Source organism: Eleginops maclovinus, chromosome 4 (genome assembly GCF_036324505.1).
Source record: "Eleginops maclovinus isolate JMC-PN-2008 ecotype Puerto Natales chromosome 4, JC_Emac_rtc_rv5, whole genome shotgun sequence".
In the NCBI taxonomy this organism is placed as follows: domain Eukaryota; kingdom Metazoa; phylum Chordata; class Actinopteri; order Perciformes; family Eleginopidae; genus Eleginops; species Eleginops maclovinus.
Genome location: NC_086352.1, coordinates 33434131 through 33557412, shown reverse-complemented (window position 1 = coordinate 33557412; position 123282 = coordinate 33434131). Strand labels below are relative to the sequence as shown.

Here is a 123282-nt window from a genome sequence, read left to right as displayed (position 1 = left end):
GCTACTGACACAGCCTTCACCACATTACTCACAGTTGATTTTCTCACTCCCATATTGTCACCAATTAGTTGGTGAAAAGTCCCACATGCGTAAAAGCGCGGAGTGATTAAGCACTGTTCCTCCACGGATAAAGCATGACTCCTTTGGGTTTGGCGTTGGAGTGTTGGCCTGACAAGATCTGCAATGTACTTAATGTCGTCTCTCCCAAAGCGAAAACGTGCATACAGTTCTTCTGATGTGTATTGCTGAAGTGGTTTGGCGCGCTCAGCATACACCCTGTCACGGTACCTTCTCCTACGGTAATCATGAACAATACCTGCCATGTGGATGCCTCTGTATGCTAGGAGAAATGGGTGCAAAGACATGATGTGTTTAAATGGTCTCACCCATTAACCAGCAACAAGCTGAGTGGTGTAAGCCTAATTGAGCACAACCCAAAGCAATCATGCTCAAGGCTTATGAGGTTAGTGTTGGCTACACCAAAGAGTTGGAACCATGGACTCAAAAGGGCCTAATTTCACTGTGGCAAAAACTTGTGCAATGCTGGAGGGTGTTCGGGGCAATTTTGCATTGATAGTAGGAGGTTTCAGCTCTGCAAAGGGTGGAGAAGTAACCAAGAAAGGAAAAGAGAACATTTGGGAGGACATAACCAATTATGTCAATGCCACTGGGTCTGGCCAGAAGAGGACCATAAAACAAGTAATGTTGCGATGGAAGAACCTTAGGGCCAAGGCAACAAAAGACCTTGCTGAAGCCAAAATCCCCTAAACAGGTAACAAGCCATATAAGAGGGGAGAATTCATTGATATGGTCCTTGATGTAATAGGAGGAGAACAATCAGAGGCTCTGCATGGCATTGAAGGCATAGAAACAGATGGAGAGCCCACAATTACAGAGACTATGACTTCAGAAGAATGCGAGCTAAACTCTCCTGCAGAGGAAATGTTTGTGCTGGACCTGACTCCAGTTATTGAGGAGGAAGATAGATCCCCAGTGGAAGTAAGGGAGACAGTCCAAGACCTTCCTTCAAGAAAACGCAAACGTTCCTCAGCTACAAACAAGGATGGTGACTGCTTTGAGTTGCTTCTGAAACAGGAAACCGAAAGAGCAGAAGTACAAATTCAACTGGGTAAAGAACAAATATTGCTTAACCAACTGCAGCAGACAAAGTGCATATGGAGATACAACTCCTAAAGGAAGAAATGAAAAGAGCTGGTGTCTGTCCTGTGAATGGCTTTTGACTATTGGATAGTATTTTTTGTTATTTAACATTAGAAAAAAATAAGGACTGTAAAATGTTTCTGTTTATTAAACTGTTTCTGTTTCCTAAAATTCAAACAAACAATGGCTATTTTTGGCCTCCGGTATTTTACCTTACTGTTGTTCTTTGCTAAGCCAGTAGGCTACACTGTTGGTTCCATTTAAGGCTCTGGTAAACAGGATTTGGTAATCTTGAAATTTGGTATTTGGATCACAGTGATCCAATCCAATGTTCCTTTAAAAAACTGGCATAAAAGTAAGATGGATCAGGTGATCCTGGATAGCAAAACATGGGATTTCCAAATCCGGATCAATTTGATCCAAATTACACTTTTTGAAAAACTGGGCCCCGGACATTTAGACTGGAGCACAGGTATGTAACCAACATTTCTTTCACACTTTGTAGTACACGCCATTTCATAGTGTATCAGTTGGGTGACACCTGTTTACTTCATGAATGGCTGATGTCATACACTTACTGTACACGTTTCCTGTATCATTTACTCTACTGTGGGGGAAATATCTTTAGGCTGCAGTGCCCTATGTTTTTGTTTTGTTGTTTTTCTAAAGGACTGAGAGACGCAACCATGGTGGAGGAAGGGGCCTAATGTTCACCGGGGTACAGGAAGCTGCCATTGTAAACTCGGTTTTGGAAAGTAATGAAATCAGATTAAGAGATATTCAAAGTCACATCATCCAAGACAACACCGTCTTCAACAACATTCAACAAGTCAGTTTGTCCACATTGGCTCGCGTTCTCGAGCGAAACCAAATCAGTATGAAACAACTTTATAAGGTGCCTTTTGAGAGAAACTCTCAAAGAAACAAAGAGCTCAGAAGAGCATATGTGGATGTGAGCACAATATTGACTACAGTACACTACATGAAACATTGTTTCCCAGTGTACTGATAACACCATATTGACTGATGTTTGTTCTTTGTTTCTAGGGAGTTCTGGAAATGGATGCTCGTGCAATCCGGCACGAGTTCATCTTTGTAGATGAGGCTGGGTTCAACTTAGCAGAGACAAGAAGAAGGGGAAGGAACGTCATTGGCCACAGAGCCATTATAGATGTTCCTGGCCAACGTGGTGGGAACATCACAATGTGCACTGCCATCTCCAATACGCATGGTGTCCTCCACCGTCATGCCGACCTTGGACCATACAACACAGCCCATTGTCTCACATTTCTGGACAGACTCCACAATATTCTCATACCACCAGAGCGTATGAATGATGCAGAGCATCGAAGAAACAGGTATGTTATAGTATGGGACAACGTGAGCTTTCATCGTGCAGCCCCAGTCCAAACCTGGTTTGCTGACCACCCACCATTTGTCATGCGATACCTCCCACCATACTCACCATTTTTTAACCCCATAGAAGAGTTCTGTTCAGCATGGCGGTGGAAGGTTTACGACCGGCAGCCCTTTGTGGCATGCCTCTTTTGCAGGCTATGGAAGAAGCATGTGATGAAATTGATGTGGGTGCGATTCAGGGATGGATAAGGCACTCAATGCGCTTATTCCCTCGATGTCTGGCAAGGGAAGATATTGCCTGTGATGTGGACGAGGCGTTGTGGCCAGACCCAGCTATGCAGCAAGATGCTGCCTAATTACAGTATTTTTCTCGCCTCTTTTTTTATATATATTTTTTTTCTGCACATTTTTTCTGTAATTTTCTTTTTCAGTTTACTGTTTTTTGTTAGCATATTTTTGTTCACTCCAATGTATCTGCTGTGCATATTTTGCATTGACTTTTTTGGTGAAAAGCAGCATGTGTGTGTATCTTCAAATGTTTCTGTGCATGTGAACAATCTGAAGAATTTTCAACGATTTGAACTATTTTAGTATTATGGCAAAGCTTACTAAAGAGGTTAGTGCTTTACCTTTTGCCCAACAGTGTGTAGTTGGTGAGACAAAAATCTGGTGATATGAATGAAGTGTGTGCCGTTTGGTGCAAAAGTTAGATTTTCATAATGGTATAGAAGTTTTGGTTGCAGTGCTTCATTTTGCAGCATATATGAGGAATTTTGCAGTTTGGGTGTGTGGAGTATTTTGGTAAAACTAGGATAGTTTCCAAAATTGTGTTTAAGCAATTGTAAAAAAAAACTGTAATTGTAGACACACCTGAGTTCACCTGTCTTCAACCAAAATGGAAGGAGTCAGAAGAAGAATAGTGAGGGTGAGAGGGGGAATCCACGGAGGAGGACGAGGTAGAGGAAGAGGCGGAGGCTGTGCCAGAGGTAGAGGCAGAGGTGGAGGTAGAGGAAGACCTGAAGCAGGAGAACGTGCTCAAAGAAGAAGAGGACCAAATTTATCAAATGATATTCGCGCAACACTAGTTGACCATGTCATGAACCACGGATTGACGCTGAGGGAGGCTGGACTAACAGTTCAGCCAAATCTTAGCAGATATACAGTGGCATCTGTCATTAGGACATTTCGACAAGAAAACAGGTCAAAAGAAATCTGTCTACAGTAATCAGCTGCTTATTGTATGCACCATATCAGCACTTTTGATACCCCTTCCTGTGACATTTTACAGTAGGTTACATGTATTTCTTTCTACATAGGATTGAGGGACGAGAACGACAAGGAGGAAGGGGGCCCATATTCACACAAAAACAATGAAGAGAGATCATAAACATGATAATGCTATCAGGCTCAGAGAAATTCAATCTGTGACCATGCCATTTTCCATGATGTCCATCAGGTCTCTCACTCAACACTGGCACGCATCCTGAAAAGGCCTCAGCTTCAAATGAAACAAATGTATCGAATGCCTTTTGAGCGGAATTTAGAGAGGGTCACACAGCTGAGGCATGAGTATGTGGAGGTATGCATTGTTCTCTTTAGCACTGTGATGTTGCATACTGCATACTTTTACATGTAAATTTACTGTATACTAGCTCTATGCTGAACTACACAATCTTGTCTTTCACTGCATTTCAGAGAGTTTTACAGATGGATGCTGAGGAAATCCCACGTGAATTCATCTACATAGGGGTTCAACCTCACAAAAGCAAGAAAGAGAGGCAGAAATATAAATGGCCACAGGGCTATAATCAATTTCCCAGGGCAACGTGGGGATAACATCACCCTTTGCGCTGCCATTACACAGAATGGGCTCCTCCTCCCTCATGCCAATATGGGCCCTTACAACAGACCTCACATTCTCACATTTTTGGACCGATTGCAAAACATCGTCACAGCAGTAAACCAAAAGCACCAGATGCTCTACTTCGTCATCTGGAACAATGTGTCTAGTATTTTCTGTACTCTGTGTATTCAGTTTTTTTCAGATTTATTTTTTGCTGTAATTCTAACCTGTAATGGATATGTTTGTCTGATATTTGCTGAGCTTACAGTGTTATGCACCCTACTGTAGTGGCATGAAAACTGGGACGTGTTTCATTTTGCTAAGGATCTGAGGTGTTCTGCTAATTGGGTGTGTGGTTGTACCAATTGTGTGTAGTGATTTGAAAAACCGGGCCCTGTTTTCAAAATTGTGCTTAAGCAATCGAAAAAAACTGCAAACATGTTGCATCCTTGGAAATATCTTACACAAACCCCAGTCAGTTTGAAGTAATAACTGCCACTTCCAGTTCAGCTGAATTTGTCAACAGGTGTTTGTTGAACAGAATACCATATAAGGATGGGTTAGTTGTTTTCTCCACATATATAAGTTGAACCCCTGCTGCTTCAGATACTGTATCGCTCTGCTCCTGACCGATAACCAGCCATGATCCTGCAGGCGGCTGCGCTCAGTGTTCTCCTCTGCTGCGTGCACAGTTACACTCTATCGGTAAGCATCAGCACACACTTCACACACACACTTACTTTTCAATAATAACCAAAATACATATCATTTTTATGCAACAATTTGAAATCACCTATGATAAATTTGAAATGTATCCAAAATAAAATGGTCCTTCATACACGACCTCAGCATGACATTCAACTTTTTTTATTTGTGGTGGCACTCTAAATAGAGATGGTAAAATACAACTACCTAAATATGATTTTGTTTTTAAGCATGTGGATTGCATTTTACATGAAGTTTCCTTTTATCTGTCTCAAAAGATGTACAATATTTCTTTTTAAATCATAATACCGTCTTTATAGGACCTCCATCGGTACACTCACACTGAATTAAAGTATATTTTTATGCACTGGTCAATTGTTAGAGTTTGCGTCCATAACATGTCTTCTTTATGGTGGAATTATTTAAATTCTTCAATGTGTCTGTCAATTTTCCCTAAATTCACCCAGAATTAGCATTAGAAAATGTCTCTTTTGCATATTTAAATCAGAAAACTTGATTTAGGTTATCATCTGGGGTAGTTTGATTTTGATATCTATAAGTTATTATCATTTAGCTCTTAACCAGCATTTACTGTTTCTTATCAGGCTCCTTTTGAAAAGACTGAGGAGTCCTCTGGTAAGACATGACTACTTTTCAAACTCTGAAATGCTCAGATTATTTAGTCGGATGCTATAATTGATTGTTTCTATTCCACAGGCAACAACATCGAGGATGAGTTCCTGAGTGTGTCTGAGCTGTTGGAGAGGGCCAATAAGGATGTTGGTATGTATCTGCACTGCAATGATTTATTATGTATTCCCCCTGGCAGCAAATCTCCATAAATATGTATCTTACCTTAAATATAAAACAACATCAAATCAAGACGATGAGCATAATCTGTTTTTTCAGCCCTATTTTCTATACTAACATTTACAGTATACTATCAATTGTTTTACACACATTGTTTTTAAATTCATTGTTGTTTTATTGTGGTATACACTGTGATTTCCCCCCTTTAAATTGTAGCCATGTTTTATCTTATTATTATTTTTATTTTTCAAAATGAAGCCACTGTTTTCAAACCCTGCTTCCCCCAGGCTTAATAAAGTATATCTGATTCTGATTTGAAAGAAAGATGACAGCATTTTCTCGATCATGCCTGTGTCATCCTGCAGGAAAGAACTTTGACGATCCGTTGGTGATGTTTGGAGACATCGCCGTGCCCACTGGTCTGCAGAACGCTGATCCCTGCACAGCACGCAGCTGCCTGTGGCCTAAAGCCACAGACGGAAACGTCTACGTACCCTACAGCATCTCCGAGCAGTTCTGTGAGTACTGAAGGCAGGGTTTCATTATAACAAAGACTTGACCTGATACATACATGTGAATAGGATATGAAATAAAAATAAAAATCATAAACAGGGAATTATCAGTTTTAAAACAAATTGTTATAACAAAAAATAATTAGAAATTAAGTGGGCATACTGTATATGCATTTGGAGTCCGTATTGTTAAATCTAGTACCAACCGTTCTAGTAAATGATGGCTCAAAGCTCCTTTTTCATGAGTATCTGCGATTACTGATGCCAATAAGAAGTTTAGCTCTCATGGTCAGCACCATACTAACCTTAAAAAAGAAATTTAGATTGCAACTTTCAAGTATTTCAGAACAACGAAGGAATGTTAATGTTAGCCTCTTAATGAGAGTTATAAATAAAATATCTGAATTTAATTTAAGATCCAGTGATTTTGACCAGTATTTCATATAGTTTGGAGCCTCAATCAGTAGCAGTATAATAGCAGCAGTAGAGCTAAAGGTAGTAGTGGCAATAGTGATAGTAGTTTTTGATCCAGTGCTAGTAGTATTAAATGTGTCCATTGTTTTAGAAGTATTCATTACTTGAATTAGATGTGGAGTTCTTTGATCATGTGAGCTACTGTACGTTGTGTATATATCTGTAGCTGGGTGGCACAACTTGCACTGAACTGTAAAGCTGTTCCATCGTCCTATATGTGTGTATATTGTTCTTTGTTTGTAATAAAATGTGTTTTATCATTCCAACCCTGCAAAAACAATCACTATTTTCAATAAAGGTATCCCTAATTATCCCAAGCCTCAAACTAGTATGCTAGTGTAGTAATAGCGCTTTATTAATATTCCCCTTTTAATATGATGGCAGAGGGAATTGAAGAAATAAAACCAACTGATATTATTTTATTTTTACTGTAAAGCCGGGAGAGAGAAACAAACCATCGTCGAAGGTCTGAGGTCTTTTGCTGCGTCCACCTGCATCCGCTTCACCCCCGTCAACGGACAGATCGATTTTGTCGACATTCAGTCTCTATCAGGGTATTGACAATGCACACAACACACACACATCTGTTTACACCTCCATAAAACACATTGTTTCTCGGGGGAAGGGAAGCAATGTGGCTGTTTAACTGATAGTGGCATTGGGTGCTCTCTTTCAGGTGTTTTTCCTTCATCGGCCGTCGTGGTAGAGGCCAGATAGTTTCTTTGAGTCGTCAGGGGTGTGTTTTCAAGCAGATCATCCAACATGAGCTGCTCCATGCCCTAGGCTTCGACCATGAGCAGACCCGGTCCGACAGAGACCAGCATGTCCAGATCCTGCTGCAGAACGTCATGCGCGGTGGGTCCAGTCGCACTCATTCATCATGTAGAATACAGATGAAGCATGCTTTTGCAAGCAACACGATTGAGCAAAATAGGGTTGTTCAATTAATACAACTGACCTTTATGACCTTTAAAGGGGTAGTAGTAAATCCTTTATTAGTCCCACAGCGGGGAAAGTAGTGCTCAAAGTGCTACTTTCTTTCTACTCTATCACCTTGCAGAAGAAGCATTTATCTACTCATGGTCAACTTGTATTTTCTTAGAGGTGTTACTATTCGATTGTAAAGAAACAATATTTGATTGAGCCGTGTTATCTCCTGCAGGAATGGAGTCCAATTTCAGGAAGATCCAAACAAATAACCTGGGGACTCCCTATGACTACAACTCTGTCATGCACTATGACAGGTAACATCCAGTAATAATAACATACTACAACAACAATGTGGGATTTAAATATGTTTTTTTAATGTTATTGAGCTCTTCAGCCTCAAACTGGCCAACAGATTCCTAACATGATGTTTCCACATAGCTTTGTGTATGTATGTGAGTCAGAGTCGCAAATTCCTTCATCCCAATCTATGATCTCCAGTGTGTCGCTATAATGACAGATTGTAGATAGAGCATATGCACAGTATCTTATGCAACGTAATGCTAGCTAGCTAAATGGTATTTCATCCACAGTGCTTGAATATTTGATAGTGACATTGCGTATTTCTATGGTTGAATAAAAACTGGTTAAGCTGAGTAAGCTTGAGTAATTTTGCTAAAACATATAGTTAGCAACTGCAACATCACCCAAATGAAACTAAAATGAAAGCGGGAGATTTCCTTATTAGAATCATATTCGCAACGCTTTCAGTTTGGTTTAGTTTTTGGTTTCGGTTATCACATTGCATTTCATTTGGCTGACAATATTGGCCTTACAATAAGCGCAATAAACCTATAGAATAAAACTCCGAACAACAAGGAATGTACAGATAGATTTACTTCAAGGAAGTCCTACCATTGTAAGTGCTGGTGAATTTGTTACAAGGCCTAATCTAACTAAGTGTTTTTTTTTGTTGCAAGAATTTAATTGCCAAGATGCAATCGAAACATCAGCTTTCTGTTTGCACCACAGGTTTGCCTTCTCCAGGAACAGGCGGCCGACCATCATCCCCATCCCGGATAGGAACGCAGTCATTGGGAGAGCCACCCAGATGAGTCCAACCGACATCCTCCGGGTCAACCGCCTTTACAGATGCAGTACGTTCATTTTTACCAAAGAACCCTACTGACTGAATGACTTTCTACGTGTTTCTATAGCTGCAGTGTAATTCTGAGCTACACCCACCCACATATGTCTCCCCTCTTCCCTGGTGTCCTATACTGTCTTCCTACTGATAACATTCACAGAGGTCAGGCTTAAGTCCAGAAACCCCATATACTGTATGTGTGTGTAAAACGGAGCAGTACCGTAAAAGGAAAGTCACAGTACAGGTTTTGCTGTCTTTTTGTCAGATTCCACTGCATCCAGACCTCATCTGAAACCCGTGCAGATAAAACGTTTCTTGGAGAATTGAAAGTAAGTCAATAATAACATGCAATTACCTTTTTTGCACCACTTCTCGTCACTTCACAGTTTTTTACATTCATTATTTATCGTCTATGTTTCTTGTACATATATTTTTTACTGCGCTGTTAGCGTACAGTCTTATTATTATGCTGCTGTGTTTATTGTACCTTTGTAACTCTGGCACAACAACAAAGTCCTATCTTATCTTATTGCATGTTTTTTTCATAATTGACCTTTATTGTTTTAATCATTAATGTCTCCATTACTATTTAATATTTTTTTATAAATACACTTGGGGTTAGCTTGTGCGGGTACATGCTGTATTTTCCGTTTAATGATAAATGATGGATTTTATTGATATATTTTTGTTTTTTTGTTTTTTTTCTTTTAAGACAGTGACAGTTACAGACTGAAAACATGAATGTACTTTTATGTGGAACCACTAATGTGAATGTTGTCTTTAAAATGTTTCCTTTCCAACAGGAATTCAAGAGGAAATGTGGCAAATTGATGCAGCTTCTTATCTACAAGCAAAACTAAAATGCCTCTGAAAGACTGTGTTTAGCATTCTCTCAATTACACATTAAGATTGTTCAAAGACATAATCGCAAATGTAACCTTGGATAAATTACTGCTTATGAGCTTGATTAAATACAAATAATGAATCAAATGTTTATTCACATGTCTGTCTGTCATTTTCCATTTGGCCTTCATACACAGGAAAAACACACACAGCTGATCAAACTACTTGATAAAGACTTATTTTCCAGCACACACACACACACACACACAAACACACACACACACACACACACAAACACACACACACACACACACACACACACACACACACACACACACACACACACACACACACACACACACACACACACACACACACACACACACACACACACACACACAAACACACTCACACTTCGCCTGTGGGAACGAGGCACATTTCATTCAGATAACATGTAGGGTGAACACAAATAAGATACATTACCATTATTACATATCTTTTTACATTTGTTTTATATTATTTATACTTTTATTTACCAGTTAGTAAAGTAAGTTAAGTCCAGGCCGAGTTAACAGAATAAACAGTTTCACACAAATAATAATAAAAAAATAAAAACTACGAATAAATAAAATTGGACATACCAATATACCAAAAAGATGAATCTCACGTCAAATTATTTGACTAGTGATATGATCCAGGCCACATTTATATATTTATATATATTTTCAAGAATAAATCACATTTTTAAATGTTATTAAGGGAGTATGACTATTCGTGTGTAACTAATACCTAATCGAAGCCAAGCACCTTAAGATCATAATTCATGTAGAGCTATACACAAAGATACACTATCAATAAACAGGAATAAGAATATAAATGAGGGATAACTCTTCATTAGTGGTCCTGTCGCACAATATGGTCATGCAGGATAAGGAATTAGTAAGTGCTTTATTAAGCCAACATGCTTCTAATGTTAATAAGCACAATGGTTAATTTATGGCTTAATAAAGGGTGAGATAGAAAACCTCTGCATGCAAGTACCATCTCATACCAGTATTTTTTTAACCAAAGTACACATGTGCAATTTATGCTATAATAATAAATAAAAGCAACTGAGTTCAGATAAACAGATATAAACTCATCACACTTTGGAGTTATGAAAACATACAAATGAGTAGAACACATCAGGCATAAAAGTGACTTTCTTTCCCGTTTTTCAGTGTGTTTTGTACAGTATGATGGCAACAGGTGTCCCTTTACCCACTTTTGATGTTTTGTCAGCGTACGTGTCTGAACCGTGTGTCTGATAAGGCTGTGAGTTCAGCTGATGCTTTGATCTTCCTAGAACTCTGATTGTCCATATTTGGGCTGATAGACCCGGCTGAACAGATATAAAAATCTGGAGAGAAACTTCAGATGGATTAATCCACATTGAAGATCCAAGGTGAGTTCAGTGTGCACTTTTTTTCAGTGTGTGCAGATTTCTGTGTGTGTGTGTGTTTCTGTGCTCTGAGTGAAGCTGTGTGTGTCCTGCAGGATGTCTGTCTTCAGGTTCTCCGCTCTAGCTCTGCTGCTTCTGGCTGCCTGCTGCTGGGCCGACAGTGAGGTAGGAGCAATGGGAGTGTGATATCTGCTCCTACTGTATAATGAATTTCAACACTGTTAAATGTCATAAATGCATGTATTTCAATTTAGAATTTATTTACATCTCGGCTGAATTTTAAAGATTTTTTTCACATCTTGGCACTATTTTTTGATATTATTTGGATATTTCTCAGAGATTATGATACAGTTCAAGTCGTGCAGCGAAACGAATCTGTGCAACACTTTATATTCTGTCATCATAAATAATAAACTATTTCTGCTTCAAACAGCTTTACTGTGAACATGCCACTTAAAGTAGAGTGAACATTTGAACTAATAGATATGCTCATTGAATATACCCAGTTGAACACTTACATTGAGACACATTTTCTTTATTAAATATATTATTATGTTGAAATACATAAAGAAGGCAATGCATATATAACACCATTTTTTTCTTTTTACTACAATCAAAAATCTAAATAGGGGTTAGGGTTGAATTCAACATTCTGAAATTACAAACCCATGTTTTTGCCAGTATTTTCATGTCTCAAAACATAGACTTTGGTTTGTGATAAATCATTTACTGCTACAGTACCTTTGAGCTGTAATTTCAAGTCATAGTCAAGTCATCTGTTTCTAATGTGCTTCTTTCTCTCCTCTAATCCAACTGAACGCTGAACCTGCAGACAGGTATGTACCTATATATTATAATAGTGAGTGTGTTGCTGTGTTTATACACAAAATAAATTGATGTTGTTGATGTCACTCTGCAGATGGGCTTTCTGTGTCTGAAATTCTGGAGAGAGCCAACACAAATCTGGGTGAGTGTGAGCTGCTGCACCTCCATGCTCCTCATCTTCTATCAGTGTCTCTTAGCAGGAGTTTGAGATGCTGTGTGATGTGTTTCAGTTCGCTCCGACAATGAGCCCATCCTGACTGAATTGGACATCGCCATCGACAACGAGGCCGAGAGAAACGCCGACCCCTGCACCAGCCGTGGCTGCAAGTGGTTGAAGAACAGTGATGGAAAGGTCTACATTCCCTATTACATCACCAACCACTTCTGTAAGTGTCACACAGCCAGGCTAACATGACTGTCTGTATACTGTAGGCTTTCATCAGATGTAAATTATATCATTCAGGTGGGAAGACACTTTGACTTACCAGTCATTTATGTACTTTATTTCTCCCCCTGCAACAAATATGTTAAATAACTATATAGAAACTCCTCTCATTTAAACAGGAATTAGCTTAACAACTCTCAATCACTAAAGATAGCTGAATTAAAGGGAACATATTATGCTGATTTTCAGGTTAATTATAAGATTTAGTGTTTCTATTATCACATTTTTACATATGTTGTTATCTAAAAAAATAATCTCATAATGTCTGTTATTTGCCTCTGTCTGGAACGCCCTGTTTGAGCGGCTGTCTCTTTAAGAGCCCATCTTGAAAAGAAATCTGCTTCTATTTATGGAACTCTGTATTTCTTGCACTGTGGGATAGAACAATCTCAATGTTGTGTACTGTGCTCCTCTCAGCCTCCCGCGAAAAGGCCATCATCGTCCGTGGACTGGAGTCCTTCTCTTCTATCTCCTGCATCCGCTTCAGGCCCACCTATAGCAACGACCATGAATGGCTGCAGATCGAGTCCCAGAATGGGTGAGAACATTTTAATGTGTAAGAGTTTGAGACCAAAGCTGTCCTCACACCTCAGTGTCCTTTAACTGAACTCTGACCCCCTCCAGCTGCTGGTCCTACGTCGGCCGTCGCGGTGGAAAGCAGGTGGTGTCTCTGGCCCGCAGCGGATGTCTTTACCATCACACCATCCAGCACGAGCTGCTCCACGCTCTGGGCTTCAACCACGAGCAGACCCGCTCCGACAGAGACAACCACATCAGAGTCCTGCTGCAGAACGTCCAGTCTGGTAATGGAGCTGGTTATAATTCACAATGATTGAAGATGGAAGAGAGTCAGTAAACTGCAAGTTGGCGAGGTCACAGTGGGTCCCTGGTGCGTCCTAGTTGACAAAAAGGGAACAACAATTCAAGGGACCATAATTACCAACTAATTTATAATTGATTCATTATAAAAAGTATTTTTCAAAAAGGCTGTTTTTGGCCTATTACATTTGGAAATATGATATTTTCTTCTGTTTTGTATTGAATTAAACCAGGGTTTCCACAGTTCCTATAATATCCTAAAGGCATTGAAAGGCTTAATGGAATCTTTTTCCAGCAGCATGACTCCTTTCTGTTCACAGTCAATGTGAATTTAAACTACTCAAATGTTACTTTAACATTAACAAATGTAATTCTTGGGTTTTTGTTAGGTATGGAGCACAACTTCAACAAGATTGCCACCCTGAACCAGGGCACTCCCTATGACTACAACTCTGTCATGCAGTACTTCAGGTGAGAACATATGTGTGTGTGTGTGTGTGTGTGTGTGTGTGTGTGTGTGTGTGTGTGTGTGTGCGTGTGCGTGTGCGTGTGCGTGTCTCAGTGTAACTGCTCTGTGTGGTCTTGTAGGACTGCCTTCTCCACGAACGGTCAGCCCACCATGATCCCCATCCCTGATGCCAACGTGTCCTTTGGCAACGCTAAGGAAATGAGCCGTAATGACATCAACAGGCTCAACACTCTTTACCAGTGCTGTGAGTGTCCACATGACCACATTATCAAAAGTGTCTGTACTGCACTCACTTTGACTTAATGCACCTCTTTGTTGCTCTGTTACAGAAGAAGCTGATCACATGTGCTGACAGATGACCAGAGTCAACAACAGAATCTGCAGCATCAGCACTACAGTCAATCAAACAATAAAATGATTTTTATTGAGATGAAACACTTAATCTGTGTTCTCTTTGAGCCACTTAAAGAACTCCGTACTGACATGAGTAGTTTCAATTCTTTTATTTCACGAGAATCTGGTAGTTTTTTTGACAAAACCAGTTAAACGTTGAACACAGTGTGTCTTTATGTCATGTGTATACATACCTCACTAATAAGGGAGAGCAGGGTTCGCTTGGGAAACGACTTTGCATCAACACTTAATAACTCTAATATAAGTAATTATTAACTCTCACCTTAAACATTTACATTTTCTCACAGTTTATCAAGTTATTTAAAACATAGCCAAATATGGATAAAAGCATTGTTGAAAAACCCGGAACAAAATGTCTAAACTTGTTGTCCAGTGTGCTCTAGGTGGGGGTGACCTCACCGTCTCAAGCACTGAAACTATAGTTCCTTATTCAGAAAAAAATACTATATTACATTATCCCCATTTTTCCCCATTTTGAGATATACATTATACATTTCACACAAAAAAAAACTATTTCTATAAACATCCATTTAGGGACTTAACAGGATATGTTTTTCAATGGGAAAAAAAAACCTTGTCTTGCTTTTTTTATTTGTTATGTTCTAACAAGCTAGAAACCAAGAACAATGACAACCAGAGTATCTGATGTATGACATTTTAGTGTTTGTTGTTCAGCATTTAACCTGAAAATGGACTTTGGAAAAATATATATATTATCAATAATAATTCATAGCAATAAGCAGACTTCCTCTTATATGAACACAGCAAAGTACCTGTAGCAAAGGAACACAGTGTAATGCCTACCGTCTCTTAGTGCACAACTTCGACCTGTTGATGTTATTATAGCATATATTCGCTAATCAGTGTCAGTTTTTTGAAACGTAGCTCAAATATTTTTTATGGGGGTTAGTGAACCAAATCCGGAAAAATTATCCTTTTTGTCCACTTATTTGTTTGATCCAATATCGTTAAAGGTACAATGTACAGGCTAGAGCAGGGGTGGGCAATTCATTTTTACCGGGGGCCGCATTAGCAACCCGAGCACTGCTCGAGGGCCACATCGACAATATTTCAATTAAATTCTGCTCAATATTATTTTTGATATACTGTAAGATAAATAATAATAACAATTTAATTTAACCTAACTTAACTTTATACAAAAGCAGATTGCTTTTGATGGTTTATTTAAGCTCTTAATCCTTAAATATTTATATTAGGCTATGTGAAATTAAAATAAGAAAACAAAAACAATCATTGAATCACTGCAATTTATTTTTAACTTGTTCACACTTTAACTTTGTTCCACAAACAAGGAAAAACAACAAACAACTTAACAAGTTTATAGAAATACTGCAATACAACAAACAATAACTTGTTATGTTTTCCACCTCATTTTACCTCTTCAGTGCGAATAATCCAGTCTGTTCTGGGCTTGAACAAGGGCATTGAAATCTGGCTGAATGTCTGAGGTGGCTATGCGAAGGACAGCTGAGAGGTGATCATCAGTGATAGAGGATCTGTGTTTGGATTTGTTGAACTTCATTACTGAGAATGTCTGTTCACAAACGTAGGTGGATCCAAAGAGGACTAGAATCCTCTGAGCATGCCTCCTCAGGTGTGGAAAGTTCTCCTCTTTGAGGGTGGAGTAAAAGTCCAGCAGTGAGACTGACCTGAAGTGCTCTGCCAGAAGTAGGTCAGACTGCAGGTCAATGAGCTCCATCTGAACATCGCTTGGTGCATTGTCCACACTGCAGTTGAAGGGAGAAGAAACCATGTGCATTTCACTCTCAAGAGTTTTGAAATCTTGAAATCGCCTCGAAAACTCTCCATGCAATGCTTCTAACTTGCTTGAGTACTTGTGGAGGTGATCGGCTGATCTTGTGGCTTCCTTTAGTGTTGGCAAGTGGGTCAGAATGTTGTCCTTCACTTGGCTTGAGAGAAGCTGCAACTTTCTCATGAAAGCCGTCACTGCACTGTACATCTCATGCACAAAAAGGCCCTTGCACTGCAGTTTGACATTCAGTTCGTTCATGAGTGCAGTCACATCCACAGCGAATCCGAGGTCTGCCACCCAGTCTTCATCTGAAAGTTCTGGGATGTCATGTCCTTTCTTCCCACAGAAATACTGAATCTGTTCTCTCAGGTCCCAGACACTTTTCAGTACTTTGCCCAGGCTGAGCCACCTGACGTTGCAGTGGTAGCTTATGTCACCATGTTCACTCTCATTTTCCTTTAAAAGTGCAACAAATTGCCGATGATTTAACTCTCTCGCTCTGATAAAGTTAACTGTTTTAGTTACAGCATCAACAACATGGTTCATTTTTAACAATGTCTTACACAACACTTCCTGATGTATAATACAATGCAAAAATGTCAATTTCTGCACAGGGTTAATTTCTGTCACTTTATCCTGCATCCTCTTTAAAAGTCCAACATTTTTCCCAGTCAGATTTGGACAACCATCTGTTGTCACACCTGCCAGCTTGCCCCATTTCAGTCCTAACATGTCCAAACACGCATTTACCTCTGTGAACAAGTCATTACCTGTGGTTGTCCCTTTAATTGACTGCATGGCTGCCAGCTCCTCCGTTATTTGAAAGTCTGCAGTTATCCCACGTAAGAAGATGAGCAGCTGGGTGGTGTCACGTACATCGCAGCTCTCATCCAAAGCCAGAGAAAAACAGTCAAAATCGGCCGCTCTGTTCTTCAGCTGAAGCTCCAAGTTTCCAGCGATGGCCTCAACCCGCCTCGTTATGCCGGCTGCACACTACATGCGGAAAATGACTCCGGTGGCCGGAATACGCCATCTAGTGGACACCGTACTACCTAAAAAAATAATCCGTACAAGTCGAGGCTCCGGTAAAAAAAAAAAAAAACATGGCGGACGGGTCTGAGAAAATCATCCTGGCGGTTTCAGGGCACCGGGTGCTGTACGACCTGTCCGCAGAGGGATACAGAAATATAAACATCAAAGCTATGGCGTGGGAGGATGTAGCACGCACGGCAGGCAAGACAGGTCCGTTCAAATCTTTTGGTTGGTTTATTATGACGCCGATGTCACGATAGCATAGCTAGCGCTGCTAGCGCAGCATAGCTATCGTTTTAGCTGTGGTAAGCAACAAATTGAGAACATCAACCTTTATTTACATTAAATACAGTAGCATTTAATTTACACTTCAAATTATGAATGAAAAATATTCACAATTACACTTGTAATGTTGTTTTTATTATTATAACAGCAAAGTAATTTACCTTTGTTTATTGGCACCATAGCAACAACAACTTCCGGTCCTACCAGCCGTACGGTCGAGCTTTGCGGTTGACCGGAGGAGTTCAATATTTTTAACGTATGCTGAGGGCCTCGGATGCGGTGTTTCTTCCGCACCGCTCTCGACCGGAGCTGATCGCATACGGAGTGCGGATCTCCATTGACATTGAATGACTTCCGGTAAAATCGGATACGTATTACCGCATGTAGTGTGCAGCCGGCATTACAGTGCGTCGAGAGAGTGACACGTTCTCAAACGCGCCCTTTTTCTCCGGGCATATCAGCGCAACAGAGTCCAATAAGCACTCCTTAATAAACTCTCCGTCAGAAAACGCCTTACTTTTTCTGGCGATTTTGTGAGAAATTACAAAACTTGTCCTGACGGCTGCATCTCTGGGGGTGTGAAGTTTGGTAAAAAGTCCTTGTTGGGTTTGCAGTTTTTCCATCAACGCATCAGCCTCCCTTGCGCGCTCTTCATCAGACAGATTCCGGTTTTTATCCTCGTGCTTGGTCGTGTAGTGGCGATTCAAATTATAATCTTTAAACACAGCGACCTGTGTACCACAAATTAAGCACACGGCTTTACCTTTAATTTCTGTAAAGAAATACTTGGCAGTCCATGTCTTGTTGAAAACACGGCATTCGTTATCAACTTTTCTTTTTTTAGCGTGGGCGGACATCTTGGGGGTAACCGAGCATCACTTGTCGCTGTGCACCTTCACTCACAGGTTACGCTCGCACATACGTCCATAAATAACACTTTTCAAAATAAAAGCAGCGCAGTTGTATTGCACGCACCACATAGATGTTTTTTTTAAATTTATTTTGTAATTTATGATTGGCCTCACGCGGGCCGGACAGGGACGCACAAAGGGCCGGATGTGGCCGGCGAGCTGTAAGATGCCCAGGTCTGGGCTAGAGCTAGCTAGAGAATGATAGCTATCTAACTAGCTATCGCCAAATTGGTGGATCTCGTAATTTATATTGGAATTATTATTTAACACCCTATGGTTACACTTGCTCTCAGGCAGTGAGAGTAATTATAATAATTATTATAAGTAATTATAAAAACATCGTTTACGTATTTTTTATTTAAGCGGACCAGATAGCCAGCAGCTCCTCGCAGCTCCAAACATCGCTGGGAGTTATTATATTAGGGTGACCAAACGTCCTCTTTTGCCCGGACATGTCCTCTTTTTACGTCCTGTCCGGAGCGTCCGGGGGGGTTTTATAAATTCATGAAAACGTCCGGTTTTCACTGTTGGGACCATTAAGCGTGTACTTAAATTGACTGGCGCTCCCCCCCTCCCCCCACAATCAATCGCCACCAATCTGGTGTCCTCTTTTTCGCCACCTCAAATCTGGTCACCCTATTATTTATGACTTTTGGGATAAAGTAATCACATATTGGTAATCTCAATTCTCAATTCCTTCTAGCCTGAACAATTGTTATAACTTAATAACAGTTCATTCAAAAGCTAAAAAACGGTTTCTTAGGCAAGTAAAGGTTGAGAAAACTGGCAACGCTATGCAAAGAAGCAGCAAATGCGCTCTAACTGAGGAACCAAGATATTATACGGCAATGTGGAAGCGCCCTAGAGCAGGCGAAGCACAAGGTGAATATCTATGAGTATATTGAAGCTATGTTGATACATGAGGCATAGTATAGAATCAACAGTCCTAACTACACATTGCATACAGTATGTAAATGCCTGGCCTTGTCACGGTTTTCTGCTATGGGCCTGACAATATATTGACAAGAGTGTGTTGAATGTCCCACACTGATAAGAGCAGAGGGGTGTGCTGTTTACAGTGAGAGATGTTTTGAACTCAGACTCATTTAACTCTCCCAAAAAACACTTAAGGACAGAGAAAATGTGTCAGGACAATAACACGATTTCATACATACAGGTGTCCTAAGTTCCCTGAAAGTGTTCATTGAAACCCCAGTCTTGTTAAGTACTTTGGATAGTCAACTAAAGTCTGTAAAATGTGTTTATTCTTCTAACTTTTGTAATTCTTGTCACCTAAATATAAGTTTTAACTTGAATTGTCTCTCAATTGGATCCCACAAGCATCAAGCTTCACAGCTTTCTCCACACTGCCATAATATAGTGGTGAACAGTCAGGAGTTTATACATCAGTAAAAAGGGTGAGACCTGCATGTGTCATTTTATCGTGTGAACAGCTCTTCGGTGAGGTCACAACCACTGAGGACACTAAGGTCAAGTACTTGGAATTTCTCCTGGATTCTGGGAATGCGCCAAGTACTAAAGTCACATTTGAACTAAAAATGAAACGTTAAACGACCTTTGTGCTTGTACTGCCATGACCAATACAACTTATAATAAAGCCATACTATTTAAAGGAATCTAACAGCAGGGTTTGTAGAATAAAACTTGGATAAAACCCAGGGAGGCCTGATCAATCTCACCCAATTGAGAGAAACTCTGGAGGGAACTTTTGGATTTTAGCCTTTGCAGACCATTTACATGCAAATAAACCTATGTAATACACTACAGGAAAGGGCCCTTTTAAACAAGTAGGAAGCTTAACCCTCTCCAGACAATAACCAATGTGTTTTGAGACTGGACTCCTGCCCTATGCATTCACCTGTTGTTCTCTAAAAATAACCAGTTTCCCTGTATGGACCCTGAGTCTGGTCAAACATGGTCAGACTACTCAAAAAGGGAAACCAGAACCAGATTGATAAAAAAAATGTTATTTCATTACCTTCACATTCTGCATTCATGAGCAGATCGGATTCGAATCATGTGTCTGAATTTGTGTAAAACCCTGCTGGAAGGCTTCCTCTAACATCTAGTAGAGGCTAACAATTTCAATAATCATTTCATTAATTTGTGTACATATGTATAATGTTTGAGTGTCCATGTCCTTTGATAGTACATGCCCTGTTTTGAATTGTAAAGGACATTTAGAACTATTTGAACCGTTGATATTTAAAAAGCCGGACTGCATACAGACACACCCCCATGACACACCTGGGACCGGCGTGATGTTTCACATAGGTTGCATCGGAGTTTTCCAGATAAAGTGATAATGCTGTGCTGCCGTGTTTGCAAATGTTAGCACATCATGGTGTGTATTGACTCTTTGAGTCGCTGGACAGTATAAAAACTTTAGCTGACTTCAGCGAGACACTCATTCTGTCTGTGGAGCTTCAGGTAGGATCACAATCCTCCTTTAATACCAGAATCTTAATCTTCCATCTGACAGCAGCGGCTTTAAAGCCTGACTTTGGCAAATTAAATGGATTTTTAATTGTGATGAAAAGCTTTTATAAAGATGTTTCATTCATGTATTCTCTCTGAATGATGTTTTCACTTCCTATCCGTCTGCTCTCTAGCAATTAAACAGTGCTGCAGCCATGTTGGTTTTTTCCTGGTCTCTCTTGTCCCTGCTACTGGTGTCCTCATGTTGGGCTGAGGTAAAAGTCAATTCACATTATCAATTATAATACTGAAAGAGTTAAGCAAGATCCAAAAACAATATGGTACAATGTTTTCAGATAATTTGAATACCAAGCAACACATCGGGATACAATGATACACAACCTTGGCCCATACTACAGAGTTACTCATTAACAATTAATTCACACAAATGAAACATGTTTAGGGAATATATTTAGCATTGTAATTAATATCATAGTATAAACATAATATAATGAAAGGCAGAACATTATACGCTCTCATCTACTGATAGTGTTTCTATATTTTTCACAATTTTTCTTTTGGTTTTTAGGAAGTCCTTACCCTAACAATTATTGTTTGCATTATTGCTCTTATGGAGTCCTTGTGGTATATTCCATTCACACAACACACGTCTTTCCTATTGTTGCTCTAGCCAACATAACTAGAAACATCTATCATCAAACAAATCCTCAGCACAGAAGCATTAGAGTCTGTTTTGCCATTTTGCAAGCAGATGAGTAAGATATCCTGAAGCTATACGTTTCAGTACATCTTAGACACAGATTTATATTTTGATTTGCTGATAGATCATCCATAACATGTGTGTCTTCTTTTCCATGTCCCTGTGGGCGAGTACAGGAAGGTAAGAGTGCTCTATGCAGCTTTTGATAGAGAGTGTAGTAAATGTTTTCTAAACCTGATTTAGAATCTTTTTTTGTTGTGTATTTAGAATTGATTTACTGTTTATAATATATGATGCTTATATAAATAAATTCTGATGTCACCAACGTTATTCTGTCCAAAACTACATACGTTTACAATGTGCCATGCAGATGTTGCTACCAGGGAGGAGGACACCTCCAGGGAGCTCTCTGTTGGTGAACTGCTGGAGAGAGCCAACAGAAACCGCAGTAAGTGAAACTTTTCCCAACAGATTCAGTAAAAAAAAGCCAGGGTTGCTACACCAAAGACCAATTTAACTTATAATGTTCCTGAAAAAGTAGTTAAAGCAGGACAGAAGAGAAAGTACATTTTCTGTTAATCAGGCTGAGTTTTTTCAATCCATTTAAAAGCCGTCGCCATAGGCAATATTTTCCCATCTGTCGATGCAGTGTTAGTTATGGTATTATCATTTACTGGGATACAAAGAAAACCTTTCACAACTATCAGATCAAGTGTTAACCTCCTGGTCTCAGCGTAACGCCAACGCGGAAGTGCCTTATACCTGCAGTCTTTATAATGGCCAGCAGATTGTATAGAAGTCTATGAGAAAATGACCTTACTTTTCAGTTGATTTATATCAGTTTACATGTTCCGAATGAGTTTTTGGTCAAAATCTCTAGTTTAAAGTCTTCTTTGAAACAGCATCATGCTCATTTTGTTAACTATGGTCCATTTACAGTGACATGTATGAAAGAGAAGGGGTGATTTGGGTGTTTTTCCTCCTGGAACCCCAAAAACGTTTTCTGTACATAAAAGTTGGAACAATTAGCATCAATAATAATGTGAGATTACTATTCATTTCTAACCTGTGTATCTCCCACTCACACCTACACCTGTGTTTGTCCTGCAGACCCTGACTTCGATGAGCCCATCCTGATCGGAGGAGACATCGCTATCAACTCTGAGTCCGAAAGAAACGCTGACCCCTGCACCTCCAGAGGCTGCCTGTGGCAGAAGTGGTCTGATGGGAAGGTCTACATCCCCTATTACATCGCCAACCACTACTGTAAGCACTGACTGTGATTTAATGTCTTCTTAAAGGGACCGATGCATTCATCTTTAAAGTCACAGCTCAATTAGATAGACCTCAGTCCAGTGATGCACAGTACGAAGGGTGTTTGAATAAACATGGGATAATTCATGCAGGAGGGTTCGACACTGACTGCAATACATTTATTTGTGTTAAAATAAATAGTATATAAACGGTACGACAATGAACAAATTAGTTACATTAAGGTTAATTATATACAATAATACTTAAAATTATAATGTAATGTGATGTAAATGATAATAAACTAAAATATTGGAGTATTAATATTAAAGATCCCCCATTATGCAAAATGCACTTTGTCTTTAATACGTATATACTGTATGTGTGTTAAGAGACTCAGAAAGTTTCGGCAAAAAAGGTTGTCTCTCTTTCCCTCCTGATCATCATCATAACTCATGATCTGTTTGGTATTTTGAGGAGAAAGTCAGAAACATTATAGTTTATTTCGTCCTAATATGCATTTAACCCTGATGCATTGTACAGCTCAGTTACGCAACATATAAAAATTGGGTAAGATTGCAATTTTAAATGAAAATGCTTTACTTCTACAGATACCTTAAACCTGTCATAATTGTGTCCTGCCAGCCTCCAGAGAGCAGTCCATCATCATCCGAGGCCTGGATTCTTTTTCTGGAGTTTCCTGCATCAGGTTCAGACCCTACCAGAACGGTGACAACGAGTGGCTGAGCATCGAGTCCAGGGACGGGTAAGGGTCCCGCTGCTATCAGCAACACACACCCACACAGTCTGTCTGTTCTTTCTGGAATTATTTTAGCATTTCAGGGTTTTATTTGTTACCAGTTATATTTCTTATTCTTTACCCAAATAAAAACATGTATATCTCAAATGACATTTTTACCCAGGAATAACCCACAAAGGCTCTGCTGGTATTTGGTAGACCAAAAACATTTGAGCACTCAAATGTTTACTTGTTATTGTGTTATTTAAAGCAAGCCATTCCCAATACAATTCTTGCATTCTGCATCTGTCTCCTTTTCTACAACCCACAACTATTTGCACAACAGCTGCTTTGAACTATTGTAATGTCTTTATAATCCAAAGCCGCTATGTGTCTGTAAATTATTTCTATATATTTATGCAGCTTAGTGAGATTGTTTATTGTAAAGTATTACATTTATTCATTGTTGGGTGTATTTATTTAGAGCCTCTAGTGATATGCAGTTTGTAGATCTATCTATCTATCTATCTATCTATCTATCTATCTATCTATCTATCTATCTATCTATCTATCTATCTATCTATCTATCTATCTATCTATCTATCTATCTATCTATCTATCTATCTATCTATCTATCTATCTATATTTTTGTGCCTACAGCTGCTACTCCTACGTGGGTCGTCAGGGTGGAGGTCAGACGGTGTCTCTGAGCCGTCAGGGCTGCCTGTACCACAGCACCGTCCAGCACGAGCTGCTCCACGCCCTGGGCTTCAACCACGAGCAGACCCGCTCCGACAGAGACAACCACATCAGGGTGTACCTGGAAAACGTCATCGATGGTTTGACAATCTCATTATAATTGGTGTTTTGTCTTAAAAGTAGTCAACAAATAAAAGTAAGAGCGCTCAACAAGGTCAGATTCAACAGCGATCCAGCAGAGGCAGCGATAACATTTCCCTGTCATTCCCAAGCAAGCCAAATTGTCGTGTTGCTTCATGGGATAAAAAATGAGTCTGGCTGACTCTGACAAGCTAGCAGTTAGCTGTCTTTCTTGAGAACCACTCTACGCTAAATGTGATGTTTTTACCAGCAGTAATATCCTTGTCAGTTTGCACCAAGTGTTTCATCTCAAACATACTCTCTTTTTTATAAGGTATACTTTCAAGGGTGTGCTGTAGAAGATAATACACACCTTAATGGTGACTGCAGTTAATTTTTTAAAAGAAAACACCTTACTTGGCCAATTAGGAGCAAATGAACACAGCATTTAAAACCAATCAAATAGCTGCTTGGGTATGGGGAATCGCACCCAGGTGGCATCCAGCAGCTAACTCTGCTTCTTAGAAATGAAGGCCGACAGAGTGCAGTTCCTTGAACGTGGCTCCCAATGATAATAACCTCTGCTGCTGCTGTAAGCATTTCAGACTACACCCAGGATGAATGGATATGCATTTACTGTACGCTCAATCACTTGAATTAGATTTATTTTAAATGTAATTTATGAAGTATTTGGTTTCTGTTTTTCATCTATTGGCCAACTGCACTTAAGAGCATTTTAGTATTGCCTTCATTATTCAGCTGTGGTAGTTGTCTGTAAAGATTTAAAACTGAATAACAAACTGCTGGATCTTTTTAACAGGCTGAGCTAACATGTGTCTAACTTATTGAACCGATCACTGAATCCGGCAGTTGTCTGTGAGTTTACATGTATTTTCTCTCAATATGCAGGCATGCAGTACAACTTTGACAAGATTGCCACTCTGAACCAAGGAACTCCTTATGACTACAACTCTGTCATGCAGTATGAGAAGTAAGGAAAACTTATAACTAATCAAACTTTCAACTCCGTTTTTTATTGCATATAAGTGATTTTTTTTTAGCAGTGTCTTTAAATGTGTTTAGACTTCTCAGGGTTTCTTTGTAAGTATCTGACTATCATCACATAGGCCTAGAGGTTAAAGACGCAGGTATCAGTGACTCTGGGGAAGTATTTATCATGTTTCCCTCCAGATAGGCCTGTCATGGTGATAACGTTTTAGACTTATGGCACAATATATGGACATGACCTTGAGCATTTTTATTTATGCCTTACCTGACCTGATCATTTTCACGTAAAGACATATCTTATGATATATGGAACTGGTCTGGATCATTTTCGTCAACCTTGATATTGCCTGTTGTGTTAATAAGCGTGTTTGTTTACAAGAATGTCACCAATATTGTAGTCCACATGTTGCCATAATAAAACGGCAGTGTTTTCCATACCACTAGACCTGGGCATTGTGAGACATTGCATACTTTTGTTAACAGAGTAACGAGCCTGTTTCAAAAATGTAAGAAGCAGAAAGTACAGGTATTTGTGTTAAAAATGTAAGAAGTAAAACTAAAAAGTCGTCATAAAAATAAGTAGTGGAATAAAGTTCTGATACCAGAAAAATGTACTTAAGTACATTAACAAAGTATTTGTACTTCACTACTTCCCACCTCTGCTAATACGTTGCCGTTATTCCTTGGAGAATATGTTGTACAACAATAGTAGTGAGCGATGGTTATCAAGCCAAACTCAACCTGTGATATCTGTGATTCTCCAGGTACGCGTTCTCCAAGAACAACCGCCCCACCATGCTGCCCGTTCCCAACAGCAACGTCCCCTTCGGACAGGCCACCCAGATGAGCAGGAACGACATCGACAGGCTGAACAGACTCTACCAGTGCTGTGAGTGAACCAGGGCTCAGCTTGGTGGAAGACACACACACACACACACACACACACACACACACACACACACACACACACACACACACACACACACACACACACACACACACACACACACACACACAGTCACATTCACAGTTAAGCGATGCTGGCAGCAAAACCAACTCACATCCTCCTCTAAAATGCATTTTTACTACTTAACTTATTTACAAATAAAAATGTAGTTGCCCTGTTAATGTATTTAGATGTCGTTAACGACTCCCCAACACTATTCAACTGTGAGGACGTGTTCAGGGACACACAGAGGGACTTGTATATTAAAAAGGCTACCTTGGGAGCACATCATGTTGATTTGTCTTTTCCAGACATATTAACTTCAGATAAACCTTGGTGGTTTTTATTCATATCAGAAACACAGGGATCTCTTCACAGCCAGGACGACAGGAGGAATCTTTAGAGAGAGATGTACAGATGTGCATAAGTATTGTTTTGAGGCATACTTATGAATCACACCTCAATGTAAACTCAACATCACTTCAATAGTAACACAGCAAGCAACTGTCTATAAAAGTTCCTCTAATGACATGCATTTCTTCTGCAGAAACTGACAATGACCTTTGACCCGCTGTCCTGATGACATCAAAACAGGCAATTAAGGCCCTGAGGATTTCAGACGGAAAGCAGATGGGGTCATACTGCAAATGTACTATATGAGCATCACATGTTAAAGAGAAATTTCATTTCAAATAGCATTTCATTACATTCTCATATTTGGTTTGATTGCTTTTGATCAGAAAATAAAACTATTTCAGCATTACAATGAATTACATTTCATTCATTACATTTAGGAAAATATGCAGCTGAGAACTATAGCGCTGTCATATCTGCAAAATATGAGGCAGCAGCTGGTTAGCTTAGCTTAGCACCAAGACTGAGAACAGCCAGTCTGGTTTATCAAAAAGGTACAAACTAGGCCCTCAGCAATGATTTACCCACATTGTGTCCTGTTTGTTTGATCAATACAAACAATAAACCGTGTTGGGGGGGGGGTTGCATTTAACAGTATAGTGAAAAAAGTCATAATGTAGTATAACAAAAATATAAAAAAGTCATAGTATGTTGAGAAATATTGAAAATGTCATAGTATAGTGTTTAGAAATAATCATCTGTTGAAAAGAAGCATTGCACAGTATGTAAATAAAATATAACCATTTGTAATTTCCTAGTGTGTCAAATTATATTTCTTAAAATCTAAATATTGAATATTAACTCACAATATCATCATGACTAAATGTAATGCAAAAAACAAAACATGTTGTAAGACATGAAACAAAGTCAAAGAGCCCCGTTCTGACATCCTGCCCCCCCCCCCATCCGTCTGGACCCAGACCAAGGGGGCTCAGAGCAATGCTCATTGATTAGTAGAAGAGAGGTGATGGTAATTCAAATAAAAGGAAATGCTTTATAGTACGCTTTTACCAAAAAGAATACAAGTGCCCCAAATGCCTGACTGTTCCTCTTAATAACCTATCATCTGATGTCTGGATGCTAATACAAAGACTTCTATGTGGTGATATTGCACACAGAGTATTGCATTCTGATCGAGCTGAGCAGAAATGACTCATAAATCAAAAAAGTGAGTCACCATTTTACCACTTCCAGGTTTGTGAATTAGTTTTGGTTAGATGCCTGAAGTAAGGTCTGTGGTGAACACAAGCTTACAAAATGTTCACATGTTCTACGACATTCAGTATGTCAGTAAATACCCCCCTGGTGAATGTCTGAAGCTTTTACACGTCTTAAAAACGTATGCTGAACGGCAACACGGCAAACGTTAGCCACCTTTAGCTTCGCGGTGACTTGCAGTCACTAATCGTGTAGTTCATTTATAGCCTAACGTTAGCTTTTTACTTCTGGCTGTTGAATTTATGCTTCAACTACAATAAAAGTAGTGTTTTTGTGTGGAGATTATCCTGCTGAAAAAAATGTGGGTAAGTATCATAAACACGTGTTTGTGACTGAACTTATTTTCTGCAATAATCAAATAGAAAATCCCATCATTATGCTGGTCAAGGCAGCCGAAGAGATGCTAATTTATGGGTCAGCCTACTTCATCACTGCATCTCTGTTTTGAAGTCAGTATTAAAAGCAGCACCCCTTCCCCTGTGTAGCTTTTGATATTACAAATCTTCTGTGTACTTATCTGTGCACAACATAAGACGGAACTAATGAAACACATACGGCAAATATGAGAATCTTCTTTAATACCATACACTTTCATAATGGTTTCTGATGGCATATGTGTAGATTGTTTCAATAATTTTAACTTGTTTCTTTTTTCGGATGTTCCCTACTTAGTGTTTGTTTAACTTTAAAGCCATCTGTATTTTTGTTCTTTGGAATTAAAGTTTTGCTCTTTGTTTTTCATCTTGTGATAAAAAAAATAAACCATTGACATTCAATAAGTCAATTTATTTATATAATCCCTTTTGCATAGTTCTTTATATTTGTGTATCATTTTCTTCTAGTTTAATCACAGCTCTCAGAGTTCTGTTCAACTGTTCTGCGTCTCATCAACACGAGGAGAGTCTGTCCTCCACTTGATCAGCGGTCCGGTTCAACATGCAGGCTCTCAGGGCCTCTATCAGCTCCTGTGTTGTGGCCTGGGCCCCGCGACTCTTCCTCCACTCCTTCAGCAGCTCTCTGGTTGTTTCCTCCAGATCTGTTGGATGCCTCTTGGAGATGGAGTCTATCTTCACCTCAGTCAGGCCCAGTCTGCGGCCCAGTTTACGCCAATTCCTTCCCAGATTCGCCACGATCACCTCTGTGGCAATGTCCAGTTTTTCTGATGAAAGGGGAGGAGACATTAAGGGCTGGCATGAGAGAAATCATATGTATTTCTCTAATTCTAATAAATTCAGACACACTCATCTACTCAAACACAGTTCCCAGGACAATATACTGTACATGGACTATTCTTTCTTTTTCTTTTACTTTACCTACTAACAGGTTACTCAAAGTACTGAAATAGTTTATACACATACATCTGTTTACAGTTTACATAATGACTTGTATATCATTAAAATATGCAGTATTTTGTTCCACTGTACAGTATTAAATATTAAATTTAGCTTTATTTAATCATATTGTCTTTCATTTATATATAGTTTACATTTTTCTGCATTTAACTTGCACCATTGTGTCTCACACACACACACACACACACACACACACACACACACACACACACACACACACACACACACACACACACACAGAGGAGTCTGATATTCATTGGAAAAACTGTGCTGTAGCTATTTTTCATATGGCAAATTAAACCATTTTTGCTATATTGTATTTACATGTTTTCTAATGAATGTACTATTTTAAATAAAAAAATCAATACAAGTTTAAGTCCTGCATTTAAAATACGTATCACCTAATGACTTGTGTATTGAAGTAATAGCATCAAATGTACTATACTACAACAAGTACTAATAACAGTGAACAACCCTTCATTTTCATAAAAATATACATGGATTATTATTTTACAGTATAGGCTACTGACAGGTAATAGCGAATTTCCTCAAAGTATAAAAATAGTTAAAACCTTTGAATGTTGAAATATATGTAGTGGAGTAAGTAGTACTGTATTTGCCTGAATGTAGTAGAAGTATATCAACAGGAAATTCAAATACTCAAGTAAAGCACCATAAAAAAATACTTCAGTACAGTACAATAGTTTCTGTAGAGCATTGTAGTTAGGCTACTATACACCAATGCTAATGTGTACAGACAATGGTATGGGAGTTGTAGTCCCAGAAGAAGGTAACTCCCCCTGAAACTACAAACAGTATATAGCAGTGTGACTGCAGCCCACCTCTCTCCTCTTTGTCCGGCAGGTTGTCGGTGGTTCCTGACTGACTTTCAAAGCTCTCCAACTTCCCCGCCAGGTCTTGTCGCTGGATGTGGGTGAGGAAGCCGCTCAGAATGTCGGTGTTGTCGGCTCCCAGCTTCCCTCTCTCGGTAAGCAACTGGAAGAGTCGGACCCCGCTGGATATCTTCTCCAGGTCCCGCTTCCCCACCATGTCCCGGCACAGGAACTTCATGCCCTCCAGCTGCTTATCCGTCAGCTGGTCAGAGATGTCCAGCAACATGCTGTTGAACTTTAGAGAGCTCATGTTCGGTGTTCACGGTGAACCTCCGCCCAGAGACACCGAGCAGTCCGTCTGAAGGGGGAGTAAGCACGATTTCACTTTCACTTCCGCTTGTTGCTCTGTCTGCGGGTACTTGGTACTTCTTAACTTGCATCCCTGCGTCCCTCACTTGCGTCTATTTGTCGCCCCTCCCACGGAAACCACGCAAAGAGAGAGGAGCAAAGAAGTTTTAGAGCAATGGGACAGCCTTTCCTCCAAGCGTCACGTGAAGCGACGTCCGTTTGTGATGACGCCGGTACAGCTGGATCATCTGACAGCAGCCAGCTCTGTCCCGGTTTCACACACACACACACACACACACACACACACACACACACACACACACACACACACACACACACACACACACACACACACACACACACACACACACACACACACACACACACACACACACACACACACACACACACACCTGATGCCTCTGTTAATCATTTGTTGTAGACCCAAATACATTTAATGAAATAACTCATTTTCAAAAAAAGATAAAAACCATTCTTAAAAATGTAAACGGGAAAGCTGTTCCTGCAGACAGATACTCAATCCGTCTCTTTTCATTTTAATGTGTTCATAATAATAATAATGAATTGGAGATCATGAAAAAGGTTTCCAATACATTAATAAACGGATTTTTCCCGTTTTATTGTTCAGATATGATACATTAATTGAAACAAAATACTATAAAACTGAGGAGTGATTCCCTTAGTTTAAAGTGCCATAGAAAGCATCTATCTGGTATTTTGAATTGTTTTCTGATGTCTACAAAGAAGGTATATAATTTTGGTTATGACGAGCTCTGCTCTGATTGGCTGATCCATGGCTGCCTCAGAGCCCACAGAGGTAAGTGAAGTTCACTGTGATAGATGAACCATGGAGGCTATTGGCATCCAACCTTACATGTTTGAGCCTTTATCGGAGGAGGAAACCGATGAATTTGAAGAACAGCCAGTTGGTCGGAGATTGGAGAGCAACGTTACGGAGAGGTAAGTGTTAGCTTTAGTGTTTCCAGTAGCTGGTGTATGCAAATGTTGGGGCTGGTAAAAGTAGAAGTACTAGAGTGTAGGAATACTCACAGTAAAAGTCCTGCATTCAAAATGTTCCTCCAGTGAAAGTAGAAAGTACTCTCATCTAAATGTACTTAAAGTAGCGACAGTAAAAGTAGTCATTGTTTGATTGGTCCATTTCAGAATAATATCTCTGATATGTTTTATAATGATTGATCATTAAAGTGTTCTCAGAGCTGGTAAAGGTGCAGCTAGTTTGAATGGCTTTGTATACTGCAGGGTAGCTGCTGGATTTACTCCAGGTGAACTAAAGTCTGATTTAAGGGCTGATTATATTTACCATCATTCATCCAGATCTGCCTTTAACTAAGTACATGTAGTGGTGTATGTGTATAATATTTACCTCTGATTTTTAGTGGAGTAGAAGTACAAAGTGGCATAAAATGAAAATGCTCAATTAAAGTTCAAGTATCTCAAAATTATACTTAGGTACAGTAGTTGAGTAAATCTGCTTAGTTACTTTCAACCTCTCCAAGCTTTGTACAATTACGACATCTACACATAAACATTAATTAAAAGCAGTAAGGAGTAAGGACATGTCTTCTTTACAAGGAAAACCATATACTTTTTAAACATGAACTATGCAATGAATAAACAAAAAAACAATAGAAAAGATGAGTTATTGATTATTGTGCAGGATAATGCTGATCTCCTTCACTGGCTAAAGGCAGTGTTGAAAGAAGTACTATGATCCTTCACCTAAGTAAAAGCATGAATACTATCGTCTTAAAATACTCCACTACAAGTAAAAAGTAAAAGTTCAAAAGTATGAGCGTCAAAATACTTCAAACAAAAAGTAAGAGTACTCATTCTGCCCTTGGCCCATTTCAGAATAATATAAAGTACAGGATCTGAGAAATGTCTTTATAACAGAAGAACCAATGCGGAAGGATCTTTTCACAGTATTATATTATTACAGTTATATATATATATATATATATATATATATATATATATATATGTATTTTATCCTGTTTAGTTTTGGAGTTTGAATGTAAAGGTGAATGTTTATATAAATGAATTGAGTAGTGGTAGGATATTAGCATCCTAAGTGCAGAGTAGACGTTTAAAGTCAAGTACAAATATGTCAAAAAAAAGTGTAACTGGAGTAAATGTACACACTGTAGTTGCTTTCCACCACTGGTTACGGGAAAATCTTTTAGTGTGTTTGGAACTCTGCTGGTCACTTCCTTGAATGTGATTCCTACCGGCTCTGAGACACACCTGGATGACTGATGTCAGGTGCAAGAAGAGCACACACTGCAATATAATTCAAAAAGGAAAACTGGAAAATCAATACAATTTAAGGTTAAAATGTGCATATCATTCGAAGATGATGGGATAGAAAATAATATTATATTTTTTGCACAAGGATGGACTAAATCCAAACCAAGTTTTGAACAGCTCTACCAAAAACTACAGCAATATGGCACCATGATAACAAAATACAATAAATAAGAACGCAATAAAAAGTTGTTGTGTATTAGACAAATGTGTATTTTATAACCTTTTGTTTAGTTTTATTTTTCTGTTTACATTATATATTTATTTAAATATGAATACAATATGGAGTATTGTATTCCACTGTACAGTACAGTTTGCATTGTTTTAAATGATTGTATGTAAATAAATTGTTCTTGAATGTGTATCAACTTTTTTTCATATTTTTTCAATTACTACTTTTTTCTCCCTAGTTCTAATAGTTGTTTGTATAAAACTTGAATAAAAAGAATAGAATGAGGCATGCATTTACTGAATACATTGAAGAATCTCGTTTTTGCAGTTCTATTTGGATTAAAATGCTTATTATGTTGACTCATTTGATATTCTTAAAAATCCAACAAAGTTAGCAAAATTAGTAGCGCTGTCTGTCCATATCAAACGATACATTTACTTTTTTGATTTACAAACAAAACAAACTTAAAACATTTAACCTTTGCAAGCCTGACATTTATTTGATTTGATTTGTAATCATTTTTCTCCTCACAATCGTTACACCCCTGGCATGTTTATTGTTAATCAAGGTGCTTTCTGTCAGTCATAATGGCTATTTCTATTGTGCGTTTCATTGGGCAAATCAGTTCAATTACGAGTTCAGATATGTATAATATGTAAAAAAAGAAAAAGTCCAAACATCTGCCAACACCGTATTATTATATATGTATCAATTAAAGGATATACATATTTTATTTTTGCAATATTTCTATTATCATCAAACTGACACATCCTTTTTGACCCATGATCGCACATTATCAACTAAAAGTATATGACCACAAAATAGGCTATAATACAAGCTTAGTGGTATATATTGTGTTTCTATAGTGCATTGAATCAAAATTCCCAACCTGAAGCAAAATAAATAATTTACAATTAATGTCTGAATGCTGCAGGCAGTTCATTTTGCATTTATTTGCACTTAGTAGAACCAAAACCCGACTCAGAATATCAGAGACAGACAAATCGGTTAAACATGCATAAACACTCACACATGTTGTGAAATGTGCTTTGACACATGATATAATAGATATTAGCATGTCACAACTTGCAGTGTTTAATTGATGCTGAAAATACAACATGACACACAAGGAAGGGGACATCTCATGGGGGACGCCCTGGGAGGGGCTTCACATGTGACATCATCTTATAAGAGATTAAGAGGGAAAACACACATTGTAGCTAACACTAGCTCCGCAGCCCTGTCACAGCATCTATCACTAGATATCAACACTGGCCTACTTACATACAGATTATTAAGATTTGGTAAAAAATAAAATGTGCAGTCCTTGCTCAAAAAGAGAGTCATATTCCAAAAAAAGCTAAATCTCCTGTGTTAAAATGTCTTTGTAGTCTGTGTTAGGAGATGTTTCCCAGATACAGCAAAAATAAATTCAAATTCATCGTTTCTAGTACACCAAACAATTCAAATGATGACAATCAGATAAAATACATCACTGTCTTTGTGATGGGTGGTCCCCTGTGGGCTGATAAAACCCTTTAGACACATTAAAAGCATTGTCATGAATCGAGAAAACAGAACAACATTTTGACCTAAAAGTGATTATATATCAATGGAAAATAAAATAACAATACATTCTATAAGTCTGGGTTAGGGCTTAAATCAGGGGTAGTTTGATATATTTACAGCAGGGGGCAGGATTTGACACAGTGTGGACTGTACATGTGACTGCTCCTTTCAGACTACAGTACATTAAAAGGGGCATCCAGTCACTCCCACATGTTATTTTTTGCAGATTGATAAATACAAAACAAAATATTATTCAGTCTTTGTGCTTGGATCAGTAAAGAGTTGCAGCTTTATGTAAATGCCAATGATTTGAAAGCTTTATATAAAGGAAAGATAATAAAATATGAACAGTGTTGCCTTTCTGGGAAACTCTGCTTTATAGGAATCTGCTGATGGAAATCTGAAACATGTCAGTGATAGTTGAGGGAGTCCTGAAGCAGGCTGGGAGGATGTAAGGCCGTAAAGCTGTCACTGTGGTGTGAGCAAAACACGGGCACTGCTTTTAAGGGTGTTTAAGAAGCTCAAAATTCCTACTTCAGCCAGATGCAGTGACCCCTTAAGTAATGAGCCCATAGTGATATGAGTGTGGAACGATTCACCTTTGTGTCAAGATGCCGTTTCCTGGTTTATATAAGAACACTATGCACATTTCAGTACTACTACACGTGACTAATCATTGAAATCCGTCTTCAGTGCACAACTTTAGAAGGTATCAAATGTAGCATTTCCGCAATTAAAATGTCTAAAAAATACTATCTCTACATAATATACTTCGCCAATTAGTGTACATACATTTTCCCAAATGTTTTCTACCATTAACCTTAACCGTTTTAACCATCAGCTGTTTACCTTGCCAATTCGTCGTAGAATCAGTCATAAACTGACTTTAATTAAATGTTTAGCCACATATTTTGAGATCATTTTTTTGATTTTGTTTGTTATAACTACATATATTTAAACCTAATGAAGAATTCCATTCAAGGGACATTTCAAACTTACAAGTTGAGCAAACATTAGCAGTTAGCTTCTGACTCTCAGGCCTATATCCGCCAGGCAAATAATGTTTGAGCAAACGAATCAAAGTGTCTTTTATCTGGTAAATCCTAGACTAGACTTTAAACAAGAGGTGGAAACAGCAACCATGAAGTAACCCACTGGCTAGTGAAGCCTGGAGTTTAGCATTTCGGCCGTCTGGATTTTTGGTCTTCATTATCTTGAAGAGGGTGACGTAAAATAAAGCCAAATGCTGAACAAGAACTACTTCAGGCAACAGAGCAGTTACAGTTCACTTCCATGTACTCAAAACAGACTGTGAATGGGTTAAAGTTGGGATCATAATTGACTAAATAAACAGAACTAGCGTTAGCTGGTGATTTAGTGCTTGTTATGCTAACAATACCTAGCATTGCCCGGCCTGCTTCCTCTCCACTTCCTAAAGTACCTCTCCTCCAAATACATGTATCATAAAAGATGGTTACAACCAATATAGAACATTTGAGGCATGAAACGGTAGTGTCCAAACCAATGGCTGATGTAACGGTAACTACTGTAGATTTACTTTGATATTCAGTCTGTGGTTTTTCAACTTTTTGTGCCGACATCTTCCGTAAGACAAACACCAAACAATCAATTTATAAAGCTCAAGGAATCATTTTCATTAAAAAAAATGGTGTTGAAAATATTTCTCTCACGGTTATGAGGGCAAACCCGAAGTATCATGTCAGCGTGAGGAGATGGAGCATGACGTCATTTTGTGGTTATCCTCTAAATAGCCAAATACAGCTTTAAGACCTCCAGTTCATTGGAATGAATAATAATGTGACTTGTGCTTCCAGGAATAATGCCACTGAGCACTGTCTGACACTTTGTACATAGTCATAACAAATGTAACGAGGAGCAAAATGGTGCTCGTACAAAAGAAGAGTACAAATCGATGACACAGAAGGTCTTCCAAAACCTTCTGCTGTTCATCTCAACAAACTAAACACATGTGCTCGACCATGTTGCGCGTTAAAAACAGTACATCAATAAATCTTGCATTTGTATATAACTGTGCAGCGAAAAGGGGTAAAAGGCCTATCTGACCTCTAGTGTCGGCAGGAGAGAGGACGTCCTCTTGGGTTGGGAGGGAATTCTTCTCAGCAGTGCCATTTGGACGGAGGCTGTCTTTAATATAAAAGCTGCATTCAAGTCCCGTGAGAAAAATAGCAGTTATGAACGTACTGCTCAAAATATTCATATTAAGTTGCAGGTAGGGTTAGGTTTGGACATCCTGAATGAAGGTCCCATTAACAACAAATGTTCCCAGAGTCAAGTAAAGCTAATGGCTTGTTCCCTTCAAACACAGTTCATTCAATAAATAATGTTTTTGCAATTCTAAATCCTACGAGCATTGTTTAACCACTGGCTGGATGTCTGCCTAATGTATGGCTTGCTCTTTACATGGGAAAAAAGATAAAAAAGAGGCAAACAATTAGTTCTAATGCTAACACGTTAAAGTTTTGACAGCAAGGTCATTCCTGCAAGTATTACCAAACAACATGAACGCAGCAAAGCTGTGCTGATAATTAAAAACGGATCATGTGTTTAACAGCTATCCGAAAGTATTTACAGTTTGTATATAGGTGCTGTGTTTGCTTCTGGCTGCTTATGCCTGTTTTCCCACCCGGCTGCGTGTGTGCCGGTTCTTGAGCGCGGCTGCGGGGGGGTCTGAGTCGCAGAGGAGGGGGAGTTGCAGTTGTCCTGGTTGTGGTTGTCTCGTGCTGCAAGCCTTTTGCCCTGCTCCTCCTTCATGAAAAGCTCCACCATGAGAATTTTCTCCTTGTGCATCTGGAGGCTGATGTCCTTGGGGATGTCCGGGATCAGCCAGTCCACAAAGTCACTCATAAGCATCACCACGTTCTGCAGGCGGGGGGAGAGAAGATTCGAACGCCTCAGAAATAAAGCATATAAACACACAGCATAGTAGCCTAGCCTAGTAACATAAAGCAAAACTAAAGAACAACTGTTGTCAAACTGTTTATTTGTGACATGCTGACACACAATGTAGTAAAGCAGACGGGCACATGCCCATATAAACCTCAAAGGGGGCTCGAGAACCTGGCCTTTTGCCTTCCTATTAGACAAGGGCCCTTTTCCGATTTTATTTTTTAGAAATCAATAAAATGATCTTACATTAACCCGTCATTACTGAAGCATTGTGCCTGATGCCTTTATGGAGAAGGTTGTGAGAGAAACATGGAGGAGAAGAAGAAGTGCCTCTCTGTCAGCAGCACTGAGCGTCTGTCAGTCAGAGGGCTAGCTACTTTAGGATTGGGCTAGTTAACATGTGAGAAAAATTCACCAAAATACCCTAAAGTAGTTATCACAGGCATATATTTATTTAATAGTAACAAAAATCACCAGCTTGACCTTTTATTAATTTGGGCCCCTGCAAGATCCTCTGCACGTGCCTGGTAGAGGACACTTAAACTTACTTAGTAAAATCTACTGTGGACATAAGGCTCCTGTGTTTCCAACGAGAAGTCATTATATCATAAACAAAAGATGTGTTTCCATTTAAATCATAGTCTGAATTCCATTTACTGCCCCAATCCAGTTTGACCTCAACCTCTCTGAAGCACTACATAGAAAAACTAAACTGGCTCTTTCCAGGCAAAGAAATGCTGCCTTTTTGTGCCGGGTGGAGTAAGCTCTCCACTCTGTTGATCTCACTCGCACCAAACACCAATTTGTGCTCCTCCTGGTGTTTCACATGATGTTCCATGATTACTGTTTCTGTAAATCAGGTTTGGAAGTCGCACTGGTTATCCTGGATAAGACATGTAATAGCACTGTGAAGGGGGATGGTATAGGAGAAGAAAAGGGAGTGCTGTCATTCTAGTTCCCCTTTTTTTTCAGGGAGGAGGGGAGCACAGAGTCTTCCCTGCAGGCGGTGAACACCCACCTGAGGAAGGTGTGTGAGTGGATGCGTCAGGCGCTGGGTAACATTTCTCCTCAGGCCGTCAGATGTTCACTCAAGCATCTGGTCCCCTACGACCCGCTAAACCCCCGAGACTTAAAACACACACAATCTGTTCCTGTAATAACAGGTGTTGAGTCTACACAGCTAACATTTAAGCTAACTCAAGGCATCATTGGCTAATGGTCATACCAGAACAAGTAAGGCTGTGTCTCAACTACTCATTGTCAGGATGAGGATGTGTTTCTTTTCGTTTGGAAGGTGTACTTTTGTTTAGGTTAGCAGCAAAAGCAATGATGTCAATCACATTAGCTAGCCTTCTTTCCTGTTGAGTTATTATTGAATAAGTTTCATCTATACTGTTTTGCCTTTGTGATTTCGGCTTAAGAACAGCTTAAGAATGTTTTTGGAAGGATCCTTTTCCACATACTAAGTGGGACATTTTACATGCACCGCAGTAGACAAACACTCCCAGGTGTCCCGAACACTGTCTAAGAAAATGTGTTCTAAAAATAAAATAAAAAAGATGAAAGATAAAGATTTTTTAAAAAGACCATCCAAGTGGATTGTATAAGTAAATTCAAATCTACTAATAAAGATCAGAAATGAAGTCTAACAAAAACAGAATAGATATATGCAAGGAACAACTTGGGTTCATTGACTGTACTTTAGAAATGTACAGAAAGCATAGCTAATAGGCATGATAACAAATATCAAGTTTATGTTTTATTTGAAGGTAACAGTGGTATAAACATGTAAAATCAATCAAATAAATAAAAGTAGACAGCTGGTTCTCATTAAAGACCGTATCACATTAAAGTCTGCAGAGGATCCTTGGTTATATTCCCTCAGTGACATCACTCACTCACAGGCAAACACCTCCTCAAATATGGATGAGTTGTTGCACGTTTGCTTTGTTTGCCCACATCAAATATGAATGGTTAAAGTAAGGGCCTGTGTGAAGGCATGTCGAAGCATACAGTGTGTGTGATATTAATAACTGTGTGTTGTTCCAAACCTGAAAGACAACAACGAAGGCGAGGCGAGCGGCCAGAACCGCCCAGAACTCCTTGGAGAGTTCATACGGTGTGCTGGAGGAGGGGGGCTCTCTGTAGTCCTTATACCTGGAGACAGAAAAACATCATTTAGATATAGAATTGACATTTTTTATTTAATGCTTGTCAATCTAATATCTTCCCCCAAAATGAATGGAGATCCAGAAATACAGGGTGCTGTATAACAGTACATGGTTTTATAACAGAACTTGTTTAGTAAGTCAGGCATGTGAATGGGAAAGGAAAAATAACTGTACATTTAGCTCTCTTTTTGAAAGGTACCCTATTATGCAAAATCCACTTTTTCATGCCTGCCGTACTTAAATGTGTCCCCCTCTGTGTAAAGATATTCACAAAGTTGCAGGAACAAAGACCCTCTCTGTTTTTGTCCTGGTCCATCTTTTATATAAAGTGCTCGATTTTAATGTGACTTTTACTTTATTTATTGTCTTTCTTTTTATGTACCTCTGTAAAGCGACTTTGAGCACCTGTAAAAGTGCTTATAAAATAAATGTATTATTATTATTATAAAAACCTGTCTGAAAACCAGCTGATCAGATTTTGGCCACTTTGTGATGTCACAATGTTTTTTTCGGTTGTGCAACCATTAGCCAATAACCAATCAATGTAACACCCTCCCGCCTTATCAACTGGATCTCCTCCTAAAGCACTGTTGTGGTTTTTAAACCAATCATCTCTTAGAGGGGCGTGGCCAGCAGCAGCTCATTAGCATTTAAAGCTACAGACACAGAATCAGCTCTTTAGGAACAGGGCTGAAACAGAGGGATTTATGGGACGCTACAGGGATCTGTTTGGTGTTTCAGCCAATCAGAGACATGTGCTGTATATATCTGAGACCTGGAATATATTGTTGAAAAGAGTATAATAGGGGACCTTTAAGACTTGAGGACTTTAAGACTTTAAAGACTTTAAGGAATTGAGGAGGATTCAAGAATGTGTACCTCAAAGATAAATGATATGCTGATTTACTGATGTGTTTTCCATGTAAATCAATGAAAGATATTATCTTGGGCTCAATGGAATCAAATGACATGGAAGTTAATATTTCCTCTTTCAATGGCCACAAGGCTTGCTTCAAAACCCTGTGTTGTATACTTATGTACAGTATACAGAAGACTCTGAAACACTGACCAGTCAGAGAAAACTGGGCTTAAAGAGACAGGCGCCAACACGGAACGTTTCAAATTAGAGTGAATATAGATTTATTCAGGCAGACAGTATGAGATAAATAATGTGTTTTTTGAACATCAATACTTGTGAAACACTTTCCAGTAGAAAACCAAAAGTACTAGAATGAACAGGAAATGTGTCCAATAAGACTCCTTTAAATACCGTAATTTCCTGACTACTGAGCGCACCTGAATATAAGTCGCACCAACTAAAGTTTAAAAGAAAAAAAACTTAGTACATAAATAGGCCGCAACTGTCTATAAGTCGCAGGTGTCCAGGTGTTGTAACATGAGATATTTACACAGAAAGATTTTTAATATTTGTAATTACCGCTTTTTTCCAAACAGTTTCTGAATTGAACAGCCTCAGAATGGCTTCATCACACAGTGCCTGTAACACGGCAGTAAAACAGCAGTAAGACAGCTTACCAGAAAAGCCATTCATCGTTATCTTAATTTTCCCTTTGCGCACTAAAACCATTCGTCATCTTTTTCAGTGTCTGAATTGAACAGCCTCAGAATGGCTTCATCACTTTCTCAGTCTCTCTTTCGTTGTTGCTCTGAATGTCACTGTCGTCTCTAGGCGCACTTGTGCTGTCCTCTTCAGCAGTCCAGCCTTTCGAAACCCGTTGGTGATGGTGGGTTTTTTCACACTGCTCCACGCTGTTATATGCATATGCATTTCTTCGTGTGTTTTCCATAATGGGGGTGTGTGCATAATGTGCAAAATGGCTGTTCAAAACAATCAAACTATGGTAGCGTCTTCCGCGGCGTATTATCTCTTCCACCTGTCTGTCTCGCTTTTGTGCTTCCTGCTAGAGCGCCCCCTGGTGGGCCTTAGCTCGTACAAATCTATAGATTAACTGCATCATTGTTTAGGCCGCAGGGTTCAAAGCGTGTGAAAAAAGTAGCGGCCTATAGTCTGGAAATTACGGTATATCATTTTTGGTGAAGTGCATCTGGATATAAAGTGAAATCTTACCTGCATGTGTACACATTGTGGCCCAGGTGCCCTGGCTGGAGAGGGTCCGTGCCGGGCTGGAAGTCAATGACGTTGAAGTAAGACAGAGTGTGGTTGACGAAGCCGTGCATGGTGCCGTCCAGGCTGTACATGTACTGGTACACCAGCCGAGGGATGAAGTCGGAGGTGAAGGAGATGACAAAGGCCTGACGGACAGAGAACTGCTTATCAGCGCACTCTCTTAGTTATTTTGATTTACAGATCAAAAAAACTCCATAATCTGACACTGACATGAGATTCTTCAGACATGTTTTGGAAGCACAACAGTGCAGCGACGGTAAAGGTAAGGACTTACATTAACGATGACTGCTACCTTGCTGAGGCCTCTCAGGAGGTTATACCAGATGCCTGCAGAAAGACAGAAGGTTTGTTAGGTCGGGGAAACAGGAGCTTCAACTGGAACATGCACACACACACCTCACAGGGGGCTCCTGCAGACTGGCCTCTTCAGTTTTATTCAGAAGGTCAATAGGTATTCAATAGCAGTGGCAATGACACTTCTCTGCTGTTCCATACTGAGCATGTTTGCAGGACCTCTTCATCTGCTCCACACTCAGACGTACACATCCCACTGAAGCCCACTGCTTTCGTTAAATCTGCTAACTCCCTTACCCTAGTGTAAAATGCTTCCAGTTGAGCTTAGGCTGACTTTCATCCCATGGTGCAACTAAATGGAATTGAAGCAACCAATCATACATTTGACTACTTTTTTGTAATATTAATTTTAATGAATTAAGTTGTTTTGAAGACCTCAGTGCATGAAGGATGTTTAAGGGTTCTCCTACACTTGTGCAATACTCAATAAAAAAAAGCTTTTTATGATCATTCTAGTAATGCTATCTGTGTGTTCAAGAGTTTGGTAAAGCTAGAGCTGACAATTAATAAACACTCAGGTAGCCAAAAGACAAAACCTGGAAAGAATTCCGCTCCGGAACAACTAAAATCATTTGATCAGGCAAAAGATATGTATTGAATATTGATGTTCTGCCCATTGATTTTACATTACTTTGGTGCCCAAAATGGGTGCAGCACCTAAGCTTTATAATGGTAGGGTAAACCCTGAGAGAACGTGCTGGTATGTTGATGTTGGCTTGTAGATGAAATAAATACTATTTAGTGTTGTTTCATGCAAATGATCAAATGTTTTTATTCTTTGTTTGTTCATTTTGTGATAATGCACAGCAATTTTAAGGGTGGGTAGATTTTTTCTTAGATTATTATGACTTCATTCTCAATAATATAATACTTTAATATTACAATTTTATTCTTGAACTATTCCACATTTAACTTTGTCTTCTCAGAGTTAACAGACATGTTTGAAAGTGTCAAGAATGTTGTGAACATGAGCAGAAACATTGCTGAAGTATGAGCATTCAAAGTTCATGGGCTTTTAAATTAATGATTCATTTTTCTATTTAAGATTAATTCATGTACATTTAAAGAGGTTACTTCCCCAAACAAAAGACATCAAAATAGAGGGTGGCGCTGACTCAGCAGCTGTGATATAAATATTTCAAAGTGATCCAGAAACCTTGAGAGTGTTAATGAGTTATACCAGAACATTTTCTATATTTAAAATTTCCTGGCACCTGAATTGTTTTGTTTTCAACTAATTAGAATGAATCAAGTGTTCCTGAGGGAGAACCATAGAACCCCTTTTATTAATGTTCCTGCTATTGTGCAAACAAACAATATGCCCTTGTCCATTATCTGAATATTCTTTTGACAGTGTCTGAACGTAGTCATTCCAGGTCTACATTTTATTATTCTTACAATCAGTTACTACCAGCCACCACTAGATGGCACCAGTACAGAGTTGGTAAGATTTCCCTGTTGATTTGTTACAGTTTGGTTGTCTTAGTCAAATTTGTGAAGTTTATTGCATCACTTAATTAATGATTATTTTTATGTTAAGCAGTTTGTTTTGTAACAGTCATTATTATTATTATTTAAAATGTTTTCGATGTCTGGGATATTTAAGGGTCGTCTAAGATTCTTTGCATTCAGTGACAATGTTAACGCCTTCATTTTTAAGACTGATTTTTGGTCATAAATCAATATTGACATGGCCCTATGTATAAATGCCTGTCTAGTTTTTAATAATGAGAGCACAAACAGTGATTGGACATCTCTTCTCCTTCTGCACAGGCTATTTTCCTGGATTTGTTTAAACTCAAATGAAGCTGGTGTAGGGCTGCAGATCAGGGGGACACCTACCGATGTCTTTGGCTTTGGCTGCAATCGGCCTACGCAGCTCCATGACAAACTTCTTGGCATCCAGGCGGATCTCAATGATGTTATTCAGAAGAGCGAAGAGAGGAGCCAGAGGGAAGGAGGCCACGAAGAGAGTTACCATCCCAAACTGGATGACTGAAGACACAGTAAAAGGGGAGACATTAGCAGGAGTTACTGAATTGTCTCATTCTGTTCTGCTACTGAGCTGGACGGCTGGACATTAACAGTGTAGTATTGGAACGCTATACTGTATCGACAAAGTTTGGATGAAATGTGTCGGGCCCCAAAGATGCTTGGATGTGCCATTAACCCTATGTAATACAAAATATATACAGCCACGGAAAAAGTTAAGAGACCACTTCAGCATTATCATTTCTCTTGATTAATTATTTATAGGTTGCTCTGTTTTTTTGTTGTATTCTATAAACTACTTTTTTCTCTGTTGGAATTCAACAGACACTGGAATGGCTGCCAAACATGTAGAGATAAAGATTAAAGAAAAAATTGGAGTGGTCTCTGAATGTTTTCCCCGGGTGTATGTGTAAAATTAACAAGGATCCAAACAGTGTGTAGTAGGGTGTAAAGGGGTGTAAAGTGGATGAACAATGATATTATCACAACTTCTGGTAGACAATTGCTGTATTGAATCATGCTCAAAGGGGATATGTTGCCAGTATAGGCTAATTAAATAAACCTTTATTTTGATTTAGATCACAAATTTGAAAATGTACATATGGTTGGAATAAAGTAAATACACAACTCAACAAAATATACAATATAAGTGTAGTGTTTAGAAAAAATGTATACATTATTTTATTTCAAGTAATCGTGTAAGGATGACACAGCACATAGACTGTATCTCCAATAAAGGCCAAAAATATTGTTTTAAAATCCAAATTAAAATATCTTCAGTCTGTGTTAACCACAGACTTTATTCAATCCAACTAAAGCCATCCATTTTCTTTTTTTTGGTCAGACACACAGATTTAGGATGTAATGATGTCATCGCATTCCGAGCCTCTTACTTCTGGGCGGGGCTTTAATGCTTTTGGAATGTGATGACATCAAAAAGACAGCTTGAAGTGATTTCATAGTTACAATTGTAGGCTTTGACCTTTTGACCCTGTATCTCGACTGGTTTACTCAGTCACTGCGACCCGTCAGACGTGGTGTATCTTCTCAGGAGACTCATACATTACTAAAAAAAAAACTGTTAACCAGGCTGCTTCTTCTAATATTTTATATTCCGTGGTATAAAAAGTAGAGGAAGTCTAAACACAAAATGTCTCAGGAGTCTAGCAGGGACGAGACCACCCTCCAGGAAAATGAAACCCTGGAGGGACAAAACAGTCTTTCCAACAAGGTGTTGGCTCTAAGAAGGGAGACAGGAGCCATCAACCAACAGAATGCTAGCTTGACTGTGCCAATTAATGAGCTTAGCAATCAGCTTGTGAACAGTCAAGATTTACAAAAACAGTTGAAAGACCTAAAGAAAGAGAGGAAAGCAGCAAAAGATTTAAATAGAAATCTTGAGAGGCAAGTGGAAGAATTTCGCATCAAACTCCAGACTCAAACAGCCTTGCAGGAAAAGTGTAGGGCTGTTGAGGAGGAGAAGCAAAAAGTCCTGCAGGAAAATTGGCTGCTGCAGAGTGAAATCGTGGAGATAAACGGGAGATTCACAGACCACGAAAGACTGCGTAGTGAATTTGATCAAATAAAACGTGAAAACAAAACAATGAGCCGGGAGAATGATCAGCTGGAAAGGCAGATTCAGACAACACTCAAGGAAATCCGCAAGAAAGGTGGGAGAAAACTGGAAGACAAGCGTAAAAAAATGGAGGAGGAGCGCATTAGCACCATTGAACGCAACACTTCCCTGAAGACACGGGTCCAGGAACTAACCCTAACACTTGCGGATGAAGAAAGTAAAACAGTTGAGTGTGCACGAATGAAAGCCGAAAAACCAGACAAGCTGAGACAAACTGACATCCTCCAACACAGGATCCGAGAACTGACAGAGAGACACGAACGCCTGCCGCCCAACCATTATGATCGGGTCAAGGCTGAGACGGATGCCATTTCCAGCGAGCATGAAGCTCTCAGGCAGCAGCATCAGTTTCTGGACTTGAGGATCAGAGCACGGAACGCTTTGGACAGCGAATGTCAGGAGTTGGAAATGGAAAAGGACAAAATAAGCGAGGAGAACTATTATCTCCGCAAAAACATCGAGGTCCTTCTCAATCACAGCAGGTCCACAAATTATTACAGTGTGTTGGCCAACAATGAAGCTATCACAGGAGAGAGAGACGCCGGACTCATACTGAGGGAGAAGCTGAGACGCAGAGTTCAAGAGCTCAAAGACGTGGCGGAGAAGGAGAGCGCTAGCTTGGAGCTTGTCTCTCAGCTCTTTCAGGGGTTGCAGCAGTTAGCTGACCTGTGGAGCCCTCCAGTCGCTCAGAGAGGCGTCAACACCAACCAGGGATCCCCAGACTCCAACGAGTCTTCAGGATGTACCCCTTGTGAGGAGACCAGAGGGGGGGTTTGAGCTGTTTTGAGGCTTTACTTTAAGAGAGTAAGGGTTCAACTCAGCCTTCTTTCTTTTGTGTTCATTTTTTTATTATTTTCTATCTACAGTAATGTATTACTTTTTGCTGTAACGCAGTAATACAACGCATTCCTTATGAAATTTAGCTCTTTTTAAAAATGGCGGTCTTTGTGGGTTGTCGGAATTGAAAACCAGGGAAAAGTGAAATGACGGAAATTATGTTTGTCGTTTTAGCGCACCAATCACAGCCCTTATGGCTGCGTCGCCTCGACGCAAGGTTACAATTTTTGTGAGGTGCACGCAACGACACAAGGAGGGCCCGCAATGACGCAACGGGTCCGTAACGTACCTTGCGTTGAACCATATATCGGCTTTTAGAAAGGTTACATTTCCAGCTGGTTATAGAAATAAGTTATTGGCGTTTTTTTATCAACTAAGATTTGTTAGAAAATGTTTTACATTTGAAATGACTACATTTATTTGAAAATTGGGCTCATTAATTAGTTGAACATATACATTTGAGAAGTACAACATAAGACAAGCAAAAGTTTAATTTGTGGGCCATATTCCATTATACTTTTAGAATTTGCTAATATGTCATGGAAGGATAATACCATTGCTTAGTACAGTATGTGGTGCTTAGTACAGTATGTGGGGGTTTCCATCGTATTACAAGTAATTTCTTGGCTGCTGTAAGACCATGAAGAGCACCCTTTTCTGATGGTTTAATTGGTCCCTAATAGGCCCGGCTTCCTTCTGTGCTTAGCTCCAGGTCGCCAACATTTATTGTTTAGAGTTAAATAAAACATTAGAACTTACTTTCTCTTTTGATATGACCTTGATTTCAACTTCTATTTGCAATGTTTTTCATTTATTTTATGGTATATTTTAAGTGTTGTTTGAATTGTGTTTTTATGAATGGTTTGAGGACAGTTGTATACACATCTTCAGTTGGTTTGTCTTAAAAGTCTCTTCAACAATTGAATGGATTGCATGAGATGTTGTACCGTCCTTTTGTACATGTAGAATGCTGAAAGCTTTAAGCTCAAAAGAATCAAGTACAGCCTCACAAAGCATATCTTTGCTCATAAGAAGCTCCGTGAAGTGTCTTTGAGTAGTAAAAATGGTAAAAGAAATAAAAGTGTTGAGCTTGAAGCAGTTTTAATCCTCTCTCAGTTGTATTGGCATAAGCTTCTGACATACCTTCATTAAATGATATGGATCTTCTTCCCTCTTGGGAATTATGGATCAACTGCTCAATTAGATCCAAAAAGAGCAATTACATGACCGCAGTTTCCATGAGCTTCATTAAAAGCAGGATGCTTTAAACCTCTTCATTAAACACATCCATGCATGGACATCCCTGGTACACATGAAGCATGATCAAGCCAAGGTTTCCACTTCACTGATTGACAGTATATGGGCTGCTAAATTACATTTCTATTCAATTAAAAGTCAACACAGTTTACTTCAAAGTGGACCTGAACTTGTATTACAGCTTAAAGGAATATCTAAGCTTACTTGCTTCTTGAAGCAAATATATTGTGCTGACATTTGCAAATCAAGCAAAGGTCCCGCATGGAGCAGGATTAAAGACTGAATGTGTCTGTAGCACATACATGTAGAAGCTGAGCATTAAAGTGTTTGTTTCAAAGTGCTCTCAGCCATTATGCTTGTTAGACTTGACTTCAAAACAGCATGCTCTGCAAAGGTTAGGGTGTTAAAGAGGCTGGTAATAACACAGAGCAGGGGTGTACTGTACTTGAATCGGGGTGGAGGGCACCACTCTGACAGCAATGAGGCTGAGAACCTCTGCTGGATAATGCATTACTGAGGTGGAAGAGCAAGATCAACAAGGATCAAACTGCAGGCCGCTAAAATAACAAAATCATTTTAAAAAAATGTCCAAACTAGAATGAACGCCTTTTGGTTGTATGCCTGTACCAACCAGTCAAGTTGTATTTTACAAATAACCAAAAAGTCATCACTTCTTAATTGTCTAATTAGACATTTCTGTGAAATTTCATAAATAGCATTTCCTAAAGTTTGGCTAGAAAAACAGTGAGCTTTTCCTTTTACCACCAACCTTTGTGACCAATTTTAAAGAACTCCCTCGAGAGGTAAGGAAGTATCACGCGGCAGACAGACAACCAGGAAACATATATCCTCCGGCAACAGCTGATATCAGCGCAGAGACATAACCTGTCCCAACAGAGCATCAGTGTGCATAGTATGTGTATGTTGGTGCTTTTGTGTCATCTGCCTTGTGTTTGGACTCACTCATCTCCATGTACTCGGGGCTGAGGCCAACGAAAGGACCCAGGATGTGGTCTTTCTCATGCCGCTGTAGGGTTTTGTTCAGCTCCTCCTCTTGCTTTGAGTCCAACTCTGACTTCCTCCTCCGGAGTAGCTTCTTCAGCTTACTGTACATGCACACAATTATGGGACAACAGATTGTTAGCGGAGTCTGATCCGAACAGGATCTTTTAACATAAATGCTTACTTTAGGTAAAGGACTCGCTAAATGGATGCTAAACTAAGGCAGTCTTATACAACAGGGGATAACCCCTCCCTACATGAAATCTCCCTGGCAATGTGCCATTGCTGCATTGGGCAATCTTTTTTTTTGCTTACCATTATTGATATATATGGCTGGACAAAATGAAAGAAATACCTCTTTGTATAACTAAATACGGTGAAATAAATTGTAACAACACTGCCAATACCAAAGTCTTTTTTTCAAATTGATCCATCTTCATCTTCGTGAAACATGCCAGCTGGATTATGGTGGTTAATTGCTTCTGGATGTAATCTCAATGGCATCACCATTTGTTCATGGACTATGGTTTTAAGGTTCTCTTAAAAAATCCAGACTAAGGTCTTTTTCTCATTGCCTATTAGAGAAGAAACAAGAGCATATGGTTGCCCCTTGCTGACACAGGAATTTCTCATGGACAGACTGAACTTAGGTTGAAGAATTATATGTGACAGTGGTGAACTGTGCTTTTATTGTACCACGTCATAAAGAAAGGGAACAAAACAAAAATAAAAATAGACTTCCATTACAGAGTTCTGTACAGATGAAGCAAGACATAGACAGAGTTCAGCATAATGCTGTTTAGTTCCCAGGTAAGTGCTGAAAACCAGACATTTAAATGATTTCTCTCGGGCAAAAGTACAACTGAGTGGGTGTGCATAATTCGTTCTGGGGCTTGCTGAACCCACGTATTGTGTTCTACTGTGTGTTGAAATGTTGTTCACTGTGTTAGCGTCATGGGAAGATATACGTTGCACAGTGGATGCTCTGTACTCACGGCATGCCAATCTCAAACAGGTTGTTCTGGATGAGCTGCTTGCCCAGCATAGTGATGCACAACTGGATGCACAGCTCCATGAGGCAGCCTGCATGAGCACACTGCAGAGGCACAGAAAGTGTCAGAAAGGGAAATCAAATGGAGGCAAAGAGCATGGAGGGACAGTGGGGAGTTAAAAGTGCAGGCAAGAGAAACGGACCACAGCCAACAAAGTCACCCGGTGTTCCCTCATTGCAGAGAACACACAAATTTATCTTAGAAACAGAAGGAGAGCAGAACAGAGATTCAGATTCAGAGCCAGTTGTCATTTTTATGCGTTCTGTTGCCGTTGAAACAATCAAAACAAAAACTGACAGGAGCCAAGGTAACAACTTCAAAAAGCTGCTGAGTGGTATCGTGACACAGAGAGAGCACCATTTAATAACACATTTAAGTATTCTTCATCTACACAACTTGCTTGGGAAAGCACAATTCTGTCGACAGATAAGTGATGAGATGGCAGATTTGTTCTAATCCTGGTAGCATTAAAGCTAAGGCAGACTTAGCTAGCTTGCTGATTCCAGCATGATTTAATTTATGTTGGTAATAACAAAATTGCAAAACAGTGCAAAATAGTGGCTGGGTCTAACAGTCCCTGCTATTCCTGAGAAGGAGAAGCTACCTATCTAACTAGCCATTCATTTATATCCGTCAGCTGGGTCATCTCTCTTACCAGCCAGCTACGACCATACTTTACACCCACATTAATATGTTTTTAACTATAACAACAATTGCCGTTTTGGTCAAATGCTCACGAGAACAGCCCAAGGTCTGTTGAATTTTCATATCATTTCTATGAAACACACAGAAGTGTTTTTCTTTTTACTCAATGCACCTAAACTGTCCTGTTACCAAACATTCTCACTAGGCGAACTTTGACGTAACCTCGGTCAAAACAATACTATTATAATGCAGCGCATATATTGTTGAACATGTGTCTCTTTAGTAGGATTCGATATGCTTGCGAGATTATGCCACAAGCAGGTTAAAAAGTGCTTAGACACAAACTAAAGCAGTTCTTTTGAGACTAAAAGACAGTTAAACAGCTTCAACACCACCTAAATTGAGAAATCAATTGTTTCATTAGCTTAGAAAAGATCAATATATTTCTGTGAGGTCATCAAGTATATAATATGGAACTGGTCAGTGTCATGTATTACATCTTTCACACTACTGTTTTTATGAAAGTGTTTGACAACAGGAACATGTGTGAATTTTGAAAATGTGTACTTACCTCTTCCATTCTGTACGATCCAATAACATACAAGTACCTTCCAGGCCGCCCAACAAGCCTGTGAACCAAACACAATACTGAATATGAGACTGGGAATCAGGTGGTTAACAATGTGGTTATGCAAACATATTCAATTAAAAAGATCATAGGAGTTTAATAAAAATGTACAAAGTATAGCCGTTGTTTACCTGCCCCTGAAAAAGGCCAAATAGACGATGGGTGTGAATGCATTGACAAACTTCAGGATGAAAGTTTTGAAGATGAGACGTTCTTCAAAACTCTTGTCAGTCTTTGGCACCTCTGAAAAATAGATTACAACTTTAATTCCAAAGAAAAAGTTCTCTTTACTTTTCTAGATGTCCGGTTGGAATTCCCTTCATGAGCCATACTGTACAGAGTGTGTTTTCCATTTTTATGTTCATTGCAGTTTCAATGCACCATATATACCGATCAGTCATAACATTATGACCACCTGCCTAATATTGTGAAGGTCCCCCTTTTGTGGCCAAAACAGCCCTGACCTGTTGAGGCCTGGACTCCACCAAACCTCTGAACGTGTGCTGTAGTGTCTGGCACCAAGACGATAGCAGCAGATCCTTTAAGATATGTACGTTGCGAGGTGGGGTCCCTGGAGAATTTGGAGTCCAAGTCAACACCTAGAACTTGTTGTGGTGTTCCTCAAACCATCACTGCAGTGTGGCAGGGCGCATCATCCTGCTGAGAGAGGCCACTGCCAGTAGGGAATACCGTCTCCATGAAGGGGTCTGTAGCTACGCAGTCCCATACCAACAAGCTGTGATGCTCTGTGTGTTCTGACAGCTTTCTATCAGAACCAGCATTAACTGTTTCAGCCATTTAAACCACAGTCGCTCTTCTGTTGAATCAGACCTCACGGGCCAGCCTTCGAACCCCACGCGCATCAATGAGCCTTGGCCGGCCAAGACCCTGTCGCCAGTTCACCGGTTTTTCTTCCTTGGACCACTTTTGGTCGGTACTGACCACTGCAGGCTGGGAACCCCCCGCAAGAGCTGCAGTTTGGGAGAAGCTCTGACAGAGTCGTCTAGCCATCACAATTTAGCCCTTGTCGAAGTCACTCACATCCTTATGCATTTTCCTGCTTCCAACACATCAACTGTGAGGACAAAGTGTTCACTTGCTGCTTAACATATCCCCCCCACTGATATGTGCCATTGTAAAGAGATAATCTCTGTTCTTCACTTCAGCTGTCAGTGGTCATAATGTCATGGCTGATCGGTGTACATTAAAGGCAAGCTAATGATTATGATACTGATCAGCATTCTGAAGAGCGAAGCTCAAACATCTTAACTTGTCAATATGTAGTCAAACACTAATGTTAAGGTTGAAGATTAAATGGGTTAACAGTGAAATATGCCTTACCCAGTTTGGTGAGCCAGCGGGCGATGGCGCCGTAGATTTCATCTAAGATGATGATGATGATGAGGTTGATGATGGCAGCTGTGGTTTTGACTGTGGCTCTGATGTTGGACCGTGCTGCGGGGTAGGTGCTCATGTGCAGCGCTGCCTTAATGCTGATCCGGTACAGGATGACCCCGAAGACTATAGCAAACGTCACAAGGATCTAAAGTGAGGAGGAAGACAAAACTGAATCTGACAATCTGCTGATAACTCGACCAGACATTCCCGGTGAGGAAGAAGATATGTGAAGAGTCTGCTGATGTATTGAAGAGGCTGTTGGGTTAGCTCTCAAATATATGTTTCTAAACAACCACTCTTTCATTTGTTTTGCATTTACTTGAATGTGAACAATCAGCAGGAAAAGACATTTACAGTTTAAATTAATCATTTCGTAGATATAGTTTGACTAAGAAAAGCAAAGATCAAGGACACGGTTGTTTAATCATGCTACACGCGTTTCCAGGGATCACACACAATATAAATTATAAGTGACTGTTCTGACATCACCCACATGAGCCTGGATTTACTACTTCAATGTGTCTGTGTCCATGGCAACAAATTCTGCTACACAACAACTCCTGCAATCAACCCTGACGAGTCCTGACAAATCTGGGTCCGGCTACATTTTGGACCCTATTGCCAAATCAATTGTATTGGCTTGGTTCAAGACTCTGTTGTGGTTGAGTTTTAAAAAGAAATGCTCTCTTTCTCTTTCTGATTTTTTAAGGCTCTTCCCTTGGTTTGTGTGTCATCTCCGTGTCGGACACGCAGTGACCTTTGTGTTGAGTTATCCTGGCATTCTAACCATTGAATCAAATGAAGCAAAAACCCTGCTTAAGGAAAACTCTTCAATAATTTAGAGGCAGCTACTTCAATATGTGGAGATTCTGACATGAGCATCACATTAACGGTTACCAATAGAGATGTGCTGTGTTTATGTATTTTTGTAGGCCGACCCAGAAGTTAGCCTCATAAAAAATACTCGATCAAAAGCAATGAGTTTTTCTCCATTGGATTTCGGTATATTGCAGAAACTAAATTCTGTGGCAAACACACATTCTTACCTTTTGTTCAGCAGGATAATCTCCACATATTAACACCTGGTTGTGATTTGTAAATGCAATTGCCAGAAGTACAGAGCTAACGCTAGATTATAATCAAACTACAGCATGGTGCCATGACTGCGTGTCACCAATGCTAAGCTAAAAGTGGACTCATGTTGGCATGATGTCTCTTTCAGTCACTTCCATTTTTCATGACACCTAGAAGCTTCGGACATTCACAAGTGGATTATTTACTGAGGTACTTTATGTCATAGGAAAAAAACGTGAAAATCTTCTAACTACGAGCACGTAAAAAAAAACGTTTGAGAAGAGGGAACTGGAAGTGGTAAAATGTCTTTCTCTAAGGATTCAAGACTTGTTTCTGGACCACTTGACGTTTTTCAATTTTGTCTAATTGTACATCTTTGATTTAATCCGAATTGACAAAAAATATGTATTCCTTTCAATGAAGTCTGAGGGCATACAGAACTGCTAACAAGGGATGTCATTTTACACTTGAAACGATATTGATATTTTTTTTGGTGAGCCTTTTGTGAGTGGATGGAGGTAATACACTGACTATGGATAGGAGCGTCCTACAACCCAACACTAAAACATCTAAATAATACCTTTACACACAATCCTTTGTAAGAAAAAATCCTAAAACTTTTGTAGAAGTTTTTCTGTCTTAACTTTGGTCACATTCAGGGCATTTAAAAAAATGTCATGTCATTGTTTTAAATGCCACACACATTATAGAAAACACAAAGACTGGTGATGTAACACTGCAGGGAGACGGCCAAGACTCACCATGAAGCCCATCATCACCACAGCAGTCAGGTAGGCTGGCATTCTGTCTGTACAGGTCAGCTTCACTTTCTCATCCTGAAAACACACACACGCACGCACGCATGCACGCAAGCAAACACACACACTCACAGTTATGTGGAAGTCAAGTACTGTCTACCCATGTCTGGAACATTATCTGCAGCTCGGTTTGGAGCTGTGTGTCATGCGTTTCCATCAGATGATCTTAATGCTGCATACACACACACACACACACACACACACACACACACACACACACACAGCAGTGAAGCACAGCTAATTCCACCCAGAGCTATCATGTCATATTCAAGCCTAGTGAGAATTGAGTCAGTGTGTATCTGTGTGTGGGTCTGTGTGGGTGTGTGTGCCCTCTTGTGTATTTGATCAAAAGAACCATGTGACCTTGGTATAAGACACAAGGCAAACAGCTCAACAACAAGTGTATCGGTGCTTTCCTTTTTTTAATATACCATGTTCTCTCAGTGCTTCATCAGCACTTTCTCTTTAAACGCTGATGAAGCCACCATTAGATTTGATTCCTCAATGTTCAGCTGCTGATGGACAGTGTCTGTTTCTTCACTCTTGCTGTGTTTGGCAGGATGTTATCTTTGACTTCTAATTGCAAGAGAGGACCAAGTGTAATTATCCATTTCACAGGAACCATGTTTGCTTGCTGTGTCTGAGTAATATTATCAGAAAAAGATGCAACACAGTAATTTGAGATTAATAAAAATAAAGGAGACTTAATATTTACTGTGGTAGTGAGATATTATTATCAAGGTTCTTGTCCCTGTTAGTTTATTTCTAAAAGTATAGTCAGATCAGTGTCAGTTTAACAGTTCCACAGACAGTTCCCTGTTAAAAAATGCAGTTGTGAATCTAGTGTAGACCGGTTCATGAACAAGACGTGTTTTTTTATGTAAATGCAACTTTCAATGTAAACTGTATTTGTTGTGAATGTTATGTATGAAAAATGACACACTTTTGAATAGATATATTTGTAGAAAAATGCATCTGGGGAGAAGAAATATATTTGTGCAACTCTTTTATTTCTATGGATAGTTTTAAATGTATAATAAACGATCAATATACTGTATGTGTGTACGTTAAAAACAGACATTTGTATGCAAATCCCAAATTATTTTTTCTAAATTTTGTGTGCATTTATCTATTTTAAGACTGATCCGACCCCATGCACTATGTTCATTTAAAAAAAGAAAAAGTAGTTCCCAAAGTGAAATTTAAAGGGTTAAACTAATGGCATGCCTAAGAAAATGATGAGCTGATGATGTAACTGTTTATTTTACAGGAATATTTCTCGAGGTTGCATTTTATATTTAAGTAATCATCAATCAGTTACCAAACGGAGTAAAAGAGACGGCATATAAACTAAGAAATGATGTAACAAAATGATGTAATATTGTGACTACTACATCTTCTGATAACATCTTGGATACATAAAACAAGCTTACCATGAAAGCATTATAATTATAATTCTTTCAGCAAAGACTCTCTGATGACAGTTCTCTAAATCATGATGGTTACTGCGTTTAGAGAAAAACACATCTGACTGTGCAGGTTTACTTTACACACATATATAACATTTAGTCAATCGATTTTACCGTGGTGCCTGATTGGTCCTGTTTCACTGTCTTTTTCATGACCCGGAACTCGTACTCGGCTCGGTTGTGGTCCTGCAAGGGAAATAAGTTTTGATGTTACAGAAACTGCTACGTGACCCCTGCTGTGTTAGTAAAGCAGTACGGGAACAAAGCGATTAACTGTAGAACGTTTGGAGACAGCCATGAAATGAAGAGCCTGTGTGCATGGAGTTTTGCTAAACGTGTTTGAATTAGATTACGGCCTGCTGTGCAAAGAAAGAGAGCAATGCATGGACCCACCATGAAAGGATTAAGCTGAGTATGTGAAACTAAATGTTAGAATAACTTAAAAATAGTCAGAGTCAACTCTTAACTTTTGCTGGTTTTGATGCTTGTATGTTTATCCAAGCTTTATGAAATACAGCTAAGCTAACAGCTACATGTGTGCTGTATGCTAGGCTATCGAAACAAACCTCTGTCAGTATGTGTCTGTGTTGGACATAAACTGACACTGACTCTGGGTATTTTAACAACCATGCACGTAATGCCATATTTTAAACCGTCCTTTCTAAATCCAGATGTTAGCATTTGATGCAAAAATCTTCATCCTATGGCATGTTGAATTTTCATTTTTTATCAAATAATCCTTTTATGGTGAGGAATATAAGGTCAACCTTTTATTTCTATGTAATATGCAGTCAGAAATGAATGTATATGCACCCATTTGTCTTAACCCTACTTTTGTTGCATTAAGCCAAGAGGAATGAACAGGTGCAGCGTATACAGAGGACTCTGGTGGTACCCTTTGTTTGTTAAAATTGCGAAACTTGGTTAGGCATAGTTCTTGCATTGTTAAGGTTAGAACATGAGTGAAGACAGGCAAAAAAAGACCCAAATGCAGACAAAAAGCAAACAAAAATGTAGACTTAACATTATTCAACAGAAATGTTTGACTCTTTTAGAGTCCTCATGATCCATCATAACTGCTACTTAACCTGCATTAACTGATTTTTGGCAACTCTTCCTCACTGTAGCAAGTGTGACAACATGTTAGCAAACTGCAATTTACACACACAGCAGTTACTTGGGGTCATGTTTGGCCACCTGACAGTCCAAAATTAACTTCTCTACCGGCACTAGCTTTTGGAGCTGAAGGTGATAATAATAACAGCCAGGTTATAACTCTCTGGGGTTTCATCACTATATATCACACCTCTTTTGGGCGGCAGTGGCTCAGTCAGTAGCGACTTGGTCTTGGGACCGTGCATGTATATCCTCTATGTGTGTAATGTGTGTCAACACAACAGAGTAGAGAAAGCAATTTCCCTGTAAGGGATTAATAAAAGTATGTCTTCTTCTTCTTCTTCTTCTTCTTCTTCTTCTTCTTCTTCTTCTTCTTCTTCTTCTTCTTCTTCTTCTTCTTCTTCTTAAATTACACACTTAATACCTCTTGAAATATAAAAGCTCTTTTTTTGAGCGGACTTGTTATACTGTTTTAAGGTGCAGATGAGAACCAGCTATCCTGCCTCTTTGATCCCCTTGTTCCTGGTCCTGGATTTTGGACAAACATATTTTCAGGTATTTGTGAAATGTATCGGTTTGACATGCCACTGACTTCCCAGCCAACATGTCCATGTGGGCCCAATACGGGCTTAAAGTCGGCTGGAACTGTGAAAACTATATGAGGCACAGATGGGTCAAATACCATCAGTGTTATGAGCCCAACATGACTCTGTGGGCCTTTAGGAGTGTCTTGTGAGAAGTCAAATGTACACATAGCCACTTCTTTCATTGGGCCACTACTCAACAATTTTGGAAAATCAAGGCCTCACATAATTAACTAACCATGTAAATTCTGTTATGCCATTTGCATTTAAAGTGCTTCGCAATGCTCAGATTTAATTGACCCAACAGGTTAGCCAGTTTAAAAGTACAGAATGCTTAGCCCGTATTTCACACCACTTCTTCTTCTATTAAATTGCATTTTATTTCACTTTGGGAGTTTGTGTGCTGCTTGTGTGATGGGTCCTATGGGCACTGTTTATTTAACAAGGAAAGCAGAGGAGCAAAGAGGAAGACAGAGAGCTATGAGTCAAAACATTTCTCCTGTCATCTCTGCTGCTGTCAGTAGACAAACAACAGCAACAATACAGTGTTTAGAAGCCACACCAACAAGAGGCTGCGGGGACGGTTCAGTACAAATCTCAGAGAGAAAGAGAAAAGCTGCAGTAAACATTACACAGCAGATAAAAGATTTTAAAATGCCACGGGAATACTCCTGAGGGAGATTGTTAGACACCTTGAGGGAGAAAATGTTAGCGTTAGCGGCTGCAGAACGGATCGAAAACGGTACGTTAAAAAAAGGGTAAGCAAGTCGGATTCCAAACCTTATGTTCCTCCTGTGAAATATAGCACACACAAACACAAAAGGAACAAATGTCAATGATACAGGAAATGAAACTGAACAACTCTTCATAAGAGAAGGCTGTAGTACACTGCTCCATTTCCTCATGATTTAAAAAAATAGTGATGTGTGTGTGGGAACATTACAGCTGAGGGCTGACTCACAACGCAGCACACAGGAAGACAGACAAGGCACACTCGCATGCACAACCCTTCCTTTTTGTCATCCATATTACTTTGTGACTTTGCAGTGGCACATCTGCATTTCTTGTCATGTTAATAACAGTGTCAGCATGAGTTGCTGTTTAAAAAGACACTTCAAAAAGTCATGCTTTCTTAAGGGTTTTAATTTCTCCGTGCACTCTAAACACGCAGCCTTTATTGTATGTTAGCAAGCTAGCTAAAAGACAAACCTGACGTCTTCCTAACTCAAAAATATGTCTACGGTACCTTGTGATAAGATAGCATGGCAAAAAAAAAAAAAAACTGTCAAAAGTGTTAAAACTATTCAGATTAGACTTTAAATTTGAGCCCAATTTTGTGTTTGTCACTTGTCTCTCTGAGCTTGCATAGAAAAAAAACATATTTTATTCATTTCATGACATACATACTTTTTAGAGGTGCCTGTGGATTAAAGTGTTCTATCTTTGGTAGGCGGTAAGCTACCCAAGTTTCTGTTGCCGCTTGTTCACAGTGTACGCTAAGCTAACCAGTTGCTGAATATAGCTGAATACAGACACAAGATGACTTACTCTGTGCAAGAAACAAATCATAGGTTTTACCAAAATGTCAAACAATTGCTTTCAAACATCAATCTGTGCAGGTACTGAATAACTTTTCTATCCACAAATAATTTGTAGCATTGTCTCACCTGTTCCTCCTCTCCGAAGCCTGTCAGGTCCCAGACATAGTTGAGCCTCATCTGTCGTCTCTTCCAGTGCTCCATGAAGAGAACCGCTACATAACCATGCACACGCAGCACATAAACACAAGCTCAAACACAAACATACCAATATAATATACAATACCATCATCTATACATTGAAATAAACAAACAATAAGGTCATTGTTTTATATTCCTTCTATAAAGATGTGCTGTATTGCCACTTGCTTCTCTTAGACTCTAAGTAAAAGGGTTAATTGATTGTATGTTAATTATAATTCACACTGACAATGATCATTGTGACTAATCATCAGCTTGTATAGTTAACCTCTATACCTACATAGATAACTGCAGTGATTGCAATAACATTAACAAGGTATCTCTAGAAATCCCACATGCACTATCCTTCCCTACTTCCCTACTCTGTCTGTGGCTCTCAGCTCCAAGTCTGTTGGTTCCTAATAAACATGTACCTCTTTTCACAAGTGTTTGCTAAATTAACAACAGAGGGTTACTGTAAGTCATTTTGGTTAATCCACAGTGTGTGCTTTAATGAGTATTGTGGCAGCAGGACAGTGTACGTGGGATTGAGTCAAAATAAACTACTGAGTGTCACCATGATAATGAGGGGACATGTGACCCAGTGCAACAGTGTGGCTCGTTGATGTGTTTTTAATAGTTTGGGGCATCAGTGGAGCTCTATGGTGCAGCGGAAGAAGATATCATTGTTACATAATGTGGACTGGTTCTTCTGTTATGTCTATGATAGGAGTTTTTTTCTGTGTGCCTTGGTCCCAACAGGTCTGAAACTGCTGCTCGTTCCTGGGGTGTCCCTCAGGGATGAGTCTTGGGTCCTATATTATTTGCTCATAGGTTTTCTCTGGGTTTTATTTTAGGGAGGAGGAGGAAAAAAGGTATTTTATTTCGCTGATGATATTCAGCTATACAACTCTTAAGAATGATGCCCTATTATCGCTTCAGATAGCATAGCTTTCATAATCGCTCATAGTATAAGGTCATGAGGTTCTTTCTTAGCTAGAAATTATCATTCAAGTGTTTGCATTATCCCAGCAGAACTATGTCTCCCTCTTGATCTGATAGTCAATTGTTGCTGAACCTTCTGCTAAAGGTCCTGAATACTGCTGCAACAATGATGACACGTACCAGCAGGGCAACCTAGATCCAACCCAATGTATCTGCTTTGTTACATTATCTAATATTGTCATTGTCTAATCAAGTTCAGGATTTATTTTAATGTTCCTGTTTTCAACACTTAGAGCCTTTTTTTAAAACTAGTGAAGACCCACTTATTTAACTAATAAGCTAACCTTCCTTCCCATCTTATGTGTTTCTATAGTCTATAGTTTTTAATCCTTTTTTTTGTCATAAAGAAATGTGTGATGTTGTTTTATTACATACAACTTACACAACGTTAGCTGAAACATTCATTGTTGGATTGGACATTGTCATGTTATGTTATTAGTTGACACACAAGTGTGTTGCCTTATTGTTGTTTCGGTTTCATTTTTACAGATGGACACACATGTTGTTATTTTGGCTACCGCAATGATTTCCAACCAGGAGCAGTACGTGCAGGTTCATGATGTTCTCCATCAGGTCTACAGTACATGAACCCAGATGGCAGACATGCTGTGACTCTGTCAGACACCAGCTTCCGAACCTCTCTGGTCTGACGCCCTGCTGCTGCTAGCAGATGGCAGTGTGGATTGGCAGGACATCAGAGCGGCTCTTTGTTTACACTATTGTAAAGTCTATGTGCGCCTGAAGGGCAATAATCACATTTTCTATACTGAATGGATTACACTGTATTGTCTATAAGGTTTAACAGTTGAACTAGCAACTCACTTAGCAACTTAGCAACTAGACAGGTTGTGTTTTAAGTTCTACTCTACTGTGGCAGACGGGGCATACACACTACAACGTCCCAAAATACTTCCATTGGGAGAGACAAGCTGCACTTTCAAAAACAATTCAAATATAAAAACACAAATGTGCAAATGAAGAAACATCTTCACCAACTTGACAACCCATGTGCAGCATTTCCAAAAAGCGCTGCATTAACAAAACCCTGCAAATAAAAGAATGCTGCAAATACAAAACGCTGTAAAAAAAAAAAGACGCAAATCAAACAACGCTGCAAGAAGAACAAGACCGGTGGGACCCTAAAAAGTGATACCCACAGCTGGGACCGAAGTGCTTTTTGACGTTCAGGATTATAAAGTGGGCCAACTGTCACTATTGGCAGAGTCCTTCTGTTTCATCAGTATACTTGAAATGAGTAGTAGCTAGCTAGCTTACAGCAGATCTGCAATAATATCAGAAGGAATCCTGCGATATACAGGCACATTGTTAAAACAAGCCAGTATAACGTATATTTTAGGTAAGCTTGCAGTGACAGTTGGCCAACGTTATATTCTCCAGGTCTCCGCCGTGTTCATCTATTAAGTGTTCACTGGTTATGTTTTGTTTTGAGCTTCTTGCTGCGTTTCGTTAACGGCTGCGTCTTTTTATTGCAGTGTTTCATTTATACAGCACTTTTTGTAAACACTGCGCATGTGTTGTCAAGTTGGTAAAGATTCTGTTCCTTTGCATGTGTTTGGCTCATTTCTGTTTTTATATTTGAATCGTTTTTAAAAGGTGCAGTGCGTTTCTCCTAATGGAAGTGTTTTGAGCCGTTGTGGCGCGTTTGCCCCCGTCAGCCACCGTAATACTCATCTTCAGTGGCCTTTTTCACAAAAACCCCCGAAGTGTTCTCCTGAAGTAGCCATTAGCATTAAACTGAAGAGCAGCAATTAATTACTCTGGGGCTGGAGGAGCAAAGTTTCAGCAAATAGAGTGCTCCAAATCATGCAGTCACTGATGGTACCATATATTGTGTAAAACCAATTGCTCATCTTAAGTGTAAAACTATTTCTCTTAGACACATTCATTTTCCTTATTCCTTACCATTAACTCGGCCATGTTTTTGTAAAGAGTCAGTGGTACCTTTTTATAACCCTGAACATTTTGGACATATTGTACTCATCCAATCTATATTAATTTTAATTAAATAACTGCATTTTGGGTGTAGATTTGTCTATTATGGAGTATTGTAATGTACTCAGGATTTTATTTATTTAGTGTTTATGATTATCTTTTTTTATTTTCACTCACATGTAATACCTGTAAACTGGAATGAATAAAGTATATATTTTCTAGACCTATCTAATTTAAGTTTTCTTTTTGACTTTGGCTGCTAATGTCTTTTGTTCAACGGTTTATCTGAGCTGTAGTATAAGACCAAAATAAGCATAAAACCTCAAATACTTAAGTGAAAGTTTTAAGCAAACCTTAAGGATAGTGCACCTGGCAGCTGGTTTTTTATCACACTCTTTGGATACTGTTGGTATGATTTGATGTGAACGGTCCTTACCCCAGAGGGCCATGAAGATGGAGAAGAAGACGGTGGCAGGGTTATCAAACAGGTGGCTGGCTCGGGCAGTACCGCACGCTGACACCAGCTTCCAGTAACTGCAGGCGCGGTCACACAGCGGACACATGGTGATGTTGTTCCTGGGATCACAAATCTCCATACTGAGGGATGGATAGAAGACAAATTATCCAAAGGCAAAGGGGTCCACTTTCCTTAATCCCTCAAATTGTCGCATTTATTAAGATGGTGTTGAACATTTGTTTAATCTAATGGAATGTCAATAGTTTTTTATTGAAATTTCAATCTGGTTACCTCCCTTGTGTTTCCGTGGGATGAGAAAACGTTGTTCAGTTAGATTTTGTTTTTAACTGCTGACGAAGAGCAGCAGAGAGATCTAAACGTTCTGTGCCTGTCAGACAGTGCGAAGGGAACACTTGCATAAAAGCACACACTTCTCATCACATGATCACTTTTTTTCTCATATATTACTATTTATTCAAGGTTATATAACATCTCAGAGCACACAGGTATGAGGTTTATGATGATCACACATATACTGAAACACATATAAGCTTTTGAGTCCAGGGTTTATGAGCTTAATGAGCTTTCTTTACCAAACAAAAGACATAAAATAAGAGGGGTAAATTATGTCAACGTGTGCTGAATCATGAGGGATAATATTCAATGAGAAAAGTCAGCCAAGTCATTCGCAGAATGAATGAAAGACTTTCTGCTTTATTCCACTACATTTTTATATTTTCAAATGCCACCAGCCACCAACTGATTGACTTTCAGAAAATGTGTTCACCACGGAGATGGAAAAATGATGGTGGAGAGGATCAAAACAAGAGTTTAGAGTCAGGTTAAAATGCAAAGAACAGAATACTTTTCTACTTTTCCAAAGCAGTAGTTTCCAAACCAGGGCCACTCAACACCCATAGCTGTACAGAAATATGGATATTTTATTTATATAAGGTGACATTGGCAAGGGTTCCCCCAGGAGAGGTCACCAATCAATCACAGGGCTGACAGCCTGTGCTGAGACTGACAGCCTTTCACCCTCACATTCACACCTACACTCCAATTAACCTGACGTGTAAGGGGAGAACATGCTAACACCATGCAGAAAGGCCTCAGCTGCTGAGTCAATTGTATATTTTTGGATAATCTTCTAGCTTAAAATGGAACAGTTAATGTAAATGTCATCATGTTTTCAACATTCATTGTGAACAATAATGTGATCAACCTCGCGACACCTCAGGGTCACCCACTTGACAAACATTTGTTTGAATATATTGTGTTTATTTACATTATGTCTAAAGTTCTGGATTATGAGAGCGATCTGAAAATATAAACTCCTTTGATAGTATTTCCTTATATCCAGATCAGCCTACGACTACAGTACGCTTCTTTAGGAGCATGTGAAGTTTCCAGAGCCTCACGCTGATTATGATGATCTGCATAAAATGATCTATTATCTGTACAGTATATATAACTTTCCAATCTGATATCATAGTGGTAGGTTAGGTTTTGAATGGAATAAGGCAATTTTGGCAAATACAACTAATTAATTACTCGATTATTTTTTTCAAAATACACTAACACACACTGAATTTTGTTTCAAAAAGGTTGGATTTTTTCCCGTTTTTACCATCTTGTCTATTTTTTAGTAATTGCAAATGGTAAAAGTAAAAATAAAACCTTAAAAATAAACCCATGTAAATGGTAGTTGTTGGGATAGTGCACAACCATAATTAATCAAACCAAAATCGATGTTTAGTAAATGTGATTCCAGGTGTTTATGCTGCGGCCGCCTCCACTCCATCCTCCTCAGGTCATCATCCAGTGCCAGGAGAGCTAATCTGAAGACCACATCACACCTCCCCTTCATCCCATCTCCTCATTAAAGTGTCTAGACCCTGGGGGGGGGGCTTCCTATTATACTCAAGGCTACAATTCCCCCTTAAGATGTACAATATCAGGATCGGGGTCTAATCGCCAAAAAATGAAGTCTTTCCGGATTGAAATTTGAAATGTGTCCATCACTGCACATTATGGCCCAATACCCCCAGCACCTCAGTAGAAATTGTTTCTATTGCCACATGTAACATACTGTATCCTCATGTTGCTACACTAATTGATGCTGTGCAAATGTAAAGTCTGTAATGATGCAGTGTTGCAATAGACCTAAAGCTTCAGGGTGTGTTTACTGTATGTTAGTGGGTGGAGTCACGGTGTGGGCTAATCCTGGTCTCAGCCAGTCTAAAAGTGTGTTAAAAAGGAAGTGTATTCTGTTTCTATATATTATAGAACAATACTACACTAGATTCAAATCAAATGGCAACAATTTCCCTTATACTGCCAACTCGCTATTTTAGGAAAATGCTGTGTACCATTTTCCCCTAACAATAAGTTAATCAATTACCTTTTTTCAGCAAAAATAACTTAGTTTGAACTTAATTATGTCTGTTGAGCAGTGGTTAACATCTCTTTTTATACTGGCATGGTATTTCAATGCCAGCTGTTTCATCTAGCTTGCAGATTTGGAGAGCCAGCCAATAGAAATGTTGGAGTAAAGACCTAACAACTACATGATACTTCAGAGCAATCATCTTGGATATGTACCTTACCGTTGTGTCTCAATATATATTTGTTTTTATTTCAGAGCTGGGTGAACAATCAATACTTTTGGGTAGCTTCAAAAAGGGTTCCATAGCACCAAGTATCGCTATCCTTCTGAAAGCTGTCATCAAATGTTCCATTTATACTGTGAGTTCCCAGCCTGCCAGACGGGACAGAGTGTGGCTGGTATTTTTTCACCTTGTGAGTCAACATGGCAAATAGTGCTCCTGGTAACTCATACTGAGTCAGGAAATACGCCAAAGTCTTTTTGAGTACTTTGCCAGGTGTGGACAGATCCCTTTACACAGATCCCTTTTTGTTGTGTGTGTATGAATGAAAGCACATGTGGATGCATGAGCTTGCTGTTTTACTCACGCAGTAATCATGTTTATAGTCTCTGCCAAGGAGGTTTTATATTTGTATTGTCGGTCAGTCAGCAGGATTGCTCCAAATCTACTGGTTTGATTTTTTTAAAAACTTGTTAAAAGGGGTGCAGCATGGACCAAGAAAGAAACAATTCCTTTTGTTGTCTAAATCTCTGTGCAATTAGACAAATTATTCATTTGACTCATTTTAACATTGCGATATAATCTGCACTCTCCAAGTTACCTTCTTTTGCCTATCCTTGTCCACCTTATTTAATAATATTAAGAAATGTTTTCACATTTGAGCTCTCTGGCTTCTTTGCTCATACATTGTCTTCATTAGAAAAACATGATTATTTGAATCATACAGTAGAAGAAATTACCCACTACCTTAAAGCATGACTAAATGGATGTAAGCACGCATGAAAGCAACTCGGTATTAAAAGTCCTGCTTGATATGTGTGTGTGCTAGCGTGTGTGTACCTCGGTATGTTATCATCAACAGTGGCGCAGCCGTAGAGGAACACGATGACTCCAACGATGGCTGCAGGGATCAGCATCTGTGTGTAGACTCCTAACCAGGCAAAATATAGTCCCACCTTCTCCCCGAAATACTTCCTGTGGAGGGATACAGCAAAGGTGAGATATCCTACATTTACAACATCAATACGTGACTGTCAAATATATCATAACACCTTCACAAATGAGATCATGATTGATATTATCATGGAATGTTAAAATGTGTATGAATATTAAAAGCAAGAAATGTCCCATCCTGCTGTCTTTAGTTGCTTTAAATAGTTTTTACATCCTCCACCAACTGCACTAATCTCGCAAACTAGATATTTGTATTACTCTAATCATACGTTGACTTGACAGTTTGTAAAAGACATGAGCACATGCGCTGCTCAGATTCCCAGTCTGTTTCCTGGAGATCTTTGCGCTCAGCACTGACTGCAATTGCAGTTAGAGAGCTTCAGCGGAGCTTCGATCTGATTGTGAGTCTTCCTCCGTCTTTCCTGCCCACAGGCTGCTGGAGGCGGTTAATGCAGCTGTGCAATAAATATAATTCCTGCAAATGTGTCTGTAATTCCTCTGATGTGTGACAAAGCACATTGCTATTGATCTGACCTTATGAGTCCGATGGGCTGGTACTTGTAGAAGACACTGTAGCTGGCCCACTCCTCATACAGCAGCTGTGAAGAGAAGCAGGAGTCAATCATTATTCACATATTATATGATATATTACCGGCCATTATCTGAGCAGTTTGCAGTTTTATAAGTATCACACTTGAGCAAGCTGGCAGTTCAAAGCGAAGAAAATACTTCCTCCATATTGACTGGTTGTTTGATACATTCAGTTTAATGAATGTTCTTTAGCAACACAGAGTTTCTACTCTCTCATTATTTAAAAAAACCAGGGTAAAAAAAGAAACCCGTAATTTTTTTTATAACAGAACCAATAGGTGAAGGATACCATCATCACCCTTTCCGAAATATGCAGGAACTATATTGTTGTGTTCACACCCAATGCTAAGGGAAGTCTTTGTGCAGCGTCTTTACGTACAGAGTCAAGGCAAAGAAAAGTGTCTCAAACACAAATTGAGCATTATCCAGCACAAAGTATTTGCAAGAATGTAGACTGACTGTGTTTGGATAAAGCTTATAATTGTGTTGAGATTCACATTAAAGCACTGACGTTGAATCAGAAATGGAGAATACATTATTGTAACTTTCTGAGGGCACATAACTTCAATAAAACACTTCTTAAATGCTTGAGAGTTAATATAATTTAAGAGTGACGCTGTATGTAGATATCTGTGTTTACGAACAATAACTTGGGGCTGTCCTTATCCTAATTCAGCTTACTTTATTTTGAGTGTTGATGGAGCGGATATGCTGTTAGTACAGCCACACTGAACTCCATTCAGAATAAAATCGTTTGTCTCTTGTGTACAGACCTGAAGCATGATGAGTTTTAAAAAATCAGCAACATGATGTTATTATTTCTGCTTAGTTTTGATGTATTTATTGCAAATGACAAATCTGTTTTTGGTTCCATACTGCTGTAAACCAGATAAATGTAGCCGTGCAAATACAAATCAATACCAGAAATGAAATTCATTGAAGAAAAATAGAAATGTGATTGGATTTAAAAAGAGAACATCTTGCAGCAGTTTGTAATGACGTGACTGTATTGACTGTTTTTGAAATGATGTAATGAGTGGTGTGGAAAAGTACATTATGGTGGATATACAAATGAATCATCCCACCCTTTATTAGCAACTTGCTTGGTCAGATATGATTTGCCCGCTGGCTTTCCCTTTGATGATTTATTATACTCTGTGTATCACAGCCAGGAGCACTAATGACATTTAAATGTGATCATATTTGCATATTTAACATAAATCCACTGATGCAGCATATTCATAGTAACATATGCTTTCTGAGGCAGCAGTGCCAAGCGCGTGCTGCACACTGAGACCTCCAGTTATCTGGTCACACATCCAAAGGAGCTGCTGCGTTACAAAAAAACCTAGGTAATCAAAAACAAACCTGCAGGCTGAAACCTGAAACCATTAACTCCAACAGAGACTGTACTCCAGCCCAACAGGGACTTCTGCCATGTTGCTAAATGAAAGAAACCATGGACGACGCTCGCAGCAGACATTCTCACGTTTCATTATGAAGCACGGGTAAAAGCATTCATTTTGAGGTGTATTCTTTGACGAAGGATTTAAAGGGCTGTATGAACATTTTTAAGTTGAAGAAAATGTATAAAGAAAGCGTAATCAGACAATATGAAGTTGGCTTTTGATTGTGTTCTGGTTTTGTGTTTCTGTAGGTCTTTGTATTTGTAAGCATCTGTGACCCACAGAATGTCTTTTTTATTTGACTTTTTTATTTGACTTTTTTATTTGACTTTTTTATTTGACTTTTTTATGGTTATTTCATTCATTTATTTTATATACATATATTTTTAAGATGGGGATTTTCTTCTCCCTGCTCCTTTCCCCCATGTGCTATAACATTTGTGTGAAGTGTACATGTTTTGGCCATGTGTGGAATAAACACATAAATAAATAAAAGCATTACAATGCACTGCTAGGGTAATATTATGGGATTGCAGTCATTCTAAGCATTAATAACTACATAGAGCCCACGCTGCTGCAATCTGAAAAAAATATTGCACTTATAAATCAAGGTGACCCAGATGAGCATCTCTTATCTGGATAATGGACACGGTTCAAGAGTGAACATCAAACCGTCCCTCAACGATAGAATTTTGAAGACATGTCGATCCCCCCAGTGGAAATGCTCTTACAGTATAATCAACACTGAGATAGTCTATTCAGGATGTTAACCTCCTAAACAACTTGCTTTAGTTAGAGAAAATGTATAGGTACTGTATAGGTTGTGTTGTTTCGAAAGCCTCCGATACATCTTTAGGCATTAAAGGTTGGAGAACCTGCTTCTAAATGTTTTAAATGACATGGCTTCGTCAATGGGTTCAGACCATTGCCAAAGCCATTCTTATCAAGGGACACCATGTGAAGTCAGGGTGAAAGAAGCCTGGTCAATAATACGTTAGTGGTGGCCACCACCGGAAAACACTTTGTAATAGTGCTGAAAGGGGGGAGACAGAGGGGGTGGGCTCTGGCACTGTTTAAAGACTGAATAATGTAGTAGAAACTGTGAACAGACTTGGACCGCCACAGAAAACCTCGATCAGAGCTGCCGTCACTTTAAAATGCGTTGCTGTCGCAGCAGTTCCAGCCGTTTGTGCGCAGTGGAACGGACTACTTTCCTTAGCGAAGCAGAGCGAGAATTGTTAATTCAATAACATCTTTAAATCAACATTGTCAGTCAAATCATTGATTTACTTATTAAGTAGTGAAGGAGCCAATTAGCACTCTAGATATAAAGGTATGAACCAATGTTTCCGAGTTACGCCGGAAGCCAAAACTATTTTGATCACACACCCGAGCACACACACGACAGCACGGTATACACATGTTATCACTGGGGTGAAGTTTAGCTGCAGTTATTAAGTGTCCTTTTTTGTACAGTGATGGAATTAGAGGCAAATTTGGGTTTAAAGCTGTTTCCCAGCTCAATTTTGACCCATGATTTAACTCTCATCCAATAATGATTTTGCTACATCATAACTAACTTATCATGCATTCATAACCATACATTCCTGTTGTAATTTTGTTGTATGGCCCCAAAACATTTTACATTTTTAAGTAAACATTTTTTTAATGCACTGCCTATTTAGTGTCGAGAGCCAAAGATGAATCTTGATTGGGCCAAATCTGACGCACAGTCACCCACAACAATGCACTGCTCGGTCTTCCCAGACCCGAACACCAAGTTATACCTTTTTTAGGGGAGACATTCAGACTTGACCAAAATTGTGAAAATGAGTTGTGTAGTGTTTATATAGATGTTGTGGAGGATATCATGAAGCTTTGTTCCGATAAATAAACTAGAGGGTAGTTATTATTATAATTTGAACTTGAAAAGGGTTACGGGAGACCCGAGCACAACATAAGGGACAGCAGTATGGAAAAATAAATGGACTGAGTGTTCAATTCAAAACTTTAGTATCTGACTTTTTATTTACCTGACACAAAAACTGTGTCATTGACGTAAACAAAGCTGCACCTCAGTGACTTAAAACCCTGGCTTAACTTATACAATTAGCGTGGCGTCGGGATCCTGCTCACCCTCTTGGGCTTTTCTTTCTCAACGATGACTGGCTCGCTGCACATCATCCCTTACTCATCTTTGGAATTAATGTGCAAGTTACCGCAAAATGAGAATGTGTGGTGTAACATGGTCAGGTTGATTTAAATGCTGATGTACTCATATACACCTGTACAGCAAATTATTCTATAAATAGTCAATTCAAGCTGCATTTTCCCCATGTTTTGTTGAGTATAGTTAAGTTTGGAGTATAAGGTTACAGTTATATCAGTCTGTGCATTTAAGCAAATGATTATTTATTGTATTAATAATGTAAGTCAATTATGATTTACAGTGTTACAAACGCTCTCGATTAATAAAACAACACGGATACATATTTATGAGTTTGTATGTTTGTGTGTGTGTTTTGTGTGTATCCCAGTGCCATTTATATACAAATCTCTTTCTGTACAGTATAATACGGCCTTTACAATGATTATCGAGCAGCGCGCGTGCGTGTGTGTGTGTGTGTGCGTGCGTGCGTGTGCTCTGATCGTACTAATCGGAGGCAATAAATCACAGCTTTTTCACACACAATCACAATCCACTCGCAGGCAAACCAAACCAAGGCTTTTAATCACAGCAGGCGCCCAGAGGAGCCTTCACGGTGCGATCACAGACTGAGACTCAACAATTCCTTCCTTCATCCCATTTCCTAAACGCACATGTATAAATGAAATTGTGGTATATAAAAGTACAATGATGCAGAGGCACTTGAATGCACCGTGCCAAAGCTTTTCTGATGCTCCAGAACAAGAGAGGGGGAATTCTTAGACTGTTGCCGTAGTGACACACTGCCTACAGTATAATTATGGAGAGTGTTAGCATGGGAGGAGATGACTTCAGGCGCAGTGTGAGCTCTGATTCTCTTTCCAATTGCCCGGGTGATTTTATTCTTGTACAGTGGGAGCAAGGCTCAGAATGGCACACATGCTGTACTGTTGGCATGATGGTCTGTCGGCTCGGTTACTCACCGTTTAGAAAAGACCATATGGTATGACTAATTGAGTTTCTGTGTCTTATAGATTTCATAGACTTAATTTAATTGTTTAAGCCTAGTTTTTTTTCCAACTTTAAAAAGGGGACTCATTCAGTTTTGTTTTATTTTTTCCTTCCTTTAGTGTGCTCTATAGGTTTTGTGCATGTAAATGTTCTACAAATGTTACAATCCCTGTGTGAAAAGAGGCAGTGCTGCAGTATAAGAAAAATAAAGAGCTTTTTGAACATTAAAGCATGGAAACATGTCACAGTACAGAGACAAACACAAATATGAACCTGAAAATTACCATCATATGTCCTCTTCCAGTCCAACTTGTTTTAGATGAGATTGTATGTCATCATTATCAGACAAAACACACAACCACCCCACCCCTCTCACTGCGCTCACTTGTGATGTTTGAGACAGTGACAAAGAGCGGGGAAGAGAAGTTGGAAGGTAATGAAAATCCAGCGGATGTGTTGTGTCTCCTTTAGGACTGATTGATTGCGTATAAATTGACTGAAGATGTTGCCGTGGTGACATCTGGTTCATTGTATTGCCTGGTGGACTTGTTCTACATACCTTCCTGTCGTTAGTTTCTGCATTCACCCCGTCGATGTCTCCCTGTAACCACAAAGCCACATTGCTCATCATGCATGTTATTAAAAAACCCTTTAATTTAACAAACACTCGTACATTAGAAACCTAGGATTATTTCACGTACATTATAGGGTAAAATCAGCTTTGCTTTGGTGATTTTCATATTAGAAACTCAATGAATTGGTATAAATCTCTCAGTATATAAACAGCCATTTATCATCTGTACCCAGGCCAGTCAGGCAGAGCGGGCTGGGAAGTGAGATAAATACTCACATCATGCAGAGGGTAAGCAGACGTATAGACAGCATTAGCTAGTAGACTGGTGATACCTGTAAAAAGCCAAATAACACAGGATTATAACACACACACACACACACACACACACACACACACACACACACACAGCGTGTAGGAGGGAAATACACATAACAAGTTAACCCCAGAAAGGATGACTGTTCCAACCTCAGCCTTCATGGCACAGAAATACACGTTAAAGATATTTAAATCTCCATCATGGAGTTTTTATTGAGTGTTGTACTACAAGAAAGTAGGAAACTAACCTTAAATGTAGGGTCTTATTTTATTAGCCTGCCCTCCCCAAAAAAGGACCTGACAGGACGTTTTTATTAGCAGCTTAAAACAACTAATATTTGCATTTATATTATTTTCTAGCAATGAAAAAGTTAGGTGACATATTTCAAAATGGGAAAGCTCCCCTTCCCGATGAGTTCAGTTTTATGTCCTGTTGTGAAACCAAAATGCACCTTTGAGTTATTTAACGATACATTACATTTTTGCATCACGTTAAGTACGGATGTACTTATTGTGACACAAACCATGTTGTTTTACTTAATCTGCCAATGTAGTTTGTTTGTTTTACTATGCGAGCTTAATAATACAACGGCAACCAATAGAAAACTATTCTAAACTGATAGGTTGAAGGCAATAAACTACCATGAAAGTTGTAACAAACCAGAGTTATCCTTTAAATTCTGTGCTGTCTAATACCTTTTTATCACAGTGTGAAAGTCAGCTCAGGGCGTCTCAGCCTTGCTTGCCTGACTGTTAGGCATAGAATTTCGAGTGAGTTAGTCACCTTTTCAGGCTCCTGAAGAACAGGAAGAGCAAATGTTTGTCCTTGACACAGACAGACAGGTGTATTTTAACATTTTGATAAATCCTTAAGTGTGTAGGGATTTGAGTTCCTTCCACCAGTCCCTGGAATTTCTTTCCCTTCATTTTGCCGTTTTATTCTGTATATTCCTCATTTTCAAATCTAACCTAAACATATTTATGTATGTTCTTCAACGGAGTATAATTTCATAACACACGGGATACTGTTGAACCCAGGTGCGGCTGAATAACTTCACCAGTTACTAGTTAATTGTACTTAACACTACTGTGTAATAAAGTTTCACAAGGATCTGTGTTTGACACGACGGCAGCCCCAGAGGAAAGGTCCTGCAGTCACTGCGCTCGATAGGTTTCTTCTCTCAGGAGAATGAATCTGTCACTAGTTGTGGCGACATGCTGGCACTCTTTTGTGGTGGCAATTACACTAACTCTGATGAAAACAGCCCACAATAATTGGATATTGATTTGAATCTCTTGAATGAGAGCTACAGGCAGAATCTCTTACCCATGGAGTATTTGGCTCGGGTGCACCTCGTCCTCTTCAGAACCTCATAGACCTAACAATACAAGAAAATATTACAAATTCTTATTTAATCAAACAGGTTCATGTCTTAAATACAATGGATTTTATTTTTTGTAACTAGTCTATTTCTATAAAATACAAAATACAGAGTTTGGTTTCAGCAGGAAGTAACGTTGGATTTGTCACTGGTGTCAGTTTCTCCCTGTATGAATTCCCTCAGTGTTCTGAGGCTCAGAGGGTTTTACCCAGAGCCGAATAATCAGCAGAAGTATTGCTGTCTCCAAAACAAAGGGAACTTAAGAACCACTAAAAATACAAAAGACAATAGTTTCATGTGGAAAACAGTGTTTCTCTGAAGCAGTAAGGCGGAATAGGATTGAGGTGCTCAAAGCTAACTGCTAACGTCCGCTTAGCTCGTTTTTGAAAAAGACTTCAGAAATTCAGAAGTTTTTTTAACTGGATCCGAATTATCTGCAGCTGTCTTGTCTTCTCAAAAATTAAACAGACCCTGAGATTAAAAGAAAGATTACTGTTTTTGCCAGGCTGTGTGGCTGCTGCTAACGTTAGGTCAACTTGTTTCTCTGATAACTTAAGACGCAGGCTAAAATCCTTCATCCCGTTAAAATACATTTCTGAATCGACAAAGATCCAAATATTGTATCATACAAATGTGGCTTGAAATAAAAAGTCAATGTATGACTCTGGCAGACAACCACAATGCTAGCACGTGCAAGATACGATGCTATTACAGGAGACCAAATAATACGGATTGTTTGATTGAAATTACAACTTTATCTAGATTTAAACATGTTAACATTTGGGATAAGGAAAGTACACAACTCAAAAAATACAAGTCTTTTTTTTACCAGTTAAAATGTGCCATGTGACATATACTTCAAACATGATGAGAACATAGTTGAGGGAGACACGCTGAATAGTTAGTTGTATATTAGCAAAGGTGAAATTGTTGGAAGCAGAATGCAGACTGCAGAGTTGTGTGTGTTGATCATCACAGGCGTCTGATGAGCTCAGTGTAAAACACAGAGTATTATTGATGGGAGCCAGAGACTGCACCGATTGCGGAGCTCCATCCAATAATGAAAAGCCAATCACATTACCCAGTCATTAGTCAAGGGGCGCTGTGTAGGTGTATGTCAATGTTGCAAAAGTGTACGGAGATTTACAGAACGTATTAGTTTTTCATTGAAGTCAAAGAGTCCTGTTGGAGGAAAGTGCACATCAGGGAGCACAGGGTGATTGGTCTTTGCTGATAGATATGTGCAGGAAAGCACATTCATATACAGCTGCTTATAGTGGACGTTATTATTCATGTGTTAACTAGGGCTGTACTTGACAAAGGAAATTCTAAGTCGAATAACACTCATACGATTTTGTCAACAAATCATTGTGTTGATTAACTAAACAGAGTTTTTCCACAAGGAAGCTTGATAAAGCACCCATTTAAATCTGGTGTTTACAGAAGTTTCTTGGAAATAAGCCAGCATGAAGAAAGCATTGAAAAGTGACTAATCTACTAAAGAAATGAAAGTCTTAAGACTAAAACAACCATCTAGTCAACTAAAAGACTAAGAGGGGCAGTGCCAAACATGGAATGCACACATGCTGTCAAGGTGCTGGATTTAAAAGTGTTCCGAGAGGTCTCCCTTCACCTTAAAGCAATACTTACTATTGAGCTCCGGGTCTTGCTGTCAAAGAACTTGTCCCTGTCAGAGAGATCAAACCTGGCAACAAAGAACACAACAGGTCCAGTTTTAGTAATAGGACAAAGAGTGCAGTCCGATAGTAGCATATTTGGCAAATATGCTAGAAGAGATAAGATACAAGAAGATAAGTAACATTCAACATCTGCAGAGTTATGGATCAATACATGAAATCACAATTGTCATGCAATGTCATTTTAGCTGATGCCTTTATCCAAGGCCACCTAAATACCTCAGGTAATGGTATAGAAATAATGCTAAAGTGGCCTTTGTGGTTCACTTAGCAACAACATGTTTTTAATATTTGTATTTAACCTCAAAGAAACATCGAGGTCCTCTTTTACAGTTTAATGCCTGTAAAACTGTGAAAATGTCATGGTTCAGTTCTGATTAAAGGAATGTGGAGCAACAATCTCTTCTCTGTGAAAGACCAAAGATTAAATGAGTTTCAAAAAGGATTAAATAACATGTGGAATGAGATTAAAGTGTAAACAAAAAACTCTGCAAAAAGAACCAAAAGCTAAATAACAGTGAAGTCAGTATCATGTATGATAAAGCACAAAAATGAGTGAGGCTCTGTTAATATATTTCATTACTGCCAGCTGTAATTTAGAACAGACATATAATGAAGGGTGGAGTGCAATAAATTCCTGTCATCCAAACCAGCCACACCTGTCTCCTGCTAATGATCTTCAGGAGCAGCGTATGCTTCAGTGATTTTCCATCAGCGGCAACATTTACTGCCATCATGAGTTATGTTCATAAAAATAATTAAAGTTACCCAATTAATGCAAATGAGTGTTTTTCAATGTCAAAATTATGCCTTTAATGTATTTCATTTCATTTTTACCATTTCTGGAAGTGTTTAAAGCCTGGGAAATGGAGAGTGGAAGGAATATATACGTGTGTATGGTTGTATTTTTAGTGAAAAACAATAACTAAACTAACTTTTATTTAGATCAGTATGAATATATTGCCAGATGTGAAAATTATATAAATGTTACTTATTTATGTACTTGACTTAAAGACAGCAGTATGATTCAGTATTATTCACACCTCAATGTCTCCTTTTTTTTTAATAAAGGGCAGAGATAAAGCAGGTCTGAACATGACAGATATATTTTATCACTTGGCTGAACTTCTAACCACCTGGCTCTGTTCAAGCCACTTTGCCGTTAGGGGACAGCCCTTGCAGGTAGGCGGTTGTTAGGACGGTTGTCAGGGTGGTTGCCAGGGCGCCCGCTGCACAGCAATGGGGAAGCATCTTTATAAAAAAGCACTGGGAAGTGTTTGCACTGACTGAGTGGGCAGCTCCTGTCAGTCACTTAGTGCTTTTGTTGAAGCTTGTTGGCCGGCACTGAAACAGTCCAAATGGTGCCTTCACTGACAGGCAGCATTAAAGCTGAGGTAGGCACTATATTAATTGCGCAAACATTCAATAATATCCTCGTAGTATATCATAGTTCAAGTGGACTGAAATAAAAGTACACATATGTTCCTCTTGGTTTTCAGGCTTCAGAGAATATAGGCCCTGACAGGAGGCTTTAGTCAATCACAGGAGTTTCAGAAAGAAAGCAATTCTATTGGAAGTTCAACAAATACAGACGTATGTGAACATCTTCTCAGATGGTACAGCAAAGGCTTGATACAAAGGCAGAATATCCTGCAAGTTGCTATTCCTAAATTGCCAACTGCCTGCACTGAAAAGCTTCACCAAAAAAAGGAAAACGCATTCATCAAAGAGTTGGACAATATGGGCAGCTATTTTAGAGATGAAGAGAAAAGGTTTATATGTTTTTACTTACTACTGCTAAAGCCACCGTTCTAAGAGTCAAGCTATCTGCGTGAGCTTACTGCTATGGCACAACCATCCTGGCTGCAGTTAGCAGGATAAAATATTGGCAAATTTACCATTTCTTAGACGCTTCAACAATATTGAATCACACTAACTCAAATGGGTTTTCAGGCCTGCAAGCTTACAAAGAAATAGGACTGTAATTCTCATAGAACTGCCACTCTAAATGTCCTTTGGGAATATGTTTGAAATTAAAGAATACTCATAAAGGTTTAACTACTTCATGAAGAGCTTGCATATGCCTGTGGTGTTTTTTTTTTTATCCTTTCCAGAAAGCTACTTAACTTGCGGTGCAACGTTAATAATAACATTCTCAATTGGAAAATAAAATAAATTGCCTCCCCTGCTTTAATCTGAAGTCAAATTGATCATTGAGTTAGTTACACTACCTAACTAAAATGGGTTTTTTGATTAGAAGTCTCCCCGTCTGTCCATCCTTCGATTTTCTCGTCAACCGTTCATCCGATTGACTTCACAAGGATCCAAAGACGTGCCCTTTCAAGAGTGAAGTTGTTCGGATGAGAAGTTGCACAAAGCAATACTCGGAGGCCAATCAATCGGTGGAACAGGCACGGCACTGCTTGTCTGATAAAGCCAGATTCAGTTAACGTATTTTGAAAGACATTTTATACTGTAATCTAGGCTCAATCTATGGGAAGTGGCAGAACTGATGAAGATTAAGTGATGGAAAAGATGTGGAGGGAGATCTCCTGCTAGCTGTTAGTCAGAGCTGTAAATATAGCTGCCCACTGCCCACTCTCTCCTCCATACATCCCAGCAGGCTGACGTTTATGCTAAGACATTCTTCCTCTGATCACTGCCTTTTCAAAATGGTTTTACTTGTTGGGACTGAAAGCAGCAGTGAAGTCCTTATTTCTGTCTGTAGTTTATCTACTAAATGAGTCTGAATCTTTATTTTGCCTTTTCCAAAATCCACCAACACACTGTTAAGAAAATGTAAATGACTTTTGTGATTCAGGCGAGTTGTGTTCATATCTGGAGGCAGAGAAAGCTGAGGAATGGGAGCTTCAGCAGACTGCAGCAGGAGAGCGTCACACTTCAGCCTTCCTGTCAGGATATTTATTCCAATTTACACCTCTGTGGTTGTTACCTCTGCGTGTGTCGGTGTGGGTAATGCTACTTTGCTTTACTCAGATGTGAAACATCATCAAACATGGTAATTCTTCGCTTACGTTTCAAATCCACTGGTTATCTAACAAAATACTTATACAATCACACAGAAATAGAGGATATTTCACCATGAGCTCTTGCTTCGGGATATCTTACCTACTTGAAATATCTTACAGCAGTGCGAGATAGTGGAAGTGTTGGCAGATTATGCAGCAGAAGTCAGTTGATACAAACAAATGTTTTGCCTCTTACCAGTTGTGCTGATCAATCTATATTGTATTGGAGATATCGGCCCTAGAGATGTCTGCCTTCTCTCTTAAATGATGTTACTACCTGACATGTGGCAAATAATACATTCAAACACAGCAATGTCTTTGGAAACTTATGACAGCAAATTGTAAAGTAAGATTATGGCAGCTCAAGAGACCATTCAATGATTAGAGGCATGCTTTCTTCTGCACGTTGACACTGTAGAAGGAAAATCATTTCTTCATAAAACTACTCGGTCTGTGGGTTATCTTGAGATGGTGAGTCATGATTTCTGGATTCAATGTTGTTGAGTTTTTTAAATGTTTTTGAGCACCACAAGCTGAATGCGATGTGGTCCCATACACAGTATACACAGAGAAAGAGGACATCTCTATGGGCGATACACACTCTGCAACACACTCATCTCTACACACTACTAGGTCAGAGGAAAAATATGTGTTTATCTTTAAATCTATGACTGAGATGATCCTGCCTCTAAACAAAATCTAAGTTTATTTACAGGTGTGTTTACACCCATCTAAAAGAGAACTGTTTCTCCAGCATCCTGGATAATACTGAATCATTTAGCCATCTTATTATAGAGATTTCAAGATGTTCGCACATTCAGGCTCCTTTCTTCCACTTTTCAAAGTTGAGATCAGGTGTGAGCCACAGTTGCCTATTCACACATCCATAACACACCAGGCAACATTAGCGTTTAGGTCAAGTTGTGTCCACCTGACAACTTTAGGTCCAATATTCACTCTCTTAACTCTGTCTTGCTCTTCTTATGCTAAATGCACCACTTTGTTCACCAGCTAATCGCTAACTGGGCTGATGGAATGGTCAGTATGTTGTTGCAGGGTGGTATTGTGTCGATCCAGTGTACCAGATTTTGATTGAATACACTGAAATACAAATGTAAAAATCTGTTTCTGGTCAGAAAGATCTTAGTTTCTCAGGTAACAACCCACAGTTAATAGAGATGTCCGGACCCCCTCTGCAGGACTGATACAGTTGTTTATCAATCCTTCGGTTCAAGTCTATCTAAACCATATATCTTAACAGTGCTACTCCGAACACTAGCTGTCAAGAACACCTCATGCTAAATACATCAAATCATTGGCAGACACATTTTAAGTGTATCAAACTGGCAAAGCTTTGGATTTGTTCTCTTTGTGCCAGTTTGACAAGGTTATGTTTACTCGTCCATGACACCTCACAACTTCCATATTAAAATAAGTGCATTAATGAGGTTGCATCAATGTATAAGCGTCTTGTAAACATTCTGTTTAAGTCCCAGATATGTTCAATCTTTTTAGCATGTACATAGCAAAGATGCACAAAGCTACATGTGTTGGAAAGATTACAGATGGATTGACCCACTGTACAGCAGAAAGTCAACAGAAATTTGACTCACAGATGCTGCTTCTCTCTGGAGAAGGGGTGAGAGAGGGACTTGATGCTTTGTGGTCGGTTGGCGTCCACTTTGGGGTGGAGGGGAGCTGTGACTTTGTGAATGAACAGTCGGATCTTCTCCACCAGATTACTGCCTTGTTTCACCTCGTAAACCTGCAGGGGATGTAATGAACTACATTTAGCTGGAAATCAGAGGACTGCAAGTTATCTCACTGTATATACTTTTGAAGAAAAGGTGGTCATATTGACATCAAAACATTTTTAAGAGCATACGGTAAAATCTTATATGGATTTAAAATGCTTCTAAAGCAGACTTTGTTTACAATAGCCAGATTAAGACAACATATTGTACATGTAATTAGTGACGGAAGAGGACCAAACCTAGACCCTTGCAGGATACCTTTACTAAATTAAGAGCACTTGACTTGGAACCATTAAATGTGCCCACTAGTTCTGAAGGATAGGATAGCCTTTGAACCTAAATGGGCTAAAATCTTGACTGCTGATATTTTAACCTGGTATTTGTCTACAGAAATGCACACTCAGACATTGTGGTTGTATTTCTGTATTTTGTTCTAATATCCAAAAGCTCTCATTTTGATTGTTCCATGATGAGGAAGATGTAGTGAGCTTTTTGCCACACACGCTACCCTTTTAAATACAGAAAACATTATACAATATGGAATTAAACAAAGGTCCACTGGTCATTTATGCATTTTGCAGTCCTGTTGGATTTCTATCAAATTATCATTACAAGGCTTGTTTGAGCTGTCACCGCAAATTGGCCTCATACATGAATGCAAAGGACAGAAGAACAGAAACACAAAGCAATTTAGCTTTGGGAGCCAGTTTAATTAGCCTAATGACAAGAAAAAGTTACGGGAAATATGCATTTGACAATTTGGCGATTGAATGATGGGTGGAGTACCTTCTTTGTTGGCATCTTGAGCTTCATGAACTCAGCCTCACGGCACAGAACGTTCCAAGGAGCATGGATCTTCAAGAAGCCAATTCCAGAGATCTTAGTCTGAAATACAAACAAAGTTTGATTATAAAATTATAATATTTTCTTTGCACCGCCTTGTGTTGAGTAAATGACATATTCACAGTAATGTTCATTAATATGCAACCTCCCTGAGAAATAAACAGAATAAATAAAATGGGACAATTCATTACTTTCTAAAACCATATCTATAAATAATGCATACTTTGTTGACATATCAGAATAAACAATCCAGCAGGCAGAACAGAAAGTTGTTGTTCTGAAATCTCTACTGTCTTGTAGTACATGAAAAATACTCTGCATCTATTGCTTCTCACATCTTTATTGCTGCATATGGGATTGTTTCTGCAGCCTCTAGGCCTACTGTTATGTAAAACCACTCACACACTGCCAGACTCACTTCACACACTTCAGCTCGACACACTGACCTGTCTGGATACAGGAATACATAACAACCAAATTCCAACTAGCTGACTAACCGTATACATCACTGAGATTTGCCATGTATTTCAATATAAAAAACTAAAACTCAGTTTGTCTGCTGATAGCTAATGACTGATAGAGTAAAACCGTGGTGGATGGAGCACGAAAGATCTGGTAATGTTCATTGGGTTTATATGTACAGTATTATGTTTATTAAAAACAGCCATTATGGTGCATCTATATTAATCATTTCTTTAGGGTTTGAATCAGGTCTGACTAAAAATGGATGTTGAAAAAAGAGCAAGCCATCCAACGTTACAAAAAATGCAACAGCATAATATCATATAAGCTTGTGTCAAAAGTCTTTGCCATATGATTAAATAAATACAGAATTGTGGTTGATATACTCAGGTCAATAAGATACAGATGTTTTTAAACTAAAGTTATTATTTTCAGAATGCTACAATGTTTTTCAGAACATGGCAGCAGTTTTTAGGAGTTGTTGAATTAAGGACTTGCGGAGTGCTGTATCTGACACTTTCCAGCCAGACTTGAGTTAATGTCCACGTAACCAGGTTGGTCACCACAAGAATATGCAGCACCCTGGCAGTGGGTGACAAATACAGCTAAACAAATACAAAATTACAATTTTGGCAGTGAAAGCCCAAATTATACAACATTGGGTCATTGGGTCATTGGGACCTGTCACTCACATTGTATCCTAGCCCAAAAGCCTATGCTTTAAAACATATAATACTTTAAAAGAAACCTTATTTACAAAATGTACATAATGTTGTAAGACTTGAAGGGTCATTAGCACCTTTCTTAGCTGTTAGTCCACATAAACAAAACACACCAACTACTTAAACTAAATGGGCAAAATGTAAACAACTTTATGATTTTAGTTTCCTTCAAAACTGGCAATATTATTTTGTAATAAAGACCCAAAGGAAAGATAAATGAAAACCATGGATTTAAAAAAATGAAACCTAAATATATCATCAGGCTGCCACATCATGGATCTTCCTACATAATATCATCTAGGCACACTCATGCCTTTAGCCCTTCATAGTTCACTATCTCTAAAGTTTGCCCAAACATTTCAAACCATTTAGAGTGACATCTCCTGACACTGTGAGTTGCTAAAAGCTTTTTTTTTTAAGAATATGTTAAATATCAGGTTTGTTCGTGCAGTTTTTATTGGATGATTCATTGCGCTAAGAGTCAATTTTCCCCCATTTAGCTTTTCTACAGAAAACGGATAAGGAGATGACAAATAGCTCGTGTTCTCTGTTAATGATAACAAATGTCCCTGTGTTCATGGGTCCACTCACGTAGCAAATACACAGTAGTGACACAAAAGCTTCTAGCAATATAGCCGACCAAACATCCACGTTTAGATAAGATAGGATGTACAAATAAACACCAGTGTTATTCTCTGGAGTCAGTTTTAAAGATGGGGATTAACTTAAAAACAGTGTCAATAGATCAGCCTGTTCTACCCTTAATACAATGTAAACACATTTGATTCGATCATGATTTAAATGTAAGCATGAACTCAGAAGAAATGTATTGCCTGAATTGAGCCTTTCGTTTGAAGTACTAAAGGCAACAACATCATTTGTCTCTATCAAATGCTTACTTAATATGGAAAACTGTATTATTTTTCCTTTCTTATTTCTCACAGTTTTGCGCAATATGTGTGCAAGTATTCTGTCCTCTGACACAAGCGGGTCAACGTTTTTACTCCTGTCAAATGTCAGTTGTACTTTGTGTTAAATACTAATCAGCAAATATTTGCCAACTTACACGCTAAATCCTCCTGGGGAACATTGTTCATGATACCTGTTTAAAACCAACATGCTGTTATTCTCCTTACAGTGAGCTGCTATCGGGACTATTAGGTTTTTTTTCCCCCAGTAACGCATAGTATTCTGTCATCTTTTAGTAATATAAAAGCTGGATGCTATCAGAAGTTAGCCTAACATTAGCGACTCTTTCTAGCTTAACATTGTCGTGGAAATTTCACACTGAACAGAATCAATTCCAGCTGGAGGCCAGATAACCTGCACAACCTATGTCGTACAAGGATCTGACCCCGATCAAACATTAAACCAGATTCTTAAAGGGAATGAAGAAGGGGAACAGCCAATCAGATTCTACATTCTGAACATTTGGTCAGAAAGACAAAGTGCAGGCAACAAGGCAATTACATTACAGTGGTGTAAAACAAAGATAAGGGGGAGCTAAATCAAAGGAAAGAGAGACAGGCATTTGTCTTTCTCAGGAAGTCAATATTTTAGCAGCTTGATGTGAATTTCATTAGTGAGATGTGGATTGAAACTGTGGGAAAGTCTAACTGCAGAAGAAACTTACAGTGACATATATATATCATTAAATGGGACTATTATACATTTCTACTATTAACATTGACAATATCACTAGAGCCATATTGTTATTGGCTCTAGTGATATTCAAAGGAAAAAACTAAAATATAAAATGTAAATTAAGCAGCCAAAGACATTTATGTTGGATAAAAAAGAAAATGTTTTTACCATTTGTTTTTTTTACCAAACTGCTATCCAATAACATTATGCTCACAGGATGACTTTCCTGGAACATGCAGCTTTAGCATTAGCCTTTTAGGTAGAGTTCCAAGGGTGTTCTGTTTCTCCTTCTTTTTTCACAAAACCTTCTAACATAAACTGAAAAACATTAGCATGTCCTGCTAACTACTAGCTTACTACCTACAGTAGTAATAACCAAGCATGGGCAAGGATAGTAGTAAATTATTCAAATGCATTTGTTAGGTAAGGTTTATATCAAGATCCCTGTGTTAAAGCCAAAGCTGGATACTATCAGAAGTTAGCCTAACATTAGCGACTCTTTCTAGCGTCACATTGCCAAGCATATCTTTACTGGTTTGTAGTGACATTCAAAGGAAAAAACAAAAATATACAATGTAAACTAAGCAGCCAAAGACATGTTGGATAAAAAAAAAGTATGTATTTCTTATTTTACCACAATGCTATCCAACATTCAACATTAAAACGTTATGCTCAGGGATGACTTTTCCTAGAACATGCAGCTTTAGCATTAGCCTAGCATGGAGTTTCAAAAAGTACTAAGAATTTAAATGATCACCAACGTTAATATTGTAATACAGTATGCATACGGTGTAGTGCCACAACAAACCTTGAAAGACAGGAAAATTATCAAAGCACATTCACATCTCACCGCTTCATCCTTTTCCAGCTCCAGCCCCGTCTCCAGGAGGTTTTCCTCAAACTCCTCCCGCCTAAAGCGCTTGTCATCCTCATGGTAGTCAGTCCGTTGATCCTGGGCGGCAATCTCAGGGTCCTCTTTAGGCTGCAGGGGGGCACGGCTGCTTCTCATGCTCATGCTGCGCCGGAGCCGTCGGATGAAGTTATTTTCGCTGAACCTGGAGGACTGGCGCCGGATGCTGGCAGGCTTTTGGATTTGGTATGCCAGCACGTAGTCCACCCGCCGCCGCCCATCAGAGAAGTATGGGCCAAGTCGTGATGAATAAAGAGGCGAACCATCATCTGCATACAGATTTTTCATTGGCTAAAAGAAAGACAGGCAAAGAGACAAATTACAAAATTAATTAAAATATATATATAAACATCTCGTTTAAAAAGAAGGATAAGTTTACCACAAAATACCACAAGGTCAACAATCTCTCCATTACTTTGACTGTGGTGAATATTTTCTGTCACACACAAGCAATGTTTGGCGATCATCACAAAAATAATTTCCTTGAACCACTCACAGACAGGTTTCAAGTGAAGAATGAGACACTATCCCTATTGTTCTCTATGAGGCAGTTGTGTGCCATATCTTGGTTAACATTGCGTGGGAACCTGTTGGTACCTGTTGCCCTCAGCTACAGTATGTAACAGTCAGGACAAAACACTGGAAATGCCCCTAAACACTCCTTAAAATTATGTATAACTTTGTTTAGTTACCCAAACACCTGAAACTTTGTTGTCTTGAGTAATTTGAATAATGATGTTTTCATGATGCTGCCAAAACAACATTTCAGTATACTAATGGAAACACTGGTTGGATATACTAGTGGAACGTTCTACTTCTTCTATCTAATATTACTTGTAGCAATGTATTATTGGGAGAAGGTAGTAAAGAAGTGTGTATTCCATGTTTTAATCCTGTGCATATTAATATTTTAGTGGTTTTAAAGATTATGAAACTATCACTTAATCAATCTTCTTAATTTTTTGTAAAGTGTAACTGTAATTTTCCTTTGTGCAGAATTAATCTGCAGCCAGCCACCCTCATTAAAAAGGGCTTAAGGTAGCTAAAGTATTGGTAGCTAGCAGAGAAACGTTAGATGATTAATTTACTGTATTTTAATAGCACTATTTTACCTCTGCGACTTTACAATTTGCCTCTTATTCACACACATTCATACAGCAATGCAGCAGCCACAATGCCAGTTTTAAAGATGATATATTATGCAAAATGCATTTTCCTGGCTTTTCAACATGAATATGTGTCATTGGTGAGTCTAGAAACTCCAACATGTCAGAAAAAAAGACCACCTTCTCTTTTTTTCTCCTGAGTTATTCAGACTTGCTGCTGGACATTACGTCCCAAGGGATTGCTGTGCCATTAAACTGCCTCCCGCTGAGTGACGATCTTGCCTAAGGAGGGGTGGGGGGACAGATATCCTAGTCAATGGTCGTCAGAGGACTTCCTGCTATTCCTTCTCGCTGTAGTAGTATATTTGCACTTGATTGATGCACTCCAGAACATACATGTTCACACTTTCAATGTTACACCATGTACTGTCCCCAGAGCGTCCATCATACACTAGATGTTGTTCAACAGGAATCAACCTGCAACAAACATGTGCTTGTCCAGCTGAAACATGTGGTTCATGAAATAAAAAAAATGTATTTCACATAATGTCTATTTATGTTTCAATTCCCAACTGCATTACATTATATACATATGTTGTTGTCAAACAGGGGGTCATAAAGGCCTTCAATATACTGATAGTCATGTTCCTGCAAAAATGTCACCTCATACTTTCAAAAACCTCTTTGGAATTTAGTGTTCAACCTGCCATGTGCACAGTTAAAGGACAACACTGATGGTAAATGTTCTCCCTCAGTGCCATAGAGCTCCATCCCTTATTAAAACACATGAAAGAGGCACACAGGAAAACGTGCTCCTACCTATATTCAATTCAAAACCACAAACACACATACACACACTTATCATCCTGTTGCCACAAATACTCACTGCATCACAGAACATGGATTAACCTACCGCTTAAAATAATCCCCAATAAATGAAATATTTCCTGCCTGCCCCAAAACCACAGCTGCCGACAAATACTGGACGTCATCATTTTCATTCATGCTCAGATTACTTTAATGTAGGTTCATCTTTGGTTACAGACATACAATAAACACAATTTGGCTTTTGCAGCAAGGTGTGACTGTTTATTTGTAGATAATGTGTTATGTTTTGTTCATCCCTCATGGCTCTTGGTTTGGCCAGCCAGTACATACTTTACATATTTCATCAGTTTAAGGACAGGTAAATTACTCGGTTCAATTGAAGTTCAGTGCTTTTTTGTCATCATCTTTTAGGGATAGTTTAAAAACATAATCACATTTGCATTTCTTATAAATAGTAACTCATCCTATGTATTTATTTGTGATGGTTGTATGCATATTCAACATGCAAATATGAACAAATAGACCTGGACTGCCAATTATTTCTCAATGACCAGAAACTTTTGAAAGGTGATACAAATTTGACAGATGGTGGCTTTAAGAAAGTAAAGAAGCAAGCCTTGTCCATAGTCGAGTATCCTGTCTCACTGTGTTTTAGAGACATAAATATAGGATGTACAAACTTGAAATCATGCATATTACATGAATGGCCATGTGATGAAAGTGTAATCACATGACCAAAGTCCTTAGGGAGCAAAAATCTTGGGGAACAGCCAATTAAACATTCTCAACAATCATAAGTTTAGAATATAGTCATGACTTCACTGATGGTACAAATTAAGGTGGAGGCCCTATGATAACTTTTTACCCTTTTCTGTCAGGTTTTGTGCATGGAAAAAGTGCTCTCCTGAGGGAGTTTCTCTCCCAAATAGTGACATCACTATGTTACACTCACGTTTCTATTATGGCGCTCCAACACATTCTACGTGATGGGATGGGACATCTCTAAGCGGTTGAGTAATCACAACAGAGCCGGCCAGCTAACCAATCAGAGCAGACTGGGCTCTGGTTTCTGACAGAGGGTGAAAAGAGGTGCTGCAGCACAGACAGTATGAGAAAAATAAAGAGCTTTATGAACATTAAAGCATGGAGACATGTCCCAGTAGAGACACTACATACTGATATGAAGCTTACAATGGCAGAATATGTCCTCTTTAATGTCCTGGACCATAAATGTGGACATTCAAAGAGGGGATTGGTTTGTCCTCAGCTCTATTCATTTCAAACAGCTTAAACTGTTCCCCATTTGATTGTTTACTTAGCTAGAGAAGTCTCAAAACACAGAGTGTACTACGACTAATACAGCGATAACAGCTGAGTCAGGATTAAAAAAGAAATGATTAGGCCACCAAAAAACATCACTGCAGAAAATAACTTTAAACTTCAACATTCATTATTTTAATTTCTGTTACAACACTGTAGAACCACCATCTATGTTGAAGGGTTTTTTTCCAGATGTATTTTTCAGGTTCAATCTAGCATGAATCCAAATAAAAACGTCATTTTGACCTTGTCCTTCTGTCTGATAACATCTGAGTGTATGCTGCCACTTGATGAACTTAACTCCAGGCTATTTACATCGTGTGTTTGTGCGTGCGTGCGTGCGTGCGTGCGTGAGTGCGTGCGTGCGTGCGTGAGTGCGTGCGTGTGTGTGTGTGTGACTGTGTGCGAGCATGCTTGGCAGGGGTCATGGTAACACACTTCTGCAGGCCATCTGACACAACCACGAGTCAGACATTGGTCAAACACACACACAGATCCTCAGCGACTTGCACTGACCCTCGGCAAAGTTGAAACACAGTACAAAAGGCGTGCTGTATAAACTCCGATTACATGACATGAGAATTTATGAGGCTTTGGGGGAAAATTACATCACTGGGTCACCACAACAAAGAAGGTCACAACAGGGAAAAAAAGACATAGAAAAAAGACATAAAAATAGAGTAAAACTAAATAGTGGGTTATACTGTGTAAACATGTGTATCTAAATAGTTTACCAGATAATTGTGGGTCTTAACAAATATCAACAGTTTACAGCCATGCTAGCAGCTTTACTGGAAAGTGAAATAATTTAAAAGTAGATACAAGTTACGAGCTAAAGTGTGTTTGTTTGCACAGTTAAAAAGAAAGTAGATGTTGTAAATTAGAGATTATGTTTTTGAAGCCATGTTTACCATGTTGACTATCTTGGTTCAGCTTGCTAAGGTTTGCTGACATGCTAACTAGCACTAAAACTGGTACTCCAATAAAGTTACTTCAAAGCAGCGCCTTTTTTGTTTGTTTTAGATTGCAGTATTCATCAACAGCAGAAAGACAACATTAGAAATTAGCTGATGAACATAGCGCAGCCTTTAACAGCAAAACAAGAGTCTGAGACTTGTTGGAGAACACAAACAGAGCTAAAAGAATATTGGACAACATTGGAATGAATGACGTTGCTCTGGTTCTGCTTGGTGTGTCTATGGTATATTTTGTCATTGCTGTGGTTACAGGTACTGATAGTGAACAGATGTGGGAGTTACCCGTTGCATTTGTGTGAATTTTGCATTTGGAAAAAGCTATTTATTGATTATCTGGTTGTGATGCAAAAAATTATAAAAGGGCCTTTTGAATGTTTTGTTGATTCATCAGTTAACATGCATCATTAAAGCAGTAAACATATAGGTGAACTCATAGAGAGACCATAAAGAGAAAAGATATGCAAATCTGAAGGCAACAGATACTGCAAGGGAATGTGTCATGGCTTTAAAAGCTGCTGATATCCAGCACGGATGTTAAATTAGCGATAGAGAGACTATTTGCATCGCCAATAAAAGAGCCATTTACTGACGGTGAATCGCTCTCATGGGTGTAAATCAACAATAAAACAGGAAATTAATGTTGACACAGTGGGCACTGCACCGAGAGGAGCAGCTTTTCCTTTTACAGCCACCGACCCACTGGACACACTTTGTTCCTGTGTGGATGAGATTAAAACAATCAGTGTCTGCTGCATGTGAATGTATGTGTAAACTGTATAGCAGCCCCCTGCCTCGTCCCCACACTCATACTCATCTTTAGCCCTCTCTCAACAGGAAATAGTCATAGCAGCAAAGATCAGAGGTCGCTCCTCAGAGGGCGCATGAGGATGTGGTGGTGTATGCATCATTCACCAATAGGAACTCTTTTCTCACTAAGCCACCGGGAAATGAGGCTCTCCTCTCCTCTGGGCTTCCACATGTACACAGCCACCCACACACACACACACAGAAATCTGAGCCATAATAAGCTCAAGGCTGAGACAAGCCAGCAGTTTTCAAGTCAATAATGTTTTTCGCAGCAGCAGCAAGCTGCATGTAGCAGTGGGAACTGTCTTCTTGCACGTTGGAGGCTTTCAATCACGATTTTGGCTGCAGTGCCAATAATAAATGTGTAGTAAGTCATTCCAAACCCAGAGAGGCCAGGGCAATAACTAAAAAGGGTCTTTTCACCCAAATTACAAAAACACATTTCCTTATACAACCCTGGTGTTGTCACCCCATGCAGAAAGTGTTATGATATGACATACATGTACATTACAACAACTAAAAATCCCATTTGCGCAGCTCACAACATTACACATTAACTCTGTGTATTCCACTGGCCTCAGTTTATACAGCTTTTGAAGTGGCTTTTTCTTCAGTAGTTCCAAAACTGAAAAGCACAAGATGTAAGTGAGAAAGCGACCCTTTGAAATAACTCATCCCACTAGAGGAAAAGCGAAAGCAGCTTTGATTTCGCTGCAAAGCAGAAGTACATTTCCAACCAAGTCCTCTGAGCATGATTACTAAAACATAATTAGTCTCGCTCCACCAGAGTGACCACATGTAATGATCACTTATTCAAATTAACTTTGAAGCCCTATTTCATATTCAGTGAAATTGGCCAGTGCTGCATTTCTGTTGGAATGAAAGTAAGGTCCTAATTATAAATATTTTCTCAGCATGTTATCCCAAGACTTGATTTAATTATCTTGTTGTTATTATGTCCTCCAGAAACAGGTGTGTGTGTGTGTGTGTGTGTGTGTGTGTGTGTGTGTGTGTGTGTGTGTGTGTGTGTGTGTGTGTGTGTGTGTGTGTGTGTGTGTGTGTGTGTGTGTGTGTGTGTGTGTGTGTGTGTGTGTGTGTGTGTGTGTTAAACTACCACTGGACCCACTAGCTTAATATTTTTTGTGCATATTTATGACTCAAGGAAATGAGTAAAACAATCTATCTAGTCAACCTTTATCATTGAATTGTTTCTGATGGCATGTTGCTGTTTTTTGTTCTTCTGTTGTGTAATTCCTTATACTACGGAGGCCGACAGGTGCAAATGTGCTACAACGGCCCAAAACATTTCCATGAGGAGAAATGTGTACTGACATTTCAGAAAAGATGCAAATATGAAAAGCCAAACAGGTTTTACTTAAAGCGCTGCATTAATTAAACACTGCAAATACAAACACGCTGAAAAAAGCTCAAAACACAACAGAAATGGGGACAATAATAAGTGACGCACACAGCTGGGACCGGAACACTTGCTGACGTTCAGGATTATAAAGTTGGCCAACTGTGTCTGTTTGCAGAGTTAATCTGTATTATAATTATCAGTATTTTGTCAGTCTATTTGAAATGGCTATAGGTTATCTACGTTAGCAAGCTAGCTTACACAGATCTGCTATAATATCAGAAGCAATCAAGTGATCACATTGTTAAAGTCAGACGATAAAACTGATAGTTTAGGTAAGTTTCACATGGCCCTGGGCCCAGCTGTGTCCCATGGTTTTGTTTTGAGGCTCTTGAGCATTTTTAGTACTTAGCGTTTCGCTTTAAGTTAACATTGTGAATGTTTCATGAAGTTGGTGAAGATGTTTCTTAAATTTGGCAAATTTGTGTTATTACATGTTGTTAGGGAATATTTTGTGTAAGCTTGTAAATCTTTAGCTCAGTTACGTCTCTTCCTCTCTGTGCTCCTCTGGCATAGGCTAACGACCTTGCAGGTGATGTTATCTTCATTACCGAGTGGCAGCCTGGGCTTTCGAATATGCCTTGTTGTTCCCACAGTGGGTACAAGCTCATGCTGACCTAAGATTTACTTTATTGCTTAGGGACAGCTAGTGCCAGTTTATCTGGCCCACTATGCTCCGGTAAACACCTTATTTGTGACCTAGATGACAGTTTAAGTTAAACATATTGTCCAAGCTTGTTTAGTCTGCTACTCTGAGAATGTTGATTAGCTAGTTAAAACCTCTTTCTATCCCTGAGATCTTCAGAATTGGTTTGGCAACCGCTGTGGCAACTCGTGTCTACAGTAAATGTCTTGTCAATTCTCCGGCCGTAACTCTGAATAAACCCAACAGTGTTTTGCCATCAAATTCCTGCTCTCCAGTGTGTCTCTGAGTTTCGTCTCCATTGCTTCAGAAGTTTCCACCACATATGTGACCCGCTCTATCAAAATCAGTCGGAAGTTGCAACGGCTCATTTCCAGATAGAAGTGGATTTGTGTAAAAAACTTGTTTTTCAGTGTTCAGGGGTTTTGTCTGATTTTGAATAAACAAGGCTTTTCTTTCAGAAAATGAAAGTTTTATTGACAAATTCACACGATAAATACATTTTTGGAACTTGTAAAGGGAAGATGACAACAACTTGTCAACTCGCACTCTGCTACTACTTGGCGCCGGTCCCCCTCCCTCCCGCTGAAATTATGAATGAAAGGTTATAGTAATCATAGATAACACGGCAGGGTGCATGACAGTTGATTTCATCTGATTTCAAATAAACAAAGTCTTGGCTTTCAGAATATTAATACTAGAACTGCCAGAATGGGTCATTTTGACCCCTCATGTATGCATAATGCTGTGCTATAATTTACCGCTATACCCCGTTGACAAGCAACGCCTATTGTTTTAGGTGTCCTTTGATAAGCAGGCAGTCATACCATTAGCTATAACTAGCTAGATCTGATTGATATGGACAAAAACGCCAAGTATCTACCTCTGCAATAAAATGAAGTACTTATGAATACATTTATTCTTTACTGTCTGTCGGGTCACTCATTACTGGATTAGTGAGCTGCATGACAAGGATAAGGACAGGCTGTAAATACCTTAAAATTGATTGCAAACTTTGAAGGCCTTTTTCTCAAAATCATGACTCGGTGAATGTCATTATATAATGTGATGTATTTTGGTTAATATTTGGAGTACAAAAACAATCTTGATATCATTAGAAAGCTGGGAATCTCCTCTTTCTAACAGTGTATATAACTTGAAATGAGTTTCGGGTCAATGTGACTGATTTTGATAGAACAAGTCACATATTTGCATCGTTTTTGAAGCTATAGAGCAAGTCGGCCTCCGTATTATCTTACCATCTAAAGCGTTTTGATACAATATTATACAAAGAAAGAAAAAGTAACCATCAGGATGAATGTGAATTTATGAATGATATAAAGGTCAGTCATTTCCTTACAGATGAGGATACTGCACAGAAAGTTTGGCTGCTCCTGTGCTGCGCGAAGCTTTGACATTCTCGAACAGAATCATTATAGACAGTCGCTTCAGTTTCGCATGAACAGAGAGGCGAAATTTGGGAAGTCTAGACAATTGTGGTTAGTCTTTATTTATCTGCAAACTTTGAGTGCATTTTTTTATTTTTGGATGAAACACATTTTCCTAGACAACTGATTAATTCAAAATTATAATTTTTTATCAAGACAATTAAGTTTTCATTATTATTAAGTCTAGACAACACATTTTCATAATTCCTCCCTTAAGGCCATGCATAACTGGAATGCTCAAACAGACCCGAGTAGAACATGAACAGGAGACTTTAATGAGACATTTTAGTAGTGAGTAAGGGACTGCAATATTGAATTGATCATTCAACCTGCAACACTTTTTTATGACAATAGCAATTGCTTCTAAAGCTGATATGGGGAACGTGCTAGCAAACAGATGTCTATAGAGACGCAAAGGTACATTATTATTCATGTGATATCTTGTCTCTGGATACCTGATGATTGTGTGTCCAATATTCACTCTCTGTGGAGTAACTCCTGGGGGAAATATCTGCCTCTTTAGCTGATAAATGCTCCACTATGTTCAGCAGATAAAGTGTGTTTGCTGTTGAGTAGGTAGTGAGCAGTCTTTACAGCTTTTTGCTTTTGAAAACAGCTGCAGCAGTGACACAGAACCAGCAGGTACATCGGCTGTGATATATCTTCACAATACAAATCTATAAATAACATGAAAGCGTGAAAGGTTGCAACACTTTCACTCTGAGCTACTATGAACATATGTTTCGTTTGGACCTTTGATCTCCGATAGAAAGGATTTGTCTAGTGTTGTTTGTCGTGACCATGAAAAAGCTGTCTGCTGGAGGAGAGCCGCTGAGCTGGAGGAATATCCTTCAGCTCAAGTGGCGCTTTCATAGCTGCTCTTTTTACTGCTGCTCAAGCTCAATATTCAAGAGCCCTGTTGCATTACAGTAATTTACCATGTAAAACAAATGACTTCCTGTTAGAGTTGGCTATAGTCTAAATTACCGCTGTTCTTTTGGCCTATTGATGGTTGTTTAATGGCTCTTTGAAATGTTTTTTTCACCACATAGTTTTGAATAGTCCCCACATTTCCCAAAAATAGGAATCTGACATGCAGAATTATATGTACCATATAATAGAGTATCACTTATATCCAGCACCATGGTAACAGTGCGGAGCCGATCAGAATCACATATCAGAGGTGAGCCTGTGTGTTGGCATGGCGTATGTGCACCCGACCTTTCATCAGTGCTTATTACAAAACACAGCTCGTCAAGAGTGAACAACTCTGACGCAGTGCAAGTGAAGGTTCCACTGGAGGTATCTTGTATGTTTCCTGCATTGCTGTGTGAAAACAAACGCAGATTGTGAATGCGAATGAATATTTTTTGCTCAAAGACACTAGATTAACTTTAAATGTGTCCTCACAGCCAATTATGGATCAAGATCATTAATTAGCAAGTCAATTGAGAGGAGCTTTATCACATTGCTTCTATGCACAGATCATAAGTTTTAAATACCTTGATTATACCTGCGGTTTACATGTAATAAACTATATCCACTCCATACTCCTAATTTAGTTTAATTCTCAACCCACAGCTCGAAACAATAGTAGCTCAGCAGCCTAACAATAAACAAGCTAGTTTAGCCTCAAAATGGTAATGTGGCTGCTAACAGCATGAACGAGCCTTCTGAAAGGCATCAAATAATCAATCAAATCACATTTAATTTGTAAAGCCTGGAAGTGTACAAGGAAAAACTCCCAAAAATAAAACCCCAAAATGAACAAGGGAAAATGTTATTAACCTCAATGAGACATGTCATAGGTGTCGCGTGGGTAAATGAAAAAGATAATACATTTACCACATAGATAGATGAAATGTTAGAAAAGATAACGTGTCTATAGAAAGTAAATGAAGGTATAAATGTTCTTTTTATGATTGTCCAATGAACTGACAATGGTTAACGAATTACCCAAAATAACTCATTACCAAGTACTACGGAAACTTCTACGGCCAAACGATTTTCCGATAGGATACTCAAGCCCTTTTGGTTTGCAGACTTACCGTTTAGCTTGCCAAGACACCTGCAAAATGAAACTATGGCTTTGGGGATTGCCGTTAACATTTCACGCAACGGAATGCTTCTTTCACGTGATACTTTGTCCCCCCCCTTTGTGTCTGATACCAAAACAAAAGTCATCCTTTAGCGCCTTGATTAGACAAACCAGGCTTCCAACTAACTCCTAGTTAACCCATCCGCCAAATATTAGACCGCCTTTATCTTGATATGTTCAAGCCTTATTATTTGAGCATTTTCCACAGTAGTCAGAGACAAGTCTTTGCTAAATATGTCAACAAACAAAGTGGTGAATATATTCCTTTGTGTTCTAATGAAATTTAATGTGCACCTTTTAGGCTCTTTTCCTAAAAATGCATTTTAATGATCATCCATACTGGCCCTAAGTAACTGCTCTACACACCATAACACAGTAGCACTGAAATAATAATGGATGAAGGGTCTTACTATGGACTCGTTGCTCCTGGCATTGGTGTTGACAAAGTCCACATCCAGGTTCTTCTCCTCACCAGGGACTGGCAGGTAGTTTTCGTTCCTCCTCATGCTGGCAGACACCTCCTGCTGTGGGCTGCCTGAGTGCTCACGAGCTAGGGCAGGAGATCCTGGGAGAGGAACAGAGAGATAGATATGGCAGGTGAGTTATTAGCCAAACAATATCACTTTCTTTGTAATGTTTTTAAAGATGTCGCAGTGAATAAATCACCATGGGTCCTCTGGCTTTTAGCTGCACCGCTTCCAAATGATGGAACTCCCTCACAACACACATCATACTGACATTATCCCCACATTCAAATCCCAACTAAAAACCCACCAATTCAAACAATCCTACTCACTGTAGTCCTCGCCATCATCCGTGTCCCCTGAATAACCTGTCCCCATCATGAGTGTCTACATTGATTGTCTCCTCCATGTTTGCCTGTTTGTGTTTTCATCATGTTTTGTTGCTTTGAACTTCTTAGAGTATTTATTGAATTGTATGGTGTCCTTGGGTGACATGAAAGGCACCTTGAATAAAAGTAAATGTATTATTATAAAAAATATTACCTGTTTTGAGGCCTTAGACATCCACAGATAAAGATACAATGGGTACCTGGGCACCAACAGGTTAAACCCCCAACCTTTCTACACAACATGAGCCCTACTGAAAAGAGGACACCATAAATTGAAAAAAAAAAAAACAGATGCATGATTATATTGTGTTAGTTGTTTTGTCAGTGACATTGTGCAGGACGAACAGAGACTGCAGCTGAACAATAGTATTTCCTTCAAATCAGTTATAGTAAGAGTCTATCTGACTCTCGGCCAAAGCTTCATGCCACACAATATTCACAATGAGACTGCAGATATTACTAAATGCAATAGAAAACCAGCAGAGACACTGAGATACAGCTTCTATTTTCTGAAAGCAGAACTGCTTTGTACTTGATATTTAAATGGGATAACTAATGCATTTTTTGCCACAGTACGTTGCTTTATTGAGAGCATCATAAAATTCTACAAATATATTTTAAAAGTGTGTTTCAAACAGGCTCTGGATCAACTTGCTCAGTAATGCCTCAATGAGCAAAACTGTTTTGATATGATTATGTTAAAGAAAGTTAAAATGAGAAAATCCCAAAACAATAATTGCTGCAGTGAGGATTTATATTAAAAACCAATTGTGATAGGATTTGTGTTATTTATAATTCGCTAAATTAGACATATGTTGAGCAGCTCATCAAAGGAAATGCTACAACCAGGAATTTATCATACAAAATGAAAAAAAAAACATGTTTAAGAACCAATCAGGATATTACTTTGAGATATGTTTTGTTTCCGTGGAAACAATTGGCTTCCTAAATTTAATCTTCAAGCACATTTCCCCCCCCTCTTGTCCCAGCTCACTGACAAACTTTATGAGATGGCAGTAAACGCATCACGGCACGCGGAGGAAAGCTAGAAATAAACAGATAAAGACGGATGAACCGGCCACTCTCCATTTACAGGAAACAGCTGTCGCCATGGATACTGATAGACGCGCGGCTGGTTCGACCATTATATTACAAGCTGCCTCTGTAATATCGAGCACGATCCAGCTGATTTGTATTGAATCATTAGCAGAGGCTGAGTATTACCTCTGAAAAGAATTATGGGGTGGTGTTAAGTATTCTCTGTCGAGAGCTCCAATGCCAGACATTTCAACAGCAACACCTTCCTCTGTGTGTAATGAGCTCTCAAGATGAAGGTTATCAGTCACAGACTGCTGTAGGCTCATACAGTCATATATATTTATACCTCTCTAACACCAGGCCAGTCTGTAATCACAACATTCCCATCAACCGTGATGGATCACTTTAATTAATAAAAAGTTCAGGAGGAACCATCAAGAAGAAAACAATTGAATGCGCCTCTCCTGGGTGATCGTAGTGAGGATCAGTATCACTGGATAACTGCTCTTTACACACTGCAAAACACAACCAGATGCTGATGTTTCCAATGTTTAGAGAGGTTAGTAACATTAGATATTCTCAGTTCAACAAGATGACGCTGGTAAAGATCTCTGGGTCCTAAACACGTTACTCAGTTATTTTCAGTGTAAGTCATTGTCTGTTTTGGGAAATCAAAACAAGGGGCCCTGATCCACAGCAGAGCCTATTTCTTCAGAGAAGATGACATCTAGAAGCCCTTCTTATCTGGAACGTAGTTTTCCTGGCGTACATTATTTTCCCATGTGCGACAGCTTTAGTTAGATTTAGGATCCATTGTTTAGTGTGGCGACTAAAGAATGTGAATGATAACTATTCCAAACTTCATATTGTAGCAGATATTTTCAGGAATGGTCGGGCAACCACTCTCTCCATTCGTGGCTGCACTTCTTGTCAATTTTCCGGCCGTAACTTCATAATAAACCTTAAAGGTTTGCCAACAAAGTTCTAGCTCTCCCGTGTCTCTCTGAGTTTCATCTCCATGGCTCCAGAAGTTTCTATCACATGGAAGTGTGACAGGAAATGTAAACTTGTCAAAGCGACGCAATTTGTGATCCGCTAAAGGCTCGCACAACTGTTCCCTCACTAATGTCCACTACCTGGACAATTAACCCAATGAACCCAACTACAGCTGACCACCCGGTATGAGAAGATGAACTTTTAATTTTAACAGAAACATCGCTCCTTGATAAAACTGCCAACTCAATTACCAATTCCATAATTCAGTACAAACCCTCAGGGGCCCCTTAACATCTGTCAAGACCTGAAGAGGGGGGTTTCATACGTCAGCAGTGAATGACATTTTGGTCTTCAGCAACTGTCGCTTGTTCGTAGAACATATGACTGTAAAATGCTGTACCATCAATCCACCACCCTTATCATTGTGTCTGGCGGATGCAAACATCTGCACCTCAAACACGACTGAGCACAGACACTATTATGGTGCATTGCCATTAATAATAACACACTACCAAATAAGTACATTATGATAAATCAACCTCTCGGTTTATTTGTAGGTGTTTTTGCGGTGAACATATACCATATAGACAAAAGTTTTGAGACACCTACACATTACACCAATCTGTGTGGGACAGTCAAGTGCTTCCATGCTGGAACAGAACAGGGCCTTCCCCAAACTGTTTCCACCAAGTTGGAAGCATAGAATAGTCCAGAATGACTTGGAGCTAAGGGGCCGAGGCCAACCCCAGAAAAACATCCCATACCTTTATCCCTCCTTCAACAAACTTTACAGTTGGGACAATGCAGTTAGGCAGGTAACGTTCTCATGGCATTCCCAAACCCAGACTGGTCCATCAGACTGCCAGATAGAGAAGCGTGATTGGTCACTCCACAGAACACGTTTCCACTGCTCCACACTGCTCCACACTGCTCCACACTGCTCCACACTGCTTTACACCCCTCCATCCCACGCTTGGCTGTGACTTGTTACAACGGTGGCCACGTTGACCACGTTCGAATCCAGTGAGCTCTTTAGAACGACCCATTCTTTCACAACTGTTTGTAAAGGCAGACTGCATTGTTAGTTGCTGAATTTTATGGCAATGGGACTGAATGAAACACCTGAATTCAATGATTAAGAGGAGTGTCTCATTTCAATGTAGTGTAATGTCCAAACTCTAAAGCTCTGTTTTGGTTTTCCAACAACTCCGGAAATATCTTGTTTGAATGCTAAATGCTGCACTATGTTCACTAACTAGATGCTAACTTTGCATAACTGAAGTTTTGTGTCAGGCAGATAGTGAACTGCAAAGTGGGTTTATCACAGTTTACTTCCTGAACAGCTGCTGCTGGAAACAACACTGAAGAGAGCTGTGAGACTGAAGCAAAACAATAAATATGGAGGCGGAGAAACCAAAACCAACTTCGGTCCACTTGGTCTTTAACATTCCAGATGTTAACTTATACATTGAGAATTAAGATTTCATTTCAGTTAATGGTTTGAATAAAACTGCAGCCTTTGATAACTTACAGCAAATAATCCATTAGAGAGATTTCCTTGTAATGAAATAAACTACAACCACCGTCTGTCTGATGGTAGAAAGTCTTTCTAATGCAACACGGTGCCGTCTTAATGTAAAGCATAAGCAGTTTAGGTAATGGGCTCTAACAAACAAAAACATCATTGTGGTTCTATAAAGCAGCGATACACAACGTCATGTCAGTGTGGAAGTGTTTGAGTGTCCGTTGAAGACCGTCTGAATCTCAGTCTCAAGAAAACCTGGAAAAGGTTGCTGGTAAAGTGTTTTGCAGCCAATGGACTACAAACCACGCCACCAGTGCTGAGTTGTTCTGAAGCGGCACTAGACAGTTCACATGTTGGTGGCTATAAAGAGGTATCTTTTAAAGCATATTTAAAGAAACTTAGACTTATTAAGTCTACACTTGATATCCCTTTACTACAGCAGCGTGTTGTTCGGCTGTGCATGTGTTATTATCACTATCATTGAGCAATGGTTGGTTAATATTACAGGCTGTTTTCATACGTTGTTTGTATTTATACCTACGAAAGAACAGCACAATCATTTGTATACAACCCACATAATCAATTAGTATGCAGGTTATGTTATCATGGGCCAGCACTTAAGCAATCCAAATTCCATAATTATATTAACCCAAACCTCAATCTTTTCCAAAACCTATTACCATTACGCTTGTTTTTCTAAACAGGATTGGCAGTGCAGGGTTTTGCCAAAAAATCACTCCTGTTCCTAGACATTCTCAGGAAAATGCACGGATAATGTCAAAATACCTTTCTGAAGACACCATACAAACGGCTCTATGAGATGAGATTCAATGAAGAGACAAGAAGGTAGAAAAGATTGAAGGATGAGCTAATAAATAATTTTTCTTTCTCTTGAACCTAAAAGGGAAACCAGCATGACAATCTGTTGACAGAGTAAATGCCAAGTTAATATGCCCAATTTCCTCTGAACTCCAGTCGTTGTCACTGCCAACATTGGATGGTAAGAGTCATTATTCTTGTTAAATGATTTCACTGGATTACTATCACCCAAATAAGAGTAAGTATTGTTGCTATTGCTATAGATATTTTAACATACCTTCCACAATGATATTGTTTACATGCTTAGTGGAAGTGATGTACAGCCAAGAGTTTAATTCAGAACCAGTAGCTTGTAGCTCTGACTGAATATACAGTATTTTGGCCTTTAATGTTTTCAGTAGGAACTAGTGGGAAAAGATGTTCCCATAAACCCTTAAATCAGTCTTTCTGTCTTCCTGACAAGCAGATTTAGTTGTGGTGTACATAATGACTGCTCTAGCTCTAGTAGTTGAAGTGGATGGTTGGCTATACAATGTAAAGTCATGTCCATAGGTTAGAGGACTTGTTGCGTCAAACTTTGCAATGAAGGGGAAGTTGGAAAGTGTACATGAAATGATTGCAACTATAGCCCAACAATGACACTTAAATGGGTCCTTGACCTGAAAGCTGTTATGTAAAACTGGCACAGACAGGACGGGGCCTCCGGCGAAGCTTGCTGTAAACGTGAGAGAATAGAACAGGCTTGTTTTGTTTGGGCAGATTTAAATTCCTGAAATGAACTTGATGTAACATGTCCCACTAGGCAAGTTTGACTTTGGCAGAATCGGCCTATTGACACTGAATATTTCACTCATAATTCATGCAAGAATACTTCCCCAAAAGTGTGTTCTTTATCTGGTTATACAGAGTTCTATACTGTCTTTATATATATTTTTAACTGCATGAAGAAAGTCCTCGATTCTGTCATTTAATTGTGCTATCAGGTTGTAGCTTGCCACAGAAAATCCTTTAATTGCCACAATAAAGATTGCACAAGTGTCTGCAACCGCATTATGTGTTTATTTAAAATAACATCAATCAGATTTAGAATGGGCTTTATTAGTTTCAGGTAATCCATGGCAACACAACCCTGCCCAAGTCTCAATATAATCTGCCAAATGTCTTGGCACACAGCCTAGACAGGCGGCACCCAGTGTGGGTTTGCTTTCACATGAGATGTTTTTTCACTGTAAATCTACATTTATGACTATGATAAGCCCATGATTCTGAAATCTGCATCTGGGTAGGCACAGACAAGGTTGTCATGTTACCATTTGTGTCCTCTTAGATAGCAAAAAGCAGTGTGTAAGCATGGTCAACAGGTTAGGAAAAACCTTTTTCCTCAGTAAAGTCAACTGCTAAATGTACAAAAATAATTAGAGTCAAGCTCAACACAGATATCAAGCAACAAAAAAAAAGATATCCAAGCAAATCACTGGAATAGTCATTTGCCTGTTGCCTTGAGAACTGGTACTAGGAACAGCCAATACTTCAAAAAAACCTGCTGAAAAACTCAACTCAACAGCAGAAGTCACACAGTGGTACACCTGACTTGACCTTTGCTACACAGGAGATGTTTACATGGAATATAAAAGCAATCTAACAGGATCTCGTGGCATTTTGACAGTGTTTACCCTCACAGCGATGTGAACTGGCATCTGTCAACCCCAATGTGTACCTATCAACTACAAATACTTATGCGTTACATAATGTGTGTTTCATATGAAAAGGGAGGGTGCCACATAATCAAACTATTCAACAATTCAGCACATGTTGCTTATGGAAGAAAGCCACATCTGAGGCATGTGTGGAGAACTGAACAGGTGTGTGAAAACAATGGAGCTCACATGAGGCGCACGGCTGGGAAATATGGACACACGTTGAGGATTAGCTAAAGAGCATCCCTATGCAGAACTATTTATGTTCATGAAAGTGATTCCACTTGTTCAGTTGAGCTTCACTAATCAATATATAAATATTGGTCACATTATCTGCAAAATTACATTTTACACCTTGTGTTTTATTTTGATCTTGAGGGAATATAGTCAATACTTACATTTCCATTTTGCTCATGATACAATATCATATGCATCAGACTTTCATCACTGCTTAATCACAGACTAGTTTTAAATGCAGTTACTATCTAAAGTGGACTCAGTAAGCTGCATTAATTTGTTTTTTTTTCTAATGATTTATGAGTACATCCAAATAAGAAAGTCACCATTCATGAAATTACATTGTGCCGTGTTAGATGCTTGTATCCAAAGCGACTCACATACACACTCAATTCTGAGGACAATCCCCACAGGAACAATTTGGGGTGAAGTGTCTTGCCCAAGGACACAATGACATGCTGACCATTGCTGGTCCAAAAAGCAACCCATTAACCCTCTGAGCCACAGCCTCCCTATTCAAAATAAAATATTGTATTTGGAAGCCATTTGGGTCCTGACAGGTTAAAACTTTGAACGGTACGCTCATTACTTTTGCTCAGTCAGTCATATTCTTTGGGATGTACCTTTACAGCAGAATGTCCTTCCAAGATTCATATCAACAATTGACCTAAACAACTGAAATCAAACTTCTTGGGTTGAATAGAAGAGCGTTTGTTGGACTACCATCCATACTGTAGGCGTTTTAACCTGGACTGTATTATCATGTAATTATTTTTATTACAAAAACGCATTTCTTTTTTTTGTGGAGCTCCTTACAGTCAAGAAGTAAAGCCATCTTATGATTATCATTTATAAAGCTTCCAAGCTACTTCACATGTTCTCTCATTAAAATCTAGTAAGGTCACTGCTTGTCCTTAAGAAATTACTCATATAGGCTATATTACTCCTAAAGTTGGCAGGACTGTTTTCAGGGACTGTGCATCTTTTAAACATAACAAACGTCTAGCTGAAATTGAATCTGAAATTTCACTGGGAGACTTTATTATCAGACGTGTTTATGATTCTCATAAATTCCAAGTTAGATTTGTATTGTTTGTCTTTTTGCAGTAGAGTTAAACGTCTCCTGCCCTCGCTATTTCTTGAAAAACAGACCATGAACTCAATGAGACTGGTTCAAAAAGATTAAATAAAAAGTAAGACTCACCTGAATTTTAATGTTAAAAAAAGATCGTATTTAATTGGATCAAGTTACTCTGATGTTGCTCTCATACAAACATATTTATAAAACCCAGTGCACCCATGTGCGTAATATCCTGAACTAACCAGAGGGAATTTAGGGACATGCTTGAAAATTGGAAAATAGAGTACAAGCAGCTTTTCCCTACTGGTATGCGCAAAAAATCACCATCATATTCCTGCCTTTCTTGCCAAATGTATAAAGGTCTTACCCTGCTCCTCTGCACTATCCTCCCCATCATCTTGTCGCTCCATCGGCTCTAAAAAGGCGCTCTGAGTCCGGATGAACGCGCTCTACAGCATCTATCCCTGCGTCCGTATGCTGCGGGGCTTCCTGCGCTGTTGCATGGAAACGCTGCCCGAGTACTACTAATTCATTCTTCAGGAAAACTGAAAGACTGTTACAATATTACCCATTGGATCTGTACAAACATAAGTAACTCCTCCTAATGAAACGACTGGTATAATCTATTTCTTTAGTGTTTATCTCGAAAAAAGCAGATTACAGGAGCTCTGAATAATTCCTGCATACATATCATTATCTGTCTCAGTGAGACTTCTATGCTAAAACATCTTGTCCTCGTGTGAGGACACTCTGTCTAAATGGGATTATCCACTCACACACAGCAGGGATAACGCGCAGGGAAACTGAGCGAAAATCGTGCCAAAACAGTCTAGAATTGTGGTGCGTTCGCGTCCCATAGAAAAACAGGGAAAAGGGGCTTCCCTCAGAGATCTCAGTTTTCAGGGGATAAACTGTTTAACTGGTTATTTCTACAACAATTATGGAGGGATGCTACCTCTATAACTATGAAAATTGCAATATCCCTAGGTCATGTTAACCATTTGCATAAAATGTCATGGATAAGGGACTATTTATTTTTCTATGATAATAATTTATAGGTTTAGTTAGACTAACACAAACATTGTTTCAATTGTTCTGATTGATTTGATAAATGAGAGTGCTGTCACTATAATGAACACCATGGTTGGTGTAGAGAAAACAGAGTTTAGGGGGGAAAAAACTGCCTCCCCTGACGCCTGAGCCTGATTCTTTGAAAACCCTATAAGATTGTTTAATAACATTTCCTTTCATTTTGGGGTATTTTTGATGGACCTGGATTGAAAAATCTAATCATAACATGGGGATGTGCTTGAAAATGCTTTAATTGTGCATAAGGTGGACAATTTCTTCTTTAATTCAGACATTAGTTTAGGCTCCTCAAAATGCTGTACTTCTAGAAGAGATTAGATAAGAACTAATTACATCTTATTTCAATTCCACTTATGGACCTTGACATCAAAGGAAATAATAATGTAGCTATTTTAGCAAAAACATTTTATGCAACAATGTGTTTATTAAAAATAGCTTACTGCATATCTTAACACATACTGAAATACTTTAAAATCCCCAAAGTCTTATCTTTGTATCTCAATTCCTGACTGGCTCACTAATGTTTTTATCATTGTTATTCATTTTGCACTTTTTTGTTGCATAATTGTTGTTGCTTGCCATGTAGCTTTGAAATGTTCTTTTTGTGCGCAAAAATACATTTCTTCAGGAAACAACAGTCATGTTACCATCAACAGGAAGGGTGATTAAATGACCTGTAGATTCATCAAATAGTACTGGAAATTAATATTTCTGACAATCATGAACTTCAATATGATAATACCACACGAGGAACCAATTGTTTTTTGGTAACTAATACCATTCCTCATAATTTGCATGATGGATAACGGACATTGTTTTTTGTGAAAACAAACTCATCAGTGATGCATGTTAAGAAAATGATGAGGAACTACTCTTCCAGCTACTTTGAATATAACGTGTGTATGCTTTATTTAATTTCCTACGGGTTTGAAAGCAGCTTTGGTCTCGAGCATCACTGCGCCAGCTGGTGCCGCCCACACGCGCTTGGGTCCTCCAGTAGGCGCGAGGTGGTCAGAGCGCACGAGCGATCGCTGTAGCGGTCCCTCGTACACCAAATCACAGCACGAGAATAAAACACACAGATAGCTCTCAAAATATGTCTTCAACCAATTCAAGCAACAGCCTAGCATCACAATATGAGGCAAGTCTCTGAATACAGCTGATTTACTGAACAGTAGGCAGTTGTTCAGTCCGTAGGGAACCGGGTGGTCTCAGGTTCGAGTCCCCGTAAAGACAAAAAGAAAGTGTCAAGTATTAGCTGGAAAAATTCCAGTTTAACTAGGAGGACAAATTCCGAGGTGTCCTTAAGCAAGGTGCTGAACCCTCAACTACACCCCATTCACTCTGATACCTTTCTATTAATGCTTGTGCATATGTTTATTTCGGGATTGTGTAAATTATGTACATGTGTGTTTGTATTTCAAGTGTAGTGTACTTCAATGGAGAACAAAGGCACAAAATGTCCTAAATATCTAACTACATGTCCCAAAAACAACAGACACTAAATCCATGTTAAATGATTCCTGTTCCTTTATCTGCATACTGTTCACTGCCTGCCTGCTGTCACTTGGGAGAACGCGCTCCTTGCTGTTAGATTTGTAGCTACAGGAAAAGAAAAGCGCATCCATACACACCAACAGCTGAGTTTATGATAAATAATGCGCATTTAAATCATGCTGTGGAAAATAGTGGCCACATCATATCTACAGCATTTCCCACGCATTCATCGGAGATTGAGCGATGAGTAGACCCGGCTTGGCACAGTCACACACACGGGGAAGCCTCCTCGTGCACACTGCGCCTCAGGACACAGCGGCTCAAAGAGGATTTTACGCAAGTACGTAAAGGGAAATCCCAAATGAAGTCCTCCTCGTTACTAAACTAAAGGCGAGACGGCACATCAATTAATCTGCTGTCACTATTAAGGCGCAGCACATACAATGAAAGTTGCACATCATAGTGTAGTAGGTACATTCAGAGCAAATTAATCAAAGCGCAGGTGTCGGATACATTTTGAGGAGAACATTGAGAAGAACATGAAATGGATATTTACCTTTTCTCCAGAATTAAAGAACAGCCGTTTCGATGGAAAGCAGAAAGAAATAGGTGCAGGTAATAGCCAGGTAACACTTCCCACTCACCTGAGTGCAGACAGGGTGGAGGAGGAAGTGTTTCTGGCCTCCACAGGTGAAGACTCTCCTCCCACGGTGAGGCTCTGAGAGAACGTGAAGTCATTGGAGGGTTATGCAACGTGACGATGTATGTAAAACACCAGAGTGCTGATTGGTCAGGAGTCAAAAGACAACAAATTGGACATTGAACATACAAAACACATCCTGTACTATCTGGGTTTTATTTCAGGGAGCTAATGATACCTGCAGGTATATTTCTTATGTTAATGCACCCATTGGACATGAATTTTGAAAGACCTTAAGTCTCCACAGGTGAGGCAGACATTCCCATGCAGGCATGTGTGGACTTGCATTAGACGGCCAGGAGCTTTCACACGCCCCCACCTCTGAATTCAGTCTGAGGGAAGAGGAATGGTGGTCGAAAGTCACAGCAAAGCAAGCCCTTTTAAAAAAAGACAGAGATGTTAGAGGGTGCTGCATGTGTTGTGTGTTAGCATGAGGCAGAGCAGAATTTGTCTGAGCAAAGCAGTCAAACAACTATAGGCCTCCTGCTGTTGGCTTTCCTACGAAATGTTCCTACACATTCATATTTACATATTCAAAGTGTGGCTTTGCTCCGAGAGCCAAATAAGGGACTTTTATGTTTCCTTATACCCGGATTACATTTCACAGGATTACGTAATCACAATACAAAGAAAAGATGACACCAGCAGTATCAATAAACTGATCAGGAAAGCTGGCTCTGTCATCTGCATCAAACTGGACCCTTTTGAAGCTGTGGTGGAGAGGAAGACTGAACAAACTGTTGCCTATCATGGATAACCCCACCCACCCTCTCTACCTGCAGCTGGAAGGACAGCGGAGCTCCTTCTCCAACAGACTGCTCCAGCACCGCTGTCACAAGGACAGATACAGGAGAACATTCCTGCCCACTGCAATAACTCCCTATAACAATTCACCTTTGGCTGTCAGATAACTCTCTCATCCACAGCTTCTATTGCACTACTGGACTTGGACGCTGTTCATTTCTCATTCAGATCCTATTTAATATTCCATTCCTCAACACCTAATGTATACAATATCCTACTTTATAGTACTGCTTAGATCCGTGTTTGTTTTTTATTTCATTTTGTGTTAATTTTGGATGTATATTTTATACATTTGTTTTTATTGCTATTTCATTTTTTATTGAGCTGCTACTATGTAAAATGTTCCCAAATTGGGATCAATAAAGTACCTATCTATCATTTATCATCTATCTACCTATTCCTTTACAGTAAGACCATAAGAGATTGCTGTTGCTGCAGGAATACAGTTTAAGTAAAACCTAAAAGATCATCTAGTGTGTGTAGTAAAGGATCAGATGTTCTCTCTCCTCTCAGCTGTTCTGTTCTGTAGGCTAATACGTTAAGTGTGAATCTATACGCCTACTGCCTGAATCTGCTTCATAGTTTCTCTTTCTTTGGTTCTTTTTTTAAATCAATAGGTGAACCTACAGTTACATACATAACATCTCTGAGCAGAGGACACATTTTTGATCCTAATTATCTTGGTTTCTTCTTTTCGAAGGGTACATTGTTCTGTTGTCTTATATAATACACTAAATAAAACATATTTTTGATGTTTAACTTGTCTTGTTTATCGGCATTGCCCTTGAAATTGATGTAAGACAGAAATAATGGAAAGTAATGAGGTTGCATTACTATTATATTTTGATACTCAGATTGGGTCACTGATAACATTTTTACAGGTAACTAGTAACTGTAATGGAATAAATGTTTAAGGCAATCCCAACAGTTCTTATACTGAATTGAATGTGGGAATTAAAGTGACTCTGCTGCTCTGGAAACAGAGATCTGAATCCCTCAGGCACCTCAGACGGATTACAACTCGGATTGCTTATTGGGGAGATTTATATTTTAAGTATTATTTTTTGAGTACTTTTGTAAGTATTACTGGTATGTGTAGCAGAGGAAAAAGTAATATTTTTAATTTAAATGAATCCAATAATTTCTGGTATAGGATATCTATTCCCAAACATTAACAAACAATACAACAAATGATGCTCAGGTATACTTATAGTTACAATCCTGAATCAGCTTTATAATGGAACATCATATCCTTTGTTGAGAAGAATACATCTGATCTATTTTCAAAAGAGATAGCTGAGGCTAGTCATCACCCTGAGCTTGTTGCACGTTTTATAACATGAAGCTTGAAGACGTTTTTGCTTTGCGAAGAAACATCAATTTTAGGAATTTCCTCTTAAATCAAACTTATTAATATCTTCAAAGTAGCTGGTGCGCTCGGCTGTGATGTCATATATTTTGAGCTCATAGACCTCACTCAAGTCGACTGTATGTCTCCTGTATGCAAAAGTAGGCAAATCTCGTTCAGACCAGGAATCAGTTTGGTCGCTCTTGGCAGAACTTTGTTACTACATTTTAAATTGTAAAGACACCAGACTGAACTTCAGAATCAGAATACCTTTATTCAGACCGCAGAGGGGAAATTGACATTGTCGAAGAGAGATAAAATAAAACACTATTAAAAAGGTCTTGCTATATAATATAAAAAAATATATAAATATATAAAATAAATATAAATGTAACATTCGTCATGCATTTCCAATTTACATATTGCACACAAGTGTTATTTCACATCATTGGTGTAAGTGTCTCTATTGTTATCTATGTCGGGGTCTACCAGGGGCCTGTGGTGGTTGTAAAGTCTGAGCGCTGCAGGAAGGTAGGACCTTGATATCTTACCAAGTATTAATATAAAAGTGGAAATGTGTTTGTGCTTAAAATTTGAAACGTTTTTCTGATGATCATCAGTATAGAGGTTGCCTTTTTAGATTTTTCTGAGATGGGCATCTGGAGTTAATATTAATAATAGTAGTAGGCCTACTTGCAGTTGCAGCAGTTTAGGTAGTTGTAAACTATAGCTTTATTATTACTGCTGCTAATACACTACCATTTCTGCAGCTGATTCTGCTAGTGCTGTACTTTATAAGAGCAGAAAGCTGTATTGTGTTTTGCCACCATCAAATAGCAGTTGGAGATTGGATTAACAGCTGGAAGATGCCATATTTAAAAACCACATCTGAAAGTTTCATTAAGAGCTCTGACCACTGCTGGAACCAAGAACGGTTATTGATCCAGTTGGTAACTACGGATGCTTTAATGTTCTGACCCTTAATATGATAGTGTTTTTTCTTTTCTCTTTATCATCCATCTGCCCGACAAAGCACAGCAGACAAGAGGACACTGGCTAAGACAACCTGTAGAAATGACAAACATGAAGAAGCTGCTGAAGCTGGATGCAACCCCGTCTGAACACATTGGTTATCTGCTGCTATTAGCACAAGTAGTGTTGAAGCTGATAGAATTCCTAATGCAGTACAAAGAGGTGCTGGAGCCACAAGGTTTTTTTGCAACTGAGGCATGAGAGACATCTTCAGTCTGAGCCACATTCAGGATCTGGTGTGAAATTCATCACAAACTTACTGTCAAATGTTAATACAAAACATTAATTTCCTGCATGTAGCTGAGGGAGTACGTTGGGGGAAGGTGTGCATTTAGGAGTTTGAATGTCTGCATGCCTGTTTCAGGGCAGACTCGTGCAGACATGCGGAGTCATCCATACGTCTCGGGCAATCCATAATTCAATACAAAAAGAGTGCATTTCAGAAAGTAACCAAACCTGACCGACACTTGTGGTTTAAGCCAACAATGCAGAAGCCTGCTTTCAGACAACAGCGTCAGAGTGTTTGGTTACGTGCCGCTCTGCTTGCTTCTTCACACACAGTGACGAATCAAGAGCAGGGAGTGCCGCTAACACAATATTTCCCGAATGGGGGTCAGTGTAAACACTGGTGGGGGACTGAAATTTAAGCCTCCCCCGTGCTGCAGGTATGGGCTAGAGTAGGAGTTGAGCATTTGCATGAGCTAATTCCACCTATTGTGTTTTAACTAATAGCAATACCTTCATAGCCCTGGGTGTTGGTTTACACACCACACCCTAACCCACGCAAGACTCTCATGCAGACCAGAAAAGAGGCGGCCATCACAGAAACACAAGACAGGTTTTTCAGAATCAGAAATGTTTACACATAGCCTACAGGGATTTGCTTTGGTACAAATGTTGCATACACAGACATAGAAAGATGAATACATTGTAGAAAAGTAGTAGTTTTACAAAACTATTTAAAAGACTTAACACGTTTTTTTTTTTAAATCAGTTTGTGTCCAGGGTGGGAGGGGTCGACCCGCCTCGGTGTCCTGGAGGAAGTGTACAGGCAGTGGTGGAAAAAGTGTTGAGATTCTTTCCTTGAGTCAAAGTACAGATAGCATCCTGTAAAATATTCCATTTCAAGTAAAAGTACTGCATCGAGGTAGGAAAATGTACTCAACGTAGTTGGCGTAAAAAAAGTACTAATTTCACCCCAAAAAAACTCAAAAAGTATTTAGGCATTTAAAAAATATATTAAAAAATGCAACAAATCTTTAATTTAGGAGGAACTGTGAAATGTTTCTGATCAAAAAAAAATAGTCAAAGTTAACCCACTCATCGGTTTGGTTACTTAATTACAATGTTGGATGGTTCAATATTTACCAAATTCTTAACTATTGTACATCAAAATGTGAATGTATATAGTAACATATCAGTAAAAAACATTTGTTTCCAAAATGTAACAGTAGAAGTATAAAATGAAAATACTCAAGTACTGAGTTACTTTCCACCACTGCCTACAGGTCCATTCTTTTGGGGGCACATACGACTACAGCATGGCACTACATTACACTTCATTCAGCTGAGGCGTTGTCAGAAGCAACTTACAATAAGTGCAATCAAACATCTAGAAACAAAGTTTTTAAAAAAAATCTAAAACCCTGTTATTACATTAATTGTCAATAAGCCAAACCATGCTAAGGCAATGGCCTCTAAGAAAAGTGCTACGTACAGAAGCTTTTTATTTATCATTATCGGCCAAAGTGCAGTCAAAACAGTCAGAATGTCAAGTTTATTGTTCCCTCTGTAGCACTGAATGTGGCAGGGTGGTGTGTTTAATTGTGAATCAAAACTAGGATTGGAGGTTTAATAAGGGGATAAAGGACCAACAACACCACCTGGGGAAACACAAAGAGACAAAATAATCAGGACTCAGGTTGGATAACTTAGGGGCAGAGACTCGTTTCAAAATCAAGTCATTTCTATAAAATTTAAAACAGAAAAAGGAAATTCAGCAAACATTGCTGTAGGGTAAAATTGTTGGTTCGAAACGAAGAATAAAAATGTAACATTGAAAGTCTGATATACAAAAAGAAACCAAAACTAAACCGGGCTGAGGCCAGTTCATGAGGTGGCAGTCTACTTAACGTGACACTCGGGTGCAACCAAATGCCCACCTGAGGCCTTTACGACGAAGCCAGTTCAACAGACCCTGGATATGTTTGAGTTGTCTGGTTTAACTAAACCTAACAAACAAGATCTCGCCATTCAGTCCTATGACGCTTATCAACTCAGTAAATCGACCGAGGATTTCTCAGTCCTGCTGAGAGCGTGTTCACACGAAACGGGCAGAGGTAGCAACATTTGACCAATCACAAATCTGGAGAAGCGTATTGACAGCTGAGGACTTATACTTCATGAATGAAGAGTAAACTCTCATGTTAGACAAATAAGAAGTTAAACTATAAACATCCATGACTTAAACACTTTATCCAGGATAACACCAACATAGTTGTAGCTGCAACGTGCAAGAAGAACAGCTGGTAAAAAACAGAGTGTTTGAATGCGTAAATTAACAGGTTTATGATATCACTGCCCCAACTAAGACACTAATGGATCTGACTTTAATTACACTTGAGTGTTTCATCATGTGTTGTGTTGCATACAGTATTTTGCACTTAAAGTGTTGCACAGCAAGATATGGCTCAAGACTCTGACACATAAGGAAATATATATTATGATGTGATTGAGGATGTGATAATGATAAGTGTGATACATCGGTGTCTGCACTTACTGTACCGCGGACTCTGCGCAATGCTCTGAGTTACTTTGCTCTAGTTACTTGTTGTGTACTAGTTGTTGTGGCAGATATCTAAATAAGCTTGCTTGCCGCAAATGTAATAAAAGTGAAATTGCTATGAAGGGCAGTGATATTCTACTAATTTTCATGTTCACAGTCAGTGATTTTTTTCCTGCATACGGCAGGTTGAACTGTATTTCCTTTATCCTGTAATATGACATCATAGCTTTAAACTCCGCACACAGAGCTCTGATTGGTCAGCAGGCAGTGCTTTCACTGAGTTGATCTTTTATCTGGAACATCTGGTTCAGCATAAGTTACCATGGAGTTCTACCCGGTAAGAAGTGACCCAGCGTCGTAGGATCGAAAACCCAGAGTTAACCCTGAAGTTACCTCGCTAACCGCAAATCATGCTTCATCGTACAGGCCCAGGTGCAGCCACAGCAAACAGGTCACTCAATCGTGCACCCTGGTGATCTTAACCACAACAAATAATGAGGGTGACTAGCCCCTCCAATGACCGGCACAAATCCCAGTTGGTTGAAAACATAATAACAGGGTTACAATATAAAGCAAAACAGGAAGATAAACAACTAAAAACTAAAGAAAAACAACAGTATTATTCAAAATAAGTAGAAGCTAGAAATACGACAAATGCAAAACAAGCTAAGCTAATCAATACAGGCAAAAACAGTACAAACCAAAACACAACAACAGCAGGTGAACCTGACAGCAACGGTTTGAGGAAGGTCAAAAATGGCTCGCCGCGTGGCTTACAAACATTTCAGGTGCTGCCTTTAGTCACCACAGGAAGAGGTTTTGCCACACTACTCATGTGCAGGAAAATGGAAAACAGGACAAACTGCAAGGAAACAGCAAGAGAGCAACGCATGCTAGCAGACACTGAGACCAATTTATGCGTATTTACAGAGAGACAGCCTACCATGACAGCAGAGCCAAAGCAAAGCACAAAGAGCCACCAGGTGCCTTTTATACCCTGCTCTAATGAGGGGAGTGGCTGGGGGAGGCCTTGAGCTGCATTCAAGAGCACTCCTCACCATATACCTCAACATTTAATAGAATACATATATTGGGCTAATACGGTTTATTTTATCACCAACAAAGACGCAAGAAAAGTTGAAGTAAACTCTTAGAGGATCATAAATCTATGTATAGGGTTGCTAATAGCACACTTAGAGAGAGGTCAGGGCTCCACAGCTCTTCACTACACACAAGCACTCTCAGGTTTACCTGTGAGTGCATACATCGTCCCACACATGCATATTTTCAAGGAAAGTCTTTGTCCTGTTGTCACCAAAGGTATGTAGAGTATATTCCACCCTGTGAGTCACAGCTATTACCATGTTTGCTAATGCTGGTGCATCCAAAAGTCACTGCTGAAAGCCCAGAGTTGTAGCATCTGCAGCGTTTCTGAGAGAGTGGGAACGTTACTGTTTCTAACAGCAATGTTTACACAGAGCGGCTCTCTGTTGGCAGAGTTAGCCTGAGGTGGATTCTGTAAAAACATCTCTTTACAACTACAGTAGTTTGTAATGAAGCTGGTAGATTTGCCCCAGATCGGATGGAAAACAGGAAGTGGTAGCCATATTTGTTCCAATGTAACGCATGCTAAACAAAAGTATAACATGTTTGACCTTGGTAAATTGTTTTTTTTCTCATCAGAATTAGAATGAGGAATACTTTAATGATCCCAGGTGGGAATTAGTTTTTAAAATACATAGTTTAAAAATGAAGAAAATATTAGAGATCAAAGTAATATAAAAGATAAAATTCATTATTTAAAAAATAATAATAATGTGCCAGCATATTGACTCAAGAGTGATTTAATTGTTCATATCCACACCAGCCAATCAGGATAAAGATGCTACTTCCTGAATTAATTACAAATCAAAAAGGACACTTTTTTAATCCTAAATATCTTGATTTCTTCTTTTCAAGGTCACATCGTACTGTTGTTCTACATAATCAGGTTACATTACTTTTATATTTTGATACCCAGATTAGGTTACTAATTTACAGGTCACTAGTGTAACGGAATACATTTTTAAAGTAACCCTACTAACCCTGCTCAGGATCAAATATTCCCAAACCTGCAACATCCATCTGCCAACAAATTGCGAATCTCCTTCTGCTGTTGCATCTTGCAGTATAGTCCAAACACCCCCATTTCTCTGTGCAAATATGTCTTTATGTGGGAATGTACTGTACAAACATGCACACGTACTTGAAGAGTTGGCCGCCTGTCAGAGTGAGGAAGGTGTGAGTGTCTCTCACCTCTGTGTGCTCACATTTTCTCACCACAGAACAAATCAACTCTGGACCTTTGGTGGAAATGTGAAGAGGAGTCCTTGGACCAGCAATATTGTGCTATGACCTCCACACATGTGCCAGAAAACTTTTCAATCCAACATGCACCCTCGTAGTGCTTTATTCAATGTGACTTTGTGTTGAGTGCATTCATTTTTTTTATGCTGTTTCTTGCACATGCATGGACACTGATACTGTCAGAGATTTCACATCTTTAGGGGTGACACATGTGCAATATTGTACCTCTGAATTATTAAGGTGTGTGAAGCAGATGTGCACGCATACACTCTGCATAAGCAGATGAATAAACATTCCTCATGATCCCTTTCAGAGATTCTTGCACAGATCTAGGAAGGCAGTAGCACAAAGATTACATCAACATGCATTGCTATTGTAGTAACCTGTTTCCATGGTTTGGAAGGTTAGTTAAAAAACATGTGTTCTGTTACGATTTATGGATTTTTTTCCAAAGAAATGTCATCAATAACCTATCTTATATATATTCCAAAACGAGTAACCTGATAACTTTTAGATATTGTCAATATCAAATGCAATGCATATAAATACAAAAGAAAATACATGTGTTTTTACTTACCGGAAAGTGAATTATGTATGACAACAGAACATTTGAACTTAGAAAAGAAGAAACCCAGATATTTAGGATCAAAAAGGATTTTATTTTATAGGAAAAGCCGCCTTTCATTAAGCATATTCGGGCCGCTCAAGGATATAACATATTCCTGCTAGTAATACATTTTTTGGAAATGTAACAGTAATCTGATTACATATTTTTTGTATGTAACTGTAGGGGATTACAGTCGAAAATCAAATGCCACTCCCTGACATCTCACCATATGTCATTTGATTAATTTCTGAAGGATCTTTGACTATGAGTGATGCCTATTAATATGTGAAGAACATCTTCATTAATGCTAAAACTATTTTGAAAAGCTGATAAAAAACATTTGTTAAGTGGTATCGGGAAAAAGACTTTATAGGTGATTATGAGACTACACCTGATTCCCGGCCTGCTAGCTCCAGGCATGCTAGCCCACCTGGCCGTCCTCAACGAAGCCCCTCTTGTGGACCCCTTTTTGGGATCCCACCTGGCCTTTGGAGGCCCGCGGAGCATTCAACAGGCTCAAAAGGGACGCAAGCCAAGCCTTGAGCAGCCAAGCTTCCAGCAGCCAAGCCTCCAGCAGCCACCCTTCCGGCTCAAGTTTTGGCTCTAGCAGGGGGTCTCGCTAACACCTGCTCCTGTCCTGTTCTGTTCTGCCGGGGGTCCAGCCGACATCATGTCCTGCTCCGTTGGGGGTCCTGCCGTCACCTGTTCCGGTGGGGGTCCGCCAACATCTGCTCCTGTCCTGTTGAGGGTCCCGTGGAGACCTGTTCTGCCGGGGGTCCCGCGACATCATTTCCTGTTCCGATGGTTGTCCCACCAACACCTGCTCCATTGGGGGTCCCGCCATCGCCTGTTCCGATGGTGATCCCGCCAACACCTGCTCCGTTGGGGGTCCCGTCGTCGCCTGTTCCGATGGGGGGTCCGCCCATACCTGCCTCCCTTTTTGCTGCACTTGGGCCCTATTTCCCCAAACCCTGACAGTAATTACATATTTTGAGATTATAAATGAAAGATTGATTAATTTGACTTCATTTGTGCTGCCGGGCTGCAGATTGAAAAGGATTGCTCTTTAAAGTCAAACAGAATCCCTGTTTGAGGATATTTATAAAAACAAAAGCCAGGCTGCAGATGACACACACTGAGAGGCAGAGTGAGGGGGCTGGGAGAGAGAACGGACCCCTAACCCGGCTGCTGAGGATCTATAACTACCATTTCCTGTTGTGATTCCAAAGAGTAAACTGTCTTAAAGCAGCAGTTCTGCAACATCTCTGACATGACCCAACTAAGTGATCTGTGTGTGGTTCTGTATGGTCACGTTTAAATTCCTTATCTGCATCAAGCTGGCTTTTCCAGGGATATTGCAACAATGTGGGGCACATACCCTTCCTACAGGTGTGGTGTAAGAGGCCATGTGAATTAAGACAGATCTGTCTCAGACACATGGATCACTGTCATTGTTGTGTTCTTATTGCATATTCCAACATGTGTTTACCAAGAGTGTGTCCCTAAGCTTCGGGATAGAATTTACCTCAAGTGAAATGGCAGCAACACTGATGGACCTTCACCAGCTGAGAGAAAGAGCAGCACCCCTAAAGCCCCTTTCACACATTCACTGCAGCCCTTAAATTTGTAGACATTACCTGGAGGAGCTGTATGGAAGAGGATTAGGGCCACAAGAGAAAATAGTTACAAATAGTTGTAAAAAGTTAGAATTTTGAGGAAAAATCTGAAATCTGAAAAAGGATACTGAGATTATAGTAAGAACTTTTGGTAACATCCAAAAAAAGATTTTTCATGAGGCCCTCATCCTTTTCCGTATATTTGTAAAAAATGCAATAATTCAGAACAATAATCGAACTCCCGAGTACGTTCTGCATAATGATTTCTAATGGACCTCATTACTAGAGTAACTAAGGCATCTAAAAGTGAAGGCACCCCTATACGAGGTAAAACAAAGCACAGCCATGTTTTTGTATTACTGTAATATTAATACGTCGAGTTTTTGAAATGGATGGTTCTATTAAAATATTTAACTGCAAAATGATTTTTTTGGTTGATGTTTGGAACCTTCCCACACCCGAAAATAGCATAGCATACAATAAAGCAAGATTTCATCAATACCAATAGCGTTTTTGTAATTTACACACTTAAACCCACATGGCAGAAATCAAATCAAATCAAAAGGTATTGTAGAATCCATATGCAAGGCCTCTGTGTTTTTATCTATTATGTGATATTTTAAAGTATTATTGTTTTTTGGACTGTCTACAGCAGCAACAGTTATGTTCATACTTTTTTTGTCCTTTTTAAAGGAGTCTGATCACCCAGAAATGTAAATGATATGTTCCAGGGACAGATATCTAGTCATTTTCCCTCTGCTGTACCCATCCTCTAACAGCTGACCAGTGCAGGCAAACCAAGCATCAGTCTGGGGCCCAATGGGTGTACATGTGGGAAAGGAAGGACAGAATCTGTGGATGAAGAGATCAAAAGATATAAGACTCACTACTACATATGCGCTCATGGTCTGGGGCATTCAAGGCAAAAAACGGCCGTGTTGATGACGTTTCTACCGTTGATGCTGCGATAATTGAAAGAGACAAACATCAGGGGTGAAGAAGAAGGGTCACTTACAGAAATATGCTAATGAAGATGTCTAACAAATTAGAAACAAATTATTTGTGAATTTCCGTCTCATGCTGACCCCAAAATATTCAAGGAACATCAAGAGACTCAGCTGTTTATGACCAAATAGGCTCCATTAGCACTGTGTAATTCATGTCATGTTTCGCTTCCTGGACGCTCCACCCAATTCTTACAAACCCTTAACACGCATCAAAAGACAAAGGAAGGAACACAAATGCTTGTATCTGCTTTTATTGTCAGCAGTGCATAGGAGAGAACAGCTTTACTTTAAACTTTCTGTCACTTTGTTCCCAATAACTCTTCAAAACTTCCCGCTGGAGTTCACCAGTTGTATTTCTCTGAGTTATGCTAAACCCTGCCTTGGTTTGTATTCATCATGCTGCTCCTCCAGAATTATTCTCTGCTTCGCTCTGAGCAAATGAGCAGAGCTTCAATGAATGCCTTAGGAGGAAAATCCCCGAGCAGTCAATCAAAAACTTGAATGATCTTTTCTATGAAGCTAATATATGGATTTAATCAACCAATCAATAATTTTACATTTTGACAATTTTGGCTTTGGATATACATATATGTATATATCAATACAGTACATATCTATCTATCTATCTATCTATCTATCTATCTATCTATCTATCTATCTATCTATCTATCTATATTATTTTGATACTAAAGTGTGTGATGATCTTTTTGTGGTATATATACTCCTAGTTGATATAGGGGCTTCAAGGGGAAAGATTCAGGTGACTGATAGTGGAGAACCTGGGGGGGACAGGACTGGATCTCCTGGAGATTTGAATGATTGAGAGAGAAAGATCTGAATTACATTTCCATTTCTTTCCCTCCTTGGTCTCAGGTGATAAAAATCATTATTTTGTACAGATGGGCTCAAACTGAAGATGGTGTGTGCGTGCACGTGCAATGGGTTTGTGTTCTTGGTTCCTGACACAAATACATTTAATTTGAACAGATAAACGTTTTTCATCACTAACTGACCATTTTCACATTAGATTTAGTACTAACACTACAAAATGCAAGTTTCAAAAACATGTTATGCAGAGGAAATGGCTACAGAATGTATTATGGTTATGTATTATCTCATAAGATTCCATTTTTTCACATTAGAATTTGAGTGAAGTATTCTATATCCTGTTGGCTGGTTTAGTCTATAACAATGCTTAATGTATTATAAGCCCAACTTCTGTAAAGCAGTAATCTTTTTAATTCACACATGACATCCATTGCACGTCTGTTTCCTGGGAGAAGGATCCCTCCTCTGTTGCTCTCCCCAAGGTTTCTTCCATTTCCCCCCCGTTAAATGGGGGTTTCTTTGGGAGTTTTTCCTTGTCCGTGTCAGGAGTGGGGGAAATAGGACCCAAGTGCAGTGTGAGTAAAGGAGGCAGGTATGGGTCCAAACAAAAGGCAAGCTTTATTCAAATTAAAGCTGTACTTTTAAATAAAGAAAAACCTAACCTACACTAACCAGGGAACACAGGGACACCAGGAACAGGAGCGGACAGACGGACGTACAGGAACAGGCAGGTAACATAGACGGGAAAAGGCATAGAACATGGACATGACCAGATTGGAAACGAAGACAACCGAACACCCTTGTACACAAGGGTAATCACAAGACAAGACACAGCTGGAGAGGGGAGGAGAAACACAGGGGCAACAGGTGAACACAATGACACAATCAGGCACAGGAGGGAAACACAAACAGGAGGTGAAACTAAACATGACAGGAGGGGAAAACATTTCTAAATAAAACAGGAAACAACAGACACAAAAGAAGGATCATGACAGTCCGATGTGAGGGTCCAAGGATAGAGGTTGCCATATTCATATCCTGTACAAACTGTATAGTTACAGAGACAAATGTTAAATGTGTGATATTGGGCTGTATAAATAAACTTTGATTGATTGATGTTTGAACTTCATAAATATTACATTTTCTCCAATAAACCAAGAAATGACTTAATTAAAGTAAAAATCTAATTTAAGTATTGTACAGTACTGTGAGAAAACATTCTTACTTCCAACCCACCACAGGACACTGAAATCAGCTGGCAGAATTGAAAAGAATTTGGCTTTCATAGTGATGGACAGATAAATTGTGCTTCAGAAACATTTTCATTCCACAACAACCAAGAAACAAGAAGAAGAAGAGCTCTTTCCATGTCCGCACTGCAATTCTGCTTCAGCCATGCAAAACACACATAGCTCCTGTCTTCCTTATTTTGGACACTGATAACAAAATACAGTGACTCAACAAAAACGTTTGTGACACACGATCGCTGTTCAGCTTCCCCTTTGACTTTTTGTGCATTGTGTCGACTTTGTCTAAAATACTGAAAGAGGAAAGAAAAATTAGACTATGGGTAGTTCTTCTGCAATTTTCTGATCAATCCCAGTTCCTGTAACCTGAGTAGTTGCAAGTCAGTCGTTCAAAAATGCAAGTAACAAGTGAAGATTAAACATCATTTATTACATCACTTCTGTACAGAGGTAGATAACGTACTCAGATCTTGCACTTAAATAAAAGTAGAAGTACCAGAGTGTAGGGAAACTCTGTTGCAGTAAAAGTCCTGCATTCAACGTGTTAATCAAGTAAAAGTATTCTCATCAAAAGGTTCTTAAAGTAGCGACAGTAAAAGTAGTCATTGTTTGATTGGTCCATTTCAGAATAATATCTCTGATATGTTTTATAATGATTGATCATTAAAGTGTTCTCAGAGCTGGTAAAGGTGCAGCTAGTTTGAATGGCTTTGTATACTGCAGGGTAGCTGCTGGATTTACTGCAGGTGAACTAAAGTCTGATTTAAGGGCTGATCATATTTACCATCATTAATCCAGATCTGTAAAATAACTAAAGGGATTAAATAAATGTAGTGGAGTAGAATTACACCATTTACCTCTGAATTGTAGTAGAGTACAAGTGTATCACTATACTTACATACAGTACCTTAGTAAATGTACTTAGTTACTTTCCACCTCGGTTTTTGTAAGACTGCTACTGATTAAATCCCTTGTTTTTCAACATATTTGAGCCATTATCTTGCATGTATCTTCCTCCCTGTCTGAACTATAAACAGTGGCAGATGACTGCTTACACTAATATTAGTCCCAGTTTCCATTTTTAGCACCAGTGTGAACAGGACCGGGGTCAGGCAGCCCTCCTCACACCAGTGTCCCCAGCACAAATAACTCCATTAACTGCTTCCCATGCACCATCGTCTCCGCTTCCTGTTGTCCCCCCACGCCTCCAAACACACACTCTCAGTCTCTCTTACACACACATACACACACACATCCTGTCATGACAAGGCTGAAATTAAAACAGGCTGTTAGTTTGGACCCCTCCACTGCTGACAGCGAGATTAGGGGCATTTTCTCACAGTCCTAATAGACAGGCAGTGGTGGTTTAGAGTGATGGAATACAACTTGGCCATTTTATGAGCGTGTTTTTTCACTTCTGCTTCAATTACTTTTAATTTAAATAAAACAAATCCATTCTGCCAGGTTATTAAACGCTGATTGTTTTAAGTGTGTGTGTGTGTGTGTGTGTGTGTGTGTGTGTGTGTGTGTGTGTGTGTGTGTGTGTGTGTGTGTGTGTGTGTGTGTGTGTGTGTGTGTGTGTGTGTGTGTGTGTGTGTGTGTGTCTGTGTGTCTGTGTGACTGTTTGTCTGTGTCTGTGCAATAAATCATCAGTTGGGGATTACAGGAATTCTTGTAAGCAGTAAAAATGGACTAGAGTGTTTCCTATGCAGACCTCTACAGTAATACAGCAGAAAACAAACATTTGCTGATACGTTGAAGTAATGTAATCAGACCTTCTCTGTGCCTTGTGTAAATTGCGTGTGTAAATCTTTGTGTGAGTGACCAACTGGCTAGCTAAGTGCTAATAATAAGGTTACACACACAGTGTGTTGCCAAAGCGTGATGCCCACCATCCAATCCCCTCCTTGGGTTTACGATGTTAGCTCATCAGCCAGTGTGCAGGTTTACACTTCAGAAGAGATATGGTTCACATTCACAATTTTGACCTGAAAATAAGTTTAACGTTTTGGTTTTTTTTTGCACTGGTTGGGTTTCTGAGCATTTATAAATACCAGGCAGATATACAGTATGTGATATTTGCCCTCAGAAACAGTGTCCATGTACTGGAAAAGATTGCGGTGAATGTAATGGAGATCCATGACCAGAGTATTGGAAAACCAAGAAGCTGGAGACCGCTCTGATGTCAGACAAACTGAAGCTTCAACAACAGGCTTGGCCAGGACAACCAATGTAATTAAAAAGTGGATAAAAGAACACAAAGAAGTGTTCACGCTGTTAGCCACGGCCAGTTCTTACGAACTCCCCTCTTTTTAAGAATTTAACGGATTTAGATTAAAAAAATATGTTTATATGAATTAAAAGGAGTTAGCTGAAAAATGACTTAACAGCAAAGGAGAATCTAGCGATATATATCCCAGTAGTTAACTATGCTGATGTTCTTTAGTTTCAAATGGGTCAGTTCACAGTGCATGAGTGTGTTTAAGGACAACACAGGAGAGTTAGCTGCTGGCTGCTGCTCAGCTGACACCATGTTGAGACCTGTATGGAGGAATCTCTCAATCAACCAGTGAATTCTGTTTGGAGAACCTTAAGGTTGTTTTGACATAGGAACTAACTTGGAAATGTTACAAGAGCCTTAAAATGATTCAAATTCATCTGTTCCAGCATGAGCAGGTGAACGGGTCACAAAGTGAGTCTTGAAACAGTGTCACTTAACTGCACACTTTCAGATGGCAGTGGAGCTACCATCACACCCAATGTAATAGAACACTAAACGTTGTTGGCAGTTGTGTTCTGATGGCTTTTTACAAATGCATGTTT

General features: G+C 39.1%; 5 protein-coding genes across 9 annotated transcripts; 3 read left to right on the top strand and 2 right to left on the bottom strand.

Annotated features, from left to right (window-relative positions):
- Positions 1-4884: 4884 nt before the first annotated feature.
- Positions 4885-9932, top strand: LOC134863814 (hatching enzyme 1.2-like). The gene is made up of 10 exons (XM_063882534.1): positions 4885-5068; positions 5674-5704; positions 5786-5851; positions 6244-6396; positions 7301-7418; positions 7541-7719; positions 8027-8108; positions 8824-8948; positions 9204-9267; positions 9742-9932. Exons 1-9 carry the CDS (start codon positions 5006-5008, stop codon positions 9263-9265), a joined length of 879 nt encoding a protein of 292 aa, XP_063738604.1. The 5' UTR covers positions 4885-5005; the 3' UTR covers positions 9266-9267; positions 9742-9932.
- Positions 9933-11318: 1386 nt separating this feature from the next.
- LOC134863095 (hatching enzyme 1.2-like) lies at positions 11319-14222 on the top strand. Its single transcript, XM_063881365.1, has 8 exons — positions 11319-11387; positions 12135-12189; positions 12278-12433; positions 12910-13030; positions 13117-13295; positions 13701-13782; positions 13900-14024; positions 14110-14222. Coding segments are annotated over exons 1-8 (789 nt in total). The 3' UTR covers positions 14112-14222.
- Positions 14223-20833: 6611 nt separating this feature from the next.
- LOC134863815 (high choriolytic enzyme 1-like) lies at positions 20834-26885 on the top strand. Of its 3 annotated transcripts, XM_063882537.1 has the most exons (8): positions 20834-20910; positions 21533-21536; positions 21727-21804; positions 22467-22622; positions 23253-23373; positions 24007-24185; positions 25075-25156; positions 25938-26070. In XM_063882537.1, the coding sequence occupies exons 1-8, from the start codon at positions 20851-20853 to the stop codon at positions 26068-26070; spliced, it is 813 nt and encodes a 270-aa protein (XP_063738607.1). In that variant the 5' UTR covers positions 20834-20850. The 3 variants fall into 3 exon arrangements, with proteins under 3 accessions (XP_063738607.1, XP_063738606.1, XP_063738605.1); XM_063882536.1 differs by lacking the exons at positions 20834-20910; positions 21533-21536 and adding an exon at positions 26667-26885 and having other exon boundaries at positions 21570-21804; positions 25938-26062; XM_063882535.1 differs by lacking the exons at positions 20834-20910; positions 21533-21536 and having other exon boundaries at positions 21570-21804.
- Positions 26886-28312: 1427 nt separating this feature from the next.
- On the bottom strand, positions 28313-30468 carry fadd (Fas (tnfrsf6)-associated via death domain). Its single transcript, XM_063882539.1, has 2 exons — positions 29946-30468; positions 28313-28910 (listed from the first exon to the last, which is right to left on the bottom strand). Exons 1-2 carry the CDS (start codon positions 30244-30246, stop codon positions 28639-28641), a joined length of 573 nt encoding a protein of 190 aa, XP_063738609.1. The 5' UTR covers positions 30247-30468; the 3' UTR covers positions 28313-28638.
- Positions 30469-33735: 3267 nt separating this feature from the next.
- Positions 33736-107188, bottom strand: ano1a (anoctamin 1, calcium activated chloride channel a). 3 transcript variants are annotated; one of them, XM_063881050.1, is made up of 27 exons: positions 107072-107188; positions 106784-106857; positions 95718-95872; positions 84604-84954; positions 80869-80967; positions 79942-80093; positions 75253-75307; positions 73548-73599; positions 72182-72237; positions 71891-71932; positions 66712-66776; positions 66064-66198; positions 62594-62754; positions 59149-59234; positions 58262-58273; positions 55896-55967; positions 54256-54330; positions 52364-52565; positions 51154-51265; positions 50966-51023; positions 49693-49793; positions 48659-48801; positions 43816-43968; positions 41894-41946; positions 41560-41744; positions 39351-39456; positions 33736-37272 (listed from the first exon to the last, which is right to left on the bottom strand). In XM_063881050.1, the coding sequence occupies exons 1-27, from the start codon at positions 107125-107127 to the stop codon at positions 36979-36981; spliced, it is 3105 nt and encodes a 1034-aa protein (XP_063737120.1). In that variant the 5' UTR covers positions 107128-107188; the 3' UTR covers positions 33736-36978. The 3 variants fall into 3 exon arrangements, with proteins under 3 accessions (XP_063737120.1, XP_063737122.1, XP_063737121.1); XM_063881052.1 differs by lacking the exon at positions 107072-107188 and having other exon boundaries at positions 106696-106834; XM_063881051.1 differs by lacking the exons at positions 58262-58273; positions 106784-106857; positions 107072-107188 and adding an exon at positions 103921-104294.
- Between the last annotated feature and the right edge of the window lie 16094 nt (positions 107189-123282).

What these genes read in the sequence shown, in the direction of transcription:
- LOC134863814 (XM_063882534.1), top strand. Translation starts at nt 5,006, where the DNA reads ATGATCCTGCAGGCGGCTGCGCTCAGTGTTCTCCTCTGCTGCGTGCAC. An exon ending in TGCACAGTTACACTCTATCG is followed by an intron (nt 5,069 to 5,673) that starts GTAAGCATCAGC and finishes GTTTCTTATCAG; the next exon opens with GCTCCTTTTGAAAAGACTGA. An exon ending in GAGGGCCAATAAGGATGTTG is followed by an intron (nt 5,852 to 6,243) that starts GTATGTATCTGC and finishes GTCATCCTGCAG; the next exon opens with GAAAGAACTTTGACGATCCG.
- LOC134863095 (XM_063881365.1), top strand. Translation starts at nt 11,319, where the DNA reads ATGTCTGTCTTCAGGTTCTCCGCTCTAGCTCTGCTGCTTCTGGCTGCC. An exon ending in TTACATCACCAACCACTTCT is followed by an intron (nt 12,434 to 12,909) that starts GTAAGTGTCACA and finishes TGCTCCTCTCAG; the next exon opens with CCTCCCGCGAAAAGGCCATC. An exon ending in GCTGCAGAACGTCCAGTCTG is followed by an intron (nt 13,296 to 13,700) that starts GTAATGGAGCTG and finishes GGTTTTTGTTAG; the next exon opens with GTATGGAGCACAACTTCAAC.
- LOC134863815 (XM_063882537.1), top strand. Translation starts at nt 20,851, where the DNA reads ATGTTGGTTTTTTCCTGGTCTCTCTTGTCCCTGCTACTGGTGTCCTCA. An exon ending in AGCATCGAGTCCAGGGACGG is followed by an intron (nt 23,374 to 24,006) that starts GTAAGGGTCCCG and finishes TTGTGCCTACAG; the next exon opens with CTGCTACTCCTACGTGGGTC. An exon ending in CCTGGAAAACGTCATCGATG is followed by an intron (nt 24,186 to 25,074) that starts GTTTGACAATCT and finishes CTCAATATGCAG; the next exon opens with GCATGCAGTACAACTTTGAC.
- fadd (XM_063882539.1), bottom strand. Translation starts at nt 30,246, where the DNA reads ATGAGCTCTCTAAAGTTCAACAGCATGTTGCTGGACATCTCTGACCAG. An exon ending in GCCGGACAAAGAGGAGAGAG is followed by an intron (nt 28,911 to 29,945) that starts GTGGGCTGCAGT and finishes CCCTTTCATCAG; the next exon opens with AAAAACTGGACATTGCCACA.
- ano1a (XM_063881050.1), bottom strand. Translation starts at nt 107,127, where the DNA reads ATGCAAGTCCACACATGCCTGCATGGGAATGTCTGCCTCACCTGTGGA. An exon ending in CCAGGAGCAACGAGTCCATA is followed by an intron (nt 84,955 to 95,717) that starts GTAAGACCCTTC and finishes TCTTTCTTTTAG; the next exon opens with CCAATGAAAAATCTGTATGC. An exon ending in CCTTCGTTGTTGTCTTTCAG is followed by an intron (nt 37,273 to 39,350) that starts GTTTGGAACAAC and finishes CCCCGCCTGCAG; the next exon opens with AACGTGGTGATGCTTATGAG.